This window comes from Dryobates pubescens, chromosome Z, assembly GCF_014839835.1.
Source record: "Dryobates pubescens isolate bDryPub1 chromosome Z, bDryPub1.pri, whole genome shotgun sequence".
Classification (NCBI taxonomy): Eukaryota; Metazoa; Chordata; class Aves; order Piciformes; family Picidae; genus Dryobates; species Dryobates pubescens.
This window is the reverse complement of record NC_071657.1, coordinates 127,526,831-127,671,009: the sequence shown is the minus strand read 5'-3', so window position 1 is coordinate 127,671,009 and position 144,179 is coordinate 127,526,831. Positions and strand designations below refer to the sequence as shown.

The 144,179-nt window shown below is 42.2% G+C and overlaps 1 protein-coding gene across 1 annotated transcript; it reads right to left on the bottom strand.

Moving 5' to 3' along the window:
- Nucleotides 1-58,494: 58,494 nt before the first annotated feature.
- ANO6 (anoctamin 6) lies at nucleotides 58,495-138,938 on the bottom strand. Its single transcript, XM_054178225.1, has 20 exons — nucleotides 138,818-138,938; nucleotides 110,790-110,866; nucleotides 92,680-92,808; nucleotides 87,992-88,057; nucleotides 86,178-86,456; nucleotides 85,336-85,449; nucleotides 83,468-83,583; nucleotides 82,600-82,734; nucleotides 81,524-81,629; nucleotides 80,372-80,432; nucleotides 76,347-76,492; nucleotides 74,862-74,939; nucleotides 73,235-73,460; nucleotides 72,145-72,314; nucleotides 70,769-70,866; nucleotides 69,471-69,601; nucleotides 68,481-68,686; nucleotides 61,474-61,673; nucleotides 60,924-61,029; nucleotides 58,495-59,354 (listed from the first exon to the last, which is right to left on the bottom strand). Exons 1-20 carry the CDS (start codon nucleotides 138,906-138,908, stop codon nucleotides 59,148-59,150), a joined length of 2,742 nt encoding a protein of 913 aa, XP_054034200.1. The 5' UTR covers nucleotides 138,909-138,938; the 3' UTR covers nucleotides 58,495-59,147.
- Nucleotides 138,939-144,179: the final 5,241 nt, after the last annotated feature.

The window sequence follows — 144,179 nt, the reverse complement described above, 5'->3', positions numbered from 1 at the left end:
CTTTTCAGTACATTTCTGTTTCTTCAGCAAGTGTAATTTGGAAGAGGAAGAGAAGTATGGGACTGATACATTAAAATCAGTCATGATAGCAAATTGAATATCCAGAAAGTTCTTCAGATATTCTGGAAGAAAAATCTAGGTGATAACAAAATATAGTGCAGTGGTTAGTACTCATTTGCTGCACTGAAAACAGAAATACACTGCAGCTTAATTTTCCTCATGATTATAAATGGCTCTTAGCTTTATTGCCAAGTCCAAACTATACCATGGCTTTTGAGATAACCAGGTTATCTTGCACACGCAGCTTAAAATGCATGTGGCAGAAGGCCACTGTCCAGAGCCCACTGTGGTGCATAAGTATCTTTCACATACCACAGAACATATTTGTAATTTTATGCTAATGTATGATAAGGAAATGTTTCAAAACAAGTCTAACAGGAGGGTTTGAAATCTTATTGTAAGTCACAGGATTAATTTATTAAACGTGGGCTCCAAATCGCTGTTCCAAATCCCAACCGTTCAAGGATAGGCACATGGACTCCTAACGCCCAGTAATCTCCTGATCACAAAGAACACATGGCAGAGGGAAAGCTGCTAGAAACTTCCCTTTTGTTGAAGGCCACGGTGGTAAGAAGGATTAAAACCTTCAGGGCTGGCATCCATAATCAATTGCTAATGGTTTGAGCAGAGGAACAGGAGCTCCAAGGATTCTGGCTTGCCCAGTAAGAAGCCCTCGGCAGAGCAGTCTAGTCACTCAGGACGGGTCCTTTGGGTACCCCTGCATAGCCAAACAAAGTGAGACCTGTGTGGTGGTTTGAGCTTTAACTGGAGTTTAAGAGCTCAGATGATAGGAAATTGAGAATTCCTCCCCCATCGACCCTCCCTTTCCCTGATAAGGAAAGGGAAAGAAAAAAAAAGGGGTAGGAAAAAGGGATGGAGGTGAATCTACAAGAAAGAAGTAATCTGAAGTCAGTTTGGAAGTAGAAGTAAATTTTTAATTTTTTTTAAACAATATATATATAGCAGTAACAGGGAGGGTTTACAAGGATAAGGAATAAGGATAAATAGGAAAATATAAAAAACCAAGCCTGGACAGCCTTGTATTTCCTTGGATATAAGTTAATTTAGTCCTTTAGAGAGCGTGAGAGCAGCTTGGAGATGCCAGGCCTGAACACATGGAAGAAACAGGAAAAACTGCTGCAGCTGTTGTCCTCTTCAGCAGGCGAGGCAAGAGAAAGAGAGCAAATGGCAGCAATGTTCTCCTTTTTATAGGCTGTGCTGGTCAGGAACGGGGAGTGGAATAGACCACCTTTGACCCAGGGGACCCCTCCCAGGAGAAGGGGGAAACCATGTCCCTCTCTGTTCCCCTGGATCAGGTTTCTTTTATCCTCAGAGGGGGAGCAAGGCTCTCTCAGCCCTCCACCCAGGATGGGTGTAACCCAGCACAACTTCAGAGTGAATCTCAGCCCTTTGGCCTTTGGGCCACATCTGCCCTGCACAGCCCTTGGCTCTGTATCCTTAGCTGATGTCCTAAGGTATCCCCATAACCCTAGCTCAGAGGTGGTTTAAATTTGCTTTTGCGACATGGAAGCATCTGAAGTGATGCCATTGCACTGGTGTGAAGCTGAAGGTACACCCTGAGTTCTCTCTTAGAGCACAGTGCGGGAAAGAATGCCCAGGGGTGCACAGTCTGCTGGGACAGCAGTGGTGGCAACATTGAGAGGAGGCAGGGCTGGGAGACATTGGAAAAATTAAATATTATGGATGATATCTAGCCTGGTACCTTATCCCTCATATTTACCAGGCTAGAGAATCTAAACCAAAGTGACTGTCTAAAGTAAAGGTTTAGCTTGACCTTTTTTCAGCTGTCACCCTGTGTTCATGGGAAGCCTGCTGTTGAAGAGGACTGCTTTGTGAAATTACATCAAAGAGGGATTTTTACTGTTTGTCATTGGATTGTATTTTGGTGCTAAATCACATCACCCCCAGAAAGATGTCAGAAAAAATTGGAAAACATGTTGCTGCTGTCATCCCGAGTTTTGTTTACATTTCTTTACATTAAAGCTCTGATTTCTGTAGGAGTTTTGAGATTGATCTTGTTCTTGTCTCTTTTAGGTTTCAGGAATATGTTGTTAGGTGCTAAATCTGGTCTCGGTTTTCCTTGTATTATGTTTACATGTTGTAAAATCATATGATCTAAAGTATACTCCTAGGAAAGCATATCAGCACTTAAAGCCATAAGATCATCATTTTCAGTTTAGCTATCCTATCTTGCATTTTGTTATTATTTGCATGTGTTAACATTTTATATTGAACAAAATGTTAAAAGGACAGAAAGCTTTGAAAGTCAAGCAGTAAAACATAATTCTGTGGTTTGTTGTTGTTTGGGTTTTCTTTCTGGCTTTAATCTCTGCAATTTTAACTAGCTTCCTTCGGGCTTGTGCATTGTGATCAGTCTTTAATTAAGAGAACACATACTACTTTTTTTTCATCCTTGCTGATGGGCCTCTTCTAAAGTCAGACACCTGGCATGGAGACATGCTTCATATTGATGGCTCGTTAATGAACTCGGTATTTGATTTTATCCTTGTGTTCAGTGAGCATTCAATACCTGATTCATATTGCATTGTGCAAACCTGCTGTAATGCAGAATTATTTGGTTCCTTATGACCATTTCTTTCATGTTCATCATTAGTTTACCCAGCTGTTTTGCAAGCAGTAATGAACTTAGTGCCATGCTCCTTTGCTGCAAAGCAGAGTATTATGAGACTCATTTTTCAGGTAATAAGCTGCAGTGGAGGAATATAAATAATAACTTTCACAATAAATTTTAGACATTGAGTAAGAAATCAATTGGCAACCATTCTTCAGGCTTCATTAGGTCTCAGTTCAGCCCTCTCTGATGTCAGATGTGGGTGTGAGAACCCAACAGTCCTTCAGGACAAATGCAGCCTCTCTCTTGAGCTGAGCACCCACCTAAAGGCTGTCAGAGGGATGCCTTTGGTAGAAGCTAGGTAAAGAAAGGCTTGGTAAAGGAGAAGCTAGGTAAAAGGGCTTGAAAGGAGACAGATGGCTTTCCCTTTCTGACCTCAGGGAGCGGTCTGATTGACACAGCTACCTTGTGTAACCTTCACCTTGCTTTTGTATCTGGCTCCAGGGCCACTGCATCTGGGCAGAGCAATTGTGGGAAAAGTGTTGTCTCAGCCTCCTTTATCCTGGGTTAAAAAAGAGAGTAGACTTAGCATGGACAGAATCCGTGGAAATGCTATTTATCAACTTCTACTTAGCATATGCAATCAGATATATTCTTAATTATTTATAGCTTGGCTACATTGGAGCATCATATCCCTCCACACACATAGATGCACAACAAAAAGCTTATCCATCACACAGACTATTCAATGCCAAATTTCACTTCCTTGCCTCAAGTCATACTGTTGTAGTAATGACTGCTAAATAGTATGATTAGCAAATAATATATTTTCTGCTGAATTTATTATTGGAAACAACTGGACAATTTATGCTGACACTCTTTTGGAAAACAGACATGGAAAATTTCAGCCCCAACACTTAGAATCTGGAATAGTTCTGAATTACTGAAATGAAGGGTTTCTAATAGGAAGAGTTTGGCAGCATAACTACAAAGAGCCTTAGCCATTTAGTTTGCAATTGGTTTTCTCAAATTGTGAGTTGCAAATCACCTCTACCCCTAATTCTCCTCAGAGCCACAATCCCTGGTAAGATACTCAGGAATTTTTTGGGTTTTTTTGATATGGGACATAGTGGTAGAGAGATTGAGTAGCTCTAGTTTATAGTATTTGTATGAAGATGGGACTGCTAAAAGCATACATGGAAGTATATGAATATAAAATAAAAAGGAGAAATTAATTTTATATACTATGTACCCAATGCATGTAATTAAATTTCTCAGTTTATCCATCTCTCTGGAATTAGTAGGAATCCTTCCAGTTGTCCTTCCAGAATCAGTGGAGGGTATTTACAGTAGCAAGTTTGGTTTTGGTTTGGTTTTAATTGTGTGGATTTGTTGTGAGAAAGATGCAGACTGTAATATCATATTAACAGGAGACCTGTCCATAAGTGAACATATCACTATGTACATGTTAGGGCAGATAAGTTGTCGACGGAGTACAGGGGCAGTGTTATATGATTATGGTGTAAATGCTGCTTCTTTGACTTTGCTCAAAGATATTCCAAGTGCAACAATGCCCTAACTTCTTTTATAAGCTTATAATTCTGACAGCATAAAAAATTAAAAATCATAAACCAACCAACTGAAACCCATCCCACCAAAATAAAAAGCAAACAATCAAACCAAATAAAAACCCCAAAATACCACCCCCCCAAAAAACAACAACAAACCAAACCCAAACAAAAACCAAAGAAAAAAGCCCAACAAAAAACAAAGCCAAAACCCCTAAAGGTCCTTGTCTTTAAAGTTTCTTCAGCTTCAGGTAAAGATGATACTTTGTAGAATCCATACAGGAACTCTTTTAACAGCATGGGGTTAAAATGCTCTTATTTTTACATCTTTGGGAACTGGCAGTCATTTTGTACCTGTTTATTTCACAGTCAGATTCCAATTACAACCTGCTGCTAGGAAACCTGGCCATAAAAGTTGGAAAATACAGAATGGAAGACTTTATTATATACTGAGGTAACATCGGAATAGTTGGTGTGTGTACGTGGGAGGGTGTGAGGGAGAGCATCAGCAATGAGGGGTTTTCATTTCACTTGCTAGGCATGACCTGGTGAACTTCTTGTGACTGAGAAGATTACACCAGCACATTGCAGAAAACAGGTTTTCACGATGAGCACATTCATTCCACTACTGAACGTGTCAGGGGAAAACAAAAACCCCAGATTGTTATGATTGATAATACAGAATTCATTGGACATGACAAAACTGTAAGACTCAACAGCCCAAGGCATGTTTAACAATGTGGTGGTAGAATTATTAATATTTAAGCCTTGAGAAGTCTGGATAAGAAGTTTATCCTAACTACAAGAACATTTTTTTTGACTAGGAGCTAGCAGTCTGTGTTTGTTTCCCCCTCCCCGCTGCCGACTGAAGGCAATGTTAAGTGAGCTTCATAATGCAGGCTCCACTAAGAGCCATTCCTCCACCTCTTCACCTTATGTACTGTGTGAGTTCTACTTAGAGCTGCAGCAGCTAGCAAGCTACTGGTTTTCCTCACCTCTTTTTTGTCTGTCACATTCTATAGTCTGTGTTTCTGCAATCACTTACCAGAGCATAGAGTAGCAGCAGGGTCAGTGCTGTCCAAATGTTCTCTCACTGTGGTCATGGCTAATAAAGCTCCTGTCTGACTGGTCTTAAAATTTGGCTGTGTTATTACACACCTGGATACCCCAGATCTTCAACACCAACCTTTAACCCCCAAATTAGATAGTAACAAAGTTCTTACGATAGGATAACAAGAAAGTCACCTGCATATTAAACCAAACCAAACCAAATTTCCTTTTGCCCTTATTTTCCCCACTTTTAAACCCTTTAGAGGTCTTTGAACTGCATTTCAGTAATCTATCTTCAAGAATTCAAGCAGCTTTTTTGGTCCAGAGGAACAACTTTTTAAGATACCTATTTTTCTTAGCAAGACCACATCCACGCTGAAGAGAAACATATTACCTGGAATTTATAATGCCATATTGTTTCTCTGAGTCATCATCATGAATCCACATTAGTTTATTATCACTTACATTCAGCCCCAGCACATTATCTAAATGACATTGGGTAGCTTGCATATCTGAACATTGAAATCTTACAAATAGTAGCTGCTACTCTGATTCAGAACTTGGATGGCCAAAATTGTCTTTGTAATGAATATTTGTTCATTAAAAGTGATAAAATCCTTGATGAGGCATTAAAGCAAGATTGGACCAATAGAAACACAAACTGAAAATTCATGAGAAAGAAATATATTTCACTTTGTGTTGGAGCACCCATGCCTGTACTGAATGACATCTCCCTCCATGTGAATTTCTTGCTGACACCACATCTGTGCTGGCAGTAGACCAAACAGCCTCAAGATCTGCTCCTGCTTTTGAAAGGCCATAGAGTGCCCGACAGTTCTTTTCATCCCACTGCCTTCCCACAACTCAAGGACCTGGAGAAGACACAGCTCCACTGTTTACAGGTTCTGCTTGAGGTGCCAGATAGTCACTGGCTGACTGTGACCTTTATTTGGGCTGACCTCAACAGGAGACATGCACTCCCTAAGAATTACTCATTACATTACTCATTACATGGACTGATGTTGTTGTCACTATATTTGTGTAACTACATAACATCATCTACTCAGACAGTGTGGAATTCATTGTATTTTATATTTGTAGATATTATTACATTTGATTAAAAGATTTTTAACCTCAAGGTACAACCTGTACACTTCATGCCTGCCAACATGAAAAGCTTTTTTTTTGTTTTTCATGTCATGCAGAAGTGTCAACAGACAGAATACATACACTTGACTTTGAAAGTACTATTTACATGTCTTGACAATGACAACCTGTTCGAAGGCTCAAAATTAATCTGATTATTCTTAGATGTTTAGGAGCTCAAAAGTGCTTGTTTTCCAATAGCAAAAATATTTTCTGTATCACTAAGGCCAGAGCTACGTAATTCTGTCCAATAGCGCATAGCACATTGAATAAACCTTTAGAATGGATCAATAGGGGTGGAGGGGTTTGTTGTTTGGTCTTATTTTTTTTTTCCTTTGGAGCTTTTAAAGTTTGTGCTGTATGCAAGAAGCTTTTCTGAATTATATCCCTTGGAATTTGTAGTTGTGAGATGCAAATGTAATATTTTTCTTATTTATGCGACTTCTAAAGCTGAGAGGCTGAGTTAAAGAGAGAAGAAAAAAGTTTCTTATTTATGTAACTTCTTCTAAAGCTGAGAGGCTGAGTTAAAGAGAGAAGAAAAAAGTTTCTGTTTTCCAGTTTACAAATGCAAGCTTGCATAGACAATAAAAACATCAACTGAATCTTAAAGAAATCTGGATGTACTTACAAAGATATTCTTGCATGTATGGATGCTTTTCAGAAGTGTCTCAGCATCTTAGTGGCACTGATTTGGACAGGGACAAAGCAACTGGCCTGAAATCCCAGAAGATAATGAACTGCTTTATTAGGCACTAAATTTCTTCCTAGACTGGATGTTAGGAAGAAATTCTTCATAGAGAGAGTGATTGCCCATTGGAATGGGCTGCCTGGGGAGGTGGTGGAGTCACCATCATTGGAGGTGTTTAAGAAGGAGACTTGATGGGGTGTTGGTGCCATGGTTTAGTTGATTAGATGGTGTTGGATGATGGGTTGGACGCAATGATCTTGAAGGTCTCTTCCAACCTGGTCTCATCTCATCTCATCTCATCTCTTCTCTTCTCTTCTCTTCTCTTCTCTTCTCTTCTCTTCTCTTCTCTTCTCTTCTCTTCTCTTCTCTTCTCTTCTCTTCTCTTCTCTTCTCTTCTCTTCTCTTCTCTTCTCTTCTCTTCTCTTCTCTTCTCTTCTCTTCTCTTCTCTTCTCTTCTCTTCTTTCTCAATATTTTTGGAAATCAGGCTTAGGCTGATCAGAAGCAATCTATCAGTTCACTAACTGCAATCAGTATATATTTTGTATACTAAACTATTTCTAACTACAAAGCATCATTTAAAAGCTGGATTTCCCCTGTATAAACAGTAGACAGAAGGTAATTTATTTTACTTGCAGGAAAAATTTTAACAAGCTCTTTCTGTGCATTCTTAAAATGTTAGTTCTAACTTTTATCTGAATACTGACTCAGGACAAAATTCAAGACAAAAATTATTACCAGAAAATGTATCCATTTGAATAAATGGATGGAGAACTTGAACAAAGGGATGTGGGACAGATGGGGGGAAAAAGTGAACAGGTATTGTAAAAATGCCAAGTTTAGCATAACTGTGGCAAAAGTTGTAGATGATTGTGCCAATCAAAGAAAATTAAACTTTACTCAGGGAATAACTAAGTGGTCTGCTGTGATCATGCCCATGTGGTAGAGCCAGTGGGATGATGCAGAGTGCAGCCCAAGCAGGGTTTGAGTCCAGCTGTGCCCCCAGAGAGCTGAGATGCTGTCAGCTGGAACTTCCTTGTCATGGGGAGCATAGGCTGCCATGGGAAAGGGTCTGCATGATTTGTTCTCTGCTTGGCCAGAGCCACTCATCTCTTCTCAGCTGCCTGATTAGCACAAAGGCGACTGGTGAATGCCACAGTTTGTGAAATGGGTGAAATGAATCTTGCAGTGAGTCAGAAGAATAGCTTGGTTCAGTGAACTGAAGGCTTAGACCTGTTAACACAGCATGTATGTTTGTCTTAGTGGGGTTAGAGAAGGGGTATAGAGGGTAAAGCTAGGATCTGCTTGTAATGGAAATATCATTAAAGTCCCACTGGTCATTTGCAGTGATGCTGGATGCTTATTTGACCTGCAAACAGTGTAAAAGACAGTCCCCTCACCCAGAGAGTAGTGACAGCTCTTAAGGAAACAGCACAGTATGTGGCACACAACCGCCCCAGGGTGTGATCTCAAGGAGGGAGTGATGCAAAGAGCAGCATGATTGGAAAACCTCATCGGGACAAAGGTGGGACCTTAGAGAGCTAATCTCACAGCGTGGGTCACCATGGTGGGGTAGTTACTGCAGTAGGGCTGTCGATGATAGCTGTAAAATGCCTTGTTCGTAGCTGTGCTGTTTGACCCCATTTCAGACCCTTGTGAATATTATGTATGACTGTTGTAGGGAAAACTTCCTTCAAGAGAAACAGAAGAGACATGCAAATGCTTGCAGGGATGGAAAGCAGCATCAGCCTGCTAGTGGCTGATGCAGGGTTATCTCCCAGCAAATCTCTGTCTCTTTGACACCTCCTCTCTCCTGCCAGAATCCTGCTGCTCTTCCCAGTGTACTCCCAATGCCACTTGTTGCTAGTTAAAGTCACTGGAAATATTCCTGTCAACATCAAGAGTCTTTTCCTTCTCCTATATGTGTTCAAGGGATGTAGCCTCTGAATTTCCAATTTCATCTATCTTGCACCTTTTTTAAAGGGATAAGCTGGAGGAGACCCAATATTGTGCCTGAAAACCTAAGGGTCTGTAAAGGATTGCTTTCTTCACCGGGTCATACCTAGACTCAGTCTTAAATTCAGCCTTTCTCACACTTCTACTCTATCAGCTCTGCTACATTTTGGAGAAAAAAAAAAGATTACTTGCTCCCCTGACATGGCAGAGGCTGTTAATCCCCAGTATGTTTAACACAAAAATGTTTCCATTCATGTGACATGATTTGTACACACAGAGGCTGTATAATACACACACAGGCTGTATAATACACACACATGTAGAATTTCAGGCCAATTTTCACTATTTCACTTCAAAAGGGACTTTCTTGTCAGCAAATCACATGGGATTTTTTTTTCCCCCCAGTACTTTATTCTTAGTGACATCTTTGGAGGGGGCACAGAAAGGTGAAAGGTGAAAATCAAGAGTAATTTACTATTTTTACTATTTATACTATTTATACAAATACTTCATGCTTACTGCTCACAAGGAGCAATTTAAAATGACAAATCACCGTTCTATAAATCAGATACAGACAGACAACTTACTGGACGCCTTCCAAGATACACTGAGACATGCACCAAAATATCAGAGTATAATTACTTTCATTATGTATTCCAATTAATATGAAAACAACTGAGACTGTAAAGATCACATCCTGCTAATTTTTACTGACATAGACCCCAATATTATTTATAGAATTGGTTGTCCTCTGTTTACTTGATTAAAACACGGACTAATCAGGCACTGCTTTTCTAGAAATAGTTCTTGAGCATGGTAATTTGCCATCTTCTGAAATTTACTTTATTTAGCCAAAACACAAGTGCATGTTTTAATTCATGGAAATTCTTTTTAAACTCATGTTGGTTTTAGAATCAATGACTTAACTAAAAAAAAACAACCACCAACCCTGAGATAAAAGACCATTTAAAAAAATGTGTCTGAAAGGTACAGTATTTTGTGTGAACCCTTGCTCTGCTTCTGATATTCCCAAGATGTTTTGTTGTCTGACCACAGTCCTTTCCCAATAAGCATAAGCAATTATTTTAAGTGGAAAAATGTTGTGATAATGAACTCAGCTTCACCTTTGACATTGCTTCAGTGTGGGAAAGGATATGTAGCAGTTGTGGGCGTATAACAACTTCTGGCTCTGTATTGTCAACTACTCTAGACATCCTTTTTTGTCTGCAAATGCAGGGATTTATCTGTCTTTATTATTTTTTTCCAAACCTGATTCCTTCTTTCTTTAAAAAGGAGCTTCATTTCTGCATAGAGTCTTTCAGAGAAGGGGAAAAAAAAAAGAATAAAGAAAATCTTAAAATATTGTAATATGATTCAAAATATTAGCTAATGATATACTACTGTATAGCACATTTTAATAAAGAAATCTTCAGCTCTCACAGAGGGTTGGAAAGTTAAAGGGAAAAGCTCAGTTACAGAGTGGCCCATGTTCTGCATGGATTGAGAGAAAATCTGTTGCAAAACCTATGCCCTGGGATTTGAAGCACCTTGAGTGTCTTCCTGGCTATCAGTGTAACCTTGCCTGGCCTCAGGAGGACCTAGGGGCAGGAAGTGGCCTTTTGCTACTTCCCTTTTCCCAACCTTGGGCAGTAAGACATATCCACAAAGTAATTAGAGAAAGATCAAGTTGTTTGTCCAGTGGATGAGCAAACCATGAGCCCACAGTCCAGGTCTTCCTCCCAATACTTGCTGCTTTACTCGTCTGACAGTTCCCCATCCCACATTGTGAGGACACCCCTGCTTTGTCCTCAGGTTTCTGTTCCTGGTGGCTGGGCCAGCCACATCACCTTCTCCTTTTCTAGAGGAGCTCTTCTGGCAGGCCATCATCCCATCCTTCTCCCACCGTTACCATAAGCACACCAGTCTGTGTATAGCAGCCAAAGTTTCAAAGTAGCTCAAATATCAGTCTTGCACATCTCTGTTTTACAGATCGGTGAACAGGAATGACTTTTTCCACATGGTGATGTTTCAGATGATTCTTTAGTTGTTTGTCTGTTGGGGATTTTTGTTTGTTTGTGGGGGGTTGTTTTGGTTGTGTTTGTTTTTTTCTAATAATCATGGTGGAGGCAAACAAAGGCATTCCTGTTCTGATGTCTCCTGGGGTCAATGTGATGCTGACATTCAGATCAGACCAAGAACCCTTCTCCATCCTTGGGGAAGCTCGGTGGATGCAGATTTGCAAGGAAGTTCAGCACATTGTGTGGGCTCATGATGACCTTACTTGGGACATTAGTTCTTCCTGGACAAGTAGAATACATAGAATACATAGAATAAACCAGGTTGGAAGAGACCTTCAAGATCACCGTGTCCAACCCATCAACCAATCAAACACCACCCAAACAACTAAACCACGGCACTGAGCACCCCATCAAGTCTCCTCCTGAAAACCTCCAGTGATGGCGACTCCACCACCTCCCCAGGCAGCCCATTCCAATGTGCAATCACTCTTTCTGTATAGAACTTTTTCCTAACATCTAGCCTGAACCTCCCCTGGTGCAGCCTGAGACTGTGTCCTCTTGTTCTGGTACTGGCCGCCTGGGAGAAGAGACCAACATCCGTCTGTCTACAGCCTCCCTTCAGGTAGTTGTAGAGAGTAATAAGGTCACCCCTCAGTCTCCTCTTCTCCAGGCTAAGCAACCCCAGCTCCCTCAGCCTCTCCTCGTAGAGCTTGTGTTCCAAACCCCTCACCAACTTCGTTGCTCTTCTCTGGACTCGCTCCAGCAAGTCAACATCCTTCCTAAACTGAGGGGCCCAGAACTGGACACAGTACTCGAGGTGCGGCCTAACGAAGACCACTGAACACAAGGACATCTTGCCTTGGTGGGATGTGTGCAGCAGGCCCAGAGCTCTTCTACAGAGAGAAGAATATTGCCTGCTCCTAATCCCACAGCTTCCCAAACACCAAATTAATTATGTTTGTAATCCTCTCTTCCTCTATCAGTTTAAGTCTTTTCTTCTGACCTCATTCCTCCCACTTGGCCCCTTCCTCATTGGCACCATGTTCCATTCAGGGCTTAATTACTCCACTGCACTTTGTGTTCCCTAGTTTGAAGCCACTACTTTTTGTTTTGTCATATTATGGTAAAGTGAATAATCCCCTTGCTTTGAAGGTATTTATATTCTATGATCTTGCCTCCCCTGAGCCTTCCCTTTGGCAGACTGTAGAAAGTGAGTTTCTTCTGTCTAACCTAATTCACTAGATACCTTTTAATGTTGTTTTCTGCCTGTGTTTTCTGTAGTTTCACAGCACTTCCAAGCTGTGGGGAGCAGAGTGGACCCAGAATGAGGTCCCAGCATGCTTACTCATATAAAGCTTTCTGTACTGCACTAGTTTGTAGCATATTATAAAATAACAGTGTACAGTCACTCCTCCCAACTGTACTTTTCCTCCAATCCTTAACATGGAAGAAAGTATCAAGGAAAAAGGATATTTATTAACCTATCAACAATTTGTCTATTTAAAGTCTGTGCCTAGTCTAAAACCTGTAAGCATGCAAGCCAGTGCCAAGACTGGATTACAGTTAAGAGCCCTTTTGGCTGAGCCTTATCTAAACTGCATTGGCTGAATACATTGATTCTAATGAAGTTATTCATGGCTTACACTGACTGATTTAGAGCCTTTGTCTTTCATACGTAAATCTATTCTTCCAGATGTAAGGTACATGGAAAGTCTTGTGATTAGCTGCTGTGAGGATATATTAGAGAAGATAACCAGAAGTGCTGAGGCTCCCTCATGCCCTGGATCCCTCTCAGCAAGGGACTGTAATAATTTACAGAATGTCTTAATTGAGGATGCTATGGAAGTGATCAGAAAATTTACAGTGGTTTCTGATGTACAGAAGTACTGTCAGCAAGCACTAATGTCTCAGCTGGTTTTCCTCCATCATCATGCCTGTGCTTTTTACTTTCAGACCCTGATGGTTTAATCAGTGCCATGCAGGCTAAAAGCTCACATACCTGGATCTCATGAAGGGTTACAACTGCAGGCAGCAAGAGCCTCATGGTAATGACTGCCATTCAGCCTAGTACAATCCCGTTTTATTGGAAGCTGTTTGTTAAAGGCAGATATTTGGAATCATCCAGCATTTTAAATCCCTTTTGGTCTGAGACATCTCACATCTGCTAGCCATGCCTCCAAAAATGAAAAAAAAATATTAAAATCTGTGCAGAAAAATGCTTCACATTGTTCAATGACCATCACTGGAAAAATAAACATAAACTTAGAACAATGCATTTTTCTAGAATCCTTGTTTATCTCAGGGTATTTTTAGAGCAAAAACTCTTTTTTTTTGCTTTAATATAGTAAGTGGTAATTGCACCCCTTGGGTACCTCTTGGCTGATGCCTAAAACACATGTAGAGGTGTTTTTATATTATGGTGAAAAACTGAAATGAGAGGCTACAAGCCATTAATAGGCCTCCTTTATCATTTAAGAAAGCTAACCAGTGCTGATATTTATTAAGTACTAAATATAATTGCATCAGCATATAAAATACCATAGTTCCATTTTGCTGCATGAAAAACAAAGGAGACTGTAAACCACATCAGTTCTCTGCATTTAGAAATCACAGAGAGCCCAGATGATAACTCTGGTCTTGGGTGTGCACCACAAGTCTACCCTGTGCTACAGAGTTTCCCCAAAACTCACAGGTATTAATAATGCTTAATGACTTCAGGGGAACTACAATTTTTCTCCAAGAAAGTTACTTTCTCTTGCCATAGGGGAGACCTAATAGTAACTCTCCAGTACCTGAAGGGGGCCTACGGGAAGGATGGAGAGAGACTGTTTACAAAGGCCTGTGGTAATAGGATGAGAGCAATGACTTCAAAGCAGAGGAGGGCAGATTTAGATTGGATGTTAGGAACAGGTTCTTTACTATGATGTTGGTGGAACACTGGAGGTGTTGGGGCCCCATCCCTGGAGATATTCAAAGTGAGGCTCAATGAGGCTCTGGGCAACCTGATCTAGTTGAGGATGCCCTTGCTGACTGCAGAGAGGGTTGGACTAGATGACCTTCCGAGGTCCTGTCCAGCCTGAACCATTCTATGATTCCATGATTATTGCAAAGGAGGGCTAAACCAAATGACATAATTAAAATTACACTGTGCTTTCTAGCATGAATTATGCTTTATTTTGTGGGTTTCTCTATGAGACAAAAGCAGTGTGGATCAGGCCTGGTACTTGCAGGAGAGACTGCCTGGAAATCTCACAGGGTGCAGTGGGCATAGTATGAGAGGTCACAGCTAATCATCCGATAAGCAGGAAGCTACAGCAGACAAACTGGAAATTACCACTTGACTGTAACACAGATCCTCAGGGAAGACATATGGAAAAAATGAAGGGAGTGCAGCAGGTAAATCAATGTTTGCAAAATGATCCTCTTCCAAGTCTGTATCTTATATGTTCAGACTGTCCACAAGTGTCCCACAGGCTTTGGCAGGCTTCTACACAGGGATGTGCTCAGTGTGATCAAGGTACTCTGAAAGAGATAATAATAATAAATCTCAGTCACTCTATTCTAAAATTATAGACATTTCTAACTAAGCAGAATTGAAATACTCTTTGCATGCTAGTCTAAATAAATTAAGATTTAGAATCATAGAATCAATAAGGTCATCAAGTCCAACACCTCATGACTAGCTAAACCATGGCTTCAAGTGCCACATCCAATCCCCTCTTGAACACCTCCAGGGACAGTGACTCCACCACCTCCCTGGGCAGCCCATTCCAATGGCCAATAACTCTTTCTGTGAAGAACTTTCTCTTCACCTCGAGCCTAAACTTCCCCTGGTGCAGCTTGAGACTGTGTCTTCTTGTTCTGTTGCCAGTTGCCTGGGAAAGGTTACCAACCCCCACCTGTCTACAACTTCCCTTCAGGTAGCTGTAGAGAGCAATAAGGTCTCCCCTGAGCCTCCTCTTCTCCAGGCTAAACAATTCCAGCTCCCTCAGGGCTTGTGCTTGAGGCTTCTCACCAGCCTCATTGCCTTTCTCTGGACACGTTCAAGAATCTCAATGTTCTTCTTAAACTGAGGGCCCCAGAACTGGATACAGTACTCAAGGTGTGGCCTAACCAGTGCTGAGTACAGGGGCAGAATGACTTCCCTGCTCCTGCTGGCCACACTATTTCTGATGCAGTCCAGGATGCCATTGGCCTTCTTGGCCACCTGGGCACACTTCTGGCTCATGTTCAGCTGGCTGTCAACCAGTACCCCCAGATCCCTTTCTACCTGTCTGCTCTCCAGCCGCTCTGACCCCAGCCTGTAGCGCTGCTTGGGGTTGTTGTGACCAAAGTTCAGCACCTGGCACTTGGACTTTTTGAATGCCATCATGTTGGACTCTGTCTATCTCTCCAGCCTGTCAAGGTCCCTCTGGAGAGCCCTTCTACTCTCTAACCGACCAACATCTGCTCCCAACTTGGTGTTGTCTGCATACTTACTAATGGAGGACTCAATGCCCTCATCCAGATCATCAATAAAGATGTTAAAGAGCACGGGGCCCAGCACTGATCCCATTAGTGACTGGCTGCCAGCTGGATGTGGCACCATTCACCACCACCCTCTGGGCTCAGCCCTCCACCCAGCTCCTAACCCAGCACAGAGTGGTCCTGTCCAAGCCATGAGCTGGCAGCTTGGCCGGGAGTTTGCTGTGGGGGATGGTATCAAAGGCCTTGCTGAAGCCCAGGTAGACTACATCCACAGCCTTCCCCACATCCACCAGGCAGTCACCTGGGCATAGGAGGAGATCAGGTTGGTGAGGCAGGATCTACCCTTCCTAAATCCATGTTGACTGTGCCTTGGCCATCCTGCAGGTGTACTGTGATTGCCCTTAAGATATCTGCTCCATAATCTTTCCTGGCACTGAGGTCAGGCTGAGAGGCCTGTAGTTTCTGGGCTCCTCCATCCAGCCCTTCTTGTGGACGGGCATCACTTTGGCCAGTTTCCAGTCATCTGGGACCTCTCTGGTGAGCCAGGACTGGTGGTAAATGATGGAAAGCAGCTTGGCCAGCTCATCTGCCAGCTCTCTCAGCACCCTAGGATGGATCCCATCTGGTTCCATGGACTTGTGAGTATGCAAGTGGCTCAGCAAGTCCCTAATTACTTCCTCATGGATTTCAGGGGGATTACACTTCTCCCTGACCCCATTTACCAGTTCAGGAGGCCAGTTATCCTGAAGTCCTCCTGCCTTACTGCTGAAAATGGAGGTAAAGAAGGTATTTAGTACCTCTGCCTTTTCCTCATCTTTAGTTACAATGTTCCCCTCCATGTCCAATAAAGAGTGGAGGTTCTTCTTGACCTTCTTTTTAGCATTAATATATTTATGAAAATGCTTTTCATTGTCTATCACAGAAGTGGCTGGATTGAGTTCTAACTGGGCTTTTGCCTCTCTAATTTTTCTCCTACATGATCTATGCTATGGATAACATACAGTAGCTTTTCCTTTTGTACAAGGCTCCCAGGGATTCCATGACAGTGGGATTAAATTTGACAGCAATGATATTTTTCATTTAAAGGCAATATTAATTTGTAAGAACATCTTGAAATAATCTTCCTTCCCATCCTCCTCCTGGTTCAAGAAGAATCCCCTGAAACCAAAGTTTGCTGTTAAATGTGTTTGTTGACATGACATTTCTTGATGTTTTTTTCCACCATCCTTCATTTTGAAGATAGTTTTTTCTTCAGATTTCTGCACTGCCTGGCTTCAATTCCTAACTCTACACAAAAGACACATTGCACAAAAGCTGATACTTCTATCAAACACTACCTGGCACATTGGAGAGTGACAGAACCATGGGGTTTCAGGTCTGGGAGGAAGGGGAACATGTGGTTGCAGCTCTGCAGATTGCGTCTCTGAGAGGTCCAACGTCAGAATACATCTTTGTGCTGTTCATAAAAGAATGGGACAAAGCAAGAAATACATGCAGAAGGTGGCAGTTACTACCTGTAACCTGTAAGCTGTTGGCTGCATTTCCCCATAATGCTGAGTCTGGAGCTCACATACTGGCAGGGAGCTGTTAGCACTGTATCACCCTGTGGTCCCAGTTCAGGATCACAGTATCACAGTATAACTAAGGTTGGAAGAGACCCCAAGGATCATCAAGTCCAACCTGTCCCAACAGACCTCACAACTAGACCATGTCCAATCTCCCCTTGAACACCTCCAGGGATGGTGACTCCACCACCTCCCTGGGCAGCCCATTCCAATAACGAACGACTCGCTCAGTGAAGAACTTTTTCCTCACCTCGAGTCTAAACCTCCCCTGGCACAGCTTGAGACTGTGTCCCCTTGTTCTGGTGCTGGTTGCCTGGGAGAAGAGACCAACCCCTTCCTGTCTACAACCACCTTTCAGGTAGTTGTAGAGGGCAATGAGGTCACCCCTCGCAGAAGAAGAACACAGAAGAAAAACATCTCAGCTTTTAACAGCCAGTCTGTGCTTCCAAGGTTTTCTCTTTTCCAAGAAGGTATCAAACATTTTATTTATTATAAATAATAATAATAAAAACCCAACCCAAACAATCAAAGAAACAAACAAAAAAAGGCCCCAAACCAAACCATCCTAAAACACAATTAAGGGTCGATATGTATTCCACAGCGAACGTTATGTTTTGGCAGACTGAATTACCAGGAAAATTGTGGATTCTTGCAGCTCATTTCTCAAACAAGAAGTTGGAAACTTGCATGTATCTGATGTCTACCTTTAGCAGGTTGTTTGGTGAAACAAGAACACATAATTGAAAGTGTCCCTCGTCACAAATCTCAAGAATGCAAAGAACAATGCCAACAGCCTGCATCTGTGAGGCAACAGCTGTTTTAGAAACTAATCCAATACATACAGCTCTAAGACTACAAAAGGAAAGGAACAGAACAGGTATAGTAGGGAATGTGTGGTGTGCAGCCTTCTGAGAAGTGGAGAACATGTGAAGTGAAAATACAGTTTTGTATGCTGTGAATTCCAGTTCTTAATGTCTGTCCAAGCAAGGTATCTGCTGTTAGCTGCCCTATAAATAAGAATGGGAAATGGGCAGCTGAAATATGTGGAAGCAACAATAGTTTAAAAGCTAATTGCTCTTATTTACATATAATTCAGAAAGATAAAATTGCCTGAATGATATGACAGAGTAATTTACTCCCAGCCTGTGAATAACTTAAGGCTTACATGTTACCCTGCTCGAGAAAAACTTCTGTAGAAAAGTTGAAAGTTCATGTATGAATTTCTTTCCTGAGTGACGTTTGCCACTTAAAGATGGTAGGTAGCTCTTGAGCCTCATCAGGGACAGCTCTCATTCAGAGAAGCATCCTTCCCTTGCATAGGGCTCAGGTCCCTCACCACAGCTTGAAAGTGAGCACACAGACTTTTTTGTACTAGCAAGAACTCCCCAAAACCTTCTGGAGAGGATCTTCGTGGTTCATAGTGCCTGGTTGTATGTTGCAACCATCTCCTCACAGGAGGAGGGCAAGGAGTGGCTGAGAAGCTGAAGACTGATGAGCCAGAGCTGTGCTTAACACTAGTCCATCAGCCTGAATTGCTGGATCTTTGCCTTGTCTTACAAAAGATAGAAAAATATAGTTAAGTCTATCACACCGAGTGAAATGAATTATTGTCACTACTATCATCTATCATAAGGTCATAGGATAATTCAAACTGAAAGAACCTCAGGAGGTCACTAGTCCAACCTCCTGCTCAAAGCAGGGTCATGTCTGAGCCCAGACCAGGTTGCTCAGGGGTTTATCCAGTGGTCTAATGGGTGCTGAGAAACGGGGGATAATCCCTTCCCTCAATATACTGACTACTGCAGCCCAGGAGTGTTCCAAATAACCTTCTTCTCCATCACATGACCAGATATATACTCCAAGAAAACTCACTGAGTGTAAAGTTCAGAAAGAAACACAAAAAGATACATAGATTTTCTTCTGGAATGTGAGAACTACCTATTAGTTCAAATTACTTACTCTGTCACATAATGGTGAATCTAATAGTGATCAATATTGGATGCCTAAGGTTTGGATATTAGAAAGAATACAAGTGAAGGATGCTCTTGTGTGGAACACTATCTGGTACCCCAGGATACCATCTCATATTCAGAAGTCGTTTGTTTTGGGCTATTTGGACTACAGATTGCACCTAAAAAACACTGAACACTCCTGGTAATCCCATCCTTTACAAACTCATCTAATTTCCTTTAAAGCTCATGTATAACTTTGGTGACAATAACAGGAAGCAAGGGGAAAAAAAATGAAATAGTCCCTGTTCACCTTCTTCCCACTGCATACAGCTCTCACAGATCCTCATCAAAGCAGCTCTTGAGCATTTTCTTTCCTGATGAACTTCCCTTGGGATACATTTCATATGTCCATCTGTCTCTTATCCCCTTCCCATGTGTCTCTCCCACAAACAACAGTTTGAGAACTGTTTATAAAACAGTCTACAGATCTCCTGGCAGACTCTTAAGCAAAAGTCTGTGTTTTGGAAACTGTGTTTCTTTAATAAGTATAGTTTCACTATTATTTGATTATCTCTATTTGCTCAGTGTGGTTAGCTAGCACTTTACCACAGCTATATTTCATCATCTAGAAAGACAGGAGGGACTCTGATGCTGCATTTGGAAATGGGAATGGAAGAAAGATATTGGGAATGGCCTTCACCAAGGTCTTTTAAGTTGTATGTATGTAGAAGGCACACCACATCCTATGTCAAGGCATCATGGAGGTCATCCCTGCCACTCAGGAATTCAGGTGGGAGGCTTTGAAGGAGGAGTTGGAGCTTGTCAGGGAGAGACAGGGCAGGGGCCCGTTTAACCCCGGTGCACAGCACATTGTCCCATGACCTGTGGACATCCTAATAGAGCAGTGCCCTGGAGCAGTGCCCACTCACTGCCCTGGTTTCTTTATGCCCTGGATCAGCAGCTGGATTTGTGCCTTTCATGCCACTGCTCTTTACCTTGGTATGCAACATGGGGCAGGAAGAAGCTCCTTTGCCATGCCAACATCAGAGTTTACTTTGGGAATAACTCTTCCGGTCACTCAGTTCAGAGCCACAAGTGTTGTCCTTATAAAACAAACTCCTTCCCCTGCCTCTTATCCTCTCTCCCATAAACACAAAACCCACCAAAGAAAGACATTATTCTAAATATAGGTGGAACAGGACAGTGTCTTTAGTTTTCTTTACAGTGGCAAATAACGGTGACTGAGATTAAAAGAGGAAAGAGAAATGAGACAATGCTATTGATTTTTTCCTTGGTGACATTTGGTTTTAGTCTAGGCTTTGGAAAACCTTTCCTCAAGTCTATTACATTTTATGGCTGTCTAACTTATGCCTCAGTTTTGAGTTTGAGAAGAAGTCTTGGCTGTCAGAGACATGTTTGCAGTTTGTGGATGGAGAGAACCAGTGGGATACTCCTTCAGATACAGCCTCTGAATTTTCTGTTGGAGTCATGCACTGTTTAATCTTTTTTTTCCTCTCTCCCCTATTCTTTGTAGTGCAGTTACATTTTCTCTTACATTTTCTCTTCCACAAACAAAGCCTTTTGTTTCCTAGTAGCTCCATTGCTGTAGCACATCATCTAGATGGATAGTTAGAATAGAATAGAATAGAATAGAATTAACCAGGTTGGAAGAGACCTTCCAGATCATCATGTCCAACCTATCATCCAACACCACCTAATCAACTAAACCATACAACCAAGCATCCTGTCAAGCCTCGCCCTGAACACCCCCAGCGTCGGCGACCCCACCACCTCCTCAGGCAGCCCATTCCAGTGGGCAATTACTCTCTCTGTGTAAAACTTCCTCCTAACCTCCAGCCTAAACCTCCCCTGACGCAGCCTGAGACTGTGTCCTCTTGTTCTGGTACTGGTTGCCTGGGAGAAGAGACCAACCTCTGCCTGTCTACAACCCCCCTTCAGGTAGTTGTAGAGAGCAATAAGGTCACCCTTTTTCTAGCTATTTTCAGATCACGGTAAAAGGGGTAACCTGAAGCTAATTAACAAAGTTGATGTGCATTTCCTTTGTCAGTAGAAAAAATACTGTGAAGACTTTTACCTTTCTTTTGGTTTAACCATTTGGCACATTGTTTCATTTTCCTTTAATACCACATGTGCTAGACCTTTTCCTCTTATCTACCCACCACTTCTTGTCTAATAGCAGCAAGCCTTAATTGTGTAAAGTTAAAAAGAGAAAACCATAAAGCATTCGTTTCCCCAAGTGCAGATAACATACAGGAGATAACAACATTTACCTATGACTTTCTCCACCATAATCTCCTTCAGAGTAGGCTGAAAATATGCAGACAGGCAATCTGTGTAAGATTTCTGTAAGTGCTCTGGATAGTATTTCTCACTAGATCCTCAGCTGATTTAAGTTGCCATTAGTGTGTAGACTACACTTTAAAATGGTTTCAGCTATGTGCACCAAACTCATGTTTATCTAAGATTTAAACAAAGTGTAAACATGGTTGAAGATCATGAGCTCTTCTAACCAAGAGTGCATTTGTTCCTACTTGAGTGACAGAAATTTTAAAGCTGGTTAAAACTGCTATGCAGTCAGAAGCTTTTCACTTGGGGAACCTGAAAATCCTGTTCAGAAGGGCTTCCAGCATATATCCACTCTCTTTGGTAGTCTGTCAGAAAGAATTAATATCGTACAGAAAAGTTAGAAGGTTTCAGGCAAAAAAACCCAACAAAAACCAAATTAAAAAAATCCCTAATTCAGGAAACTCATATGGGGAGGGGGAAAAAAAGAGAAGTCTAGACTTAGATTTAAAATAAATTTTCATGGGAACTCTTCAGTTACAAATTCACCAGTGAAAGAAACTGGCAAATCTTTAAAATGTTCTTTCCATAGGCAGCGTTTCAGCCACACCTTGAGTACTGTGTCCAGTTCTGGGCACCTCAAATTAAGAAGGACATTGAGACTCTTGAACATGTCCAGAGAAGGGCAACGAGGCTGGGGAGAGGCCTCAAGCACAAGCCCTATGAGGAGAGGCTGAGGGAGCTGGGATTGTTTAGCCTGGAGAAGAGGAGGCTCAGGGGAGACCTTACTGCTCTCTACAACTACCTGAAGGGTGGTTGTAGCCAGGAGGGTGTTGGTCTCTTCTTGCAGACAACCAGCACCAGAACAAGAGGACACAGTCTCAAGCTGCACCAGGGGAAGTTTAGGCTGGAGGTGAGGAGAAAGTTCTTCCCTGAGAGAGTTGTTAGCCATTGGAATGGGCTGCCCAGGGAGGTGGGCCCCACTGGGGCTTGCCGCCCTCACACAAAGGCCAGAGCTTAGATTTGTATAGTTTTTAAGTTTGGCTTTATTATATATGTTATCTAATTGCATTTACTTTATGCTATCCAAATTAGACATACTACTTTTTAAAAATTTTTCTTCAAGATATAGATACCACTGCGAGTGAGGGATCTGGGGCTCTTTAGCTTAGGGAAGAGGAGACTGAAAGGTGACCTCATTAATGTCATCAATATGTAAAGAGTGAGTCCTGAAAGGATGGAGCCAGGCTCTTCTCAGTGGTGCCCAATGACAGGACAAGGAGCAGAAGTTGAGGAATAGGAAGTTTCATGTCAATATGAGGAAAAAAATTTCCACTGTGAGGGTGACAGAGCACTGGAACAGGCTGCCCAGGGGGCTTGTGGAGTCTCCCTCTCTGGAGATACTCAAAACTTGCCTGGATGCACGTTCCTGTGTAATCTGCTGTAGGTGATCCTGCTCTGGCACAGGGGTTGGACTAGATGATATTTCGAGGTCCCTTCCAGCCCCTGAAATTCTGTGACTCTGTGATACCACTTAGTTTCCACTTAGTTTTGTTTCGATTAGTGAGTAACGATTCCAGATTTTATTGTTTCATCCCTCTGTTTTTTGGTGAGGGCATTTTCCTCTCAAAACCACACTCACCTGTTCTTTGATGTGTAGCTGGATCTCTACCACTGGAGAAATCAGAAAAATTGTGGTGTTCTCTTTCATCACTGACCTTGGTGGTCATATTTTATTTTTATAGGACTTGTAGGAAATATGGATATAATTTAACAGGAAACATTCAGTTTAGGATTTAAACTTTCATTTAGACCTTGAAAAGAGTTTGAGGAAACTACAGTACTTCATCAAAGTGCTGGAAGATCCTATTTCCTAATGCATAAGGTGGGGGGGGAGAGGGAAGGGGAAGGCTGGAGGGGGAAATCAATATTGTATTAAATAAGTTGTTAACCACAAAATTTTAGATCATCCAGCATGAGTTTTTGAACAAAGAAGAGGCCAGAAAATAAAAGATACAGAGACTTGATGCTCCACACCCCTATGTAGGGGTTGGGCAAATTCCTGCTGATGTGCTGAGTGTTTCAAGGTCAGCAGTGGCATGCTTGGATTCAGGGAGAGGGTGAAGCCACCAAAGCCAGTGCCATCGCCACTGCTGTCCCACCTCTGCTGTCTCCAATTCCAGCCTCTGCTGTCCACCTTCTCAGCCTCTGCTGTTGCTTCTGCTCTAGTGACAAGTGCTAGAGTGTCCATAAAGAAAACTGAGCTTGTGCCTCTTTCCAGAAAGAAGGATTAGCTCTGCATTGCTCTGCAAAGGTTGTGGTTTAAACATTCTGTTTAATCCCACATTAGCACACAGGTCTGTCAAATGTTGAGTCAGCTCTTTTGTTTTCCTTCAGGCAGGACAGAATATCAGCTGATGCATTTCTAAGTGGCTGCGACACGTCTGCTTCCTTTCCTGCATGGAGCTGTTGTGTCCCCAATGTGAAGGACATAGAAAAATATTTCTACTTATTTTTAATTTTTCTTCTGCCATTTTTCATCATGTTCTCTGTGTTTGGAGGGTCTCCCACACAGAAATCGCTTATTCACAATCTTCTGTTACAAGTTGTGTGATTTCCAGTTTTGGCAGTTATTAAGAAGTGATCTTTGATCAGCAGCGTAGACATTTTCCCAAATATTATATTCAGACTGTTGAAAATATTATATATTTATATAATATATGCTATACATCAAACACAATGCAGTTTTGCAGGATTCTTCTGAGGTCACTTGCTGTGGAAGGATGCCAGTTCTGATCAATCTGTTGGATTGACAGGTGTTTCAGTGTTTCCTCCTCTCTGCCATAGGCTTCTGTTCCACTGTGCATTATTATGACTCTTTTAAACTTTGTCTGCTAAATGATGCCCCAGGCGATTACTCACTGGTCCTGTGCTAAAGGCAGCTCTGGATAATCTACCTACAGCAAGGGAACGTGCTTCCCTGGGATTCACTGTCAACAACCCAGCAAGTGTCCTGTCTTTATGCTTAGACACTATGCTGTCAGAGGATTAAGTAAGGTTTAAGAAACCACATGATTATTTGACTTATATTCTATTATGCACAAGGCTTCTCCAAGCTTTTTGTTTCTCTCAGCTCTGAACCCTTCATTCTGCACAGTCTCTCTCAGCAGTACCCTGCCTCTCCAGCTGCATGTTGCATGGTGTGTGATGACCTTTCTTTTAACTTCTTGTTTGTTCTCTCATCTACAGTTTCCCCCAAAGATTGCCCTTGAACTTCTTCCTTCTGCTGTTCCCACCCACACACCACCTCCTGTGAGCTGGCTGCAGTGGAGTAGAGTCTTTCATGGCTTTCACTACTTTAGGTTCAGACTGACGCTGTTGTCAATATACCTGTGATGCTAAGACAGTTCTGAGACTTACATTTTCTTCCTTCCATTTATATTGGTAGAATTACAACAAAGAGTGAATAAGCAAGCATCTTCTCCACACCACTTATGATTTTATTTACCTTAAATGTATCTTTTTGCAGATGATAAAGTCTGTTGCTTTAACTTTTTGCCATTCAGAAGATGCCCTTCATGTTTGTCCTAAACTTGTACCATTTTTACAATCATTTTTCAAAGACAGGACCTGAACTGCTACCAGTAAGACAGGATAAATCCACACCATCAGCACAAGCCATAATTTATTTTCTGGTTTGGTTTTTATCCCTGACACAATATGTAGGCTGCAGTCCCTTGGGGAAGGGCAATGCAGTTCAAATGTCCTCTTGTTGTGATCGTGGCTAATAAGGCACCCATCTGGCCTATTCTACACTGTACTTGTGGTATTTTGCACTAGCAGTCCCCAGATCTCTTGCACTTGACAGAGTCATGTGTCTTACTGACCACTGTTAACAATGACCTGAGAGGTTCCTACAGGTCTACCAGCAGTGACTTCTGGGTCTCTTTTTGGAACCGTAATAGCCAATTTAATATCCATTAAGTTATATGGGTCTATCCTCCATATTTGTTACTTTACATTTATTGACATTGACTGTTGTCTGTTATTTTACTGTTTGCATAGTCAAAGCATGTTTGTCAAGCTAAACATAGATGAATGGCATCTGAGCCAGTTGCCATGTATTCCCGTTACAGGCAGCAGCAAGAAAGAGGCATCTCTACGGTTGTGATGCCTCCAATACTCGTATGTATATATCCCAAACAGTCCTGAGGAGTTGAGCCTTAAAAATATCTGTTTCCCTCCACTGAGTATGAAAGGAGCCTCAGGTGACTCTTGGTTTCTCTAACAACTATGTTGTAGATATCTGTGGTTAGGTTAGATGAATCCCAAGTGTGTTGTACTGTGAGCTGTCTCTGTCACGTAGCAGTCAGCTTTTGTTTATATTGCCCTAAACGCTTTTGTGTCATCAACAAACTCTGCCAAGCTGCTATTCACTTTTCTCAGGTGATTTATGGGTAAACAGAGCACACAGCTTCATACATGTTGGTGTGACTCCTCTGGAAATCTCCCTTCTTTAGAAGAAAAAGAAATGACCTTTTGTCCCTACCCTTTCTTTTTCACTACAAGAGCTTTATTTATTTAAAAACCTTTTGGGAGGGCCCTTGTCAACAGCTTTAGGAAACACAAGTATGCTGCATCACCACAGCATGTGCTCTAACTGACTTTCCAAAGAACTCAGTGGATTACAAGTCATGAGGTTTGTGATGACAGGTTGGACTCGATGATCCTCACGGTCTCTTCCAACCTTGGCGATACTGTGATACTGTGAGATTTTCTCCTTGCAGAAGTCAGTGGGGTTTTTTCCAATTGTATTGCATTTGCCCAGTTGGTCTCTTGGTTCTATGGTTTATCCTAATTTTCCTAGGTTAGTGTTCCCAAATCAGAATCGCAGGTCTGTAGATCTCTAGACATTTTCTAATTTTCTTTTCCAACACTGTGATCACATCTGCCTGTTTATTCCCTTAACACCTTTTACGTGGAGGGTTGTACACTACAGTTAGCAGTTCTTTTACAGTCCTGAGGAAATGTGATATGCTCCTGCTGATTCATTACTAGCTGTTTTATTGACCTGTCCTAAATACTCTCCTATAGCTTTTGAGACGCTCCTATTTGTTCTCACCAGGAAAGCCCATGCAATGGGGATCTCCCTAAGATTCTCTTTCCTGGTTATGGAGGCCATTTAGCTTTTCTCTTTCTGGAAGCCCTGTGGACCTTATTGATTACCTGGAAGGCTGCCAGCTCACAGCATGTTTCAGAAAGGTTTAGCTACTTTTGATTGCTTTAGCCAACTGTCTCTCAAAATATTTTTCTGACCTGCCTCCTTAGGATTTTACCTTTTACTTACCAGAACATATTCTTGACCTAGGGATTTCTCCTGTATATTGTTTATATTGATTAAATAATTTTCTTTCTTTTTGTATTGTAAAAGAAGAACAATATTCACTTCCTCACAGGTAAGCCTAAGTGAAGCAATGACCTACATTGGGCTCACATTTTCTGTTATGACAAAGAGATAGTTTGCCAATTTTTGCTCACAATCTATATGTTAGGTAACGAGAAAGAGAATAATTTCTGTTAGTCTGAGGTGGCTGAATGTGAGCAGCAGAAGTATTTATGCTCTAGTACCCTTCCTTTCCATGCCATTTTTAGAATGCCCTCTGCTCTGTTAAAATGAGAAGAAACACATTCCATATTTAAAGTAATATAGTTAATAGTGTTCACACAAGAGAGGAACTTCCTGAGAGGAAGGTCAATAACCTAATTAACAAAAAATAATCCAAAAAGTTGTGCTGAAAAAACCAAGTTGTTGGCCAGATGCTTCCCTCAGTGCAGCTGTTAGACCCATGGGGCTATGGGTGAAGTGGGTGTATCCCTGATACCAAAGGTCAAAATCCATGCCTGGAGAGCACACCAGTGCAAGGTGAGAGGCAGGGTCTGTCCTTTAGGCCTCTGGAAGAACTAGAATCTGGCAAAAAAGACCCAGTTCTCAGGGCCAAATAGCTGGCACTTGAAACTTAACGCATACTATGATTCAATTTTATAATCACCTCATCTTTTGCAACTTCGCATCACAAGTGTGCACAAACACATATATCCATTTGTAATATTCAATGTTTACAATTTTTCCTTTGATTTTTTAAATGCAGATATGAGCCTGACTGAAGCCTGAAACAACATTTTGCCTACTAATGCAGTCTTTACTCTCAAAATTTTGATCTCAATTAACCCTCTAACCAACGCAAGGTTTCTGTAGAGGGAATCATATCTACTTTGGAACAACAGCCATAACTGAAAGTTTGGACCTTTCTTTGTCTGTGACAGTTCATAAAGAGAAAAATCAAGTTATCCAATAATGAATTCACAGAATCACAGAATCACAGAAACATTCAGGTTGGAAAAGATCCTCGAGATCACCCAGTCCAACCGATAACCCTACTCTACAAGGTTCACCCCTAAACCATATCCCCAGGCACCACATCCAAATGACCTTTAAACACATCCAGGGTTGGTGACTCAACCATCTCCCTGGGCAGCCCATTCCAATGCCTGACCACTCTTTCTGTGAAAATTTTTTTCTAATATCCACTCTAAGCCTACCCAGTCATAGCGTGATGCCATTCCCTCTTGTTCTATCACTGATTACCTGGGAGAGGACACCAACACCAGCCTTTCCCCAGTGTCCTTTCAAGTAGTTATAGAGAGCAAAATTGTTATCCTTTCTCTCTTCATTATCACAGGAACAGAAGAATTGCCATATTTTACCAGACCACTAGTCTGATGAGTCCATTACCATTTTTTGCACAGAGGACAATGCCATATATTTCAAAGAAAAGCTCAACAAATATTATTGAAGAAATTGTGTAGCAATCCACCTACATGAACAGCTCTTAACATCTGGCAGCTAGGACTTGATTTATGACCTCAAGCATGGCAACAAGAATCCTAAAAGGTTTCACACATCTTTTCCCAGAACAATCCCTTTGAGTACCTGAAAGACTGTAGTCCAACACCTGATTTCCACCTGCACATTGTGGGGTTTGTTTTTATTTTTGAAAGCATAATTAATGGTGTTTCAGGTATCTACTTGATAGCATCAGGAAAATGACACTTGTATTTATCTCTCTAACAGAGAAAAAGGAATTCTTCTATGAGGACAATTTAACCACAGCAGGAACAGAGTGAAATAAAGTTTCTTACCTCCTCATTTTGGCTTCTCAAACTCCAGCCTTTGCTCCATCAGAGCACAAGAGGTTTTAATAATAGAGCTACCTTCTCACTGCTGCTAACTGCATTAAGGCCAGTAACTCATTTTACAAACAGGAATGTCACTATTATCTTTTAGCCACAATTCCGCTGAAGTATTTTAATCAACATGTTAAAATATCTGGAGATTATTTTGTTGCTTGTGACCCTCTTTCCTTGTATGACTCAGTTCTCACCTGGGTATATAATACCAGTGAGACTTTAAACTCTGACAATTTGGTCATGCAGAGTGCATCTTTAAGTATCTGAATACTCTAAGCATGATTTTCCTGACATTAATTGACTGACACCTGGTTCAAGATTTTATCTAGTGGCCTGCAATTGTTTCTATAAATACAAGTTTGGGCACGGATTGAATTCATTTGGCAGCACTACTTAGGCATGGATGACCAGTGGACCATTAGAAGTCACTGACTGTGGAGAAGGTTAATCAGACAAATCTTCTCATTAACCTGAAAGTGATTCTCCTCTTCATTGATGAAAGCCATGTAATTTTCATTTTCACTATGAAATTAAAGAATGGCTAACCTTATTATAAAATATGTTTATATAAATATCAAGTGTGTGTTCCTTAATAAAATAAGGAATTATTGCAGGTTTAGGGGTAGTATCCTAGTGTCCTATTGTAAATAAGTGTTTTTCCAGAGAATTTGAGGGAGTCCAGGGGGCTGGACACTCCCCAGGGGGCTGAACAGAACATAATCATAGAATCATAGAATCAACAAGGTTGGAAAAGACCTCAAAGATCACCAAGTCCAACCTGTTATCCAAGACCTCATGCCCAATTGACCATGGCACCAAGTGCCATGTCCAATCCCCTCTTGAATACCCTCAGGGATGGTGACTCCACCACCTCCCTGGGCAGCCCATTCCAATGGCTAACAACTCTCTCAGGGAAGAACTTTCTCCTCACCTTGAGCCTAAACTTCCCCTGGTGCAGCTTGAGACTGTATCCTCTTGTTCTGGTGCTGGTTGCCTGGGAGAAGAGACCAACCCCCACTTGTCTACAACCACCCTTCAGGTAGCTGTAGACAGCAATAAGGTCTCCCCTGAGCCTCCTCTTCTCCAGGCTGAACAATCCCAGCTCCCTCAGCCTCTCCTCACAGGGCTTGTGCTCAAGGCCTCTCCCCAGCCTCGTTGCTCTTCTCTGGACACGTTCAAGAGTCTCAATGTCCTTCTTAATTTGAGCGGCCCAGAATTGGACACAGGACTCAAGGTGTGGCCTAACCAGTGCTGAGTACAGGGGCAGAATGACTTCCCTGCTCCTGCTGGCCACACTATTCCTGATGCAGGCCAGGATGCCATTGGCCTTCTTGGCCACCTGGGCACACTGCTGGCTCAGCATAAGCGATATCTTTATCAGCATAAGAGGTATCTTTATCAGCATAAGAGGTATCTTTATCCCATTCCATTGGTCAGCAAAATTCCTACATAATCTGAAGCACAGCTTGTTCTCCCCTCTTCTTGGTTCTTTCCTCCCTGCCTCTCCTTCTGGTCTTGCTTGCTTGCTTGTTTGGGTTATGGTAAGAACAGTGTCAGGGATGACAACTGGCAACAGCCCTCTGGGCTTTTTGTCCAGGGGAGTCTGAGATATATTGCATTATATGTATGCATAGATACATGTTTATTACCAATTGTATTTAGTTAACTTTTGTATTTAATCTACTTTTGTAAGTATTATTTTCATTTAACTACCAGGTTCTGATTACGTGTGGTTATTTACCCTTTTGGGGCAAATTCCACATTCTGTCTGGTGTAAAATCAGTTCAGGAATATATTGCACAGAAGTGTTTTGTAGTGCTCTGTAATCAGAAAAAAACCCCTAACCAAAACAACAAACCCAACCCTAGTAGATTTAAATGAAAAGAAGACTGTTCTTTTCCAGTTCACAAATACATGAAAATGCTTTGTGGAGGCTTCTTTTGTCAGCTGATGACCTTGATGGCTCTTATTCTTTCTACAATTTTTCTATTTTCTGAGTTCTTAGATTTGTGGGTTGTGGTTTGTTTGTTGGTTTTTTTTTTGTATCCATCCCCTTTTTTTCCCATTGTTTTATGCTGATATTTCCTTTTCTTTGGGCTGCTACTTTGCTTAAAACACATGATTTTCCATTCCTCATCAGTGGTGGTCCTCATGTAATTTTGTCTAGCCTCTTCCCAGTGCTTTGTTAGTAATCTCACAGGTGGCACGATCTTGTCTCCTAATAGTGTATTTTTGTTTCTAAAACAGATCTGCCCATTTAAAGCTTGATTCCTCAGGCCACTAGATAAAACCTTATTTATGGTATTTGACAAACATGCTGTGCCAGTGTTCCATGGCATGTAGACAGCAGGACAATTCATTTCTTGTGTTATTAAAAAATGCCATTGTTATTTATATAACTTCCTACCTGTCTTTCAGAGGCATGTGGATGTCTCCACATAGTTTAACAGGGAGCCTAGGTACATTATGCAGGACTGAATATTTCTGTGAGGACCAAGATCTCTTCATCCCATGTAACAGTCAGCCTAAATTGTTGCCTGGTGTTCTGCATTGACTTCAGAGGAGCTCAGCAAGACTTTTTTTCTTTCCTAAGATTCCCAAAGTTGGTGGGCTGAAGCTGGCCAAAACCACCAAAAGTTCAGAATTGCAACACTTGATACTGCAACATCTAAAGCCTTTTGTGGACTGATCTGCTGGGGAAATTCTGGTTAGGTAAATGCATTTGTGTTTTACAATTGACTTTAATGGCCCTGAAAGTCATTTAAAGAATTCTGTACAAAAGCTAATGCTGCTACTCTAGAAGTAGGTATTAACTGCCTTTGCTCCAATAATATTGAGAGATCAAAGCCATTCCTCCTAGGTCTTGCTATAATGAAAGATGGGCTTTAACTGTTCTTTAAAAGCAGTGAATCTATTCAATTCTCTTTCTCCTAAAAGCTCTATCAGATGTATTTTGATAGAGTTAGAATCATGTCCCTGTTTTCTAACTAAATGTTCCTATTTATATGTTAAAAAACCTGGCGGGTTTGCAAGTACTGAAAAAAAATCTCAAGGGGACAGCATTTTTTTAAATGGAATGGGATTTAAAGTGAGATTTCATGAATATCTCTTTGGCTGGGTTAGGCTGAAAGTCTTAGAGAGATCTGTGACACGCTCTCATTCAGCAGAGTCCAGCTGGGAGCCAGCAGGTTGTGTCTGTGCAGTCCTTTGCCTTGGTAGCGAAGGAGGTCAGCTCTTGAGCCTAGCTCAGGCCAGCCCCAAGGTGGTGAAGGATGTGGGTGCTCTGGTGCAGGTAGGAGGGGAGACTGATGCTTGCATGGTGGCTGTCATTACAGCTGCTGATTAGGCATTCTGCAGAGGTTCATAAAACCTTTCATGAAACTGGGCTACTGTCAGCCTTTTGGTTTAGTTCTTGATGAAGACTTTCAAGACTGTAGAAGCCTCTCTGAGCTTGACACTAACATACATATCAGTAGACATGTGCTTTGGCATTTGCTGGTTGTTTCTCTGTTAATACTGACTCTTCAGATGTCTTCAGAATACAAATCAACATACTGCACCATGCACCCTAATACAGAAAGCAATTATAGTCACTGCCAAGTTGAAAACATCTGCCCGAGGGAAAATCTTGCAGGCCTAGGGCATGAAGGTGTTACTGGGAGATAGACCAGTGATTGGTTTTTCCAGCACTGCCCTGTAATGTGGCTCATCTCAGTTCATTTAATCTGATTATGCCTCCTTCTTACTTTATTTCTATAGTGTCCTCAAATGGATGGATGAAAAGCACCCCAGGAGCTGAGGAGGGTTGGAAGAATGTGAAAGGAGGTTGTAGAGAGGTGGGTGTCCTATTCTACCTCATAAGAAGTGATAGGATGAGTGGAAATGGCCTCATGTCTTACCAAGGGAGGTTTGGATTGCATATTAAAAGAAACTTCTTCACTGAAAGGGTTATGAAACACTGGAACAGGCTCCCCAGGGAGGTGGTTGAATGACCATCCCCAAAAGTGTTTAAAAGAGGCATAGATGTCATAGTAAGGGACATGGTTTAGCACCAGACTTGGTGGAACACAATGATCTTAAAGGTTTTTATCCAAGAAAAACAATTATGTGATTCTAACTAATTCAGCTAATGTGGGATTAGATCAGTCATTGCAAGGGCTATAGGGCTGTAAGATGGATGTCACCACTCAAATTGCTGGTCCAAATTTGTTTGCATGATTGAAAGTCACTGAAGTCCAAGAACATACACAAAGGTAACTCACTGTAATAGTCATTGGGAGGTTGGTTTTATTGCATCAGCTTTCCTTTATGTTACAGATTATTTGGACAAAGTAGAATCTTGCCACATTAACAGGCATCATGTAAAATCCTGGAAGTATTTCTGTATAAAGAGAGATGGAGGGACCACAGCTGCTTGATTCAGAAAGCAGATAGAAAACTAAATGTATGAATAGAGTCAACACAAAGTGAAAGATGCACAAAATAATAAATGTTACAGAAAATCAAGGTCTCCTATTTATTCTTGAGCATAATGTCAAAACAAGGCAATTTGAAATGGAAGTGAAAAGCAGCATATTCTGAGTAGTGCATTAATTTGTGGCATTGAGTGGTGCATCTAAATGAAAGATTTAGTAAAAATAAAAACAAAGAAACATCTTTGTAGGAAGAATAACTCTCGATGACACAAGCCATGGAAACAGAAGACAAAAGCCTAATGAATTGGTAGTGGATTTTCTGTCCCTTTGGGCAGTGACATGAGGAGGAGTCTGAGGTGACCCGGTATTTTCTTTGGTCAGATGTTGCAACTCTGTAGACAAGTTTCAGCATGATTTTGCTAAAATGCTTAATACAGCTCATGTGTATCCACATTTCCAGATAAAAATGTTTGACATGAATTCAGTTGCACGCACTGCAGACAGCCTGCTGTCAGCAACAGTGGCTTTTTGCAGCCTAAACAACACTAAGGACTCTGAGTTTGGCAAGAAACTTGACTGAAGAGGAGTATGCTCATTCCTGAGGTAACTCCACTGACCTTGCCAGAGCTCCTCCAGAGTTCAGTCTAGCCTTGACCTGTTTTTCTGCAGTTCACAAGTCGTGTGGCTGGAGAACTGCTTCTGCTGTTCTATCCATCTTTGTTCAAAGTAATAACAAGACAATTAAAAAGAGTTCAGGGAAGGGTGACAAACATGATTGGAGTAGAGGAAAACTCTCATATCAAGGGAGATTGATAATGTTGGAGTTGTTTCCCTTAGAGATCAGACAAATAAAAAGGAGACATAAAAATGGACACAAAATAATAAATAGTCTAGAAGGACTCATCCACATACCCTTGTGATCCTCTAAAGGACCTTTAGAGGACCATGACAACATAATCAAGTGAAGCTGCTGCTTCTTACCTCTCATCACCTTCTGGCTGCACAGTTGGGCTCTGTTCTTTTTTGGGCTCTGCCTCTTTTTCCTTTTGGGGTATAATGGCTAAAAAACATTACTATAGGAGCATCTGTTGCCCCTGTTCCCACCCATGAAATGAGAGGTAGACACAGAAAGTCAGAGAATATTCCAAAGCAGAGGAAATGGAGATACTTCTACACATAATACATAAACATCAAGGGAGCCAAGCATTTGGAGAGATTGTACTTTGCAGCAAGACTTTTCCTGGGTTATAAGAGCTGCTGGTAAAGCTGTGTGCAGCTGTATGTGCTGGGAGAGGCTGCATGCTGGTTTCTGCATCTTATGAACCTGGCAGGGTAGTGGTAATTAGAGGGCTGTTGTCCTCCAAGCCTCTTGCTGTAAGTCTGGCCCAAGTTACTGCTAACAGGTATGCTAGTGTGTTTTCAACAGCTCACATCAGTTGGAGCTTAGGAGGAACCCTAATGTAGGACATTCATTATACTACCTCTGCTACCCAATAAGAAGGGGCTCTGCCAGGCTGTGGCCAGAACACATGCCCTTACCGTAGATACAGGGTTGCTTACCAGACATACATGGTCCTGTCCACTTTGTTCCTTTTCCCATGTTACCCTGGCATTCTGCAGGAAGGAGGGGAGAAAGAGGGACCATGTCTAGACACCTTAGTGTCTGTCTGTGTTTGTCCTGGGGCGTTTGGCCCTACCGTGACAGCCTTAGGCTCTGTTGAGCTGGTGTGACTCACCATGCAGGCAAAACCTAAGCAGGACAAAAAACCAGGAGCAGTCTCTGCTGGGATGGCAGAGGGAACTGACTGCAGCTCAGGTGAGTAATGGCTAGGGACTGCTTTTAGTGGCAAGGTTTAAGGTTTAGGGTTGGGATTACTTCTACCTGAAAGTACATCTACTACTACTCTGATAAGCAGGTAGGTGATAAGCATTGTGAGATGCAGCCTTCCCATCTGCAACTAGCCCACTCTGTCCAAAATATGCATCAGCATCCCAGGGCAGGCTGATTATGCCTGCTTGTTGGGGCACTCGGGAGGGCTGCCAGAGGTACTGCTTCTGTTCCAGGGTTTCAGTATTACACATGAAGTAGCTTTTCTTTGGATAAACAATTTGACAGCTTATGAACTGATTAGGAATCTCTTCCTCTGCTGATGCTTCCTTGCTTTCCAAAAATGAAATATGGACTTGCTCACTCTTTTACAGCTAGGAGTGCCCTGTTTCGTGCTACAGGGTTATAACATGTAGGTGAGAAACAAGACACCTGGCCTCAACTGCTTTTGCTGAGGAAAGGTAAGTTCATTAATTGCCTCTTGCTTACTGAGAGCCTGTGCCAGCACATGGGAAGAATTCCAGCTGCTCCTACGGGATGTGTGGGTCCTTGGACAGGAGAGGGGTTCCTTGGCAAGGAGAGGAAACGTGTGTGCTTCCCAGGGAAAGGCAATGCTGAGATGTCTGAGGCTTCAGCCACACTGGGGAGTTGGCTGCCTGAATCAAGCCATTATCCTGCACCATCTGAGAAAAGCAGTCTCTCACAGAGGCCTGAAAGTGGGTCAGTGCGAACATGCTTTCTCATGCAGTAAACTGGCAGCAGAAACATAATCACTTACCACAGTTCAGTTGGTGTCAGTTGGTGTCTAGGGGTGGTGGTGAGATATGGCGAGACTAAGTCCTAAAAACATGCTACCTCATGCCTTTGTACTTCATAGGAAGCAGCCATTGTAATGATCTCTGAGGAGTCACTCAAACAAGTTCCCTAAGCAGTGGATGATAGTGCTGGCCTTTCTCAGTAAATTCAATTTTGTGTCAGTGTGCTTCATTCTGTGAATTTGTAATTTTTTTTGCTGCATGCTGCACAGCTTCAGCAGCAGCAAGGATAGAGAGTGCCACATCCTTGTTTTTGGCTTGCTGGTTCACCTACAGCACGCCTGGGTTTCTAACACAGCAAGTCCCAGAAATGGTAAAAATGCAACTCTTGTGCCTGGGATGGGTACCCTAGCTGGTCCGTTACTACCTGGAAAACACCCACAGGAGTGGCTGCAGTGAGAAACCTGCCATCTGGGAAATGAGAAGGGCCAAGGCAGGTGCCCAGGCATCAGAACCTGCTTGCAGGGACTGAGCTCTGGAGACGGCAGTGAATCCCTGCTCCCAGCCTCCCTGCTGGGAGATCTGAGCCTCTGGGGTTTTTCTTCCTAACTTCTCTTTATTCCTTAGAGAGTGTTTGAATTCCAGGAGTTTATTCTTGTCTTAATATGAAGGGATTTACACTGACCATTCTTAACAACTGCTAACAGGAATTTTATTCCTAAATCTTCTGTGTTTTAAAGTACCATCTAGTTTTTCAAAGCAAACTCAAATTTGTAGGCATGGGAAGAAAAAAACCCACCAGGTTAGCCTCTGCACTGCCTACCTGGTGTTATGCAGCCTTCTTTGATTATTCTGGGTTGTTTTTTTAAATAGTTTTAGCTTAAATATGTAGTGTAGAGCCCTTGACACAGCTTTACTATGCTTATCACTTCAAACATGGTATCAACAACTTCCCCCCCCAAAAAGAATAGATTATAGGTGTGTAAGGGACTCCCTTTTTTCCTCCTGCAGGGAGTCTTTACTTTTAATATCAAAAGGCTCAGCTGCAGCAATTCCCCCAGCTGCTCCTTGCAAAAACTGGGGCACCCTTCAAGTTCAAAGCTGGAGCTGGATGGGATGCACTCTGCAGACACATTTCCTTTCATTATTTTAAAAATTCTCTTTACTATATTATTTTTCTATATTTCTGTTCTATTTTTTATTCTTATTTTTCTGACCTAATTAATGTCATTACACTCAAAATGGTTTGTATATTCATTAAAGACTATCTGGGAAGAGATAGCAGCTGTAAATTAGATGCTGGGATGCTTTATCTGATAGCCCTTTTCGTGTTCTCAAGGCCTTTGTACATGCTATCCTGACTTGGGTGAGTTTATCTAAGGAATTCATAGGATCACAGGATGTTAGGGGTTGGAAGGGACCTTCAAAGATCATCAAGTCCAACCCCCCCTTGACAGAGCAGGACCATAGAATCTAGCACAGGTTGCACAGGAACACATCCAGATGGGTCTTGAAAGTCTCCAGCGAAGGAGACTCCACAGCCTCTCTGGGCAGCCTGCTCCTGTGCTCTGTGACCCTCACAGTGAAGAAGCTCCTCCCCATGTTGAGGTGGAACCTCCTGTGCTGGAGTTGATATCCATTGCCCCTTGTTCTATCACAAGGTGCAACTGAGCAGAGCCTGTCCCCTCCCTCTTGACACCCAGGCCTCAGATATTTATAAATATTTATTAAATGCCAGCTCAGTCTTCTCCCCTCCAGACTAAAAGCCCCAGGGCTCCCAGCCCCTCCTCACAGGGCCCTTGCTACAGTCCCTCAATCATCCTGGTGTTGTCTGCTGGTATCCAGGGAAAAAATTCACTCTTGGAGAACTTTTTGTGGTTGTTGTTAAAACTTGTTGTTTTGATCTGAAAAGCACAGATTTTCCTGCCAAGAAAAATGATAATGATGGAAAGGTTTCATTGTAATAGCCACCATGCTGCTTTATTTTATGAAGTATTGATGGGTTTATTCTTTTTGCATTGAGGCAAAGCAAACCATGAACTGCAGTTGTGCCTTATGAAAGATTGATGGAAAATAAAGTTATTTTAAAATCCTCTTCTTTCACCACCACCTCTCCTTTCCCACCATATCTGCTCCTTTTCCACCCTACCTGCCCCATTTTCTCCCTTTTTCCTCTCAAACCTCAGAGCACCTGGGCTCTGTTGGAGTCTCCTCCCACCCCAGGTGTGGCCACTTGGCCCTCCCCGCCCATTCTCCTTTTTAATCCCCCCCAGGAAAGGCAGAAGCCCCAAGCTGAGCCCATCTGGGCTGAGGATCCTCCTCTCATCACTGGTGAGTGCCCATGGTGCACACTGGGTGATGGTGGTGGTGACAACAAAGGCCGGGGTGCCTGGTGGCCCCCCGGCTGTTAGGGACAAGATTCATTGCAACTCCTATATCATCCATGGGTGTGGCTGAGCTTCCTTACTGGGGCTGATCTCCTCTGTGTGATATCTTGTCTGGTTGAGGGTCTTGCCCTTGGCTCTGGGATGGGTGCAAAAATGGTGGTGGTGTAGTGGGGACCTGGCAGTGCTGGCTTGGACCTGATGGTTCCAAAGATCTCTTTAAACCAAAGCAATGTCCTCATGGCCAGTAAGACCAAGGGCCTTCTGGGCTGCATGAAGAAGAGTGTGGCTGGAAGGTGAAAGGACATTCTCCTTCCCCTCTACTCTGCCCTACTGAGGCCACATCTGAAGCCCTGGGGCCAGTTCTGGGCTCCCCAGTTCAAGAGAGATGGGAATTGAGGCAGTCCTACTGAGTTTGTAGGCCTGGGTGAATTTGGGATGCTTATGTGAAAACTGAGTATATATGTGGACAGAAAATAATAGTAGAGGATGGCTATGTAAAGGAATTACATTCCTAACACCCAGAAAACAAACCGAACCAACAGGTTTGTGTAACCTAAAGCACATCAAATGAGCTTACTGATGATTGACTGTAGGAATACTTAATAAAGCCCCAAATATGAGGTTGCCAGATTTTAATGTATGTGAAGAAGTGAAAGATCATTTGGAAAGTCAAGCTTAAAGGTAATTATGTCACAGAGCAATTGCAATGTTATTTTTTGCAAGTGAACTTCTGAAATTTAGTGTTTGTATATCTTAATTTTTGTTAAAAGCTCTTTTCTAGAGTGAAACTGGGGCCCTCAGTTTAGGAAGGACATTGAGACACTTGAACGTGTCCAGAGAAGGACAACGAGGCTGGGGAGAGGCCTCAAGCACAAGCCCTACAAGGAGAGGCTGAGCAAGCTGGGATTGTTTAGCCTGGAGAAGAGGAGGCTCAGGGGAGACCTTATTGCTGTCCTCAACTACCTCAAGGGTGGTTGTAGCCAGGAAGGGGTTGGTCTCTTCTCCCAGCAACCAGCACCAGAACAAGAGGTCATAGTCTCAAGCTGCACCAGGGGAGGTTTAGGCTTGAGGTGAGGAGAAAGTTCTTCCCTCAGAGAGTTGTTTGCCATTGGAATGGGCTGCCCAGGGAGGTGGTGGAGTCACCATCCCTGGAGGTGTTCAAGAGGGGATTGGACGTGGCACTTGGACCTCGTGACTAAACCATGGCACCGTGGTAACAGGTTGGACTTGATGATCTTTGAGGTCTCTTCCAACCTCGGTAATTCTGTGAAACTCGCTTGTTTGTAGACTTTTCTCAAGAGGCCTTCAGTAGGAAAAGGATAGAAACCATGGCATAATCATCTTCATATCCTGTGAGAGTTTTCCCAACTTGAAAGTTTCCTAAGCTGTTCTTCAGAAGCTGGATGTAAAGGTTAATTTTTAAAGCTATCTGCCAAATTGTCTTTACAATGGCATTAGAAAACTGCCCTTCATTGCTGCAAGTGAGGATGGATGGCTATTGACTACACCTACCATACCAGGCAACCTCTAGAAAGAAGTCTGGCCAAAAAAATAGAAAGAGAAGGAATACAAGTGTAACTATCTGTATTTGTATTTTATTAACATTCAAAGTGGGTTGCCTTTTCATGTTAATAGACTTTTAATGATTTTTTTCATGGGAGAGTGTCCTGTTTAAAGAAAGAGGGAACAGCTGATAAGCTCAAATATAGGAAAAATAATTTAATGTAACTCATGTAGCATGGCAGCATATCAAAATTTATATTGTAGCTTGTGCTGCCTCAGTTGTGAACTGCCCTCATCATTATTCCACTCCATACAGCTTAGTATTCAGCTGTAAGACTGTTTATCCTTAATACCTTCTCTAGCAGCATTGTTTCACTGTCCATTTCCAGCACATGCTGCACTTCTAGAAATAAACCTTCTATTAGATCACATCAGAACAGCCTCTGTCCCAGAGGGCAGAAATCAGCCCCTTAAATAACTTCATTATTGCCTTTGTGGGTGCTTAAATGTGCAACTCTGAGATGTGTTGCTTGTTGGACAATGGGGCTGGACTGCTGAAATGGGGGCAGGCAGCCATGTCTGCTTACTATTAACTGGAGCAGTGGGGTCCCCAGCAGCAGGGGTTCCTTGTGTATCCCGGGGGAATAGCTGCCAGGAGGAGACAAAGACCTGCAGGAGAGAATTCAGCAGAGAGCCATGAGGATGATTAGGGGACTTGAACATCTCCCAATGAAGAAAGACTGAGACACCTGGGACTGTTTAGTCTTGAGAAGAGAAGACTGAGAGGGGATCTCCTCAATGTCTATCAATATCTGAGGGGTAGGTGTCTAGTGGAGGGGGCCGAGCTCTTTTCAGCAGTGTGCACTAATAAGGCAAGAAACAACAGGTTCAAGCTTGAACATAGAAGATTTTGCCTCAGCATGAGGATAAACCTCTTTACAGTGAGGGTGATGGAACACTGGAACAGGCTGCCCAGAGAGGTTGTGGAGTCTCCTTCTCTGGAGACTTCCAAAACCCACCTGCATGCATTCCTGTGTGGCCTACCCTAAGTGATCCTGCTCTGGCTGCGGGTTTGGACTTGGTGATCTCTTGAGGTCCCTTCCAACCTCTAATGTATTGTGATACTGTGACTTGCCTTGCTGTCATTGGAGCTGTGTAATTTGGAAATACACTCATGGTTAACAGCAGATTTGCCTCTGATGTATAGGCAATTCTGAACTTTATTAAAGCTGCTTTTCACTTGAGCTAAAGGGAGGGAGGATTGAGAGCTGAGAGAGGGTAAATCCACTAAAAAGGATGAACCCAGAATCAGAAGCATGGTAGATAAATGAGTACAGAAAAATAATTCAGTTGCTGCCTTGCTCCTGTTCACCCTGTCTTTTGAAAGCACGGTGAAACTCCATACTGCACCTTTAGATGAAGAGTAGAGTGGGATGTGACTTACAGGCTTTACACAGTGAGGAATTGCTCTCCTAATCTATCACACAAGTAAATTGCATTGCATTTAGCCAGTAAAAGGAGGAAACAACCTATTAAATTACCATTTACTGTTCCTAGAGAGATGTTTCTGAGAAATAGATCACAAAGGTATGAAAGAGCAACAAAGTCCCTCATCAACTCCTGGCTTTGAATTTGGATGAAGACAGCAGTACCTGCCCCGGGTGAATCACACATCTTACAGTAAGTCCCTTTAAAATCTTCTAACTCATTACTGCACAGATGAGAGATGTGTGCCACATGTGTTATGTGCAAGTGGTACCTTTTATGCTTTAGGGTACTTTTCCACAACCAAACCCCCAAAATGTACCCTGCTAAGGAAGGTCAAACCCATGGGCAGAGGAGAGGCTGTCTCCACCTCAAGACAGCTGTTGGCAAGTGTGTGTTCTCTGCCATGCTTTCAGCACCCCTGGAAATCAAGTAGGATTATCCACTCTTTACTCTTATTTTTGGGTTTGCTGGTGTTTTAAGTCCTAGCATAGGCACAGCCTGGGAAAGACTTTCAGTGAGGCATTGTGGGAGAAGCGGAACTGAGCTGGCAGCATGGAGCTGTCTTCGCACCCAAGAGGTTTCTATCCTGGGAGACTCCTAGTCTTCTATGGTACTTTGCTTGTTCACAGCCCCTTCAGGAGCCACTTTGCACAGCAGAAGGCTAATCAAGCATCAACACTGCCTATCTTTCCAGCACAAGGGAAAAAACCCTTGTTTGGGCTCTGGTTTGGAGAGCCAGACTTAAGCTGCTGCTTCCAGGTGAAGCTGCACACTGTCATGCCTGTGGTTGTTGCAGGTGAGGGATGTCTGTCCCTTAGGAGTTCAGCAGAAATCCCACCTTCTCCAGAGGAAAAAAGCTGTTCTTTTTTCCTTTCACCTGTTTCTTCCACTCTACCCCCACCAATTAATTTCTCCTTGAGGTTTCCCTTTTGATGAAATGATATTTTTACTGAAGAAAATTTGGTGTCTTTGAAAAATTCCCAGTCAGCTGTATCCAGGGTGACTGAAAAAAAAATCCTAGAGTTCTGCTCCTGTTAGTGGTGCAGAATGTGGTTAGAAAACTAGCTTGCAAATGTGGTGCTTGGGACTGGAACTTGGCTTTGGAAACAGCTCAGGGGTGTTGCCGATGCCATGGGTCACATTGTGAGATCTATAGATCACTATGAATTTTTATGTATTTGTTGCTTGTTCACTTTTTTTAAAAAATGGAATTACTCTTTCATGATCTCACAAACTCACACACAAATCCTTTCAATAAGTTTCTTGGCTGAAGTGCATTATTTCTGCTCCAAGCTGGGAGGAAAGAAAGGGAGGAGGAGAAGGGAAGAGAGGAGCAAGGATGTAAATTTCTTTTCCTCCTCCTGCCATGAGTAAGAATATGGGGCCCATCCTGGGATGCTGAAGGCTTTGGGTCAAATCTGACTTCCTTGTCATCAGACTTGGTAGGAATGCACCCAAATACTGGATGGTAGCTGATACAAGAGTTAATTGGGAAGGACTCTCCAGGTTTCTTCTAATTAAATAACTTTATACTGTCATTTTAGATAATTACACATGGACATAGTGAACTCAGTTTGCTTTCCCAAAATCCCATGCAAAAATGCTTTACTTCAGGTTTTACCAGGCTTTTAAAGCTGTTTGTGGAAATCTTCCCAAGGTCCTTGGTTTGCCTTGAGTTGTGGAATGTAAAGCAGTTTGGACTCTTAGAAACTGTCTGGTGAGAGAAAGTATTTCCCATTCAGCTTGGGGTGGGGTGGGGGAAGGGGAACCAAACGCCCAGTTTTGTTCCTTTTTTTACTTTATTTTAGAAGTAGCTGAGATAATTCATTCCTTAAAGGCACCTTTTCATGGAGCAATTGATGTACAAATGTTAGCAGATTACACAAGCTGGTCTTGCTGAATTGGAGCCTGATGCAGACAGCAAACCTGTAAATAGACTGGAAAGGAAAAAAAAAAATGCTGGGAAATGCTTTGCCATGAAATTCATTAGTTGGTTCAATAGGAGGAGTTGATTTCTGTAAAGCCAAGAGTGCTTTTAATCTTCCAGAGTGGTTCAGAGATTCAGCCCTCAAGTAGAAATCGTCCTAGAGGGCAGCTCTAATGTGTTGGTAAGCAAAGGACACAGTCCAGTGAAGGCAATACCTGTTTTTGTAAGTACACAGAGACAGTTTCTTCTCTGTAATGTATTCATCATGTAGCAATGAAAGCCCTTTGGCCTTGTGTATTGAACATGCGAGTTTTACTGATATTGCAGTGCACTGCATGTTCTGCTTTGTGTTACTGCACGTTCAATACATCTAATGGGCTTCTAATTGGGATATACTGGGGGGTATTTCTTTACACTTAAATCATCATGGGCCAGATTTTCAAGGAGTGTCAATATATGCAGCTGTAATGGAGGCAATGGGACCAAACTCCTTTATTCCAGCTAAGAATCTGTGTGCTTTAAAATAACCTAACAACAAAAGGACTCATCTGCTTAAAGACAGGTTTTGTGACCTACTTCTGTAGCTCTTCTCATGCAGGAGAATTGCACAAGGCACCTGGGATGAATGATTACCTTGTGTTGTTTCTAGTTGCTTAAATTGAGCACTGCATGTCCTGGACAGGATCATACAGGTGATTATGGCACATCAGAGAGATTGTGTCCACCATGAGGATGGTCAAAATGGTCAAATTTTTGAATATATGATTAATAAATCTATGGGAATACTGTTAGCCATAGGCTGCAAGAACTCTGTCCCTTGTGTTGGGGCAACCTTGAGCTGGTACAAGCAACTGTGTGAGAATGTGATTAATCAATCACATGTGAAGACATTTTGGTGGATCCTAAGAAGTGCCTAGTGCAGAATGAAGTCCTGCATCTGAAGGGCTGGAGCTTTTCTCCTATGAGGACAGGCTGAGAGAGTTGTTTTTTTTTTTCCAGTTTGGAGAAGGGAAGGCTCCAAGGATACCTTATTGTGGCCTTCCAGTATCTGAAGAGGGCCTAAAGAAAGCTGCTGAGGGATTTTTAGGGTGTCAGGTAGTGACAGGAGTAAGGGGAATGGATCCAGGCTAGATGAGGGTAGATTTAGATTAGACATTAGGAAGAAGTTCATCATAGGGGTGGTGAAACACTGGGACAGATTGACCAAAGAGATGGTGGAAGCCCCATCTCTGGAAGTCTTTAAGGCCAGGCTGGATGTGGCTCTGGGGACCCTGATCTAGTGGAAAGTGTCCCTGCCCATGGTAGGGGGGGTGGAACTGGATGATCCTTGTGGTCCCTTCTAACCCTGACAATTTTGTGAATCTTCTCTGGTGGATGTGGTCCAGCTGTTTGCTCTATAGGAAGTCACTGCACTTTCTGCTGTGCCTTTCCATGTTCTCTGTGATGTTTGTGCTTGTGTGAAATTGTGTTAAAAAAACCAAAACAACAAAAACTGAGAGCTGGGGTCTTAGTAAATTAAGTTGTGCATGTGTGATAGAGACCAGAAGCATAAATACAACCTTGCCTGGTCATCTGCAGATAACAGAGCCAGTTCCCATTTACTTCCAGGTGATTTACCACATCCCAGTGTCGATCAGAAGAATCATGCCTGAAAAGTGACAGTTTTTTCCTTAATTAAAAAGGGATCCCAGGGTGGCTTGTTCAAGTATAGATGCCTAGAGTCCTAAAACTCGGGAGGGTAAGGCTTACCCTTTAAATCCCTATTTTTCCCCATCTTCTATGACATTCCATTGAAGTGACACTACATAGGAGATATTTTATATGCCATGTCTTTAGCACAGGAAAGTGAAAGGCCACAGCCATCACCAACATCCTGTTACTCAAATAATATTCAGTGTTAAAATGTTGTAGTTAGAAAGTACATGATGTGAAGCTTACAGAGGTGTAAAATTGTCACAGAAATCTTGTCTTTCACGATGGTTTGCAAAGAGAAGGTGGAAAATCTCTAGTTGGGTTGTCCCAGGTGGAAGGATAAAATCTGAAGTATTTAGATCTGAAATCGAAGCCTCCTCCTCTTCAGAGGAGAAAATTGGGCCTCAGGAAAGTGTGGTGCCTTTGTGCTTGTTTCTGCGTGAAACAAACCTTTCAGGGGAAACAATGCTAATAGAGTCATCTCTTTGGCACAGGAGCCCTGCTGGAAAGAAAGTCTGTTAATCCCCTCTATAGTCTCTCTATTTATACCCTTAGGCTGCACATAAACTGGCCAAGTACAAGAACAAAAGCTGACTAGAAATATCTCCTGTGACTGTTGTTCTCATGAGCTATTATCCCCTTTATTAAGGATCAGGCTAAGAACAACCTCTGTTAAGGACAATGTTCTGCGAAGAAATGTGATTATCATGCTGATTTAGGTGAAACTTGGCCCTGTGGCTTGCCTCTCCCCTCGCTGCTCATTTTTCTCATTGTGCTTTTAAGTGGTGGTGCCATCAGACAGATTGGAGCAACTCCCCGACCCCAGCAATGTCCCTTGCTTGGGAAGGCAGCTAGTGGGGCACCTGGGCTTGCTCATGTACCAAGATGAGTATCAGCCTAGAAGTACAGTTTGTTTTATTAACCATTACATTAAGGCTTTTGATAACATGACTTTTACAATAAAAAAGGTGGGGGAAAGGTCTTTGGCCACATAGTTGTCTGCCAACTTATATATGGAGTCTTCTAGAGAAGGGCAAGACATGGGACTGTTCACCAGATCATTGGTGTCCTTTATTGCATTTACTTACAATTGGTTTAGAAATTTATGTACTTTATATTTAATTTTCTCTTTAACAGATCACCATCCATTGTGGTTATCTTCTCTACAGTTTTTATTTCCTTAAAAGAAGAATCCATGCCAACATCCAGTTTTGCCATGACCAAATGGAGATGCTCCTTATTGACTTGGCAGTACATACCCTGACCCCTTGTGTCTGTCACATCCCAAAAGGAAAATGGATCAGAAGAGTCATCTTTGGCCTTTCTGTAAGGTGCATTTCCAGAGACTTTTTGAGAACTTTGTCCTTCATGGAAATGTACCATGGATAGGGAAGATGCTTTGGAAACATGGAGTGCAAACCACTCCAGGGGTTTTGATGGAGAAAAAGGAGATGGGGAAGGGGAGCAATTCATCATACTTGGCTGTACTGAATAGGAGTTCCTTTTTGGAAAGCTGTTTGTCTGCACCAAGAATAGCTGTGATGTACCTCAAGTTCCTGCAGTTAGAACTGTTGAAAAGATTTGATTAGACTTCTGCAATCAGATGTAATGTTTCCATTCACATATTAGAAGTGAAGATAAATCATTAGACTTAAGGAGCCTATGAACTGAATGATGAAGTAAAGTAGTAAATTACCTTTTCAGGCTGTATGGCTAGAATTTTCTAACTCTTCCAGTGCTGAGCAATCAAAAATTTTATCTGCAGGATACTCTGACCTTTCAAGTCATAATCCCATTTAAGGTCAGACAACAGGAATAAATGAAATCAATGCAAAGACTGACACATTAATTTGTGGGATTTTTGTACTTCTTAAGCTATGATACTTATTTGTGAAATGAAAGCAAGCTACTCTAATAACAGCTTAATTATAGATAGGCCAGATGAGGCTTTTGATATTTAAAGACAGAAGATCTTTATGTTTAAAGAGATGAAACTCCTGTCACAGTAGAAAGATAAAGCAAAAAAAGGATAATGAAGTGGTGAATGGTGAGTGTTCAGATTTGGTTATGTCTGGGGCTGCCAGTGGGGCCAGATGTTGAACTTAGATGTGCTGGTGCAGGATTCTCATGAGCATACTGCTGATTTAGGATGTCAGCCTGACAAGGCCCAGCTGTGTGAGGCAGAGGTGAAGAACAGGCCAGATGCCATTCTGATTGTAAGATACGAAGTGTAAGCATGGTCAGCCCTATTTTTTTTGTTTGCTTTTTTTGCAAGACCAGGTGAAAGCCAGAAGCAACAGTGAAAAGCAAAGATTTGGGATTTTTTTGCCCAAATCTGACTCATCCTGGGCTATGGAAGAGAGAATTGGTATCTATTTTTTAATAAAAGTAAGATAAATTCAGAACAAGAGGACACAGTCTCAGGCTGTGGCAGGGGAGGTTCAGGTTAGATGTTAGGAAGAAGTTCTATACAGAGAGAGTGATTGCCCATTGGAATGGGCTGCCTGGGGAGGTGGTGGAGTCATCATCATTGGAGGTGTTCAGGAGAAGACTTGATGGGGTGCTTGGTGCCGTGGGTCAGTTGTTTAGGTGGGTTGGATTGGTTGAGGGGTTGGACGCGATGATCTTGAAGGTCTCTTCCAACCTGGTTTATTATTAAAGGTGTTTATTAGATGTGCATAAATCAGTCAATCCTGAATCTGGATGAGGGAAAAGCAGTCTCCCTCAGAGTCAAGGTTGAGGCATACTTATCTTTTATTTCTGATTAAAGAAGGGGGAAGTTGGCAGAACTTGTTGTCCCCCACACTGAAGATTGTTTCTTTCAACTTGACTGTCTGAATCCACAGCTTGTCTCCTACTTGTTCAATCGGGTATGATCCCCAAGGTGGGTGTTGAACAGAGCCATTAACACTCATGTGGGAGCTACACTAGCAAATATGGGAGGAGAACTACCAGAAGTGTCATGACTGGTTAGTGTAAGAATTCCTTTCTCTGTTCAAAAAGTCTATTGAAATATTTCATGAGTTTTTAAATTTTTTTTTTAGAATTTGGCTTTAATTGAAGAGGGATATCTGGAAAATGGAAGTGGTCTTCCTAAGCCAGCTGCTTGCCAGTGATGTTAGAATGAATTTGGGAAGTCACGGCTGGGAACAAGTCTTTCCAGGTCCTCCATTTGGCCAAGGCTTGCTGGTCATTCAGCTTCCCCAAGATGTTTGAATTCACCCCCCCCTTTTATTTTCTTTCTGGTCTCAGCTCTGCATTTTGAAGATACACGCTCACAAGTAAAGACACCACTTACTGCTCGCCCCTGTTCCAGCACAGACATGGTTTAATATTAATCTTTGCTTACTCAACAATAAAAACTGTATCTGGTCTAAGATCTTCTAAATTTAATACTGATAAATCAAGTACTTTATTAATGTATGTTCACATCCTGTCACAGTCTATTATATACATGCTGTACGAATGTGATGCAGTGGCTTAATAAACATATAAATAAAGACAAGGAGAGAAAAGCATTTGCAAACCAACTTCCTCTTCTGTGATGTAATGGAGCTGTGAGAGCTGCAGGTCATCTAGTGCTGAGGATGACTCTGTTGATCTAATACATTCTTGCCCCTGAAAGGGCAGGTCTGATCCTCCAGCTTCTGGCTGTGTGCTCCCTTGCACCACTTTTGCCTGGATCTGTAACCAGCCACTTTTACTTGCTGATCTAGAGAAAAAATGAATAGTTGAAATGAGAATAACTTTCTATCATGCTGCTCGGTTGAGTCAGCTTCACAAAGTGCCTAGGAATGCTGTGTGGAAGTACACAGTGAAGGTAGGGAGAGGTGGGGTAAGGAATGTTTTGGTAGTAGAGATCTGTTAGACCCACTAAGCTGCCTTTTCAACGTCCCCAGACAGGACATGAGTCTGTGAGAGTTTAAAGCAACCCAAGTGGATCCTGCTGTCCTAGCCCACCATGCCATGACACAATGCCCCACCCTGTCCCTGCAATGAGCTGGTTCAGAGTGCTAAAATGACATTAAAAATAGTCGTTTGCTGGATCTCTCCCAGTTCTGCATCTTGAACTGGTTCTCCAAGATGTTGAATGAGCACAAGTGATAGCAGAGAATGTGCAGGAAAGGTTGCGTGGGTACAGAGGAAGTCATTGAGCTGTGACAGAAGTGGCTTTGATTAGTTGAAACTGTGGGATATAGTTCTACATCATACCTGTTTTGTGCCTTTCTGTTTCCCCTTTGCCTGGATGAATTTGAGAGGCAGAAGTTACTTTTTCTGACAAGTTTTCGATCTGTACAAAGCTGTATGCATACTACGGACCTAACTCTGACACCTGGTTTGCAACAGTCTCTTCTTACTAACTGAATGCTGAGAGAGGCTTACAAGAAAGAGAATCTATCTAAAGAACAAAGGTACATTAATAATCTTAATAAGATCATACACAGACATGAAAAACAAAACCCAAATCACCAACTCATATTTGCTTGTCAAACATGTCTGTGGCTGCTCCAATTAATATGATGAGGTACTGATATTAGCAAATAACTTACTTTAGACTCTGGTAGGGCTAAACTGAGTTGTAAGAAATACATAAACCTGTATTTCCAAGCTCATTCATAGGAAAAAGTTTCATCACTGTTCCGCCATGTACCGTGGATGATACTTTAACTGCTTGGTACTTTGGGCATCCTTCCCGTAGTAAGATCTCTACACTGATGGAGTTTGTAGTGTGGGTGATATCTTCGTGAGCTATGCACGCTTTCTGCATGCCTGGGACTGCTAAAGGCCACTGGAGAACTAGAGCAGTCATTGTCTTTGATTTTGTAGCAAAACCTGTTTTCATTACTTGGTCTCAAGTCCTGAGGACAGCCCAAATCCTCCAGCACTGGAGCTTTCAATAAGACATTGTTTGTTCTGCTGTGCTGTCAATAAGATGTCATTACTTTAGCTGCAAGATAAGAAAGGATTTGGTAATGGCTTCTCTTGGGGGACAGTGACATTTCCCCCTCCTTATACATCCCTGGGTAAAGAAATATGGGAGCAGGCTGACAAACAAAGAAAATCAGTTCAGCTTCTTCTTGTTTTTGAAATTTATGCCTCCCAATGAAAGTTTTAAGTTATGGAGAGCACAAATGCAGCCTTTTTCTTCTATTTGCAGTACTGTGTGAAAATAATGATCTAATATGCAATGTGCTTATCATATATACCTATTCTAAAGGAAAAAAAATACTTTATCATCTCTTTGAAAGAGAACTGCTGTGAGCTGTAACAGGTCCATAACCTATTATTAATCTGGAAGTCCAGTACTATACAAGAGGCAGAGCAGATTTTGCCCTTCCTGGATCTAAGCAGTTACTAATTAACAGAAGATATGGCAAGAATTTTCCAGCTCTTTCTTCTGCATAGCTGTTGGTGCTGTAACCTGAGGGCTGCCTGGCTGGGGATGGGGCTGCTGTCACTCGTGACCTCTGCCTCTGACAGAAACCCCCTGTCTGGTGTTACCTCTGCCCCTAGCTTCATGGCAGGCTTCTTCAGACTGCTGTCACAAGGCTCCCTGGTCGTCCTGGGATTTTCAGAAGACCAGGTGACATTTTGGCAGTTTCAGAAATAACAACACTGTATTCTTTGCTAAACTGCATTTAAGACAATGGTGAAGGGACTGACTCGCCTGGGTTTTGGCTGTCTTCTGTGTATTTAAAGTTATGAGAGCCCAGAGGGCATGTCTGAACTTGAAAATTCCAGTTGGCTTCAGGTGGAGCCTGAACTCAAGGTACAATAGCTACCTCTGAATAGGAATATTCAGAGGAACCAGACCAGGTGCCAAGCCCAGCCCTGTCTGTTTCAGTTGTGCAGGTGACTCCTAAAGGCACAGCTCTGACTGTTCAGTTGGGTAACCAGCTCAGGCAGCCAGGTAAATCCATTGGTTTTTGACTCATTAAAACAAACATGGGATGAGAGGCACATTGGCTGCATATTTGTGGATTTCTTGGGCCGCCTCTCTGATGAAGTGCTTCTCCCACTGCCTTGATTCCACTTCTCATGCTGTGTCACTCTCTGCTGGTCTGGCTACCACCAGTGTGACCACAGCCACCCATGCCAGTATGATTGCCTGTGCTAGCACAGCCACCCGTGTGCTCACAACCACTCATGCCTGCACAGCTACCCCTGCCAGTACAGCCACCCACATGTCCATAACCACTTATGTCTGCAGAGCTGCCCCTGCCAGCACAGCCACACATGATGCCATGCTCTCCTGCTCGGCACGAAGCTGCACAGAGGGGTGGGCCGGAGGCAGCTGCGAGGGGCTGAAAGGAGGCAGAGCCCCTGCCTGCTCATGCTGTAACCTTAACTTCTGGCTCAGCTCTTGGTAGCCAGGCTGCTCCCAAACAGCTGTAAAACCCAAGAATGTGACAAACACTAAGCACTGTCAACCCTTGGAGGAGGAGATGGATATTCAAGGCTCAGTGCCAGGCTGTGGGTGTTGGTCACTATTTCCAGTGGCTTGCCAAGTTCTAGAAAGCAAAGGCCTTGCAGTGCCCTTGCTCTGAACAGCTAGACCAGTTTAGAAAATGACGATATGAATGAGGGCAATATGGCTGTAACAAGAGACCAAAAGGGATGCCACAGATTGAGGAGGTAAGGTGATAGCTGCAGGTGGCTTGTGGCTCCCAGCACAGTTAATTTAGCTAATTTACGTTAATTTACGTCCTCCTAGAAGTGGAGAAATTATTAGGCTGTTACATGGATACAACATGAACATGTTTAAAAAACCCCCAGTGTTATGTTAATGCTGTCAGAGTTGGCTGTGATTGTCCTTGTTTTGCACACTTTAAGCATCTGAGGTTTCTTTTTTTTCCCTGTATAAACTCTTTCTTCGTATTCTAGAGGTGGGTTTTTGGTGTCCTAGCCTGTGCTCACTGCACCATGGAACACGGTTGGATTTTATCCTTGCTCTGTGTGCTTTTAGTTGGTTTTGTGTGTGTGTGGTTTGTTCTTTTGCTTTGCCTTGCCTTGCCTTGCCTTCCTTTCCCTTGCCTTCCTTTCCCTTGCCTTCCTTTCCCTTGCCTTCCTTTCCCTTGCCTTCCTTTCCCTTGCCTTCCTTTCCTTTGCCTTCCTTTCCCTTGCCTTCCTTTCCCTTGCTTTCCTTTTTCTCTCTTCACTATTTAGGAAATTACTGTAATCTACACGTGTATAGAGAATAATAGATCTTGATACAATCAAATGGAAAACTTGTTTTCTTTTTTTCAAAAAGAGCATTTTGCAGTGTGACCCAGGCCAGGAGTTACATTCTTCATAGTTGGCAGAATACCCCTCAGCATGTGCCTGTGTGTTTGTGCTTGAAAACAGAGAGAGGATATATGTTCACGTGTGTGCTTCCAAGCCCCGTGCTAGGATTACTCGGAATAACCAGAGAACTGGTGAACTCATTCTAATTGATGAATTCTTTGCATCATTTGCATTGCTGACTGATAAGCAGGATATCAGGTAGTGATAGGACTAGGGGGAATGGAATGAAGCTGGAGGTGGGGAGATTCAGGCTGGATGTGAGGAGGAAGTTCTTCACCATGAGAGTGGTGAAGCCCTGGAATGGGTTGTCCAGGGAGGTGGTTGGGGCACCGTCCCTGGAGGTGTTTAAGACCAGGCTGGACAAGGCTCTGGCCAGCCTGATCTAGTGTGGGGTGTCCCTGCCCATGGCAGGGGGGGTGGAACTAGATGATCCTTGTGGTCCCTTCCAACGCTGACTGATACTATGATAAGTTTAATCCCAGTGATTGGCATTGCTTTTATGGGATAGTTGTATTGGGGAAGGCAGAAACCATTATGGGAAGCAGCTTTAAAGGGCTCTTGTATTGATGCAACTTCTTGTTTGTTTGCAACTTCCCAGTTGCAAATGAAACCAACTTCCTTCAATGTTCCTGGAAAGAATTTGTTACTACTATCAGGCTATTAATGAACAATATTTTCTTATGAGGAAAGCATTGCCCCAAGCCATGTGGAGGCTTTTTTTGTGACTAGCTACATCCATATCTTTTCAGCGTTTTGTGTACCTGTTACTGATCTATGACTGAGGTCCATGTAAAGGCAAATAAAAATACAGCTTGCAGCCATCAGTGCTGCTCCCTTCTGTAGGAAACACAACTTATTTAGTAGACTGGAAATGAGTGGTGGTGTGGTAGTTTGAGGCTGTGGGTGCATTTAAGGACCACAAAGAGTGAACCTACAGAAGGTATAGAGTGCACTGGAAGTGCACTGGAGAAGTGTAAACTTTCTATTTCTTCCCGTAAGTCCTCCATCCCTATAAAGCTGGCTGCAAAGTTATTTTTCCCTCTTTCTTCCCTCTCTTCTCCTGTGGGAGGAACCTCTCTTATCTCCTGGTATTTTTACTGCGCAATTATGGCCTGGGCATGGGGGATGTAGTGCGGCCCTGAGTTGGGAATTGGGAGAGAGAAACGAGGAGGGGCAGTTCAGGCCTGGCCAGCCTGAACCAGTCTAGCAGTGGGGGAGGGGAAGAAAGAGCACTGGGGCTTATGGTGAACACCAGGTGGGGGAAGGAAGAGCACTGGGGTTTTGGTCTGACCTGGCAGAGGTTTGTGTGACGCTTTGGCTTAATAAGCTTCTGTGTTAAGACCAGAGTATGGAATTTGTATTTTTTAAGCTTTGCTATGCTCACCACTATATAGAACTGTAGCAGTGTAGTTTGTGAATAGGCTTTTCATCTAAACTGTCCATAACTATCCAATCCACTGTGTAAGCATTATTCTTTTGACCCTTTTGGAGCAACAGAGCAATCTATTTGCTCATTAAACTATGTCAAGTGGTCATACCAGATAAAAATCTAGACTTGTGTGAATTGCTGACTCCTTTGCTGATATTTCTGGTGATGTGCAGGTGGAGCGCAGTGATGAGGTGGAGCAGAGCACAGCTTGCTTTCATCTATCCCAAATAAATGCAAACCATCCACTCTGTGAGAGAACAAGCTAAAACTAAACAGGCACCACCAGTAGTAACATGATAATTTGCATATTTATGTATTAAGCAGAAACATACTACAGCCTGTTCTTTGAATGTATCAGTCATTTTTAAAACACACTGTCCTCATGTAGTTTTGGCCTTTGATGGTACTTGACAGGCTGGACAGATGGGCAGAGTCCAATGGCATGAGATTTAGCACATCTAAGTGCTGGGTTCTACATGTTGGCCGCAACAACCCCATGCAGTGCTACAGGCTGGGGTCAGAGTGGCTGGAGAGTGGCCAGACAGAAAGGGACCTGGGGGTACTGGTTGATAGTAGGCTGAACACGAGCCACCAGTGTGCCCAGGTGGCCAAGAAGGCCAATGGCATCCTGGCTTGTATCATGAGCAAGGAGGTCATTCTGCCCTGTACTCAGCACTGGTTAGGCCTCACCTTGAGTAATGTGTCCAGTTCTGGGTCTCCCAATTTAAAAAGGACATTGAGACACTCGAACATGCCCAGAGAAGGGCAACAAGGCTGGTGAGAGGCCTTGAGTGCAAGCCCTGTGAGGAGAGGCTGAGGGAGCTAGGGGTGTTTAACCTGGAGAAGAGGAGGCTCAGGGGAGACCTTATTGCTGTCTACAACTACCTGAAGGGAGGTTGTAGCCAGGTGGGGGCTGGTCTCTTCTCCCAGGCAAGCAGCACCAGAACAAGAGAACACAGTCTCAAGCTGCACCAGGGGAAGTTTAGGCTCGAGGTGAGGAGAAAGTTCTTCACAGAAAGAGAGATTGGCTGTTACGATGTACTGCCCAGGGAGGTGGTGGAGTCATCGTCCCTGGAGGTGTTCAAAAAAGAATTGGATATGGCACTTGAAGCCATGGTTTAGTCAGTCGTGAGGTATTGGGTGATAGGTTGGACTGGATGATCTCTGAGGTCTTTTCCAACCTGGTTAATTCTATTCTATTCTATACTATCTCATATTGCTTGTAGGACAATAATCTTTACTATGCTTGATCACAAAGTTTGTTTTGTTCTCTCTCTGCCAAATCAGTGCAAGAGCAGTAGAAGCATCCGAATGACACATACCCCTTAGTCAGCATGAAAAAGGTTGGAAGTGGTGGTACCTTTGCTTCCACAACTGTCATAAAATTACAGAAATCAGATCTTGGGAAATAAAAACATGCCTCAATCCAAAGGATATTTCTGTTTAAAATGCTCTCTAATCTTCCTTAAGTCTTAGGAAAGGATTTCTTCAGTGTAGAAAGGAAGAGTCAGAGCAAAAGCAGAGGAGAACTGATGGCAAGGTTGGTTGGATGGATGGCAGGGAGAAAGTGGACTGCCTGGAGGTGTGAGCATCACAGACAAGATCCACAGGAGGAAATAAATGATGACTCTGAAACATAACACAGGGTTTATAATGACAGAAGCAAAAGGGTATAAAGACCTAAACTGTTTATTTGTATGAGAACATAATGGCCCTTGTCATTGACTTGGTGTTTAAAGCAATGACTTCCATCTAGAGGATGCAGAAAAAAGCAGGAGATAAATTTCTGTACTAGTAACAGTTTAATGGAAAAAGATTGAAAAAGAGGAGGAATATGGAAATTAGACAGGGATGACATTGTAAGAATTTAAATGTGGCATTTGGCAGCAGCAGTATTGTTCGTGGAAAAGCAAAGAATGCTAATCAACATCAGCCATACTGACTTTTAAAATAGAATTTATTTAATGGCAATAAATATAAAGAATTCTTGATATTCAGAAACTAATAGCAAACATTCTTAGAAAACAAAATTAAAAAAATATATTCTGACATTCTGGATTTTATCAATACACACAGTCTAAAACAGTGGTGATGATCTGTAATTTATGGTTCTTGTTAAGGCAGTTCAACAGTCATTGGTCCAAATTTACCCTGACTTCAACAGGTCTGTACAAAGGCAGAGTCTGGCCTACATATCAAGTGTAAAAAAAACCCAGTCAAATTGATTCATCTTTTAAAACAAATGTTGTTTTTCCCTTCAAGCAGATCTTTAAATATTATTAAAGTGACCTACCCTAAAAAAAAAAATAGAAAGCTAGAAATACTCATATATTGGCAACTGCCCCCACAGCACATTGTTCTGATGCCTCCACAGAGCACATTTCAGGAGTTGGAGGTAGAGGCCACAGAAATTACACAGCTTGAATCAAACTATTAAAATGTAATTATTAGGCACTCTGCTGGTTTTTCTCAGAACTGTGCTGTGAATAATACTGTGCATATGGCAAACTGAACTGAATCCCTCATATAATGTCTTCTGAAATGAAATGTTGCAGCTACATTAGCAAGGAGGGTGGCACTTCAGAAACAAATCACTTGAGCAAAAAGTGATTTTTGAGTAGGTGATGCTCATGCAGTACTCGCTGCTCTCTTCAGTCTGGTTCTGGTTTTGGTTCTCTGTATTAAGTGCTTGTCAGAGACCATTAAGTGCGTATCTAAACGCTGCCTTCCAGTTCAGTTTAAACAAGAGAAATCCAGTCTATTCGACCAGAGCCTAGTCTGTGGTGGGAAACACTGCCCAGAAAGTGGGGGACAAGAGGGAGACTAATTTCAAAAGCACATTCTTCATCTGAGCAAAAGAAATGATAATGTAGGAACATATTCCAGGCTGACTGTTGTAGGTATCTGTGCTTTGCTGACATGGCATGGTTTGTAAATTATTTGAAATACAGGAATATAAATTCAATGACTGTCCTCTAGGAAATGCTACAAACTGATGTAAAAAGGTGCAACACAGAGGCCACAGGAACCAAACAAGGGACAGAAGAATGGGCACTTCTGAGAATCAGACTTAAGCTCTGCCACTGCTCACAGTGTGACCTTAGGCAAGGCGCTCAAGTCCTTTGTTTCCTAGTCCCTTTACCTCTCAAAAAGAGCAACAAAAGCTTCCATAAGACCAGATAATTATGCAAAATACTCCAGTTAATTAATTTAACTTTTTTTTCCTTCTCTTTTTTTTTTTTTTTTTTTTTTTTTTATTTTCTCTTTTTTCCACAGGATACTTCCTTGCTGCCCCAGACCTTTAACATCTGAAATGGTATATAAGACACACTGAGCTGTGATCACTGATGGGGGTATGAAACTGGTATCTCTCAGCTGTTCAAAGCTAAAATCCAAAGCTCCAAATTTGAAAGGAGGTCACTAACTTTTCTAAACAAAAATATTTTGCACAGGGAAGTCCTGAATACTTCACTAAAATTGTTCCATGAAACAAGGGTTTTTTTGGACAAAAATTTGGTTAAACAGATGTTGGGCATACTATGCAGTGGCAGGACCAGAGGCAAAGCTCACAAACTGAAACACAGGAGGTTCCCTCTGACTATCAAAACCCACTTTTTCACTGTGAAGAAGACTGAGCACTGGCACAGGTTGCCCAGTGAGGCTGTGAAGTCTCCACTCTTGGAGATCAAAAAAAAGCTATCTGGACATGGTCCTGGGTAGCCTTCTCTAGGTGGACCAGATGACCTCCAGTGGTCCTTTTCAGCCCTAACTCATCCTGAGATCTAGGGAAAAGGTCAACCCAGTATCTCAAGGATATATTTTGACATGAAATTGTGTCCTGTTTAGAAACTTCTGAGTGCTTGTTCATCTGCCTAGTTTATATTTGCTCATTGGTAAATTAAAGACTCATGATTCTGAAGAAATGAAAAACAAAAGAGAAAGGGTAGAATTCCCTGTGCAAAGGAGCACTGGTTCTATCACTGCTCTGGTTAGCTGTCATTTATCATTACAGTCTATCTGATTTTCTGTCCTGCATCTTCTTTTGTCTTCAGGTAGTGTCTGTATAAATTTCTCTGGGCATTATAGTTAGTAAAATTCAGTCATTCAGTGTCTGAAATGGAAGCGGTTCCCTGATGCCTCTGAGTTTGTTTCTTTCATCTTTCCTTAATCTTTTAAACAAGATTTTCTCTCACATTTTTCCATGCACTCCTGCAAAATCTTGTTGTAGGAAAGCTTTTGTATGCTGGGTGCCAAAAGGCCTTCCCTCATGTGCTACCTCTTCTGCTTTAAATGTGGCTGTTTCAAAGGATGGGCTTGAGGTACACAGTAGTCAGGGATTTGGAAGTTTTGCTACAAAGTTCAGACATTGAATTCTTTCTGATTATTAATGGGATAAAAGGCATCTTATAAATGCTACTTAGTTTCTGTACAAAGCTATATGAATAATCTGCCTAAAAATTCTGCATATCTATTACAGTTAGGAATAGTACAAAATTACAAATGCAATGGTAATCACTGGGTACAGAGTATAGAGTACAGGCACAGTTCTGCTTTTTAACACGATTTTGTTTAACACAAAATTGTAGAAATTGGTCCACTAATACTGTTAAAAGAGAAAGCAAGTTAATCTGGAGTATCACTGCTGCAGACACAGAGCAGAGCTCTACAATGCATGCTTAATCTGTAATTCCCTAACTCCCACTTTGCAACTGGAGCCAAAATAGCCAAGCAGATCTACAGCCTCATTTGAATATGACTGATGGCTCTAGCACATGCATTCATACCTTTAACAACCTTCCTAGTTATTTAAAGCTTCATACTATGGTTAAGGCACATTAAGTGGTTTACTCCAATATCCAGTTTCAACAGATTTATGATCTTGTCAGGATTCACTTTATCAGGCTGTGTTGTGTTACATCAGGTCCAGCACATTCTTCTTCTGTCGAAATCTATCAGGGAAGAGCACGGTACCTCTGGTGCAGGAGAAATGCAAAAGACATCCCTCCACAAATATTGATTTAGTACGTGAGAAGACTTTTAACACTCATTACTGTTACAGGTAGAAGACTTTCAAGGCTATGGTCATTCAGAGCAGAACGGGCAAGTGACCTAACAAAACTACATTGCCTGGGGAGAGATAAAATGCCCAAGTTTTCTACTCACTCGGAGCTCTGTAAAGTCAGTTTGTATGCATTGATTTCAAAGGCGATTCTCCTGTTTACACAGGGACTGATGAACAGGATGCTTACAATGCTGCTGCTTCTTGTGATCCAAGTCCATGATTAATTGAAATTTTTAGTTATCCATTTAAGTCTCAGTATGCGTAGCTAATTCACTGTAGCACACAACAGCACTTGTTCTGTCAATTCCGATGGCTTAACAGCATGGTTTGGAGTTGTATTTTCTTTCTCTTTCCTTCATGTTTTGGCTTTTCTGCTTCATTTTATAGTTGGAGTTTGCATTAGCAACTTCTTACAAAAAATCATTCTTGTTCTAAGGTTTTATTCAAGTCAAACAAGAGATCTAATAGCTGATGCCTGAAGTGGAAAGCACTCTGTGTTTGAGAATTCATCTGCATTGTCTTAAAATGATAAATACTTTTTATCTTCACGTGAAAAAAAGGTCCTACTAAAGCTGTTAAAAATTGATAACTCTTATCTGAGTCACAGTGGTTTCATTTGTCCAAAGGAAACAGGTAAATGAGCAGGTAACAGTGGCAAGAAACAATGCTTGGTAAAGGCAGTTAATCAGAAGTGCTTAATTAGCTCTTGGCAATATCTGGGTACTTGGCTAAATACTATCATTCCATATGCAAAAAAGTACTTATTCAGCTTTGTGGCGGAAAGTGCTGTCAACTCCCTTGATAATTTTGTCAGCTATTTTCCCCATGGTTTTCTTCACAACTTTGAGATCGTTCTCGTGCAAGAGTTTCTGCGTCAGGTACTTCTCCCGTTTGACCTTGCTCTTGGTCTTTTGTGATACATCCGGAATCAGGTATGAAATAATAAACTTCACAAAGTATATGATATGCTGGGGAAGGTGAAAGTGAAGAAATGTCACTCATTATTATTATTATAAATGAAATGTCACATTATCTCTTGAGACTCTGAACTGGTTCTGTACCCAGTATCTATCTCAGCAGAACAGTATTTTTAAAAAGCAGGCATGGCTAATGATAGAATAATTGTCTGATAAACAAGAAATTCTGATTTTCTAGTTCTGATTGTAGCAAGGACTTTTCTGCCCTCTTTGGGGGAACCCTGGCACCCAGCGATTCCCTGCTGTGTGGAAATATTGGTTACAGTTTAAAATTGTTGTAGGTTTGTTCAAATTACTCTGAGGCTACGAAGTTTTCTCTGCTGCAAGAACTCTGACCTAACCAGCTGCATGCTTCTGATGAATTCAACAGTCTCTGGATCAGGCCTTAAGTACATTTTCTAGTTAAATAATACCGAATATTCCTGTCCTTCATAGAATACATAGAATAAACCAGGTTGGAAGAGACCTTCAAGATCATCGCGTCCAACCCATCAACCAATCCAACACCACCTAATCAACTAAACCATGGCACCAAGCACCCCATCAAGTCTCCTCCTGAACACCTCCAATGATGGCAATTCCACCACCTCCCCCAGCAGCCCATTCCAATGGGCAATCACTCTCATCTTGGACCAACTCTTGTCTTTCATAAACCCAGAATGTAGCTGCAGAGGAAGGAGCAAAAGCTTTTTGATGCTCATCTAGACACTCACCTCTTGCAGTGACTGTCTTTATAGACTTCACTCTGCACATGTATTATCTGTATGTATTAGGCTGTGTGTAGACTTCATCTAAGTATATGTACAAATAGTTTTGGTGTAACTATCTATTCTATTTCTCATAGTAAAAATTATTTTAGAGTTCTTCAGAAAATGTGGGGCAATCCTCAGCTGATGCAATGACTTGAGAGATTTTTTCCTACTGGTGCTTCACTTAATATACATAGAATCATAGAATCACAGAATGGTCCAGGCCAGAAGGGACCTCCAAAGGTCATCTAGTCCAATTTCCCCCTGCAGTCAACTGGGATATCCTCAACTAGATCAGGCTGCCCAAAGCCCTGTCAAGCCTCACTTTGAACATCTCCAGGAATGAGGCCCCAACCACCTCCTGGGGCAACCTGTTCCAGCGTTCCACCACCCTCATAGTAAAGAACCTGTTCCTAGCATCCAATCTAAATCTGCTCTTTTCCAGTTTGAAGACATTGCCCTTTGTTCCATCACCACAGACCCTTGTAAAGTCTCTCTCCATCCTTTTTGTAGGTCTCCTTCAGGAACTGGAAGGCACCTATTAGGTCTCTCCAGGGCCTCCTCTTCTGCAGGCTGAACAGCCCCAGCTCCCTCAACCTGTCCTTGTAGCAGAGGTGATCCAACCCCCTGATGATTTTCCTGGCCCTCCTCTGGACCTGCTCTATCAGGTCCATGTCCTTTCTATACTGAGCGCTCCAGACATCTCCCAGGCTCTTGCCCATGCTTGCATATGTCACCAGCTCTGATAGCTGTGCCTGGACAAAATGAAGAGAGGTTTAAATAAGTGATGCTTGAAACACCATACACTTACCTCCATGACGATTATGAAAGCCAGCTTGGCTGCAATGACATGCCAGTAGTATATGTTATGCTCGTATTGGTGTTGGTGACCAGGAGGGTAGCGAAAATCTCGGTATCTGAAAGCAATTAGTGAAGTCAGGAGCGAGGCTTAGGCATCTCTGCAGTACGGCACTATGGCCAGAGGATGGAGTAAGACATGTCCCTGCTTAATGCATCCAGTAACAGTTAGCTGCGTGTAATGACAGTATTGGGCAAAATCCTGTCTGCAGAATAAGCCATATTTGGCTGATATGTCTTTTATTATTATTAATTTTTTAAAAAGTCTATCAATTATGGGTAAATTAAAGTAAGAATCTTCTGAGCAACACAAACTTAAGGATGAATACTGCCACAATCCAGTTTTGCCATTCAAAATATGCTGGATTTTACTGGGGTTTAATATTTCTTACTAGATATTGTTAATCAAATTAGATTATTTAGATATTAAAAATAATCAAATTAGATGATTTAGATATTAATACTCTTTTTTAAAGGGAAAAGAATGGTTATGTGACACTCACCTGCACGTCGTGTGGTTCCCAAACCAAGAGGACAATGGCTTGCTTGCATTCTTGAAGTCTGATATGTTGAAGACAGAAAGAGTGCTGTTTATGTACCCTTTCATAGTGTGACTGCTATGACTGCCATAAGGAGGGACTGAAAAGGACCAGTAGTAAACCAGACGAGGAATCATGTCAGATGTAAAAGCTATGATCATAGCCTGCATTTCAGAAAGAGAGGATAAAAAAGCAGAGCAGTCAGTGTTTAATATGCATGGCTTTGCCATATATAGGATCTCAAAAGTGACAGTTTAAGCTAAAAATAGAAACTATGTCCTTTTTCAGCCAGTGGTTCCCTCTGTATATGAGCATGTAGTCACTCATGGGCATAAACCAACCTCTTTCTGGCATGTGTGCTCTGTAAGGGTTTTAAATTATGCAAGCTCTGCTGGATGCCTTTAAAAAAGTTATACTATAACACACGTTTTTTTTTCCTTCATGAGCACACAGTGGAGGTCAGTAGCCAAACTCGCCTTACTCTGAGGTAAACGTCAACAAATATGCTTTCCAGCAGATGTCCTTATGAGATCCTGCCCAGTGAAACTCATGGGAACAAAAGAAGAGGCCTTCAGTAATAGAAAACTTAAATTTTACTGGGAACCCAGAAGTTTGAGTAAAGAAATTAAATTGCCTATTTACTTCTGACCCTAGGAACCTCCTACTCCTTCTGAGTTGCTAGCCAGCCCAAACTCATCTTGGCAGTTGTTGCTTCATAAGGTTCAGTGTCAGTACATTTGGAAACTGCTCTTGATGCCAGGCTAATTTTTTTTTAGTAGCAGCTGCATAGTGCTGGTTTATATATGACGTGATCATTTGTTTTTATCTCATTCCCAAGAGAGTACCTGTCCTACTCAGTCACAAACTGGGTAGGAAATTGGATCCGTGGGTTTGTTGTGGGAAGTCTTTTCTAAATTCATGACCTTCCCAAAACACCCTATTCTGGAGATCAGGTTAACTATGTTTAATCCAATCTCCTCCTCTGCTACTGCAAATTCAAGAGGTTTCCCTAGGAGGAAGACTTTCCACTGGCAAGATCTGTAGCTGAGTGTCTAGCAAAAAGCTGCCTGGACAAAGCATTATGACAGGTGTCTCTGGTGCCCAGTATGCAGGAAGCAGTGACAAGATGCACTCTAGGGCTGAAGGAGAAGTCTTTTGTCCCAGGGCAGGGGAAAAAAAACATGGATGGAAATAACCAAGGCAGAGACATGAAGGAGAACCATGAAGCAGAGATCTAGTGGGATCAAGGGCAGGAGGCTTAGGCACAGGCAAAAGGGCAGAAAAAAAGGTGTGGGACAGAGGAAGGAGCAAAGTGGAGCAGTAATGGGTAACAAAAGAGCATAAGAGCTGGTAAATATCTGTATTTTATTCCCCTTCAAACCCATCTGTGATCATGCAGTCTGTATTCCCTTATTTAATGAGATGGGGCAAAAATTGTCTATCTTTGTTCAGCATTTCAGCAAGACAACCCAGCCTGAGGAAGTATCTGTAACAGCTGTAGAAAAAAGGGGAGAAAGCAGAAAGTGTGAAAAGAAATGCTGATACCTCTCTACAGTTCCCCAAACAGTGCTACAGTGATAGTGTTGGAACCTACACAGCCACTGTGCCTCCTGGTTCTGTCCCTAGTAGTTCACTCATGTCCTGTGATGGCTCAGGCATTCCTGCAGCTGTGCAACAGATTGGATCATGGCACTGACCTGGCTGAGAATCCCTGCTGGATCCATTCCCTGATCTGGTTCATTGTGTGTCTGGCAAACTGCTGGTGCCAGCACAACGCAATAGACAGGAACAAGGAGAAAAGACAGGGAAGGGAAGGGACAGGGGGTTGGTAAGGGTACAAGACACATCCCACCTCAAGCAGCACCACGCCAAGTGATGAACACCTTCCTAATGTCTTCCCTCTTCAGCTGGCTTACTTTGAAATACCTGAGAAACTAAACTCTAGTCAAGACAAAAGCTGCAGAAACAACACTTTTGAGATTGTGATCCGTGATCTATATCTGTTTTCCCAAAATATTGTTATAATGGAGTTCAGGTGGGAGAAGTTCATTTGGCTAATGAGAAAGAAAAGGGAGGCTTCCTAAGACTAAGACACTCATTTAAAATTTTCAAGGATAAGATTTATTTTTTTTGGGTGCCGTACTCTGGGCTCAAATCAAGTGTAGCTGGCATGCACTTTTAAATACTGTTTTTAAGCATCATATGGTAGTGTGAAATGAAGTGAAAATTATGTGCTGTTTATATTTACATGCAGAGTAGGTGGTTTTGGCTGACAAGAAATATGTATTACCATGTCTTGCAGTTGCAGGGAGACAACCTCACACCTAAATTACTTTTTGTTGTTAGCTGAAGTACAAGCATAAAAAGTTTTAGTTAAATGAAATTTATTTCTCTTCATTACCTCATCCAGTCAGTCCATAAATTAACTAAGAGCAACTGAACAGTAAGGCAAAAACATCCCTTCTCCCTGTGGACCAAATGATTTTGATGCTGCTTCTTTGTATCATATAAAAAGATGCTGGAATATGACATTTATACAACTTGATATTTGCTCTAACTGATTTTTATCCTTTTTTTCAAGGCCCCAGGTCTCTCATCATCCTAAATCTGAACCCTGTCTGTCTCTTCTCCCTCTCTCAAAATGATATCCAGATGCGTTCCAGAGACCTGCAAGGACAGAAATATGAAAGCTAATCCCACGCCATCCTCTCAAAGGGAAAATATTGTTTCCTTCTGGATTATGGGCTGCATTTCAGAGTATTGCACTGGAGAACTGCAAACAAATAGCACATTCTCTGCTTCCCAAGCTTTACTGCAGTTTTCCATTTATATCATAACTAATTAAAATGAGTCTTCAAATCAACAACAGATGCTTTGGTATCATGCAGTAGCAAGCCCGGTACCTGACTGGTAAGTCTCAAAATTGATAGCTCTCTGCAAAAGCAGCTTGCAAGTTACTAGCAGGTGTTACAAAAGTAACGCATGGAGGTGAAGACACTACCCAAGTCTAATCAGCTGTAACATGTCACACAGAACAGAGGTAACAGCTTTGGTGTGCTAAAGAAAAATCAAAGCAGGGATGGAAAAGGAAAGACTAGATCCGGGATGTGAAACAAGAAAAAACATTCTTAAAGGAAGAAAACAGCTTCTAGCATTTGCTTTAGTACACAGGTTTATGGTCCACACTTCATCAGCAAGAAATAGGGATCTCTCTGAGGTCCTTACAACGCCTGCAGCAGGGCTTTTTGAACGTGACAGTCTGTGGTGCTGTGCCCCTTGCATGCTAATAGCCCCACTGATGTCAGCAGCAAATGCACTGCATTCACACTGAATTAACTGTATCTAAGATTTAACACATGAATGTGCCAGGTTCTACATATTGGCCACAGCAACCCCACGCAGTGCTACAGGCTGGGGCCAGAGTGGCTGGAGAGCAGACAGGCAGAAAGGAACCTGGGGGTACTGGTTAATAGTAGGCAGAACATGAGCCAGCAGTGTGCCCAGGTGGCCAAGAAGGCCAATGGCATCCTGGCCTGTATCAGGAACAGCGTGGCCAGCAGGAGCAGGGAGGTCATTCTGCCCCTGTACTTGGCACTGGTTAGGCCACACCTCAAGTACTGTGTTCAGTTCTTGGCACTTCAGTTTAGGAAAGATGTTGACTTGTTGGAACATGTCCAGAGAAGGGCAACCAAGTTGGTGAGGGGTTTGGAGCACAAGCCCTATGAGGAGAGACTGAGGGAGCTGGGGTTGCTTAGCCTGGAGAAAAGGAGGCTCAGAGAGACCTCATCACTGTCTGTAACTACCTGAAGGGAGGTTGTAGCCAATTGGGGTTTGGTCTCTTGTCCCAGGCAGCCAGCACCAGAACAAGAGGACACAGTCTCAAGCTGTGCCAGGGGAGGTTTAGGCTGGATGTTAGGAAGAAGTTCTTCATAGAAAGAGTGATTTGCCATTGGAATGGGCTGCCTGGGGAGGTGGTGGAGTCACCATCACTGGAGATGTTTAGGAAGAGACTGGATGGGGTGCTTGGTGTCATGATTTAGTTGATCAGATAGTGTTGGATGATAGGTTGGACTTGATGATCTCAAAGATCTTTTCCAACCTGGTTAAATTCTATTCTATTCCATTCCATTCCATTCCATTCCATTCCATTCCATTCCATTCCATTCCATTCCATTCCATTCTTACTCTAAGCCATGAGACCTCCAAAAGGGGTGAATCTGAAAGAAACATGCCTGCAGTTAGGAGTCACATCAACATTTGGACTGAGTGCCTGTTAAGGACAGAGAGTAAAACCAAGTTGTAAATATACTTTTGTACATCAAGGACTCCATGGTTTTAGTGATGCCTTGAGGGGTGTAGCATGTAAGGAGGATTAGCTTCAGGTAGGCAGTGACTGGGTAGTGACAGACATCTATTGCAGGGTCATTTTTCTTCAGAAAGCAGGGCATCAATACATTCCTAACAGAAGCCTACGTGTCTGAGTCATTGTAAGGTCACTAAAGCCATTTTAACTCCTGACCTGAATATCGTAACAACTATGACTAAGGTACTTGTAACAGTATTTTAAAGTAATCTGAGGATGTATAGCCAACTTTTTATTTCATAGTGGTATTATAAGATCCAGCTGGATTGCCTGGAAAAAAAATTACCTTATCCAATAGCATGATGCATTTGTTTTTCTGTCAGGGGACAGGGAGTTTTTTGGCTTCTTTAAGTTTTCTAGCAGCATAGCTCAAATGAGGATATTGATGCACCCATAATGTTGCCTCTACTTCTACAGAGGATAGTTGAAGCTATGGCTCATCTGTGAATTTGTTGGGATTTGCATTATTTTCTAGGAGAGTTATAAGTAACAGTTTTTAACACAAGCGCTAAACCAAAAGATCTCCAAAATATCTCTGGTGCCACCTGACATCTCTAACAATCTCAACCTGTGTTACCAAACCTGCATTATTGTGCTTGCTTGTTTGTTTGTTTTAATTTTAACACCAGATTTATTAGTGAGACTTGGTGGTTCACATGCCTGTGTAACAGCTGGAGTTAAGTTTGTCTTGCCCTAGCACAACAGTGCAAAACAGACAGAGTGTATGCTTGAGCTTGTTGTTTGTCGCCCAGATTCTCTCTTTTGCTGCCAACATTTCTCCATGCTTAATTCTTTGCCTTTATGTCCGTCTGATTCTCCTCTCTACCTCCCAGCTATGTTTATCACCTCTGTTGAATTGCTATGTCATGAAATGAAGTTCCAAAGAAGAATAATGGCCATTCTGAGAGACCTTTGAATACCTGAAAATATGTCCAGTAGCTGAGGCTGGCATAGAGAATTTTCCTAATCACTGCAATCCACCATGGACTCCTATTTCTATGTGTTATCATGCCTGGATCCCAAGTAATGAAAATAAGCTACTGACAAGATGACAGCCCAATAGGAAGTCAGGTGATGGAAGCTTATCTCTTGGTTCAAGAACTGACTCATCCTTCCAGGGGCAAAAAAGAACTCCTTAAAGTGGAGAGAAGAAAAAAGAGAGGAATATGCAAGGATAAATATACCTGAGATGCAGAAATACAAGTTCATGTGCTTATACTGAATGTGACTGAGATACAGAAATCAAAGTTCCCGTCCTTATTTAAATCTGAATTGTTCTTTTACTTGAAATAAAGACAATGTTTCAAGCTATAGATGCTTGAAGGAGCACCTATAGTAGAGAGCTCGCTCTCCCTCCTTTAAGCCAAAGTTCACCATGCTTTACATAGGCAGAGCCTGCTGTGAGATTCTTAAGATGAACTCTTGTTGAACAAGACTATTCACCATGGGCAGCCTGTGATGTTACTGTCCCTGCAGAGGAAACCAGTGGTCTTTTAAGAAATGTCAGGAGTGAGATTTATTCAAAGACAGGTCAGATAGAATAGAATAGAATAGAATAGAATAGAATAGAATAGAATAGAATAGAATAGAATAGAATAGAATAGAATAGAATAGACCAGGTTGGAAGAGACCTTCAAGATCATTGCATCTAACCCATCATCCAACACCACCTAATCAACTAAACCAGGCATGAGGCCTTGAGCAAACGAGTCTAGTTGAGAGGCATCCCTACCCATGGCAGGGAGGTTGGAGCAGATGATCTCTAAGGTCCCTTCCAACCTGACCCATTCTGTGATTCTGTGATATTAGCTACTGCTAAAGAATAAGCAATCAAATAACTGACAGTGGTAAAATCTGATGAATTCTTTTCCTCCATACAGTGCAACCTATGTGTAAGATCTTGGTGAATCAATGATATGGGAAATTTGAAAGGTATGAATTCAATTATATCCATCAGAAAAAAACAACAACTAACAATTTAAAAGAAAATATTTTAAAATGCATTTTAAATCCAATTGAAAAATAGATACATTTGCAAATTCTGATCTCAAAAAGTGCTGCAATTTTGAGCACTTCTATTTTTAAGTACACATGAAAGAAGCTGAGTTACTCTTTTGAGTGCAAAATTGCTAACAGCCAAATTCAGATAAGAAGGCATTGACTGAAAGGTTTGTAACAATTAGAAACAACAATCACTTGTAATTGAGTTAAGCTGTAACCTCTTTCCCCTCCCCCTCCCCCCCAAAAAAAGAATCCATGCATTTAGCTGTATACTGTCCAAACAGATCTCTGTACTGCACATTATATATGCACTATAATTTTAGGAAAGGCATGCTGTGGTGTTCAAATGTAACAGATTTTTCTGAAGATTCTAACAAGTGTGAATTAAATTCCTTTACTTTAGCTATAGTATTATTGACAGTTTCCAGAGCATCTGGAAATTAACTGAGAACTTGCTTCACAGGAGCAGAAGTCTTAAGGAACCGATGCTAGTAATTCATTTAGGATCGCTTAAGTGCTGCGTTGCCACACAAGGCATTGCCCCATTTGCATGTAACACCAGCAGTGAAGGCATTTTGCTTCTTGCAGTTGTTGGCACCATACTTACATTGGTGACCACTGCCAGGATGGCTATGCCTTGCATAATGGGCTGCCAGGCGCCGATGTCTTGTGCCTTCTGTGGAACCATGCGCCTGAACTGGGTTGTCAGCTTCCACGCATCCAGACGGATTTCCAGCATGTTGTTAATAAGAGCCAGGAGAGGACCCAGGGGAAATGATGCCACAAACAGAGTGACAAAGCCAAACTGTATAACTGTCAAAGGGAGAGGTTAAATACATTAATGAGGCTTTCACTTACATGTGCAGGTAAGAGCGTGTATATTCCAGCTATGGGAGACAGAGACAAGAAAGAGCAGCTGAGTTCCTAGTGAATTCTCTGCATTAAAAGATAAGAACACAACTACTGAAAAAACCTGTAGGTGAAGGGGACAGGTAAATATCACAAGTCACAACACACCAAGAGGAACTATGCTGTGCATGTAAACATCTGTTGCTTTCTCATGTCTTCATCATGAAGATCTGGAAATCTAATGACTGACTGACTCAGTGCTGTGCTGGAAAGCCTGAACTAATAATCATCTTAGTGGTATCTGGGTGCTACAACATGTATGCTGGCAATGCTATGAAACACTGGATGGTGGCAACAAACTGGTGATTTGCCAGTTCCCAAGAGTCCACCAATAAGTCCCAGAGATGGCAGAATCCCAGTAAAGTAGCCTGACACAGCGCTCTGCTGAGCAAAAGGGGAACATGGCAATGATCTTCCTTCTGGATGTGTTTCTCAGAGGACAAGACAGGAAGCAGCAGTATTCCTCCTGGTACAATCACATGCTGTTTCCTAGTTGTTAATTGGATTAAGGCTTAGCTACTTAATATAACTTGGGAAGCTATCTGTAATGGCTCATAAAAGCTTGTCTTGGAAAGCATTAATGTCTCCTCTGTCTATACACTTATTAAATATTGCTTGGATGAAGATTTTCATTAGGGCACATTTCTATCCAGCACTGGTAGTGAATCTGAACTAAACTGCTGCTTACCCATTTCAAGGTATTCATAGAACAGTCCAAGTTTTCCAATGGGCTGCAGGTGGTAGTCGTGCTCCCAGCGTGGAACGAGTTTTTCTGATCTAGGAGCCGCACAGTGTCTTCCAATTAGATTCTTAACCCAACTATGAGCCAGGAAGAAAAAGACCAGTAACATTGGTAAAATAACCTAAAATGGTCAGTCAATTGGAAATAAATATACAAACAAATAGATGTCTATGCTTTTATGTCTTTGAGCAGTGGATTTAATTATTCTTGAATTACAGAAAACTTACTTCAAACATGAATGTAAGTTTCTGTTAGCTTATCCTGAAAGTAGTTATTGACCACCATAAATAAAAGTGTAGAAGGGCAATATAGCAGCATCATAGAGGCTCTGGTGAGGTTGAACTTCTCACCTTAAAGGCTTGGTTAAGAATTTAAGAAAACTGATGAACTGGCTGCAGCCATTTTCAGCAAAGAACCATATTCAAAAAAGAGGGATTGGAGTGAATGTCTACCAACAGAGAAAAAAATGCTTTTCCCTATACTTGCAGACACGCGGAATGAGAGAACAGTTAAGAACCAGATCCAGAAGTGACATTAGTAATTTCAGCACCTAAAAGTCATCCTGGGAAGTGAATTAAATATTCTGGTCAGATGAATCTATCTCCTGTCTAAAGAAGGGAGAGTCAGTTTATGGCTGAAGGTGACATCTGCAGTCATGGGGCAGTCTAGAGACCCTTTCCCAGATAAAAGAAGATGGTGAAAAGAAGGATGGGTCTGCAGGTCTGTTCTGCTACCAGCAGCCTACACAGAGCTTTGGGAGTCTGGAAGAACCAGTATTTATGGCATGCTTTGAAGTGGGGCCATTGTGCAGCAAAAGCAGCACAGTCCACAAACTTGGAAGATCAACAACCAGAGGGAACACAATACAGAGACTGGTGATTATGGCATTCAGGAGGGCATGTGCAAACTGGGGAGAAGGAACAGAGTCCTGGATAGTTTCTTTATCTAAATTACATCCAGGATAGTTTCCTGATCTAAATTACATGGTTAACACTTTGCTTATTGTTTGCATTGAAACATGATCTTCCAGAGATCTGCCCCACTGAGCAAGAATGTGTAGGCACTATCCATGTAAAATATGACTGTCAGACCAGAAATACTCAAACTGTTTAAAAAGGCTGGTCTTGTTCTTTCAGAATACAATGTGCAGCTATGAAATTTAGTGACCAAATGCCTGCACACATCAAACAAAAGCCCTATCTTTCAAATATGAAAGAGCAGATTACTAAATAGTTTAAACTTACGGAAGAAGCATTTCTTGAATGTTGTTCCAGAGTGCTTTCCCTCCTACTATGATGGCAAGCTGAGTTGTGAGTTCAAGGAGACATCCACCTGGATCACACTGAAGGGTGGGAGAGACACGAAAAGTTTTTGAATTTGGGTAGCTTTTGAGGCATGGACAAAGCATTTAAAATAATGCATTCCTGGTTTATCGTGATAACATATCTTGAAGCAGTACACGAAGACTATTTAGTCAAACCTTTCCAGTAAGGTATGCAAAAGCCAATCCCAGGCCACATACGGTTACATATGATAGTTTGACAGGACACTAGTGAAAAAGTAAAATAATAGGTTGTGGTAGGTTGAGAGAGGGCTTAGCTCTCCCTCCTCCACAGAGTAAGAAACCACAGCTAACTCAGTCGAAGAGCAAAAGCTATATATTTACAAGCATATATGGAAAGCAGGTTATATATAACACAATATATACAGGTATTTACAATATATACACAGAAATACACAGCAAAGACAAATAACACAACAAAAATCCCTCCCTCAGGGAGGGATCCCCTCTTTGGAACCCCCTCTCTCCCCCCCTTACCTCCCTTTTTCCCCAAAAAGGGGTTAGAGAGAGAGAAAGGCAAGTTACTAAGGAAAAGAGTTGGTAGCAAGCTTCAAAAGCCCATGCAGGATTAGTGTTTGCTTATCTGAAGGCCAAGTCCAGCAGTTCGCAGAAGAAGCAGGCAGGGAGAACAGGCTGAAACACCCAACTCCCCCAACTCCCAAACCGAACTGAACTGAGGAAAAAATTTTCCAACCGCTTCACAATCTAAAGCTGAATTTTTGTTTATCAACCAATGAAATTCGTTTAGAATATCAGAATGTTTTGGTTCTAGTACCAAAAACATTAGCCAGTGTGTTCCAGCAGTGTTTGTTCTTAAAGGCACAGCCTCAAATGACCACATAGGTGAAGTCATGCAGGTCTGTACTCTGCTGTCACCAGGCAAGGGCTGCTCAGCAGACTAGCAATATTTCTGCTGATGTTCTTCCCTTCCCACATGCCAATTCACAGATTGTTAGGCCATAGGAAAATAAGCTTCTCTGGGTGTGTTCTAAACCAAACTGGCTAGAGGTTACTAAGGAGGCAATTGCCTTGGGTGGCAGCCACCTTTTAAACCTTTCGAGATATTCAAAACCCACCTGGATGCTTTCTTGTCTGACCTACTCTAGGTGATCCTGCTCAGGCAGGGGGGTTGGACTACATGATCTTTTGACGTCCCTTCCAACCCCTAACATTCTGTGATTAAATGTATGTAGTTATGTTATACACTCCTAACTGCAGCAGAATAGCTGGACCAATGGCTCCTGTTGTTTAAAAGCAAAGACCATCATACATTCTTACCTCTTCATTGCGATACTTTCCTAGCCAATAAACTGGATTTCCAGGGTGACCTACAAATTTACCCTTAAAGAAGGCTATATAGAAGCATGAAGAATAGTAGTTGACAAACTGGAACAAGAACATCTTTGTGGTCAGACTGTTTTCATATTCAGTTTGTGTCCTTGGAAGCTCTGCAATTACAAAAAAAGTGGAAAAAAAAAAATATTCAAAAGCCAGCCTACAAGTAACCTACAAACTGCTTCAGAGCCTCAGCTGGAAATGTATGTGTATGCCTTGTATCCTTAATGTGACTGAAAATATTGTAAATCAGATTGCACATAATCCTCGTGTATACTGTAACCATTATGCTGATTTTAAAATTATATAGGTTGTAAAATAGGTTGTAAAAAGGAAAGAACTTGTTCCCTGACAATAAAGAAAAAGAACAAGAATAATTCTTGTAATTCAGGGTTTTTAAAAAAAAAAAAAAAAGCATCCAAATCCAGCAGAGTCAGGAAAGATGCAAATGTAACAGTGAATTGATGAAACAGTATTAAATGAAACTATATTAAAACACTGCCCTGCTTCACACATCTAAAATAAAACAGCTACTTCAACGTTGATGGCCTGGATATAAAGAATAATAATATATGTGACTGTTTATCTAGTTAATAACAGGGGAATGGTATCCAGCTTTGCAACAGTGACCTTATTTCATTTATTTACAAGAAAATAGCTATTTTCCCCATAAACAAAAGCTAACATAATTGAATGTGTTACGCATTACTGATCTGTTTTCATAAAGCTTGGTTATTATAGTAATTTGCTTTGCTTTGTTTGTTTCACAAGCACAAAAATGTAAACAGCTGAACTTTCGTGCTGGCTATCCAAGGAGTTTTTGAACAGAGATGAGTATTATATTACATTCTTTTGATACTGAGAAAAATCTGCACTTGGAAATTTCTAGGTGGAGTTGTGTGATTTGGTGGGAAAATTCCAAAAGGTGTGGTACAAGCTTTCATTCATTTGAATCCTTATTGTACTAAGCGTACTACTTTTTCTTACTATTTGAACCCAGACTTCTATCTGAGGGACAGCAGCAGCAGCATACCAAAGTCAGTAATCAGGATTGCCACTTTTTCATAGATGACATTGAGAACCATAATGACTATGAAGCTGATGAGTGAAGCAGTTACTGAAGTGGCTGTCTGAGGGGTCAGGTACTTGCGGATCGCCTCCTTTTCACTAATGTGCTGTGACAACGTTGCGGAAAACACCAGGAAAACGGAGAGCCTGTAGACAATGACTCCAATAACTGAAGCAATAATCAAAAGAATCTGCCAAGAGAATGCAAGAAAGGTGTTAATATTGAATCACTGACTTCGGGAAAAAGTGAGTTTGAAACACTTTTTTACAACAGGCAAAAGGAATCCAATTGTGTGCCTGTCATTCCATCACAAGACAATGATCAAATAAGATAGAAGGCAATAAATATAGAATCCATAAAATAAGCCCTTTTTATATTTTTTTTCCCCATGCAACATAGTCAATCTGCAGGAAAGAAAAGAGATGGCTTGTTTTATGACTGCTAACGTGGTTTGTACTGATGCAAGCAAAGATAATGAGATGTGTAATCAAATCTTATGCCTCGAGGCATGTGATGGAAGAAATCTCCCTCTTTCAACACTGAGCAATTGACAGGATAGCAAATGTAATACCAAGTCTGCATTGATTATGGAGGGGCCTGTACTTGCTCTTTCGCATGATAATATTACAGACCCCTCAAAGGAAGAGAGACATTGTAAGACAAGTCATGTAATTTGCAGGAGTTGTAATATTGGTCCTTGAGCCTCATCTTGCTCGCCATCTTTGTTTTCGCTATCTCTGCATACTGCCACGAATCTACCTACCTTCCTCCTATCCTGCACATAATAAAAATGCAGTAGCACAAATGAGAAACCCTGATCAAACCTCTTCCCTTCACCCTAAAGTCTAACAGCAAGCCAGTATTCTTTTCTTTGTGTCACAGATGTGATAAAGCCAAGGCTTTTCTGGGCTAACAGTCACAGCTATCTCGTAACCATCTCCTATCACCACAAGTGAGATCTTACTAGCTACTGTTTGTGCTACAGGTGAGGATGACATGCAGCATGCTAAAACACTGAGCTTTTCAAGGTGACCTTGTGGTGTGCTCACCATGGTATATATTGTTTCATGGGTGACTGGACTGCTCTCAAGTTTTAGTTGTAATTAAAGCAGCAGCTCTGGAAGATTAGAGAGCACCTAGCTTTGCTCCATGAAGTGAAACAAAAAACCTGAAAGAGACCCAGGGCTGTGAGACATGATACTGAAGCAAACATCTAGAACAAGCAGGACAGAAACTTGGAGGGAATAAAGTATTTCAACCAAAGTCTTTTACCTTCTTCCCCCACAAAAGCACTGGTCTTCAAATAATGAAAGAATACCCAACGGACCACATTCTCAAGCATAACTCAGAAGTTACAGCTGCAGGATATTTTGATACTTGTTTTCCTAGTGACTGTCAGCTATCGAGGATCCAGTTCCTACAGCCACCTTCTTCACGTGGATCCATACCTTATGGGCTTGGTTTATGCATCAGATGGACATCCAACTTAACCTGTTCCATTGTTACCTTTTGTTCAGTTCAGAAGGATCTTTTTTAGACACTTACTAGAGAAATGAATTAATGAGGTGAAAGAGTAAGAGGAGAACTTTACCCAGAAGAAGACTGCACTTGCACAGAAAGCCATCCGTATGCACTTCCCACAGGCAGTGTATGGCACATGTTCCTCTTGCTGTAAAAGATTTAGAAACAGATCAAGGCTGCATCCAATCTTTTCTTCATTTTTTTTTTTGTTGTGTTAATTAAATTCTTTATGATATTGAGGGCACAAAAAAGGGGGCAAAGTCTCTGGTTTCATTTCCTTTCCTGCTTTGCTGTCCTGGAGACTCACCTTTATTCAGTTTCAAAAGTCTTGCCTGATTGCAGTTGTCTTTTTCTTTGCTGTCCATTCTAAGATAAAAATAACTTCAACAAAGGCTGGGTGTCCTCAGATCTTACTGACGTCTGCTATGACAAGGTGCATAGCCCTGTTGAACAGAACCATCCTTCTTTGCTGACCATGGCATCTGAGGTCATTATCTGTCAAATCTCATTGGCTAAAATTAGCAGGCACTAAAATTTTGGTCCCTGACCTCTGTATTTGTCAATTTGTTCTATAGGAAAAATGGGATGATTTTCCCAAGGAAAATGCCTGCCTTGCTATGGTGGTGTGAAAATTCATTGAGCCTTTATAGGATCTCTGAGGACCAAAATCATTATGCTTTAGCATATTCTTCCCTCTTTGAACTGTCTGAAAGGAAATTTCTGGCTATGACTTTATATGTTAAAGGTGGCATAGGCTTATAAGCTTTTGAAGTACAAGATATAAAAGGATAGTTTCAACTATGGCAGTTAATTCTGAAACTTTTCCAGTGCCCTCCAATAAACATTAGTGTAACGTGAATGGAATGTGAAAGCAATGCAAATGATCAGATAAATGCCAGAGTAATAAATTGACAGAGAATAATAAAAGTGAAGCTGAGCTGGAATGAGCTACAGAAGCTAAAGCTACTCAAAATGTATAATAAATCAAGATTTAAACTAAGATCCTTATAAATATGAATCCTATTTCATTGAAATGAGGCTTATCCTTGTCCCTGTGAGTTTGCTGTTATTAATCATAATTGCAACCACATGTGCTTAGCAACAATACCTATTTATACCTTTCAAACAGAAATATCTGGTTTTGGCATGATATGTAATGTAACATCTTTCCCTTTATTTAACTCTATTTTCTGGATGCATTCTTAGGCAAAGACAGCAAATGTTCTGTGATCTTGGCCTCTGGCAGCAATACTGAGCCATTTCTTGGGGGATTTAATAAAAGAGACTTAGTCTCCTAAGCTGGGGATAATGTCTACTTCTATTTATTTACGACACAGGAACCTCAGCAGTTCAAGCTCCTTGAATAGGCAACTACTTTAAGGTGTCTACAGCTAGATATACATTCCCTCCCACACATCTGTTCTTGATAAATTCACCATACCCAGGCCAGCTTATCAACGCTCCTTGAAGCACTGCTGATTTGCACAGCTCCTGTCAGATGCAGTGTTTTCATAGTGTCACAGTAGCCATCATTAGTTACCAAAGTGTTCCTTACCTGTGTGATTTCATTCACTACTACGTGAGTGCACCGAGCTTCATATTCTGGGCGAACTTGTTCCTCTTGCTCTAGGTACTCCACTGTGTCCCATTCATACTCCAGTTCAGCCTGACGCCTCTTCCAAAACTCCAAAAACAAAGTCACTATCCAGAAGATAGACAAAATGAGCAATGCTATATGAGTGTGGGACACAGGGCTGTAACATGTAGCTGAGTTTTCCACAGAGCTTTCCACAGACTTGGAATTAAACAATTACTGGCCAATGCAGTGCTGAAAATAACAGACTCTACTATTTTATGCCTTTATAGCTTTGGATATACAGCTGTTTTAATAAAGGAAACCTGAGGTAAGTGGTGTTGCAAGCACATACTAATGAATGCACATATATGCATATACATTCTCTGCTCTAGTGAGACCTTGCCTGGAGTACTGTGTCCATCTCTGTAGCCCTCAATATAGGAAGGACATGGACCTGATGGAGTGGGTCCAGGAGGGCCATGAAAATGATCAGAGGATTGGAACACCTCTGCTACAAAGACAGGCTGAGGTAGCTGGGGGTGTTCAGCCTACAGAAGAGGAGGCTCTGGGGAGACCTAATAGTAGCCTTTCAGTACCTGAAGGGGGTTTACAAGAAGGATGGAGAGAGACTGTTTACAAAGGCCTGTAGTGATAGGACAAGGAACAACGGCTTCAAACTACAGAAAAGCAGATTCAGACTGGATGTTAGGAGCAGGCTCTTTACCATGAGGGTGGTGGAACACTGGAACAGGTTGTCCAGGGAGGTGGTTCAGGCCCCATCCCTGAGATACTCAGTGTGGCTCAACAGGGCTCTGGGCAGCCTGATCTAATTGAGGATGTCCCTGCCTATTGCAGAGGTGGTTGGACTAGGTGACCTTGGAAGTCCCTTCCAACCCAGCCCATTCTACGATTCTATAATTTATCTGTTTTCTGCCTAGGACTTTGGATTTTGTATTATAGACTGCCTTCAAAAAAGCATGAAAAAGCAAACTGGTTGGATAGATGAAGACAAAATGCTGGAGAGTTCAGGACTTCTAGAAAAAAAGCAAATCTCAGTACGCCAAAAATTGCCAGAAGGAAAATCTTGTGTTCATTTGGTCTGCAGTGTTCATGTGGACAAATTACCAGTTTGCAGACTACAAGAGCCAACAATGGTTCTGGTAAAGCTACTTAAACACAGCTGTCTTTCCTTTTCTGCTAGCACAAATCTAAAGAGGTTGAATGTATTTTTGTATAGCATGGATCTTAGAATGTCTCAGGGACAGTGCAGTTTCCCTGCACTTTGCTTCTACAACTGGAAGCACTGGGAGGTGAGGTACACAGATGCCTAAGTGGTACTGGCTAGGTATGAATCCAGTTAAACTCATTACCTTGTCCCAAGATATTACACAGGTAGGTCTGACAGCAGAAGGAATGACAGACCGAGCTGAGATGGTTGGGAGGATCTCAGTATGATGGATGTCATTACCATGATCCCCAGTACAACCAGATTCTTTATGACTTATCACAGTGCATCCTCAGACCAAATGAGTAGTCTGGCTCTTCAGCATTGCCTCCAGGAGGAGTTAGTATCCCTTCACTGCACTCCTCATTACTCCCATAGTCTGGGAATAATTAACCCCTACAGTGGGGCTTTTTATTACTTTGGCCCCTTGTCTTGAATGATGAAGCATCAATGGCATGCAGTTACAAGTCCAAACATTAAAGATTATTTCCAAAATCAGGTGTGGTCAATAAACCCCAAGCTGAAGCACTTATAAAACAAAGAACTCCTTGGGCTGGGCTGCGAGATGACCTTGGCATCTGCACACATGCAAAGCCCCAGGAAACCCTCCTCCCCTGATAAATCAGATGCCTCTTTCACAAGCACTTCTTTGCTACTTCATGCTTAGAAACACAAAGGCTATTCCAAGCAGTGCACCAGAAGATCACATCTGCCTTCTCCAGCAGAGCAAGGAGATTAACCTTCCATAGACCTCTAACTGTTGCCCAGCCCAAACCACAGGAAGCTACAGGCTATACTGATCTGCTCCAGATGCAAATGCAGCTTCTGCTGGTGAGTCCAGAAGTGATAGCCGCCTTCTGTGATAGCCTCTGTGCTAACAGTGAAAAATGGACACATAACATGAGGACAATTCTCAGCCTCAATGCAAAGAAAACTTCTAGCAGCTAAAATAAACCAGCAGCCAAATTGTGTCTTTCCTAACAGGGAAGGAGCTGCTGCTAGATTTGACATTTTCCTTTTATTTTGAATATATTTTTTTTAAACAGTGGAAATAAAAGATGCTTCAGAATCAGGAGATCTGAGTGTTGGTTCCATTTCACATTGGTAAATCTTGGTGTCCCCTTTCATGTGTCCTTCATCCTTGTCATTCAGTATGGCCCAGACATTCTGCCTCTGAACCTGTGTCACCAAGGACTGCTAATTGCCTCCATGACAGAACATGTGTGTGTTTAACTGATCTTGTTCAGGGAGGGGCAGCAAGTGAAGTGGAAGCTGCCTTGTTCATGACTTGCCAGTCTTGTCACACCGCCATAGGAGAAGTGGCAGAAGCCACTTCTGGTCTAGAGCCATAATGTACAGAGTGCTAATTCCTGAGGCCAAATTCCCTGCTGCATTATAGCGCTTTAAGATCTTTGAAGGGAATAGACAAAAAAAGATAATAAAGCAATTATTAAAAGATTGTTGATGATGATGATGATGACACAAGAGCACATTCAAAAGTCTAATATTATTTTAATTGTTTTGGACAAGGAGATCTACAAAACTATTTGAGCAAGATGAAAATTGCAGCTAGAATTCTGCTAGGACCGTGGGTCATTTGGATCCAGTACAATTTGGACTGAATACAATTCACCTCGTTATACAGTGGACTTATGACAAGAATACTAATAGACCTTGCAGCCACCATTATAACCATGCAGCTTAACTTCCTAATTATTGCTCTTGGAACCATTTTTCAAAACAGGACCCACAATTTTAATTAAAAAGCAAATGGTAAATAAATTAACTATTCAGATGTCAGGAGATTACACTAGCAATTTATTCCACACCCCCCCCCCCCCACACCCTCCCCATTTATAGAATTTACTGCTGGTACTTTGATTTCAGCAGGTATTTTGAAAGAAATCTTTTTCAAATGTGATCTTTCATTTTATACTCCTTTACAGTAGCAGCTATTTTGAAGCACTTTAGGTCATCACAGGAAAAGAAAAATACAACGTGTTTTACGGAGAAAGCAAATGATGTGTTCTTGTCAAGTCTCCACACTAATGAAAAACGTTACATGAGGTATTTTCTCTATAGGTATCCTGCATTCAGCCCTCACATTGAAACCCTTTTGGTGATATCTGGATAAGGCAGTGCACTAAAAGCTGGTGAACAAATGCAAATATGAACAAATTAAACCATTTCTGGGAAAACAAACCTTGCCTAATCTCTGAACCCAGCACCAAATGGTTTCACCCATGGGAAACACCATGCTGGTTTCAGATTTTCTCTGCTAACAGGTAAACGTGGTGCTTGTACCTACTACACTTTTTACAATCAGTTTCTTTAAAAAAGACAGGAATAAAAACTTCCTAGGAAACATAATAAATTACAATTTTTTAATCGCCTTTTGCAGTCACACAGCTGTTAGTAGGCACAGACAGCTCCAAAACTCTTTGGAAATAACCCGAGCTCCTCTGCCAGATACGCTTAAGCATGTGGCTGGCTCCTGCTGGATGAACATGAGCAACTCTAATAATTTCCCTCAAACTTTTCTCCAAGTCAAACAAAACAAAAAAACCACTGAAGATCAACTCTGAGTTATACTTTCTTTTTCCCTCCCCCTCCCCACCCTTATGATGCTCAAAAAGAGTTCCTCTACAGAACCACCCACTAATGAATTCCTGAGTGCTAGGAAATGAAGCCGTTGCAAATTTTATCCATGTTTTCTTGGATAATGCCAGAGGCTTGGCCAAAATTAGATGACAAACCACAGTTGTTGAAATCAACTTACCCCATATTCCCATAAATACTGCAAACACCAGTGTCCCAAAGCTATCAAATATACAGAGTTTCTGGAAAATGGAAGAGGAAAAAAAATGGCTTAAAATGTAATTGACCCTTCTTTTTTTTTTTTTTTTCAATTATTTCTACACTGCCCCAGAAAAGGAGCTGCTTCCTGAACATGGTGATTTTCAGCTTTCATGCAGTTTAATAAACAATCTTTATTGATAGTGCTTGCTCAGTTTGTGTCAATGCACACCACCCTCCAGTAAATTAAGGAAATTAAATGTGAAGCCAGAATTAAAAATATAAGCCAAATATGCAGCAAGAGGATTGTAAAACATTGTGCTATCAAACTTCCTTCCATCTGTTGCATAGGAAGAAGGGAAACAGTGTTGCTGGTCTGGGCACTCAGTATAGAGTTATCTATTTTTAATACAGCCACAAAAAGGCAATGGACACATCTGGTTCTCATGAGCAGCATGAGACAACATTCTGATGAGATACCTCTGTGGTCACAATTTGCCTTTTTCCTCCATCATAGCCTTTTCCCTGCGCTCTTTTTTCTTTTACCATTTAAGTGCCTTGAAGCAACACATTAAAGATGGGTGAAATATGTTTGATGAATAGCTGTAAAATTGCAGTTTAGGGGAATGACTGAATGTATGGAAAACAATGACAAAAGGCTATTATTAGCCTAGTAAGACAAGATAATGGAGAAAGTGAGGTTCCTCTAGACAGGAACTTATGACTGTCATTGCTAACAGGACGCAGATGTGTCACAGCTCCTGCATGGCCAACATCAACTACTCCATGGACCCATCTCCTCCTTGACAACACGGGTCATATTCAAGACATGGATCCAGATAACTTCTCTGGAAATGGAGGAGGCATAATTTAGGAGTGTTAAAACACGCTTTAAACATTTCCTCAGCAAAATTGATTCAGAGCTACTGAAGCATGCCAGATCAGATTGAAGCGATTAATGTTGTTGTTTTTTCCTTTTTCAAAGTTCAGTCCCTGTACTGAAAGAAACAACTATTTGCACAGTGCTAGCAATTCTGCAGGATGTTAGTGAAGGAACAACATTGTTTTGTGTACAGTGCTAGAGAAAGTGCAGCTAAAGCTCAGTAATGTGTCTATGAGCTGTGAAAGTAGTTACCTTGGACGATTCACAAGTGATGGTGAGGTTCCAGTAGGTACATGCTTTATCACACTGAGGGCACATTAAGATATTGCCTCCTATGTTGGGATCACATACTTCTTGGCTAAAAAGAAAACTAGTCAGTCACTCACCAACACTAAATTATTTATTCTTCTTTGTTTGTTGGTTGGTTGTTTTTGTACAAGAAGACAGTGCAATAATCTCAGGGATCTGAGAAATACTTTACCAATGATTTGCTCTCAGAATTTCACCCCATGGCCTGAGGACACATTACCATTCCTGTTCTTAGTTCTCATCCCAGAAATAAATGACACAGGAGGAAAATTATTTCCACTCCTTGTACATGGTGGTAATTCACAAAACTGCTCATATAAAAAAATAAATCAACTCTTTAAAGACCTCACACAATAATTCAAAGAATGGCAGATTTTTCTCTTAAGAGATGGCAGAAGAGTTTGGCTTGTCTAACCTAACATGGTGGAGGCTGAAAGGTCTTAGAAATTATTTCTATAAATACATCAGTGGGGTAAACACTAGATGAACTATTTAACTAAATGATAATACTGACATAGGGCTTCACTATATTTTACAAAGACAAACATCCTTCCAGAAAGATGTATAGTGTGAGGGCCTGTAGACCATTTGGTACAATGACCCAGCTGATTCTTCCTGGGTTGTGCCACAGGTGAATTTTGTCATGTTATGCCTCTCCTCCCAACATATCCTCGGCAGCTGAAGCCTCCTGTGCTGTTGCTTCTCTCAAAATAGAGGGGGAAAAAAATGGGGAGTTTTATCAAGGTCTTTGGCTATCTTCTTAAAGGATTACAACAGTGAAAAATCATGTGTTACAGCAATTTGTATTGACTCTTAGATGTCTAGCACTGTAATGGTCCATGGATATCCATTACTTTTCTTATCTCATTTCATACTTCAGGACTTTACCTTAAAATTCACAACTACTGTTCTCAAACCCTTTCACTTTGTGTATTTTATTATGCAGTGTCTTGAAAATCCTGTAGAGTCTCCCTCTGGACTGATCAAAATTGCATGTGATATTAAAATAGGCCTGGTACCTCCATGTGCAGTTATTCCTTGTCAGACATCCATACAGAAAACAGCCAACTCCTACAACTGCAGCCACAATCAGCATATTGGTGTAAAAGCCCAACCAAGCAAAGTAGATTCCAATTTTTTCTCCATAGTATTTCCTGTGGAGAGGAAAGGTTTTTTTTTTTTCTTTAAATGTAAGTAAATTCACCTTTCTGTTTCAAATGGCTTGTTATTTCAGACATTTTGTGCCAACTAGTATGGTCACATTCCCCCAGTTTGAACTTCAAGATTACAGAAGTATTGTAGCTAGGTATTTCTATCACTATTTTTATACTTTTGTAAGAGGATAGAAGGGGGAAAAAAAAAGGGAAAAAGAGAGAAGGGTTTATCTGGTTTCCTTTACATGACCTTTCTTGAAGGGTCCTACAAGAAAGCTGGTAAGGGACTTTTTAGGGTGTCAGCTAGTGATAGGACAAGGGGAATGGAGTCAAGCTAGAGGAGGGTAGATTTTGATTAGACATTAGGAAGAAGTTCTTCACCATAAGTGTGGTGAGACACTGAAACAGGTTGCCCAGGGAGGTAGTGGAAGCCACATCCCTGGAGGTTTTTTAAGGCCAGGCTGGATGTGGCTCTGGGCAACCTGATCTAGTGTGAGGAGTCTCTGCCCACGGTAGGGGTTTGGAACTAGATGATCCTCGAGGTCCCTTCCTACCCTGACAATTCTGTGAATAGGTTATCATGAAACTGTGCTGTAGGTATGTTCTGCATGAGCTGATATGGGTCTAGGTCCCTTCCCTCAGTACTGAGCTGTGCCTCTGCCATCCTCAAAAACAGACCTATTTTGTGAATTTCTAGTTTCTTCTGCATTAGTCCAGCTCTAGTCACACTAACCTGATGAAATCCAGAGGTTGCAGTTTGAAAATGTTTTTAGGATGAGCCCATTCCCTGTAGAGAAGATGTCGTTCATTTGGGCAGTTGGGATCAGTTGACGGGTGCCTAAAACTAGACTGCAAAACAGAAAGAGCACGGGAAGGAGATAGCATTCATTTAAGCAGCACAAATCTTGTCTTTGCAGAGCCCATGCCATAAAGCCAAGTCTGGAGGAGCCTTTTAGTCCAGTCTCACTGCCAGCCAGAAAAAGGAGAAGGAAAGCAGCTCTGGGAGTGCACCAGGATTCAAGATAGATGGTTGTCAGAAAGACACTGAATGCTAAAGCAAACACTTTACATATGTGAGCTGAAAATAACAGACTCACAATGAACTTGAATTGAAGCACATAACAGCATCTTGGCACTTAGGCACAGAAAATAGAAAAGATCCATTCTAATTAGAGCACAGGACTAAATTAAAATTGATTTTAAGTAGCTCTAACATGCTAGCATGCTTTGCTTCAAAATAGCATTGTACTGGAATGAGGGTTGGAAAGTCTGAGGGATAAATCCAGGGCTTTCAGTCTGTGCTTTAAATTTAAAAGAGAGTTCACATGGAGATAATCCTTGTGTTTTTCACTAGGTTATTTGAAAACTTATTTCAATAAAGCCTATTACATTTGTTGGAATTTTCCATTCTGCTTCTGTGATGCAACAAGACAAGTGATGTTTCTGGAAGTCTATAGGCTACTTTTCATTTTCAGAGAAGCTGTGATACATAATTTTAATTGTATAAAAAGACAGTCATTAATTACTAGGCATATGGAGTCCAAATTCCCCATGCTGTGATAGAAATAGCCTGCAAGGCAAGGTTTAAATATTTAAAAGGGCATCTTAAAAATGGGTAGTCATGATAATATTAATTCTACCCTCTAAAGCTTTGGATTACTTACAAGAAACATTATTTGTCTTGATTCTGCCTTAAAGATTTCCTTGAAATCCTTGGAGGCCTCCTGAATATTTTAAGCCAAATCAAAACAATTGAAGCAGTAACCATTCCTGACCACCTCGGACAGGGAATGGTGGCTCTAACAGGGAGGAGGTGTGGGGGTGTGGATATATAATAGACATAGTGTAGGTTTTCTTTACTGTGTCACATTTTCCACCTCACATTGAACTTCTCCTTAGTCAAATATTCTGAAATCTTTATTTTTCCCCCTTAACTTTCTTTTTCTCTGTTATTGCCAGCCTTCATATGTAAAACAATTTTCAGTATAACTTTCTTCTTTAAATTGTATAATTCAAAAAGCTTCAGAACTGTAGCTACAAAAGCTGAATTTCTTATTGTTGCAAGGTGATATTCAACCCAGTTAAGCTTCTCTCTGCATAACTCTGACATCACCTGTGAGGTGCTGGATTGGCTGGACAGAGCCTTCTTGCAGATACCCAAGTTTCCCTGCACGTTCATCACGATGTTTGGGAACTGTGAGGTGACATTTTCAGTCTACATCTTTAATGACAATTTTGATACCAATCTTAATATTGAAAAATTGAATAGTAAAAAAAAATGGACAAATTTTAAACTGATTTTAGAAATTATGCAACTCCCTCAGGACAGCCTATTTTCTAAACCGCTTCTCCCAAAGACTACAAGGCTAACACTTCCTAAATGAAACATACTCATTTTCAGTTATGGAGCTACATTTTAACCCCCTAGTGTTTAGGAAGAAAGTTTCATTAGCCAAATGATGTCCTGTTCTAGTCTGTGGGTGTAATAACCAGTCAAGGAGTAAGGCAATCAACAGTACTGGTTTCTTTCGATGTAATTCCCACAGATACAGTTCAAACCTCTATTTCAAAATATACTTTATTTACAAGCACTGGACTTACATCATGAAGGGGGAAAGCAGCTTTGTAGATTCCAGTGTCTAGTAATTTGTTAATGCCAAACTTTTTCACATTGTTTTTGGCTGCATATTCCACACGGGACAGGATAAAATGAACCTGAAATTTAGAAAACATTTTTATGTCTCTTGAAACTCAAAACATTTTTATGTCTCTTGAAACTCAAAACATTTTTATGTCTCTTGAAACCGAAAAGTAATCATACACATGCCTGTCTCAGCACATAATTGAGTTAGGAAAGGGTAAGCAGAGGATGACAAAAATTAATTGCACAGAATATACAAACCATTCAAATTCCTCCTTTAAATTCAGGTGGAACAGAAATGGGAAAAAATACAAAGGATCATAGAATCATGGAATCAATAAGGTTGGAAAAGACCTCAGAGATCATCAAGTCCAACCTATCACCCAACACCTCCTGGTAACTAAACCATGGCTCCAAGTGCCACATCCAAGCCTTTTTTGAACACCTCCAGGGACGGTGACTCCACCACCTCCCTGGGCAGCACATTCCAATGGCCAATTACTTTTTCTGGGAAGAACTTTCTCCTCACCTCTAGCCTAAACCTCCCCTGGCACAGCTTGAGACTGTGTCCTCTTGTTCTGCTGCTGGTTGCCTGGCAGAAGAGACCAGCCCCCAGGTGGCTACAAGATGTTTTCCTTCTGGATTTTCCAGGCTTTTTTTGTAAATGACTTTTGTAAAGGACTACTGCATTCTAAATATTTCTGATTTTTTTTTGGGGGGGAGATGATTTAATGCAGTAATTGCACTGATCTGATTAAAGGGGTCTTTAAGATTAAACTCTAGAATTACTCCACAGACTTACAATTCGACTTCTAGTTGCGGGGTTGAAAAACGCATCTTTGTCTCGAATGTAAAAGTTGGACAAATGTTCCTTTTGAAAAGGGGCAGTGAAAAACTCTTGCTCAGGTTTGATGATACTTTCATCCACTCTGAAGAGTCTGCTAAACCAGCTGAAAGCTGAGTCTCGGGTTTTCAGGTCATTAGGCTGCAGAGGCAATTTGATGTGCATGATCTCGGCGTACGTGCACAACACTTCCCAAGGCGCGTGCACTTTCACAAAAACAAGGTTTTCATCTACAACCTGAAATGGAAGATTATTAGAAGTATGTGTGTAAGAAAATGGAAGCAAGGGACTTTTCATAGCACTTTTTTAAACTCCAGAGATCATAGATTAGCTACTTAAAGTCGCATTTGTTGCCTATGTTAGCAAAATATGTCATGAGCTTCTGCAAAAGCACTGGTGGAAACACTCGGGCATATAAAGGTATATAAAAAAGGAGAGCTAAATGTTCCATTAATGCCTAATGTTTACATCTCTGCAAAGTGTTTTACAAAATAATTCACATGTAACATCATTTCCCCTGTAATAAGTTCATGATGAGTGTTAGTACTTGCAGCCTGGTAGGACAACTGTGGCTTTGAAGCTGTCAGTGTCTCCCCAGCAGCTTAAGTACAACCTAAGGTAATGTGACTTGAAGGAAGCACTCTACACACCCATGGGAAACAAAAATTCTCAGCTTCATAGGGAGAATGGGGACAGGGAAAGGGGAATCAATTGAAACTGCTGAGAAAGACAGCACAAGGCATATTTGCCCCCAGTTGGATGCCCAAACCTGCAAGAGTGTACAGTGGGAACTCTGACAGCCACTCTTGTCTCCTGTCTACACATCACCTGTAGACCTACAGATGCCCTGAATTAGCAAGCCTCATCCACATGAAATTATATCATGTAGCTCATGGGCTCAGGAATATCAGTCAGATGTTTGACCTAGCCTGGGGAAACTTCTAGTTTTGAAAGTGTTTCAGTCATGATCATGGCAGAACTATTGAAAACTGCAGCCTGTAAGTATAGCAAGAGGGCCACGTCAGACTTCCAGCAAGTGGTTTGCTTTCTTACAAATGTGAAGGGCCAGACTGCACCCTTGGATGTGCAGCAGAAGCCCTCACTGCAAAACTCAAATAAATACCTTGATGCCATGGATTCTGAGTCCAGTTTGGAGGGGACAAAGTGACATTTTCTGGACCTCACTACAGACCAACAAAGAACAACAAACTTAGATTGGAAGTGATTATCCTGGATAGGGAGACTTGTGCAGAGTGCTGCAATCCTGCAGGACAGGAGAAAGGGCTCTGAGGGCCTCTAACCCTCCGTGCAAGAGACAGCAGCTCCAGCAGCTCTTTATATTATCACAGCACCCTCGAACTGCCCACAGGCAACATCACCATCCTAAATATACAAAGCATGATAGTTACAACCACTCACACAGTGCCAGGCCTTGTGAGGAGCAGCGATACCTGTGCTGCCATTGTGGCAGGTTCTTTTTGTCTCAGACACCCACCAGCTTCTCACATGTCCTACAGAGCCAGAGTAGGGGGACAATTTCTCTGAGTACAGCCAGTGATTTTTATCTTCCCATAGCTGAGCAAACATGACCTATGTAATTTCCCAGCTTCTCATCTTTTATTTTGCAGAAGAAGGAACAGATTTCACATCAGCTCACAGAGACACTACTGATGGGCCTTTTTCTTTTGAGAAGAGCAATATTTCAGTAAATTCACATATCCAGTTTCCTTATTCCCACAGGAGCAGCCGCTCACACAGCGAAGAACACTCACCGATCTCGTTGCTTCAAGCTGCAAGCCGTTGTTTATCAGGTTTGATTCATATACTTGTCTCTTCCTCTGTTAAAAGGTATTGAACACCGTAAAACATCTGTTCCAAATTTCACAGCTATGTATGCATAGAAGAATGGAATTACCTCCCAAAATGAAGAGGGGTTGGGTTATCTCTGTAGCCCACTTGACAGCTACTGTGATAGGCACAGTCTTGCCTACTAATCCTCAGCATTTTCTTTGTTCGATGCTCAATATTGCCCTCAAATGCAATTATGGAGAATTTACCCTCTTAGTTTCTGAATTTTGAAAGCAATTAGCCCTGAAACTTGTGATCTCCTTCACCTTTAGTCACTAATTGAACTACCAATGGCAGCTTCCCTCCCCTTATTAATCTGCCCTTTAGAAAGCCTTCATCTCAAGGGATTTCCATCCCACTTTTCCTTTCATCAACCTGTAATTTTATTCCTTCATGGTAATGATATGAGTTCACACAGTGGTTCAAACTGCAGTAGCCCTCCGCATTTTAGTCCATGGATAAGCATCCCCAAAGAAAGAATCCAAGAGCTGCAGCACTTGTAGAGTCAGTGGTAGGAGTATTTCTAGGAGTATTCCACGTCCCCAGAAGAACAGAACCAAGTTTTCTTCCGTAATGATTAAATTCTTGGATTATTTTAATCTCACTTCACAGTTACTGGCACTCAGCACACAGTGACTTCCAAAAAGTCTGAAATGTCTTTCTAATCTTCAATTTGCTTATACATACATGTGACCTCCCCACAAAAAATAAGCATACAATGTCTGTGCTTAAGATCCATGCCTGTGTAGATGAAATCTTAGTAACTGGTCTTCAGCACTAGACTCAAGGCCCACTCACTCTAGGGGGCAAAACTCAGCTGTGCCAGCAAAAAGGACAAAAATCTTCAGTTGTTCCACAGGAATAGGTGAGTTGTATCTCAACATAAGTTTCATCCAGTTCTTTAGCATTTAAATACTGTTATAAGTCCCCAAAGCAGGAAAAAAACTAATACTCTAGCAAGTCTTGGAATGAATAATTATAAAGCTGAATAATAATAACAGCCTAATCCATTTATTCTTTGTTAGGACCATCTGGAAATGGTCATGGTGGAATAGTTTTCTGTTTTGTTAAAAAGTATTTCTTTTATCTGTTTTGGGTTTTCTAAGCCTTTTCACTCCAGTGACTATCACATTCTTCTCAGGCTAGGGACAGAAAGAGCCAAATCTTTCAGGCTACTCTATTCTCTCACCAATATTTATCACATTTCTCCTTATTTCTCTCTTCATCTTCTCATCTTCCATCACACCACTACATCAGGATAAAACTACAAACCAAATATTTGATAGCACTCTTCATGGAAGTATCTCCCCACATCCTGTTAATCCACATGCTAGTATAATGATTTTTATGTTTTTTTCATCATGTATAGAACATTGTAGATATATTTTTATATATATATGCATTTTCAATATGCACATTTATAATGTATTGTATGTATCTAATACTTTCTGTTATCTAGAATTTTGATGGTAGGTGAACCTTGAGCAGGACACTTAATTTAGCTGTTTTCTGTGACTTCCTTGTAGTAACAGCATTCACTTAGGATTCCAAATATGAATATTTTCCTTGCAGCAATAGATTTCCTTTCATTTTTCAATGTTTCTTTTCCCTTTAAAGCTAAAGTTTCACAGTCATCTTGGCTTCTGAGTAAACCACATAATGATTTCCTTTGAATTTTTTGTTACAACTCAATCTTGTTACCAGATCATTAAATATGCAGCACACAGCACAGGAGTTGTTTGTTACTCCACTCTTCAGCCATTTCATTCTAGTTCTTCACTTCTTCCATATTCACATAGTGCTTTGTTAGGCAAATAATAATCATGAAAATATTTCAACCAGATTTCTGCTTTGTTTCAGCAAAGAAAAAAAGCTAAAGAGCTGCTTTATTTCTTCCTAAGTAACACAAAGATGGATGCATGGCAATTCTCATTTGCAGAAGTCTAAAGTTTTTGAATTCTTTTTAATCTTACCATTCAGAGTGCTTTAATAATTTATTATGGTAAGGAGTTCCCCAAATTAATTTTGCCCTCAAAAATCTTAGAGGAATGTTGACAATATTAAGGTTTCTAATAATGCATTAATGCAAGTAGTGAGAAATAAAGCCCCTGGGAGGCTTTGCTAATTAGGGGCTTTGCTATTTTATATAGATGATTGAATTATGCATATGAATGTCTATGGAGAAGCTAGACTTTTACCCAGAGGAGTCTACAGTAGTTTTGCATTGACTGGGGAATACAGCATAAAGATATGACAGCTTGTTAGGCTGGAAGGTAGAAACTGTCCAAAGTTAATTAAGTATCTGGCATTTTGCTTAGCTACCTGCAAAGCCAAGTTGTAATAATAATTTAATCCTGGTAATGTAGCTGATCTAACCCTGACATAGATTTCGATGACTGAATGGCTAGCCAATAGACTGAGACACTATGGGATGCATAATTATATACAATCTGAAGGAAGTGAAAACATAGTGTCAGCAAATGCCAAGTATTACAGGCATGTATAAGAGTTAGATCTTGGGAACTGCTTTTTCACCACAATGCTTTCAGTGTTTGGTGATTGTCTTGCCAGGCTGAGGAGACTAACAAGATTGTGGGTCTGTAAATTGGTAGCAGACCACAAGCAGTTTTTTTCCTCTGTGTTTTGTAAATGGTAGGGAGCACTTCTTTGATTACAGTGACAGAAGAAGGCCACCTCCTATCTTTGTTCAGTTTCTCTTGTGCGAAGAGGAAAGTTCTTCACGATCTGTGTGTGGCTTCAGGGGAAAATTCTAACAAGGTAAGAGTACTTGAACAGCCACCTCTGCTTTACCTGACAAGCAACAGATAAATCACAGTCAAGAAGAGCAACAGCACGGGGCCCAAATCCTCCCCCATGGAAATCAGCTAAAGGGAGTGGAGAGCATCATTGTGTCAATATTAGCTGCCAACTCTCACAGTTTCTTTGATGGTATTTGGAAGCTTTTCTGAAAGTCCCAGCTGTCAGCATCAGGGAATCAATTGATTGAGAAGCTCTGCTTCTGTAAGCTTCTTTCCCTTATGTCTGAAGACCATCATAAAAATGTGAAGCAGAATATGCTATAAAGGATGACACAAAAATGCAAACAGAAAGAACTCCAAATACGTGTTTTCTGAGATGCACTCTGATTTTAAGCTAGCCTTGTGATTTTCTGAAACCTGATTCATGACCACACAGAACTGGCAATACTGTGGTCTAGCCCTGCTCTCAACAGTGTCTTCTGATCACCCTATTTGGGAAGACCAGCTACTGGTCTTATGAATGTATCTATTACAGAGTAACTCCCTCCTTCCATTTGTCTTCCCATCCTTCTGTCATCCTTTCTTCATTCCATAAGGCAAAGAAGTAAAATTTGGGTTTGAGGTTGCCTCAGGAACAGAGATTTTATTTCAGTGAGTTCCACCTTCAACAGTAATCCATCTGGCAAGGTAGGTGTGGTTGTGCCCCACCCAGTGTCAAAGATCCCCTTCATGCTTGCTATCAGACTTACTGGGTTAGTCGGCAGAGCTCTCAATGACATGTAGAGCCTGCCATGCTCTCCTGCCTCAAATCACTGCATAAAATGTTTGCTTATGAAGACAGACTTCACTAGCCTTAATGAAGTTCTCTGTAAGACTGTACTTGAAGGAAAAACAATAAAAAGAAGTGTAATATTCTCTGTAAATTATAGCTCTCATTTAATTTAGAGAAAATAGCTCTGATTACTTCATGGCGGGAAATCAAGATTTTGCTCACATTCCTCCTTAAATTACTGCTTATTTCTGTTGGAGGAAAGGGCATAGACTACTAGAATGACATTCTGCATTGATTTGTTTTGAGTTCAACTTTCTAGCACTGATCCTTGCGAGAATGGGCTTCTTGAGGACCCCATCAGACAAAACTGGCATTTTGGAACAATCCTGGAAAGACTGGTGATATTTAATTTCTATTGTGATCGTAACCTATCCTGACAAATAAGATGCATAAACTGCTTTGAACTTGAATTTCAATCGCTTGCAAGGTACAGTTGCTGGAATCTGCTTCTGACAGTTTGATTTTCACTAGTGCTTACAAAATTAATTGTGTACCAACTTAAAAAGGCTTGGAGTTCAGACTGAGTTGCATATACAGGATTATAGAATTGTTTTGGTTGGAAGAGACCTGTGAGATCAAGTCCAGCTGTTAGCCTAGTGCTACCAGGTCACCACTGTACCATGTCTTTAAACACCACATCTACGTGTCTTTTGAATACCTCCAGGAATGGTGATTTCACTGCTTCCCTGGACAACCTGTTCCAGTGCTTTACAATCCTTTCTGTGCAACTTGAAGCTCTTGTCCTCTGGGAACCTAATACCAGTATTTTTTTGCTAACATGTCCTGAAGGGTTCCCTCCCAGGAGGATGCTCTGAGGCCACCTAGTGCTTTGCCCATTTACACAGTAGCTTGAGTGCATCCCTGCTCCCTGCTCAGTTTGATAGGGTACAGTGTCCCAGTTTTCAAGAATATTCCTAGGATAGAGTAATGCAATTACTGCTCAGGGTGAGGGCACTGTCATTCCTGACCACTGCTTTTAACACCCAACAAATGATTCTGATTTGTACTGAAAATAAATTACCTTTTGCTTTTTACGATCACTCCTCTTATGAGTAATTTTTTTGTTCTCATCTTCATACACCAAAACAAAGTCAATTCTTCGTTGCCCATCGCTGAAGAACAAGGAATCAGGTTTATCATCAAAATCAGCCTGGAAGGCAGGTGGAATAGGTTACTATGAAGAACTTGTTGGTTCCTTACTTGCCTCCTGTTACATAGTGTTTCAATGAACAGAGAAATTCAACATGTCAAACTCGTATAACACAAAGACCAAAGTGACAACAAAAGTGTCATGGAGCAGAACAGAGAAAAACGAGTTTGAGAGGTCTTTGCATGACACAAGAACAGCAGAATTTTGACCTAGTTTTCTTATTTAAAAATAACATATTAGTTTTAGCAATGGGAGGAGCATTGGGATGCAGCACCATTCCCAAGTAACACATCTGTCAAGTAATTTGCATACCATCATGGATACAATATTAGATGATCTGTCTACAAGATATGTTGTTGCCTGATGGGAGTATTAGAATTGATGCGTTCCCATCTGTCCTCTTACCTCTGCAATAAAAAAAGCCCAAACCCCAAAGAAAAATCCCACTTGTTTCATACACCCTAATATCCAAATCCGTAGTTGCCCAAAGGGCAAAGAACATGACCATGATGCAGATGACCTCTCAAAATAGACACATCCTCTGTGCATTTATTTCTTTTTCTTTGTAACAATTCAGTAAGCAAAGAATATTGTTGTAAACTACACATCCATCATGTTATAATATATGCCAAAATCAAAAGGAGTAATATATCCATAAGCCATTATCTAGTCCTTGGAGGAAAATAGGATAGATTGGCATATCTGCTAATAACATCTTAATGTGTTATTTCATGTGTGAAACTATTCATTGATAATAGAGGAACTTGAATCCTTCAGTAATGATTTTGTAATTTCTTAGAGCACTCTGTGGGCACTATCACATGTAACAACCTCTCCTGTCGGGTTATATATAGTTGTAATGTTATCAGAATTGTCATGCAATGAACAGCAGACTCTCAAGTACTTGGCCAGATCCATCCATGGTGTTAATGAGGGCAGTGCCACTGACGTTGGTAAGTATCAAATGTCTGAAATGTGATTTAGTATTGCATCAGGGATGGTAAGATCTTCAAAGCTGGCAAGACTCTTATAAAGAACTACAAGGATCTCTGGCTTCTGGAAGGCTGGGCATTGCAGGTTGGTCCAGGGCAGGATCAGGCCAGGCAAAATGACCCAGAATAATCTTTTGTACATACTGTGTCTTTAGGCACACAGAAAAGACTCTCATACATCCTGTCCTTGAAATTTCCCTGTCAGTGCAGACCAGACTTCATGAGGAATGCCAGATCCACTTTTGGGAGATCTGGGATGTCTGGTCCACAGAAAGGCACATGGAAATATGATTATGGTGTGAGAGACCTCTTAGTACAGACTGAAATGGTTGTTCTTCAGCTGTGATAAAACTGAGAAGAATGCCAGTCTTCAGTCAGGAGCACCCAAGGTCCAGGGGCCATACAGTGTTTTAGGAACCACAAGTGTCACTGTTTCCAAAACAAAAACTCCCTGGAGCTTTGTTCCAAACTTCTCCCTGTAGACAATTTTGTTGGTGTTTATTGGCTGAGTCAAAACAGTTGACCAAGATGTGTCTCCCCGTAATTATGACAAAATTTCCATATTTTAAATAAACTCAGGGGAGTTGGAACCCACTCCTTTTTTCTTTCTTTTTTTTTAAATGTTGTATGTGCAAAGGTTAGGATCTGCCGCAAAGAGGTCCTAGTAGTTGCTTCAAAGAGCCTGAGAAGAGCTGTCTTGGAATCCCACCTGTGTCTAGAGATTTGTGAGAAACTTGACAGCAAGCAGCTACTGATTAACCCTTGCCTAGGATTCAGAAACTACCTAGACAATCACCAAATCAGCATATTACTGCATATTGTGAATAAAGTTTTAGGAAAAAGAATGTGATAAACTTCATACCAGACGAGGCTAGACAATGACACTGAGTATCTTTATCACCCAAAGCAAGGCACAGATGTGAATTTCTAAACTCCTGGGAGCCGGAGTGGGCATAGTCCATTCAAGACTTGCCCCTGGTAAATTTTCCTCCTGCTAAGGACTAGCCATGGGTGCAAAATGCAGCTCTGCTGCAATCATTTCCAATCTCATTTAAAACATGGCTATTTAACCATTGGGAGGGAACCATCAAAAATAGCCAACAGCCTCTGTTGGGAGACACCCTAAGGGGTCCTGGGGCAGCAGCAGAAAAGAAGGCAAGGAGAGATAATTCCAGCCAGGCAAAGCCCAACCCTGCAGCCTCTTGCCTCCCCAGGGACTCCAGCAGGCTCTGGTTGGGGCTAAAATTGCTGTGTGTTGCAAAGATGGAAGCACAGAGCCCAAACCCTGAGCTAATGAATAAGGAGGGGAAGTGTTGCCACTGCAAAAACTAGGATTTTTAATTGGCCTTTGTCATAGTTTGGGCTGGGTGCCCTCTGCTACAGGGGTGTTTCCTGTGTCCAGAAGTCCATCCCAGTGGGTGGACACAGGAAATTAGGTATTTCTACCATAATCCCTTGCACCACTATAAATTTTGCGGTGGGGTCTGGCACTTCCTCTTTCCTTCCCCCTCCGAGACTTGGTAACTGGGGGAGAGATCTCCCGGCCATGGGCCTCATTGGGCCCAAGGCCACGGGGGGATGGGCAGTCTCAGATCTGGCCAGCTGAGACCAGCCTAATAGTAGTGGGGGGGAAGGAGGAGCCCTGGGGGTTTTGGGTGCACCCTCAGGTGGGGTTGGGGTCTTCCTGGGTTTATTTTGGTTTCTTTCTTGTCACTATGTTTTCTTTTTGTGTGCACTCACTGTTCTCTATTTAAACTCTCCACTACTTTTGCAATGTTTGTCTGAGTCGTTATTTCTGCGCGTGGTGGGGCGGGGGTTTGCCCCAACCCATTACAGCCTTCATCTTGCAAATCTTAGAAACAGCATTATAATAACTTAGTTTAAAGAAGCAGAGTTCAGTTGCGAAATTCAAGCACATGAAAAGCACAAAAATTGTTAATAGCTTTGAGTTTTTTTTACTTGCACCACAGGACAGAAAAGAAGGAAGCGGCATACAGCAAACATCAGACCAAATTTTGATCTAACAAGTTTTGATCATAATTTGTGATTGCCACTTCATCACTTAAATAATTTTCCTTTAAAGATAGTCTCATTTAAGCTTATGAAACTAGCATGTAAGATCAGTGACTAGGTTAATAGGATTGTCAATAACCAGGCACAAAGACTGCCTCTTAATTCAGTATCCTGACTCATTAGTTTACTTATGCACATGATTTCATTCACATGAGTATATACATGTTACCACATACATACACACATATGAAACATATATAAAAAGCTAGGCATATATGTAATGGAATATAGCTGAAAGATTAAGAAATCCTGGGCTGCATGAACCCAGATAAACAGAAGACCCTACTAGTGAGGCTAATGTCTTAAATGTTATCTCTTTAGTTGTAATCTCAGTTTATCTATCCATAGACACTTTGTATATCAATAAAATAATAAATAATTGACTCGTTAAGCCTGGATACTTTAAATGTCAAGTCTGAGACCCACACAAATAAATAGTCATGTAACATTAGATGTTGCTCAGTTAAAAGTAAGGAATAAAATGCAAATGGGAATGCAATAGTTAAGGTTCCGACAGCCACACTAACTGAGATGTGTGCTGTATCTCACAAGCCCTACTGGATAGTGTGCAATGGAAAATCATATATTATTCAACATAATTACCAGGGGAAAACCAGGACTGGAAACCAAAAAGATGTGTGTACTCTGAAGTTAATAATCCCTTTGAGACAAGGTTTGTTGGTTGTTGGTTTTTTAAATAAGTAATATAATTTGTCAGTATTACAAATACTACTATCATACACACGCACACAACCTCATGTGTATAGACACGTAACTTAATTCCAATACATCTTTTTTCTTCAGTATCAGTAGCAAATTATCACCTGAAATAATGAACAGGCCCACAGATACCTCTTTGTTTAGGAAGAACCAAACACGGGGTCTGTTTACTGCACTATCTAATTTTCTTAGCCTCAGCATAATCACATTTTAAGTACTGATGGAGGCAATTGGTTGTGCACTCTAATGTTATAATAATACCCTAGTGGACAGCAGGTTAATATTGATTAACACCATTAATAAACAAAAATAACCAGTACGTTTAGCTGTAAATTACTAATTATATTTAGTACACACTCTGCAGAGCTTCTGAACTCTCCAAATGCTGTACAATCAACTACTTGTGTACCACTGAGAGACAGGTAACTATTAGCTGCTTTATTAACAGAAGGAATCTGAAGGAGAAGAGGACCTGGTCATGAATAAAGCTTTTTTGGAACACTTTGGCTGCACCTATGTGGGCTAGCCTAGAGGCAGCATGGCCACATTCATGTGGGTGTGCCTCTGTGTTTCGGTTCAGAGTAGGGACAGATCAGGTGAGCATCAGTGGCTCTTCAGGATTCTATGATACTATGAATCAGATTGGAGGCAGCCTGCAGTAACCAAAAACCAACATATGTGTATCATGCACACACCACCTCCTCAGCACCTAATGCCTTTTCTACAGACCCAATGCTTGGGTCCTGTCCTGTGTTAACATAGCCCACTCTCACAAGCCCCTCTCCCCTGATACAGAAGTAAGGGAAAGTAACACAAAAACCCAACTCTGGGTCGAGATGGAGAGCCTTAGTGGAAATGAGATAACACAATGCACTACCTTAGCCAATTTGCAGAAAAGCACAGCAAAATGCAGAAACAGCAGCAGAAGCCAAAGACCTACCCACACCACTCTCCAACCCACAGTCAGCCTGGTGGAAAAGACCAACACCCCAAACACCCCAAACCACTGAAAGCAGTGACCACAACAGGAAGCCTCTCACGCTACAGTGTGAACTTCAAGCCCCATAATGCTTTGCTTCATTTAGCATTTTGAAGAGGGCATTACAGCAGCATGGTTTTGAATATCTGCAGCACATTCAACCCATGACAGGTCCTCACTACCAACAGACATCTGGTGGGATCCTACTGGAGGGAAGCACTGCACTGATGCAATCACACTGAAGGTCCCCAGCCAGCCCTGAGTGGCCCTTGCTATGCACACCTGCTGTGATCAGCTCAGCAAAGGATTAAGGAGCTTCCTGTGCCCTTTAGCAATCAAGTACAAGAGGTTGTTGCCAGACAGCATCTGCTCTCCCAGCTCCTGGGACAGAGTGGCACTTGAAGAAGGGACAAGTGAGACATGAAGACAAGCTTAATCCTCCAGACAGGGTTGTAAAGGCTGTGGTGACTTATCTGGCTTAAAGAGACCACATTAAAGAACCAACAACCCTCAGCCTCTTTTCTCAGAGCTCTTCAGGAGGGAGACTATGATGTGCTCCTCCACACATACAACCAGGATTTCCGATATCTAAGAGGAGTTACTGTGTCTTACTCTTGAGATGCTTTCTGTAGTCATGGCTACATGTGATGCCTGTAGCAGAAGATGAAAGGAGACCACACTAGTGGAAAGCTCTCTTCAGCACCAGCTATGATCTGTGCCAGAGGAGGAAAAACCACGACATGACAAAGAAACCTGTCTTCATTTTTCCAGACTTCTCTGGGCATATTGTTAAACATTCCGTTGGGATAATGGTGGGAAGGGCAGCACAGAGGCAAGCACAAAGAAAAATATGTTCAGAGGAATTGCAGTTATTTATTGTTTACTGCACCCTGAACAAGCACAGCATTGTAAGCTGATCTTTATTTTATTATTTTTTTCTTTTTTTTTTTTTTTTAAATAACAAGAGATTCTGCAGGAGTGACTTATCTAACTGAAAAGATAAAAGCCTGCATGAGCATTTGGTGTGACTGTCGATAGCACCAAATGTAATCATTACTGCAGGGATAAGCTACTTGTCTGTGACCTCACATAATTTTCAGATATGCTCCAAAACACTTTCCTGCAGCAAGCTAGGGAATAAATCAGTACTAGGGGAATAAATCAGTACTGGGAAGCAAGAGAGCAGAGCAGAGCCTGTGCAACATTGCCTCTGCTGACAGGCACCTGCAAAAAATTCTCCCTCCAGAGCGTGCGGGACCCACAGGTTACACTTCAGCTGTGGGGTTTGCATAGGTGAAAATTTCAAAGCGCTTGTTGAGGAGCATGGTTATTTCTCTCTAAAGGCCTGAGGAAACGTCAAGTAAATAAAAAGGAGACTAATTATATTAGCAGGTGTGGTGGTTTGAAAGGAAAGGCTCTGCTTTCCCTCCCCCACTGAGAAAGAAACCACGGCTAAACCCAGTCGGAGAAATGAGATTATATTTTACAAGGAAACAGATTCTATGTAACACAACAAATGCAGGTATTTTACAGTATATACAGGAATATACAGCCAATGAACTCAACCAGAAACCAGACCCCCCACAGAGGGGGCTTCCCCCTGTGCCCCCCTCAACCCCCTACCTCCCTTCTCCCCCAAAAGAGGTAGAAGAAGAGACGAGGACAGTTAACAGGGCAGGAAAGGAAGAAAGGCCTTGCACAGGAGTTAGTATCTTATCTTAGTTGGCCAGAATCCCAGAAGCAGATCCAGCCGAGAGGGACAGCGAAGGAAGGAAGACTGAGAGAAAGTTCCCAACTCCCCTGGGTCCAATCTCTCCTCCCACAATCCTACCAATGAAATTCGTTTAGAAAACCAAAATATTTTACAAACATTTAGCCAGTGTGCCCCTTCCTTAAAGGCACAGCGTCAAACGGCCACAATCCACCCCTTCTAAACAATTTCATTGGTCGTTCGCACTGTCCATCCAATCGGAAACACTATTTACAGTTTGTGAGTAAAGTTCATAGTCCGTTCCGGCTATACTCAGATGTAGATGATTCAGAAGTCCAAACAAGTCAGGAAATAAGAAAATGGAAACCAGCTTGTCTCTCCGCAGACGAAGTGAAGAAAAGGCAAACAGGAACACAGGGACTCTCAGTTGACTCAGGGCTCTCAGGGCTCTCAGGGTTCGTGCACTGTAGATTCCTCAGGGATTCTTCCTTTGGGCGCGTTGTAGCTGTACAACAGTCTGAAATTAAACTCTTTCAGCTAAAGTTAAATTTCTTTGTGGAATACACTGAATTTGACCATTCTCCTGCATTACCCAATAAGTGTGACCCGGACCTTCTGCTGAAACCACCCCTCGGACAGGTTTAGCCTCTCCTGAGGGCGAAAATACCCAAACAGTTTTACCTAACAGATTCTTTTCTCTAACAACAGGAACTCTATCACCTTCTACTCTCCGTAGCAGATCTGAATGTGCCGGTCCAGCGCGGTTCACTGAACCTCTACTGTTCACCAGCCAGGTTGCTTGTGCTAAATGTTTCTCCCAGTTTTTCAAAGATCCACCTCCCATGGCTTTGAGAGTGGTCTTCAACAAACCGTTGTAGCGTTCAATCTTCCCTGCAGCTGGTGCATAGTAAGGAATGTGGAAAATCCACTCAATGCCGTGCTCTTTTGCCCAGCTCTTTACAAGGTTGTTCTTGAAATGAGTTCCATTGTCTGACTCAATCCTCTCTGGAGTTCCGTGTCTCCACAGGATCTGTCTCTCCAAACCGAGAATGGTGTTGCGCGCAGTTGCATGTGGAACTGCATAAGTTTCCAGCCATCCAGTGTTTGCCTCTACCATAGTAAGCACGTACTGCTTACCAGAACGAGAACGTGGTAGAGTGATGTAGTCAATCTGCCAAGCTTCACCATACCTGTATTTGGACCATCTGTCACCATACCACAAGGGCTTAATTCTCTTTGCCTGCTTAATAGCAGCACAAATGTCACAGTCATGGATGACTTGTGTGATGGCATCCATGGAAATGTCTATGGATCTGTCACGAGCCCATTGGTATGTTGCATCTCTGCCTTGATGTCCTGACGAATCGTGAGCCCACCGAGCTAAGAATATCTCCCCTCGGTGTTTCCAGTCGAGATCAAGTTCAGAGTCCTTGTCTACTTGAGAAACTCTTGCAGCTAGATCTGCCTGATGGTTGTGCTGCTGTTCCTCAGTAGCTTTGCTCTTGGGAATGTGAGCATCAATGTGTCTCACTTTCACTGGAATTCTCTCGATTCGATCAGCAATGTCTTGCCACAGTTCAGCTGCCCAGATGGGTTTTCCTTTCCTCTGCCAGCCATTCTTTTTCCAGTTCTTTAGCCAACCCCATAGAGCATTGGCTACCATCCATGAGTCGGTGTAGAGATAAAGCTTTGGCCATCTCTCACGTTCAGCCACGTCGAGAGCTAGCTGGACAGCTTTTACCTCTGCAAACTGACTGGATTCTCCTTCTCCATCCTTCGCCTCTGCAACTCGGCGTGTTGGACTCCACACGGCAGACTTCCACCTTCGCTTGTTCCCGATGAGACGACAGGAACCATCTGTGAACAAAGCATATTTCTTCTCATCCTCTGAAAGGTCATTGTAAGGAGGAGCTTCCTCAGCACGAGTTACTCTCTCCTCTGGAGGTTTAGTACAGTTGGTACCTTCAGGCCAACTTGAGATCACCTCCACCAGACCAGGTCTTTCAAGATTTCCCATTCGAGCTCTCTGTGTTATCAGGGCCATCCACTTAGACCAGGTGGAATCTGTGGCATGATGTGGTGTGGAACCTTTGCCTTTGAACATCCAATTCAAAACTGGCAATCTGGGAGCTAAGAGAAGTTGTGATTCAGTTCCAATCACTTCTGAAGCTGCTTTCACTCCTTCATAGGCAGCTAGAATCTCTTTCTCTGTTGGAGTATAATTTGCCTCTGAACCTCTGTAACCTCGACTCCAGAAGCCAAGAGGTCGTCCACGTGTCTCACCTGGAGCTTTTTGCCACAAGCACCAGGTTGGACCATTGTCACCTGCAGCCGTGTACAAAATGTTCTTAATGTCTGGACCATCTCGGACAGGTCCCAGACCCACTGCTTGTACCACTTCTTGCTTTATCTGGTCAAAGGCTGCTTGTTGTTCAGGTCCCCAGTGGAAACTGTTCCTCTTTCGAGTCACATCATACAGAGGTTTCACAATCTGACTGTATCCAGGAATGTGTAGTCTCCAAAATCCCACTATCCCCAAGAAACGTAGAGTTTCTTGCTTGTTGGTGGGATTTGCCATGGTAGAGACTCTGTTTACCACATCCACTGGAATGTGTCGGCGTCCATCCTGCCACTGCACTCCCAGAAACTGGATCTCTGTGGTAGGACCTTTCACTTTGTCTCTCTTGATGGCAAAACCTGCATTCAGGAGAATGTCCATGATTTTGTTACCTTTCTCGAAGACTTCCTCAGCAGTTTTACCCCAGACGATGATATCATCGATGAACTGGATGTGTTCTGGAGCACCACCTTCCTCCAGAGCATCATGGATTACTGCATGACAGATGCTGGAGCTGTGGATCCAGCCCATTGGCAGTCTGTTGAAAGTGTACTGGATTCCTCTCCAGGTGAAAGCAAACTGAGGCCTGCATTCCTCTGCTATGGGAATAGAGAAGAAGGCATTAGCAATGTCTATGGTAGCATACCATTTGGCCTCTTTGGATTCCAGCTCATACTGGAGTTCCATCATGTCTGGTACTGCTGCACTCATAGGCGGAGTTACTTCATTCAGGGCTCGGTAGTCCACTGTCAGACGCCAGTCTCCATTCGGCTTTCGCACAGGCCACACTGGACTGTTGAAAGGTGAATGAGTTTTGCTGATGACTTTCTGACTCTCCAACTGACGAATCAGATTCTGAATGGGCAACAAAGAGTCACGGTTGGTTCTGTATTGTCTGTGATGCACAGTCCGAGGAGCAACCGGCAACTTAATGTCCTGAATCTTGTGTTGTCCCACAACTGCAGATTCATCAGAAAGTTCAGGTCTAGCAGACAGCTTCAGCTTTTGTCCATCAATCTCTACAGAAGCTACTCCAAAAGCCCATTTGTAACCTTTAGGGTCCTTGAAACGCCCTTCTCTCAGAAAATCAATTCCCAAAATACAAGGTGCATCAGGTCCGGTCACAACTGTGTGCTTCTTCCATTGTTTACCAGTTAGACTTATATTAACCTCTACCTTACTTAACTCTTGAGATCCACCAGTGACTCCCAGAATAGTTATGGACTCCGATCCCTGATAATTTGATGGCAATATGGTGCACTGAGCTCCTGTGTCAACCAAGGCCCTGTACTTCTGAAAGTGTGAAGTGCCAGGCCACTGGATGTACACATCCCAATAGATTCTGTTATCTCCATTATCCCTTTCCTCCCCCTGGCGGGAGGCAGGGCACCCCTAATTGTGGGGAACATTTCCACAGGTGCAACGAGCACACTGTGCAGTGTTAGAACTGGAGTCACTGTTGGAGCTGTCATTATTGTCCTGGGGAACTGTGGAAGTAACAGCTACCCTTCTGGTATTGCTACCCTGGGTTCTGCCACTTTGCAGTTCCCTCAGTCTCCTGAAAAGATTAGAAGTTGGTTGGCCATCCCACCTGTTCATGTTCTCACCAAACTGATCACGTAGAGTTATCCAAATGGTCCTACGTGATTGCCTTGGTGGTCTGTTTTGGTTTGGCCTGTTTTGGAATGACCCCCTTTGAGGACGTCTATTCCTCACAGCTGAAACCTGCACCCACCTGGAGGAAGAATTGGAATCATCTCTTTGTGCCAATTGGCATATGGAATCTTTGATTTCATCCTTCAGCTCTCTCATGCAATCCTTTATCTCACTAGACAGAGCTTTAATGGCTGAAACCAAAGAAACACGTGTCATGCTATCATCCAATTGTCTTAGTTGATCAGTGAATTGGCCAACCGTAGGAGGATCTCCACCATAATTTCTTGCCACAATTCTGCTTGCCAAAATGTTTGCATAATTGGAAGGAGCAAGCTTGATGAGCTTTTTAGCAAGACCAGTTCCTACAGGAATATCGTCAGGATTCAGAGTATCATGGTCACCATAGAGTATCTCTCTAATGGCAAACTCCCTCAGACGCTTAATTCCCTCATCTATGGTAGTCCAGGGCTTAGGATTCCATGGAAGATCATCTCGGGAAGGGTATCTCAGGGAAACCGCCATTAAAAGGCGTATCCACAGATTAACCTTACCGAGAATCCTGGCTAGATGTCTGTCTATTCCATTATCCTTTGAGAGAGTTCCTAGCTGAGCTGCTGACTTGTCTCCAACTATTAGAGCTGGAGCACCTGTATCATAACACCTAGCAAGCCAAGATAGGATGGGTTCCTTATCTGCTCTGAGGTAATCTTTGCGGACATTGCGAATCTCCTCCCTCGGTGACGAGCATTCGGTGATGTCATCTTGCTCTCCATCTATCACATCTTCCTGAACCTTTTGTCCCCATAATCCTGCTGTCACTCTCCTAAGAACCTCTTTAAGCTGAAAAGCACCACTGCCAGCTGCTGTCTTAGCTGCATCTCCATCCTGTGATGATCTCAATAACTCAGCTATATCTCTAAGACAAATCTTCTCCTCATCTTCAGCAGGCACTTTCCTAGCAGAGGTTCCCTCACCAGGATCGGTCTCCTGCTCTTCTCCTCCATTAGCTCCACTAGCTCCTGGATCAGCTTTGGCCTTTCCACCTCTGGTCTTTAAGACTGCTACTTGTTTAACTGGAGCTGTGTTTGAATTTACAGCCATCCTGATAGAAGCTGACAGGTCCTGATCTAAATCAGCCGCCGTGGGGGCCCCTTCCGGTCCTGTCATGGCGGACGGAAATGACCTTGCCTCACTACCGGTCGCCATCTTGGGAATGGGAGCCGCCCCTGGCTGCTTGCCAAAGTCATAGAGTGGAGCATTTAAGGCAGCTTTGCCAATAGGTTTTGCTATTTTTCTAACTGACGCAGCCCCTTCCTCGTCACTCGAGGACTCCGGGGCAGATTTAGAGGAACGCCTACGCTTTCTAGATTTTTGTTTAATCACAAAACATGGTCGAGAAACCTTTCTCTCTCTATATAGAGCCCACAGCAGACACACAATAATTATCAGCAACAGCAGGATTACACCCGTCAAATAAATCACCTTAAGATCCCAGCCAGCACTTAAAGTTACTCTTTGACCTCCTGAAGTGTTAAACTCCCTTATCTCGATCGGCAGAGTGGAAGACGTTCTATTGCCGTAATTAGTGAGCCGAAAAAAACCCAAACAGTGTTTATACAGCAGCTGGATCCTATGCATAAACCACAAATAGATTTTACGCATTAAATATTTACCTATCTGGTCTAACATCAACCCGATGCAGTACCGGTAGACCAACATGCCACAGACCGAGAAGAATAAACGTTCTAAAACCCAGAGCACCTTCATTTCGTTTCTCCGGCTGAGACAAGCAATAAATCAACTTAATTACTTAATTACCCAGCCCCACGTTGGGCGCCAATAAAAAAAAGTGTGGTGGTTTGAAAGGAAAGGCTCTGCTTTCCCTCCCCCACTGAGAAAGAAACCACGGCTAAACCCAGTCGGAGAAATGAGATTATATTTTACAAGGAAACAGATTCTATGTAACACAACAAATGCAGGTATTTTACAGTATATACAGGAATATACAGCCAATGAACTCAACCAGAAACCAGACCCCCCACAGAGGGGGCTTCCCCCTGTGCCCCCTCAACCCCCTACCTCCCTTCTCCCCCAAAAGAGGTAGAAGAAGAGACGAGGACAGTTAACAGGGCAGGAAAGGAAGAAAGGCCTTGCACAGGAGTTAGTATCTTATCTTAGTTGGCCAGAATCCCAGAAGCAGATCCAGCCGAGAGGGACAGCGAAGGAAGGAAGACTGAGAGAAAGTTCCCAACTCCCCTGGGTCCAATCTCTCCTCCCACAATCCTACCAATGAAATTCGTTTAGAAAACCAAAATATTTTACAAACATTTAGCCAGTGTGCCCCTTCCTTAAAGGCACAGCGTCAAACGGCCACAGCAGGATATCACGAAACATAATTGTTTGTAAAGTGCTTTGAGGTCATCTGAAGAAAATGTTACAGAAATATAAGGTTCCTCTTACTATCACAGCTATAAAACAAGATCTTTATTACTTTATGTTCTGAGCGACCAATAGCGAGAGCTTTCTGATGTTAAGACCAACACAAGTGTTTACTTCTGGAAGAATAAGATATAGGCATTAAAAACATACTTCTGGAAGACATACATTTATTTGCATATCCTGTACTAATGTTTGTCTGTCTCCACAGGGTCACAAAACTGTTGTACCTTTAACACATTTCCTTGTGACTCACATTTGCTAATAACAACAGGGAACTGTTTTAGTTCTGGTTTTAGCAACAGTGAGATTATTAGCAAGCACTTAATCAGAAGAAGGTTGGTTTGGTTTGGTTTTGTGGTTTTTCATTTACTCAACATGCAAAGAAATTCTTGCTGTATAGCAAACTGAAATAAGCTGAGACTAAAACTAGGCAAATACAAGGAGTCAGTACAGTCATACGTTTTTGTGAGCAGAAAGTGGTTGGTTACTGGCCAGGAATTGGGATGTCTTGTCCCCTGAGCTAAGTTTGGACCAGACACCCACTTGACTTCCTGCCTGAGCGTCAGGTCACTGCTGGCTGCAGAAGGAATTCCAGTCACTCCTGATTAGAGAGAGAGACCGAACGGCCGTACTTTTAAGGAAAGGTGAAGACAGCAGTCTGCTGAAAACCAGGCTCTGCTGAAAACACAGCACCTCCCACCTTTATTGGGATGCAGGAGCTGAGAAATTCACTCTTTCAGACTTCCCTGAAACCTTCTCACTGAACAAATTGCATTTGGGGAGCAATAGTAACAAAAAATTAGAAGTAGTTCTCTTCCCCTCTGCAGATGTTAACTCTCAAACAATCTTACTGTTACATCCAAATTCAACCTACCTACCTATAAAGCAGATAAAGCTGCAAAATGAAACATCTGAAAGCTGGATAAGGCTTGAATTGATGCTGTCTATGCAGTTCTGTCTTCTTTGTACATACTGTTTATAATAAATGATTTAACTGCAAAACCACAAGCCATAGTTCTACCCTTCTTGTAGTTGTTATGGAATACTCATTATTTTTATTCAATGCCTTGTCTAAATAGCTTAAATGCTTAAAATAGTGATTTCATTCTGATTAGGCCTGTCAGTGTTCTATGAATGTTGAGGAAATTATTTTACAAGATCCTCCTGGAGAGAAAGTAACAAGATAACCCTCATTGTAACAGTGATCACACATGGTATCTAGAGAGCAATGTCTAAATCTGTTGACTGTCTCCTAAATTTGAAGTTCCAGATTGAGACACGAGGACAGTGACATCGTCTCAGAGAGTTCAGCAATTCTCTCTCTCTTCAACGAGTAATACACTCACTTTCAGGTCTGTGTACAACTAGGTAGAACTTACGCAAACATGGGACAGATGTTCCCCTTGGACATGCAAGACTGGACATGACTGGACAAGAAGAGGCTGAGGGGAGACCTTACTGCTCTGTACAACTCCCTGAAGGGAGGTTGTAGCCAGGTGGGGGTTGGTCTCTTCTCCTAGGCAACCAGCACCAGAACAAGAGGACACAGTCTCAAGCTGTGCCAGGGGAAGTTTAGGCTCGAGATGAGGAGAAAGAGTAATTTGCCATTGGAATGTGCTGCCCAGGGAGGTGGTGGAGTCACCATCCCTGGAGGTGTTCAAAAAAGGACTGGACGTGGCACTTGAAGCCATGTTTTAGTTAGTCATGAGGTGTTGGGTGACAGGTTGGACATAATCTCTGAGGTCTTTTCCAACCTTATTGATTCTATGATTCTGTGATTCTAAATATAAGATGAACATGACCATGTAGCAGTAAAAGGATAAAATACAATTATCTAGGACCAAACTCAGTTTCTCTTGTTGTAAGAGTTTCACTCCTTCCCTGTAATTACCTGCCACATTTACACCTTGCTGAAGTAACTGCAAACAATATCCTCACAGAATGTGGGATTTTAGAAGATTAATGTCCTACTCATGCGCAAAATGAGTCAGGGATCTTGCAAAAAACTTAGCATGTGGTCCTCTAATTTGAGACAGCATCATGAGAAGAACAGGACCGTGTTTACTAGAATCATAGAAGCATAGAATGGTTTGGGTTGGAAAGGACCTTAAAGATCATCTAGTTCCAACCCCCTGCCATAGGCAGGGACTCAAGGCCTTATCAAACCTGGCCTTAAATACCTCCAGGGAGGCAGCATCCATGACCTCCCTGGGCAACCTATTCCAGTGTCTCACTACCCTTACTGTAAAGAATTCCTTTCTAATAGCTAGTCTAAATCCAGCCCACTCAAGCTTCATTCAGTCCATACGCTCTCATCCTATCACTACAAGCCCTTGTGAAAAGTCCATTCCTGGCTTTCTTGTAGGCCCCCTTCAGGTACTGGAAGACCAATATAAAGTCTCCTTGGAGCCTTGTTTTTCTCCAGGCTGAAAAGCCCCAGTTCTTGCAGCCTTTGCCCACAGGGAAGGTGTTCCAGCCCTCTGATCATGTCTGTCGTCCTCCTCTGCACCAGCCCAATCAGTTCAATGTCCTTCTTATGCTGGGGGGACCAGAACTGGACATAATACTACCGGACATAATACTACCACTCACAAGAGCAGAGAGAGGGGTAGAATCACCTCCTTTGTCCTGCTGGTCACACTTTGGATGCAGTCCAGGATACATTTGTCCTTCTGGGCTGCAAGTGCACATTGCAGCTCATGTTAAGTATTAGACAATAGCTTAGTTTGGGCTACTTCAGGATGACATACAAAACCAAATAAAATTTCCAGAATATTTCCATCTGCAAAGCTTGACCTAAGTTTAGACAACAGGCAAAAGACTTCAGTTCTATTCAACCTACAATTGTAGTTCCAGCTAAAATCAGCATTCATCCATTTCACAAACAGGCTTAATAGATCCAAATTTTATCTTTCTGGCCCCTCCAACCCACTGAAAGTGCCCAGAGGCTGACAAGAGGACCTGACACAGAAGGAGCAGTGCAGAAAAGTTGCTTCTAAAACTGAGCAGGAATGACAACTTCTGGTGAAAATCAGCTACCAAAAATAAAACTTTATTTTGACAGTTGATTTTCAGTAGAAATAAAAATAAATTCTACCAAGATTGCTCAGAGGAGCAGTCTCGGAGGAGACTCTTCTAACCACAAGTTATGTGATATTCCAGCTGTTTAGTTGCTATTTCACTGCATACAAATACTTAAAAAAAGAAATTGCATTGAATCAAAAGAAGAGTCTAAGAAACATTTTAATGAAATCCTAGAGAACTCAGATGGGAAATGGAAACTCATGATCCAAAATATGCCTTTACAGAGACCAAAGCCCCTTGCCACCATAAATGCCAGGGTGGGGGAGGTGAGGGTAACCAGCTCCCAAGAGGAAATGGATTTCCTGGTAGTTTGGATATGTTTCCTCTATCAGAGGCAAGAACAACCCCTGCCTGACCCAGAACTACGACAAGCACTTTGCCACATAAGCTGCCACCTTGGTGCAATAAAGACTAAATCAGTCTTTGCTTACACTGTTTTTGAAACACACTACTACCGTGGTAAACCTTTGTATCTCTCATTTATGACTCTGTTTCCCATTTCATCTTGACATGAATAAAACCAGCCTTGGTGGACAGGTCAAAATATAAATTATCTAAACACCTTCAGTCATTTTATCTATCTATCTATCTATCTATCTATCTATCTATCTATCTATCTATCTACATGGGCAGGCTTAATTCAGTCTCCTGAATTTGAATGCTTGATCTGCATATTTCAACTTTTTGATTAATTTTTCATTATATTGCAGGTTCTCCTAGTTATATAAAGAAAGCAACTGTATTTCCTTACAGGCAGAGGAATCAGCAGGACAGAACACCTCTGTGCAAGCTAAAGGAATAACGGGAAGCAGTAGGAGGAGGCTGTTGTTTCTGGAGTAGAAATGCACCTGCAGGTTCAAATGAATGTCAGCCTTGGACAGGGCTGACTGGAAACCAGCTCCAGATCTCATTACTTGATGCAATACATCAAGTATTGCAATAATTCCTTGAATGATTTATCTATGTGAAAACCATCCTGAAGCTCTTAGATGTTCAGAATGAAATAGTCTGACAAGCAATATTTGACACGGTTTCTTTATGCCTTGTTCTGTAACACTGATCCACTTGCAGAGGCAGCTTGATTAGAAAAGACAACCTGTCCACATTCACAGCTTGTGTCATTAATGAAACACAGAATAGCCTTTTTTTCACTTATTTGTATGGAGGTGCTTTACTAGATTTAAGATAAGTATATACACCTCTTTTAAATCCAGACTCACAGCTACCTCCTTGTGCAACTGCAGACCACACTTGTGCTATTCTAGAGGAACAAAAAAAATTCAGCTTATCAGCATGCCAGCTGGACATCAGATTGACAAAGCATATGCCACAGCAGAGCTTGTTAGGCTAAACTGGACAGCCCTTAGAGAGAAATGTGATCTGAGGGAAGCAATCTTGAGCTAGCACCAGAAGTCTTTAAGCTGCAGAAAAAAGTTGGCAAACAGGTGAACTTGAACTTTGACCAAAGGGAATGGACACCTACAGGTCTTTTTCCTTCTTGCCATTTCAGCCTCTGTAAGGAATTTCTTGGTGTCTCCAAGCTTTCTGTAAAAACAAACCCTCAACCCACATCTCACCAACTAATAGCTGGGTGTATATGAATTTATGAGGGAGGTGTGTTTATATGCAGGGTGTGCTCATAACGATTCATCCTTGTATACACAGAGAGAAATTCTACACATGCCTGTACAAAATTACATAGAGAGAGGAGGTGTATGTGTGTGTATCAGTTTATAGCCAATAAATATTGGTTACTTTTAATCAAATCCAGTGTCTGCATCAACTTGCACTTTCACATGAGTCAATGACTCCAGGTACCTTCAGGGAAACAAAGACAGAACAACTCAGATACAGTCACAGGGATGAACAGCATGTGCTGCAAATGCAAAGGAATGCTAATCTTCTGCAACAGCTACCCACTGTTGCATATCTATATCAGAAAAAAAAAACAATTACAGGTAATCATAGTTAAAGTAAAGAAGTACCCACCCACTCTGGAGTATGAAGGTTTTGCTGATCTGGCACAGTTCCATAAGTGGGTATAACCACCTGGTTCAGTTCCAAGACTGAAAACAAACATAAAAAAACCCCACATTAAAACATTTTTAGCATTTTGTGCAGTAAGTAGGTTTTCAAAAAAGAATGGTACTAATGGCTTGTGGATAAACAACTTTATTGCACTTAGTGTTTCAGAAACAGAATGTTTGCGTCTCACACTTCAGTTATCATCAGCAGGTTGCAAGAGAGCAAAACCTAAATTTCCCCAGGATGACAAGTTAATGCTAGGAGACCATCCTGCCCAAGCTACAGTGATACAAAGCATCCCTTTGCTAGTATGTCTTATTTAGCGTTTCAGAAACTCTATCCACATTCTAGCATTAGTTATGTTCATCTTTCAATGAATAAGAGCACCACATGAACCTTAGTTCATGTTGACTGTACTGGTCAGGTAGTAAGGAAAAAACAGTACCAGGGAATTAGTCTGAAATGGATGTGATACAGGCAATGGTTCTGTAACATTCACTCTACAACAGGAATGATTTTCACATAACCTAATGACACATCTGCAAGTTTAATATATATTGATGTCCCAGCAATTGCTCACCCATTTCCACAACACCTGTTGAAAGAATGACAACCTGCAAACTCAGTTGGTTTCCTGAAATATAGCATAAACCCCACCCCAAAGATCTTGTATAGCATCCTACTCCATGATACCACTATCACAGTATCACAGTATATTAGAGGCTAGAAGGGACCTCAAGAGATTGTTGTGTCCACCCCCCCTTGCCAGAGCAGGATAACCCAGGGTAGTCCACACAGGAATGCATCCAGGTGGGTTTGGAAACTCTCCAAAGAAGACTCCACAACCTCTCTGGGCAGCCTGTTCCGGTGCTCAGTCACCCTCACTGTAAAGGAGTTTCTCCTCATGTTGAGGTGAAATCTTCTATGTTCAAGTTTGTGTCCATTGTTCCTTGTCTTATTATTGTGCACCACCAAAAAGAGCTTGGCCCCCTCCACTTGACACCCATCCATCAGATATTGATAGACATTGATCAGATCCCCTCTCAGCCTTCTCCAGACTAGACAGCCCCAGGGCTCTCAGTCTCTCTTCATAGGGGAGATGCTCAAGTCAATCACACTGGGAAAAATGTCCACTGGATCAAGCACTGCCTAACATGCAAAATCATCACATTAGAGGACACAGTCTCAGGCTGCGCCAGGGCTGCCCAGGGAGGTGGTGGAGTCGCCATCATTGGAGGTTTTCAGGAGAAGACTTGATGGGGTGCTTGGTGCCATGGGTTAGTTATTTAGGTGGTGTTGGATTGGTTGATGGGTTGGACCCATGGATCTTGAAGGTCTCTTCCAACCTGGTTTATTCTATGTATGTACATTCTATGTATCTTAATAAAACTGCTGAAATTAACTTACAGAAGTTCTACAAGCTCTGCAAGCAATAGGATTTAGTTTCTTAATAAATATTTTTGAGTCTTAAGAAGTCAGATAACATCCTGAGGCTGAAGATAACATCCTGAGGCTGAAGATAACATCAAGCAGCTGAAGGGAAAAGGCTGCTTTCTGCCTATGCATGGCAAGCAGTTGGACCCTATGTGTTATTTATAGATCCTCAAAACAGGGAAGTGATTTAGCTAAGTCTGTCCTGCACCGAGGAGAGGGTCACAGATATCAATGGAACCTAAACAGCAGTGTTGTCTGGAAAGGATAGACTTAACTTACCAAAAATACTATAATATTACAAGAAAATCCCTAAACTAAGAAATAATCTAGTCTATAGTACTTTTAAGATAGCTAAACACTCATTTGCTACAATGCCAGTGCAAACATAGCTGATGTGCCTGTTCTGTGGGTTTTTTGTTGGCTTAAAATCTTCATTGATAGGTGGCCAAATTCTCAAGAATTATTAAGAAGCTTATTTTTCTTTTTCATTGATGATGCTCATTTAGGGCAGCTGAAGATATATCAAAACACTTAAGAGCACAACTAGACTGCTCCTTACAGATCAACAGAATTTTCTCATGGCCTCTAAGTAGATGAATTCTCTGGTTTAAATAGTCTTTCACAGAGTTTGAGACATACTTTTTTCCAGATATTGAGCTGTGAGTTTCCAGATCTCTACTGTGGTGATAGTGTATCCTCTAGGAAGCAGACAAAAGCAAGCCCCTGGATTTTTCCACTGACATCACTTCAGAAACATTCGAGTTGCAACCCAAAGCTTGGCCCAGTTGAATGTTCAAAGCTCACTGGGCTCTCACAGATGTTAACATCTGGAATGGGCTGCCCAGGGAGGTGGTAGAGTCACCATCACTGGAGGTAACACAGTATCACAGTATCACTAAGGTTGGAAGAGACCTCGAAGATCGAGTCCAACCTGTCACCACAGACCTCATGACTAGACCATGGCACCAAGTGCCACATCCAATCCCCTTTTGAACACCTCTAGGGACGGTGACTCCATCACCTCCCTGGGCAGCCCATTCCAATGACGAACAACTCTCAGTGAAGAACTTTCTCCTCACCTCGAGCCTAAACTTCCCCTGGCACAGCTTGAGACTGTGTCCCCTTGTTCTGGTGCTGGTTGCTAGAGAGAAGAGACCAACCCCTTCCTGGCTACAACCACCTTTAAGGTAGTTGTAGAGAGCAATGAGGTCACCCCTGATCCTTCTCTTCTCCAGGCTAAACAATCCCAGCTCCCTCAGCCTCTCCTCATAGGGCTTGTGCTCAAGGCCTCTCACCAGCCTTGTTGCCCTTCTCTGGGTGTTTAGGAAGAGACTGGATGGAGTGCTTGGTGCCATGTTTAGTTGATTAGATAGTGTTGGATGATAGGTTGGACTTGATGATCTCAAAGGTCTCATCCAACCTGGTTAATTCTATTCTATTCTATTTCTATCTTTAGAAACATTTCCCAGCATTTAAAAAAAGAGCAAGAAAATGTGGAATTGTGCAGCACACAAACATCACATGGTGAAATCATAATATGAGGACTCAGAAAACATGAGCATACCTCAGCAGCTACTGCAACATTGCTGCATATGCACATTATTATATTTTAATGGGTTCACCACAGACTAGCATGAGAAGGGCAAATGCATTTACTTGGTGTCAGTGTAATGGGAATCACCTCACATTCCTTAGGGCACACTTTATTCTCTGTCTGGATGCAAAGATATCCAGATACAGAGTGCTTCTGAAAACCCACAGAAGAGGGAATGCTTCTGCTCACATAATGATCAGAGTGAAGGAGAAATATAAACATCTTGCCTTCAAATATAAACATCTGCTTTGAAATTCTGTGTGCTATTACATGAAACAAGTAGATGTGGCCACAGACACGAAGACTGCTGTCAGCCATTGAACTGCAGTAACAAGAATCATAAGTTAAAAAGGCCTTTTTGCTAAGTCCTCACAGTGTGTGACTACAACACACCCCCACCAGTGCTGTCTAGAAATCCCTTCAGCCAAAACTGAAAAGAAGGGGGAAAAGTGGCATTCACAGCAGGAAGGATAAATCCAGCTCTACCAACTCCTGTTAGATCTGGGGCTGGCCAGGAATATCCTCTGAGGGAAATTATGTATGAGTATAATTCACTTCTGCCTCAGCATCTCATACCTTCCCCATGATATGGTGCCTGTCATGCACACTTTATAATTTTATCAATATTTAGCATTTTAACTCTGCCTAGTGTACTGCTCACTGCAGTCCCTGGGCCATAGCTCCAATGAAAGGACTCATGCGAGAAGGGACCTGCCACTCTCGCTGCTTATGGGACTGGCTCTATCAGCAAGGACATTCTCAAACATACTTTAAGTTACAAAGCTATTTGTGTCAGAAAAAAATCTTGGCTATCACTGATTTCCTCTAATGGGAATAATAAGAATAATAAAAAAGTCATCCTCAGTCTTTAAGCTTTAAAATCACCTACATATGCCATGTTAATAGACACAAAATTCTTCTGAGAAGTCAAAAAAAGGTTATTTACACCAAACTCATAGTACCTGGTACTTCACTTTCCTTAACAAACTTGTGAGACACTGCAAAGGGCAAGATCTCATCCCTGCCACTGAACATGGTACATCACGAGCAATCATGAATGTAAAGCCAGGAAGCAATTTCTGGAACCCCCAGGCATTGCTGCTTTGATACAAGTATCATATCACCTCTCACTTCCCTCAGAGTATTTTGTAGGTGCATTGACTGTCACAGAAGTTCTATAAAGTATAGGTCTCAAATCTTGTACTTATATGGGGAATAACACTCCAATGTACAAAGTGGACATGCTCAAGAACATCTGCTCAGCCCCTTAGTGGAATTTGTCTGATGGACAAAGAACCTCCTCCATAAGCAGGGAAGTTTACAGCATGGCTACAGAGAACAAGTTGTTGCAAAGCTAGACCGCAGTGCTGGGGCACATCAGTTGATCTGCACTACCTGGCTCCATACACAGTGCTGTCCCACAGCAAATGAAGATGGAAAGCATAAGAGGAAAGGGTAGCAGACATGTAACAAAGAACAGTGAATAGATGCCACGCTTCAAACCCATGCTCTAGCTTAGTTCACAGTACTGCCCTCGAGTAGCTGTGCCTTAGACAACAAACATTCACTGCATCTGTCTATGGAGACAGACTGAGAGTTGTGATTACTCAATCTGGAGAGGAGAAGGCTCCAAAGAGACCTTATTGTGGCCTTTCAGTATCTGAAGGGGGCTTACAAGAAAGCTGGGGAGGGACTTTTTAGGGTGTGAGGTAATGATAGGACTAGGGGGAATGGAAAAAATATATATAAATGGGTAGATGCAGATTGGATGTTAGGAAGAAGTTCTTCACTATAAGGGTGGTGAGACACTGGAACAGGTTGCCCAGGGAGGTGGAAGAAGCCCCATTCCTGGAATTTTTTAAGGCCAGGCTGGATGGGGCTCTGGGCAGCCTGATCTAGTGTGAGGTGTCCCTGCCCATGGCAGGGTGGTTGGAACTAGATGATCCTTGAGGTCCCTTCCAACCCTGACAGTTTTGTGATTCTGTGATTCCCATAGAAATGCAAAACCACAAATACATAATCAGACACACTAAGCTCTTCTAAACCTCAAATAGATTGTGAAGAAAATTAATAACAGAAAACTTCACTGACTGAAAAAATACCAGGAAATATTTACATACAATTCTCATCTGAATCGACACATTCCCCAAAACATTTGTTAGACAGCTCTGCCACTGCATTAGAACAGAAAAAAATAGTCATTAGTAAATTCTGTCTGTTCTATTGAAAACTCAAATGAGAAGATTATATCAGGTTTGACACTGTGAGGCAAATCATCAGAGAACGGGATGGAGTCAGATTGTTCCTATCTGCAGGGATAAACAAGAAAATGCAGTGATGGCTTTGCCCAGATACTGCTGTCTAAGTAGAGCTGATCCATCACCACACACCTCCCCAGAAAACACACTAACAGTGTGGTAGTATCTCTCCATCTCGGCAGGCTGCCTGCAGCCATGCTAACAGATTGGGTTTGTGATACCATCACACATGGCACCCAAGAGACAACCAAGCAAAAAGCCCCACCTCACAGGTAACATCTCAGAAGCCACAAGGACCCATGTGATAAAAAGCCAGATATGAACTGAGTCCTAGAGTGAGTGAAAATTATTCTGAAGCCCATCCTCTAATCAAGACAAATTATTTTCACCTTATTTAATTTAAAAGGACAAACTACCGCTGTCTGGAATAAATCTGATGTTTCAGTAAGATTCACATCCTCAAAAAAATGAGCATTGACATATCCAAAACAGGCTACCATGTGAAAAATGGCAATTGCTGTATCAAAACTGAAAATAATTAAGAGAGGAGAGCATCATTAGCAGATGAATCAATCTAAAGATCCAGAGTCACCCCTGAATACCAGCTGGGGACTGCAGTACAGCCACTGTACTGAAAGGGACTTTATGTAGATGGCAGGTTCCTTAAGAATGTCCAGCCTGCTGTCTCTTGGTCAAAAAGAATAGAATTATGGTACTGAAGTCTATGATCCTGTTCCAGCTTGTGGGGAGAGAAAGGGGTGACAAATTTATGCCATGTTGTTTTAAATGTCCAAGAAGATCAAAAAAGGCAGACAACTGGCAGTACAAAGGAATTTCCCTGCTGAGCGAAGATTTTGCCCTTCCAGACCCTAATGTTTACCCAGAAAGTGAAGATATTGTTATAAACATGACTACAGGCTCTGGGGCTATGAAGAAAACTTTGAGTATATGCTATTTAGACTAGACAAAAACCTGTGTTGAGTTTAGTTGTATTTCATACCTGTAGACCTTTTTTGAAGAATACATTCTACTAAACCCTGAAAAGTTATGTATTTGAAGTCCTGGTGGACAGCAAGTTAACCCATGAGCCAGCAATATGTTTTTTGTGTCCAAGAAGGCCAGTGGTGTCCTGGGGTGCATTCTAAGTGTGCCAGCAGGTTAAGGGAGGTTATCTTCCCCTCTACTCTGCCCTAGTGAGGCCACACCTGGAATATTGTGTCTAATTCTGGGTTCTCCAGTTCAAGACAGACACAGAACTACTGAAGAGAGTCCAACAGAAGGCTACAAAGATGATTAGGGGACAGTAGTGTCTCTCTTATAGAAAAAGGCTGAGACACACAGAGGTATTTAGCCTAGAGAAGAGAAGACTGAGAGGGGATCTGATCAGTGCTTATAAATATCTAAAGAGCGAGTGTCAAGAGGGTGGGAACAGTCTCTGTTCAGTGGTGCCTAGTGATGGGACAAAGGGCTGCAAGTACAAGCTAGAACACAGGATGTTCCATAGACTTCCATAAACATAAGGAAGTGAAATTGAATTATTTTTATACCAAACAATATTTTATAAGCTATTATTTATAGTTAATAAAAGATTTATACAGCTGCCTTCTGTGTGAAAGTCTTGTATAGCTTTCCAAGTTGTCAATAAATTATGTTCTTTGTGCTCTCACTCTGAGCAGACCTGCAGGTGTCATCAACCCAAAACTTAATCTATGCCACATAAAAACAAAAACATTGATCTTAATTTCAGACACTGAAACATATCCAATATGGAGCTATAAATGCTGTTGGATCACAGAGAAATTGACAAGGTTGTCTTGGAAGATGATTCTATCTTGTTTGAAAGATTGTTCTTCCCAATAAATTACCTGCTCTTACAGCTGTGCAAACAAAGGATTGGGAATGTGTGATATGACTTTGAAAAAATAAATACTCTTTCTTGACTAACCCTAAACAGGAAAACATTCAGTTGGAAATATAACACAGAGTGTTGCTAGTCAAATGCCCCTTGTCCTGAGACAGCCAGCTCAGAGCCAGGGTAGGTCACTGAAAACAATGAAGTAATTAGCAGTTAGTCATAGAACAAGAAATTAGACTTTGTGGGAATTATTCTGCTGATAGCAGGGCCTAAATATTAACAGGCACTGAGCTGGAAGGTTTAGGGGAGTTAATAACCAAATTGTCAAACAGCTCTAATGTGTTCAGAGCTCAGAGTCGGACATTTGCCCAAACCCCGTGGCAAAAATCCTAGATCATTTCAATGAGACCTGGACCAGCCTCAGCTTCAGTTTTGAAAACAAACACTGGGGTAATGATGTTTTAGTTACAATTCTGTGAATCCAGAGTAATCTGCTGAGATGCAAATGCTGGCTCCTCATTTTAACTGCTGCAATGCAATGCATGCCAGAACCAACCTGTCTGCATCCATTCTGCACATGAGACACCAGCTGACTGTAAATCACTGCAGAAGTACAGTTACTAATGAGACTTTTTCTGAAGCTAAACAATTTACACACCTTCAGCTGAAAAGGCTGTCAGAAAGAATGATTTTAGCTCTTATCTGTCAAAAGGCAAGATATAGATATAGAAACAATTTTTGGTTTTAGACTGTATTAACACACATTTATGCTGTAATTGTGAACAAAATTTGGTATGCTTTTAGGTTGTACACTGAATACATACATGTCAAACAGGTTTCCTTTGTCAGGGTATAAAATAAGGGAATAAACTGTTTAAGTCAGAAGGCTTCAGACTGATAATCTTTTCAGACACTAATCTCAGGTTGCAACATGGGCTTGCATCACAGAATCACAGAATTGTTAGGGTTGAAAGGGACCTCAAGGATCATCTAGTGCCACCCCCCCTGCCACTAGCCACACTAGATGAGGTTGCTCAGAGCCACATCCAGCCTGGCCTTAAAACCCTACAGGAATGGGGCTTTTACCACCTCCCTGGGCAAGCTGTTCCAGTATCTTACCACCCTCATGGTGAAGAATTTCTTCCTAACATCCAGTCTGAATCTATTCTATTTTTGTTCCATTCCCCCTAGTCCTATCAAGGTTTTGAGCCCTGTTCCTAATGAGGAAGATAAAAAGAAAGCTGCAATTACTACCAGTTTACTGAACACAGCAGTGGACTTAAGAGGGGGAAAAGAACAGTGATTGTGTAATGAAAATCTGTAACATGCATGCAAAAAAAAGGCAGGAAAACTGAAGTTGCCTGAGCAATGTTAACACTGATGCCCAACTTCTAAGTGCTTGACTTTGCAATCTTAATGTTTTCATGCATAATATGTAATTAGCCGCAGCCAATTAGGGATCTTATGGCTCCTGTTGGTAACTGGTAATATTTACATTTAAATATGGAGAAATATTACTACTGGCTTTACTGTATTATTTAATTATACAGTCAGTTTAGAAATGAAATTATATCTGAAGCATCTGAGAGATTCCCTTGAGCAGAAGTGATGGAGCAATTATTCCTGCAATTCAGCACGAGGACACTTTGCTGAAAGTCTAGAATTTCACCTAATCAGACAATTTGATTAGTGGTCCATGTGCAGGAGAACTCTGTGCTGCTGCTGCTGCTGAGCAATTTCAAAATGAAGTGTAAGAAAAGTAATCATAGCAACTATGGACACTTTAGCAACTTGCACATCACTTAATTAAGTTTTAAAAGTCAGTTCAGAATAATGTAATTAGTGTAAATTCAGTACCATTGATGGGAAAACAAAACCAGCCCACAGTGTGCTTTAGCTTATTACAATCGCTGCGAATAAAAAGTTCTGGTTTCTGCTGACAGTTCAATTCATGCTACCCAGCAACTGCAGCTGGTCAAGGTCTGACATTTTCATGATGAACAGCTGTGGCTTTGAAGACACAGAGATTTCTAAATTACTTCCTGGGAAAAGAGACATGAACAAGAAGAACGCACGCGTGCACGCCGCTTTCTAGCGATAGTAATGTGGGCAGCGATGAAAAATAACAATACACCCTCTCTGCCAGGCATTGAAAACTCTCCACAACTAAAGGAGAAAAATAGATGTATGTGAAAATACTAATTCAAGAAACTTGAACACAAACACATTTGGAAAATATGAAGGCAACAGAAACAATCACCTTGTGGCTTTTTAATTAATACATTTATCTCTACAGCTTTTGAATCTGCAACTGCTTTTCACACTGCTTGGAACTAAAGAAGTGAGGAGCCGTAAGTTTTCATTAACCTCCACTCCATGAAGTGGCATGTTAGAATTTTCTCAGAAATATTACTACACACTCAAACATATGCTACAGAAACCTAAGGAAAGGTATCAACAGTTCTGCCTAGAGACTAGCCAGAGCTTTGTGTTTTTTGAGTGCTTGATGTACAACAATGTTAATAAGGCATTGAGTACCTGGATATTATATCATCTTAAGGTTTGCAATTATAAGCAACACATAGAGAAAGATCATTGCCTGGGTAATGCATACTTCAAATTTCAGTCTGGTCACCCACCACCCTTGTGAACTGGTCTTTCAGAGCAGGAGTAGCGGAAGCAGCTTTAGATCCACCAAAGTAAGTGGTGGCATAAAGTGCCATTACTACATTAAAAATTGTTGCACCTTCCTAGAAGATTAGCTACCCCATCGTATGTAAATTCAGTCTAAGAACCCCTCAGGAAAGAATGCAGGTGAATTTGCAATATATAAGTCTCACTTTGATTGGCAGCTAGCATAGATTGTGGAAAACAGGTATTTAGACAGCTTATTTCAGGACAAAGCAGAAAGAAGTCAGGACTATGCACTGGTGAGAAATTTCTGGCTTTGAATCTTAGGTACCGTTCAGCTATAACAAAACCAAGCAGCAAGAATAATGAGGAAAAAGCCAAAGAGAATTTGAAATTGTGGAAAAAATATCCACAAAAGAGGAGATAAAAGCTTTGCTCTGGAAAGCATGGAAAGACATTTTCCTTTAGTGTCTATGGAGCCTTGCTGAACTGTTTCAAAATGTTATGAACACACCAGGTGGCAGTAACACAGGACGTGCTCATTTCACACAGCAGCACAGATCTTCATGAGAGTACAACTAGTGCCAATGTACTCAGCCATACTCCTCCTCACAAACTCATTTCCACTGAGATTCTAATCCATTTCTTCAAAACTGTGGAAGTGAAAGGATACAAAAAAAAAATATCAATTTTTTGATAAAAAAACCCAAGCGGCCTCTACAGAGTTGTTTTCTTCGTTTAACTGTGGGTTGCTCAGCCTGGAGAAGAGGAGGTTCTGGGGAGACCTAATAGCAGCCTTCCAGTACCTGAAGGGGGCCTCCAAGAAGGATGGAGAGAGACTGTTTACAAAGGCCTGTGGGGATAGGACAAGGGGCAATGACTCAAACTGGAAAAGAGTAGATTTAGATTGGATATTTATGAGCAGGTTCTTTACTATGAGGGTAGTGGAACATGAAACAGGTTACCCAGGCAGGTGGTTGGGGCTCCATCCCTGGAGATATTCAAAGTGAGGCTTGACAGGGCTCTGGGCAGCCTGATCTAGTTGAGGATGCCCCTGCTGACGGCAGAAGGGTTGGACTGGATGACTTTCGGAGGTCACTTCTGACCCAGACCATCCTATGATTCTATGAAGAGGGCTTCAGGAGTAGCAAACACCAAAACGTGACAGCTAGGATATGAAATTGTTAGTTGTGCCAGCCACCCTGTAATGCACACTGAGAAAAGGACTGAAAAGGGACAACACTGGATGGAGCACCTCTGGTAGCCTCATTTCTGAGCTCTCTGCAAGAAGTATGACCTCATATTTAATGAAAACAAAAAATGTCACATGTTTGAGGAATATTTGACAGCTAAACTCCAGCCATGTTTTTGTGCCTAGGATGAGCAATGAAAACATCATTGATTTAAATAGCAAGGTACATTCTAAAAAGCAGGAATATACATTTGATATTGAAACCTTTAGGTAAGATTTACCTTCTCTAACTTCTTTCTGTCCCCAACCCATTACACATATCAAGGGGACATAGTAGACAAGTGTCCAGAGATACAGAAAATTTCACATTTAGAAAAGTACTGGCACTTTTCTTTCCCTTGTATTATGAAATGAAGCACTACTTGGGGACCAGCTATCATAAAATGCCATTGCTTTTTTGTGTTTTCTTTCCCCAAGAAATTTAATAGGAGTTGTTGATGAGATCTGACTTAAACCAGCCGTTAAATCACAGTAATCCTGATATTGTAAGAGGTGCAAAGGATAAACCCAAGAAGAAGTGCAAGCTGTTTATCCTTTTTGTGTAAGCACTCTACCTTTCCTGCCTAGAAGACATCCATGCCTGGAACCTGACCTAATAAACACGTGTATCTCTAAAGGCTGATTTGCTGCAGGAGTGTGACCTAATGCTTCTGTGGGAACTGTAGAATTAACCCTCAGGTCAAGAGTGTGATAAACTGTTCTTTCACCTGCTCCAGCACTGAAGCACATCATTGCACAAATGGACCTGGACTTCTGGAAGTCCCTGAGTGCCTTGAATCTGAAAGAGTTTTCTTCACTGCTTAAAGTAATGTGAGGGTTTTGGTTTCCTTCTTATCCCACAGCAACCAAAATCAACTGTCCTTAGGCAGTAAACATAAAGAAGACAAGCCACTTTCACCATAAGACAGACTTGCCAAGATCAATCCCAATTGTCAAAATTACTGCCCAGTTACATGGGGAATGAGTGAACTCTGCCTTCAGTGTATTTTACAGGAGGGCTGCCCACATACAGCAGTTGCCCCAAGCTATAAACACAGCTCTTTTAGCAGCCAAGCTGATCCCATGGTGCTCCTCACCAACACCAAGCCTGTAGGCAGCTGTGGAGCCTTTTTGTTAGGAACTGATATGATTAACCAAATTGTAATTGCAGATCACTGTTTGGTTAGACTTCAATGCCTATGGATCAATGAGATATCTAATTAGATATCTGGAGTTTAAGATATGTTTAAAAAGTTATACCCATTGCTATTACATTTACATGTCTCAGAGGAGATATATTTGAATTTCTGTAATGAGTTTCTCAGCATGTTTGCTTTAAAGTATTTCCCACACTCAGCTGTTGTACAGTGTGTTTACAGGAGGGTCCCATAAAGATACTTTTAATTGCTTTGACTATGAAAATATTAAGTTTAAAGTCAAAACCTACAGGCATTTTGGAGCTGCTTTGTGTGTATAGGTACAAAGACTTATGTCTGTAAGCAGTGCTGGAAGAAGAGTTTAGAAATAAACTGCATACTTTCATTTCCTAATCAGGGAATAGAATAGAATAGAATAGAATAGAATAGAATAGAATAGAATAGAATAGAATAGAATAGACCAGGTTGGAAGAGACCTTCAAGATCATCGAGTCCAACCTATTATCCAACCCACCTAATCAACTAAACCATGCAACCAAGCAACCTATCAACCCTCCTCCTAAACACCTCCAGTGATGGTGACTCCACCACCTCACCGGGCAGCCCATGGCAATGGGCAATCACTCTCTCTGTGTAGAATTTCCTCCTAACCTCCAGGCTAAACCTCCCCTGGCACAGCTTGATACTGTGTCCTCTCGTTCTGGTGCTGGTTGCCTGGGACTTTGTAGATTTACTAAATGAAGGACTCTTCAGATTTTTCTTCTAACAGTTGTGGCTTAATAACCAACTTCTGCCTAAAGTCACCTTCTTCTGAGCATAGGAGGTCTGAAAGAGACCTTTGCTCTTCGTGCAAACACCAATAAACTTACAGAAGTACCTAGAGCTCTGTTTGGCCAGACTGCACTGCCCTTGAAGATCTTTCAATCCTCACTTTTACCAGTAAGGAACAAGTTACAAAAACAATACTGTAGCAGTGACTCATTTATTCTTGAGGCCATATTGATTTCTTCATCTTTTTTTTTCTTTTTTCTTTCAGTAATGCATTGCATGTTTAAGCCTTACCAAATATTGTAAGAATTTTTGTTGGGCTGTTTGTCTTTAGCACAGCTGCCATTTTACAGATTAAACTCTGCTTTTATGCAAATCCCTTCTTGTATTTTATGGAGAGCAGAATAATTAAATGAATCTAATTATTTTTCCTAGAATAAATCAGTATATACAGAGATGATGAAAGATCTAATAAAGATATCTCCTCCATTAGGGACTAGTTCTGCATTCTCTACTATGAATAGCATTTACAAAAATAATGCTATTCCCACTCTAGTCAATGGGACTGCTCACAAGGGGAAAGTGTGCATTGTTTGACCTCATCCTTGCTCATTAATGTCTATAAAAACTCCATTAGACTACTTAAGGAAAAAAACCACATAGAAAGAGAGCACTGATAATTTTACTAATATTGTACACAAACTAATAAACCCTCTGGCAATGCTAGAGCCCTCTGGATCACAATCTCAGTCTTGTTTCGTTAAATGTTATTATCTCTAACTGCAGTGCCAAACCCAGAACAGTGGAAATTTTTTTTGCAAGTAATTAATGGTATAAAGATAGCATTTTTCTCCTGCTGGATAAATTACCTATGAACACACTGTGATTTTTACTATATATTAAAAATAGGGAGGAAAATGCCACAGATAAATTATTTCAATTCGCCACACCCACAGTTATATTACCTTAGTCCCTTGCTGTAGTTTATTTTCCTGATGAACCAAGAAGAACCTGATGATGAATCATTATGCCACTGTTTATGAGTTCCTGACTGGATGAATAGGTGAGAAGCTGCACTAGTTGGCTTTACCCTTATGAATCTTCTCAAGAATTCTTCCTCTTCCCTTTTGATTTACTTTATTTCTTAGCCTGTAGAATGGAATGGAATGGAATGGAATGGAATGGTATGGAATGGACTAGGATAGAATAGAATAGAACAGAATAGAATAGAATAGAATAGACCAGGTTGGAAGAGGCCTTCGACATCATCGCATCCAACCCATCATCCAATACCATCTAATCAACTAAACCATGGCACCAAGCACCCTATCAAGTCTCTTCCTAAACACCTCCAGTGATGGCGACTCCACCACCTCCCCAAGCAACCCATTCCAGTGGCCAATCACTCTCTCTATGAAGAATTTCTTCCTAACATCCAGTCTAAACCTCCCCTGGTGCAGCTTGAGACTGTGTCCACTTGTTCTGGTGCACAGGTCTCAATGGATATTTTGTCTTTACTTTCATCTCCTTGCTCTTTCCAGTTCTTCAACACTTCCTATTTTACCTCACCCTTCAGTCAAGATACTGGTCTGCACTACAGGATTCTCCCCACTTATCCAAATTCTCATCTTCAATGCTTCTATCAAGATCACACCACTGATTCCCAGCAACAGATTCCCAGCTTCTTTACAGGCAGGACATGTGTTGTAGGTTAAGGGAAATCAAGAGTTAATTGGTGTAACCATATAGAAAAGTGCTCCAGAGGCTAGAGAGTCCCAGGTGGACGAGCAGCTTGTCCCAGGGTATTGTAATCCATTATTCTATTCCATTTTCCTGTATCTCTCTATTTAAGGGCATGTACAGCCAATTTTCTCTTCTGTCTCAGGACATGTGTACTGTTAGCTTTATGGTCTGTGGGGGAGAGGCTTTCTCCTGGTCTGGGCTGGCAGTGAATTTCTAGCTATGCCACTTGACCTGTTGAAGCCTGCAGAAGACCTGAGTATAGTGGGGGGTGCAGTTTGGCTGCTCTTGCGCCTGCTGAGGCTGAGTGGGGTGGAGGTCTCTGGAAAGCTCTGGAAGGTTTGGCCTGATACGCCCAGGTGAAGAACTGAGCCTAACTTGTGAATGCATTCCTTTCACCTTGAATGCCTTTGTAAGTATTTGTAAATAGAATTTCCATTTAAACTTGCAATCCAGTGTGGAGCATTTTTATTCAGTCCTTGGGAAGGGGTAAAACATCTTTTCTGTCCTTTTGCCCTGGGCAGCTGGTGGCTCAAAACTAGGACAACATGGCACTTCTTCAACTCCTTCTTGATGTCAGATCACAGCAGTATGATCATGGATTATTAGTATTGATTCCCAACCTCTTTAGCAGAGTTGCTGCACCAACAACATTTTATAATTGGCTCTCATACTTTCTGCCCTGACTGAAATCCAGATAACACTTTCTAGTTAAATATTCCTCACACAAAGAATGGAAAGACCACAATCTTTCACCCACTATAAAGTCACTGATCTTACTCCCTTCTAAGGCATGTAGTGATAGGATGAGGGGTAATGGCTTCAAACTGGAATAAGCTGGACTTAGATTACACACTAAGAAGCAATTCTACACCATAGTGAGGCACTGGAACAGGTTGCCCAGAGAAGTTTTGGAGGCTCCAACCTTAAAAGCATTCAAAGCCAGACTAGATGGGGTCTTCAGCAACCTGGTCTAACAGAGGTGTTCCTGCCCATGGCAGAGGGGTTGGAAATCGATGATCCTTAAGATCCCTTACAACCCAAACCATTCTGTATTTCTATGATTCTCCTAACCAAAATTCATAAGCACCACTACAGCATAGGAGCTCACACTCTTCATTCCAAATTTTCCCCAGTACATCTGATTGTAATCTCCCAAAGCAGTAATGGTTGCAGGACAGGTCACAAACCTATGTTTGAGCAGTGGAGCATGAACCCAGATCTTCCTGTAGACACAGTGAAAGTCACATGTCCTAGCAAAAGAACCACCCAAGCTAGAAGCCCAGGGAACAGAAACACACCATGGACACTCAAGTCATCAGACATTTAGCCTGCTCTCAAACAGTACTTGAATGGAGCAGGGGTGGTGGCTGTTTTGTATTGAAGAATACTGGTGCAGCAGCTCATTCTGAGGACTGTACTGTAAGCAGCCTCCTATACAAATATTTAATGTCCCAATCTAAATTACATCTAAAAAATGCTGCAGAACCTGACTAATCAGATTAATGGGCCCAGGAAAATCTGTCAACAAGAAAGTGAAAGGAAGAGAAACTATAAAAGTAAAGCAAAATCTGCTATTGGTGGCAGTTACTACAAAATCAGTTACATATAAAGAATATTGATTAGTGGTTTATCTGGAAATTATTTAATGTAAACACTAAATTGAAGGGTTCAATATTATTCAGCCTTTATACAATATATTGAAACTAAGCTGCATTTTCTACCAAATGAGGCATAAAAATCAACTAAAGAATGCTCACGCCCCAGCAGACTTGTAACTTCGCTGCCTAAAGTACAGTCAGTTTGTTTTAATATATTTTTGTTAATTTTCCAATCAGAATCTGGTATTCATTAAAGACATCCAAATGTGGTCTCTTTCCAAAGCCACTTCATTTTCCTGGTCCTTCCTGTTAATGGGGTGTGCTGGTCCGAGTCTTACCCTTTAATGAATATAACACACACATTTTATTAATATGGCTTTTTCCATTAGCACAAATTATCTAGACTGTGCCTGTTTTGCACTCAGTAACATCATGCCCTTCAATAGGTCAGTTGCTGTATAGCAGATGGACCATCTCTACTGATAAGGTTTGGAACTGAAAGACTTGTGAAGAGGAAGTTGTTCTAACAAGGAAGCTGTTCTAGCACGGATGCAGGATAGAAGAGGGGAAAAGTAATTACAGTCCCATGTGATGGGATGTGCCAGGTTGCCTGATGTTAAATGAATAGTAAGTCATCCCCTTTCTGTATCCTTTGCCTCTCAGCAGTCCATCCCTGATAATCTAACAACTGTATGAGGTAAATTTTCTTCTCACAGGCAGAGTATGAAACCATGTCTATACAAATGTGGGGCCTGAGCATATCACTTGACTTCCTTGGAGAGCACACCACTTGACTTTCTTCCCCCATGTACATAATGAGGATGGGGAGTGGTTATGAATCCTGCAGAGGAGTGGGGACTGCTCAAAGATGAAACCAGGCCATTTTGAGGCTCATGACTTTTTTTTTTCTTTCCTAGTAATGCTTTAGGCCCTCACCTCTGAAGTTCTTGCAGGGAATTCTGCCTACATGGTGAGTGCTGTTATCAAATGCTTGAGTTTGGGATAGCTAGGAACAGTTAGAGATCATTCCATTGAATCAAGCAAAGAAAGATTTCATCCACCCATGTGATTCCTTAGGAGGCTATCAAGACATTCCTGTTATGAAGCCTGCAGAGAGCTGTAGAATGCCTGAATATAGTATGAGGGGTGGAGAAGACAAAGGATTCTATGGTCAGATGCTTGTACTCTTTAACTATAAATCAGAATCTATCATTTGATAACAATTTGCATAAGTTCAAGTGTTCATTTCCCACAGACATTGGCAACAACAAGATAAAAGGCATGGTGTCTTTTGCAGCTTTGTATTCCTACCACACTGCCACCAATATATCCCAAGGCAAACTAAGGTCAAAATGCCATGGAAACTGAAGGTGCAGATCTCAGGTAGCTATGGGGGGGGGACTACTCCCTTTGCTAACCAGGCCAGTTTGTACCAGCTTGATGTTTGTGTCAAGTTTTGTGGTAGGTTGAGAGAGGGCTTAGCTCTCCCTCCTCCACAGAGTAAGAAACCACAGCTAACTCAGTCGAAGAGCAAAAGCTATATATTTACAAGCATATATGGAAAGCAGGTTATATATAACACAATATATACAGGTATTTACAATATATACACAGAAATACACAGCAAAGACAAATAACACAACAAAAATCCCTCCCTCAGGGAGGGATCCCCTCTTTGGAACCCCCTCTCTCCCCCCCTTACCTCCCTTTTTCCCCAAAAAGGGGTTAGAGAGAGAGAAAGGCAAGTTACTAAGGAAAAGAGTTGTTAGCAAGCTTCAAAAGCCCATGCAGGATTAGTGTTTGCTTATCTGAAGGCCAAGTCCAGCAGTTCGCAGAAGAAGCAGGCAGGGAGAACAGGCTGAAACACCCAACTCCCCCAACTCCCAAACCGAACTGAACTGAGGAAAAAATTTTCCAACCGCTTCACAATCTAAAGCTGAATTTTTGTTTATCAACCAATGAAATTCGTTTAGAATATCAGAATGTTTTGGTTCTAGTACCAAAAACATTAGCCAGTGTGTTCCAGCAGTGTTTGTTCTTAAAGGCACAGCCTCAAACGACCACAAGTTTATCTTCCAGATGCATCAGGCTTGAACTCTAACACAAAATATTAACAATGTCCCAGTGTGCTCTCATCGTGGTGTTGCAGTTTGAGCTGGGTGCCCCCCTGCTGTGTTCACTTCCTGTGTCCAGAAGTCCAGCCCAGAGGGATGGACACAGGAAATTGTGTATTTCCTACCATAATTCTTTGCACCACTATAAGATCCAGTGCGGAGTCTAGCACGCTCTCTTTTCTTCCTCCTCCGCCAGCCGGTAACTGGGGGAGATGTCTCCTGGCTTTGGGCCTGGCTAGGCCCAAGGCCACGGGGGGGATGGGCAGTCTCAGGCCTGGCCAGCTGAGACTAGCCCAGCAGAGGGAGGGGGAAGAAGGAGCCCTGAGGGTCTCGGGTGTACCCTCAGGTGGGAATGGGATGGGATGCCTCTGGGTCTGCTTTGGGATCTTTCTTTGTCACTGCGCTTTGGGTTCTCTGTAACATTCACTGCTCTCTATTTAAACTTTCATCACTTTTGCAATCCGTTTATCTGAGTGTTTTATTCCTGCCCGTGGTGGGGAGAGAGGGGGCTCCCTCAACCCAGCACATTCTTGGTAGCAGAGGATGGTTGTTGTGGGGGGGGGGTCTGCCTCTAAACCCACCACATTCTTGGCGAGCCAGGCAGGAGAAGGAGTTTGTTATTGTGCATTCTGCAGATCGGATTGCAAAAGATAAGAGAGTTTAAATTTAGTTCTGGGCGTCGTTCTGGTTCTCTGGCAGTTGGGGCTCAAAGTGTTGTTGTTGTTGGGGCGATTGTGCGAGTTCTTGTGGATTGCCGGGGGACACCTGGTGCGTAGCCGGTGGCACGGAGCCCCTCCTGCTATTTCAAGCAGGGGTGGCTCTTAACCATCGGAACTGGGGCATCGCTTAAGAATGCGGGACCTGCCCCTCCTCCACCTTTACTCTCTGCGGAGCGGCAGAAGCGGCGGGGGGTGAAGTGGCGGAGGGGGCAGCGGCGAGCAGATCAAAGTCGGGTCCGTTCTCGCTGCGGGGTAGGGCCAGCCGCGGCGGAGCGGGCGAGCCCGGCTCCCGATACCCAGGAAGGGCGAACGGGAACTCCAGTTCGAAAGCTGTTCTCAAGGGCCCTGGGGACGCGTTTATGGCTTTCTCTGGAGGAGCCGTTTGAATGCCCGAGGGGTGGAGGCGATTTTGATTCTGTACCGCGGCGGTAGAGGTGGCTGGAGCCCTGCTGTATGCTCGGGTTGCGGCGGCTGAGGGCCGAGCGGTGCGCTCGGAGCGGCGGCGGCGGCTCGGGCCGTGCACTCGGAGCGGCGGCGGGGCCAGCCCTGTTCTCTTCCCCGACGTTTTCGGACGAGTTCCGAAAATGGCGCCTAGCACCTGGCTCCACCTCCCTCCTTCTCAGCAGGTTGTGGAGCAGCCCTCCCCTCCCGGGGTGGGGCTGTGTACTTGGAGCTGCCACATCTGCGGTACGCGAATGCCCAGTGGAGGGGCGGTGTACCTGTGGCATGCGTCTGTGGAGCCTCGGGCCGCGGCTGAAAGCGGTCAGCACTGGGCTTGAGATAGGTCCGTGCACTGTTGAGAGAGGCTCAGCGTGCTATTTCCTGGAGGGGTGGAAAAGCAGCAGAGCCTGATTGTTCTGACTGACTTGCCCCAGGGGTGGAAATATGCCGCTGAGTGGATAGAGATGGGAATGATGGTTTGGTTGAGAAGTTGTGAGGTTCTTTCCAGGTGACCAGGATGTCCAACGGATCCATGAAGAGCTTGCACCGCAGAAGAGTAAACTCTGCATCGTGGGAGGTTCCGTTAGATGAGAGGAGAAGGACTGGAATGGACTGACACTTGAGCTTGAAGGAAAGACTGTTTGAGTGGACGCCCAGATGAAGATGTGGACTTCGCTGGACATGTCATCAGAAGATTTCTCATTTGATGATGTGTTTAGGTGCAGAGATTATGGTATGAAATACAGGGGTGGCATGTTGCAGTTTGAGCTGGGTGCCCCCCTGCTGTGTTCACTTCCTGTGTCCAGAAGTCCAGCCCAGAGGGATGGACACAGGAAATTGTGTATTTCCTACCATAATTCTTTGCACCACTATAAGATCCAGTGCGGAGTCTAGCACGCTCTCTTTTCTTCCTCCTCCGCCAGCCGGTAACTGGGGGAGATGTCTCCTGGCTTTGGGCCTGGCTAGGCCCAAGGCCACGGGGGGGATGGGCAGTCTCAGGCCTGGCCAGCTGAGACTAGCCCAGCAGAGGGAGGGGGAAGAAGGAGCCCTGAGGGTCTCGGGTGTACCCTCAGGTGGGAATGGGATGGGATGCCTCTGGGTCTGCTTTGGGATCTTTCTTTGTCACTGCGCTTTGGGTTCTCTGTAACATTCACTGCTCTCTATTTAAACTTTCATCACTTTTGCAATCCGTTTATCTGAGTGTTTTATTCCTGCCCGTGGTGGGGAGAGAGGGGGCTCCCTCAACCCAGCACACGTGGCCAGTGCAGTAGGTGAACACATGCTCTTCTGGGAGAAAACTCTTCCACCTACCTTTGCACTTAGCCTGGATTTGAATACCACCCCCCCCTAAAAAGTTACAAGTGATACAAGATTCATCTGCCCATTGGTGAGCCTCTTAAAATTTCTATACTAAAAATATCAGTTAAAACTCAGTCTTGTGACACATATATTCTGCAGAGCAACACATCCAACTTTTAGAAAGGACCCTGCCAGAGACAACCATTGTAGCAGTAGTGACAGTCCAGCAAAAGCAAGCTGAATTTTTGTGTCCATTAGAACAAAAAGCTCAATGCTTGTGTAATAGTTCTGTTCTCACCTTTGTTTCCTGAATGGAAGAACAACACACAATCCAACCCATGGCACCATTCCTTAGTGCCTCCTCCTTGACATTTGCATCCTGTTAAATGCAGTATCGCTCTGGTGAGATCCCACATTGAGTACTGTGTCCAGTTCTGGAGCTCCTATTACAGGAAAGATATGGATGGCCAGAGAGTGCCATGAGGATGATCAGAAGGCTGGAGCACCTCTCCTGTGAGGACAGGCTGAGAGAGTTGGGGTTGTTCAGTTTGGAGAAGAGAAGGCTCCAAGGATACCTTATTGTGGTCTTCCAGTTTCTGAAAGGCACCTACAAGAAAGCTGGAGAGGGACTTTTTAGGGTGTCAGGTAGCGATAGGACTAGGGGGAATGGAGCAAAACTAGAAATGGGTAGATTCAGATTGGATGTTAGGAAGAAGTTCTTCACCATGGGGGTGGTGAGACACTGAAACAGGTTGCCCAGGAAGGTGGAAGAAGCCACATGCCTGGAGGGTTTTAAGGCCAGACTGGATGTGGCTCTGAGCAGCCTGCTCTAGTGAGAGGTGTCCCTGCCCAAGGAGGGGGGTGGGAACTGGATGATCTTTCCAACCCTGACAATTCTGTGATTCTGTAGTCTTGTTAAACCCACAACTGTGGCAGTTCCATATGCTTAAGGCCTGCAGCACCTTTTTCAAAGATCTTCTGATGTCAAGCACAGGATATTTAGTTTTATTTTCTGTGCATTATTTATAAAGCAGAAAAATGAGTTAACTGTATTTTTCCACTTAATCCCAGACTTAGACTAATTCTTCTTTAGTTGTCTTTTTTTTTAGAGGAATATAAAAATGTATTATCTCAAACTAATTAAAAAACTTTTCTTTAAAAGCCATTGTTCTTTATGAGGGATGATCTGGAAGTCATTACAAAGACTACTTTATGACAGGCAAGTGCTGTCATATGAAAGCACCCTTGTGTCTGAGGTGTTGAGGTTTTTTTTGGAGGGGGTGGTGGTGCAGGTGTTGGGTTTTTTACCACATCTGTTTTATTATCACTTCCCCCTTGGGGTTTGCCACATGTCTAGTGGAAAAGCAGACCTTAGTTCCACAGCATGCAACCCATCATTTCCTTGGAAATGGCAGGTACCATGAAATATTAGGGTAAGGCGAGCTAAGCGATAACAACTTTATTGATGTTTCTGTGCATATAGCAACAGATCTTAGTCATAATCCTTCTCTAATTACTTTTGAAAGGTCCATTTGTGTGGAAACACAACATCTGTTATGGCATGCATATATCACATCCTCCATGTTTCTGGTCTCCTGAATTTCAAGCTCTCTACCTGCAATTTCACAGAATCATAGAATCAATAAGGTTGGAAAAGACTAACCTGTCACCCAAGACCTCATGACTACTAAACCATGGCACCAAGGGCTACGTCCAATCCCCTCTTGAACACCTCCAGGGACAGTGACTCCACCACCTCTCTGGGCAGCACATTCCAAGGCTAACAACTCTCTCTGTGAAGAACTTTCTCCTCACGTCAAGCCTAAACTTCCCCTGGTGCAGCTTGAGACTGTGTCCTCTTGTTCTGGTGCTGGTTGCCTGGGAGGAGACCAACCCCCTCCAGGCTAAGGTCTCCCCTAAGCCTCCTCTTCTCATATAATGCATAAATTGCAAATCATCTGATATTAGGATATCTATTCTGAGTTTGATTGTATTGCTTTCACTAACCATAACTAGAGAACTGCTGGAGTTCTGTACCCCAGAAACAAAAGCCTGGCTGTTTCTTACATATCAATTTTGATTTTTATTTTTTTTTTAATTTATTTTTATTTTACAAATAATAATGCTTGAAATGTAATTTCAAACATCTCATGTGGGTAGCATAAATGTGTGTGGGGGTATTTTTCCTTTTAAAATAACTTATGGGCTGTGTAAATAAAGAACTTTAAGGAATCACCTGTGATAAATACCTGAAATAAAACTGAGGTGAGCTGGGGCTGCTTAGCCTGGAGATAAGGAGACTCAGGGGTGACCTTATTGCTTTCTACAACTATCTTAAGAGAGGTTACAGACGGGGAGAGGTTGGTCTCTTCTCCCATGCAACCAGCACCAGAACAAGAGGACACAGTCTCAAGCTGCACCAGGGGAAGTTTAGGCTGGCGGTTAGGAGGAAGTTCTACACAGAGAGAATGACTGCCCATTGGAATGGGCTGCCTGAGGAGGTGGTGGAGTCACCATCACTGGAGGTGTTCAGGAGGAGACTTGATAGGGTGCTTGTTGGCATGGTTTAGTTGATTAGGTGGTGTTGGATGACGGGTTGGACACGAGGATCTTGAAGGTCTCTTCCCACCTGGTCTGGTCTATTCTATTCTATTCTATTCTACTCTATTCCATTCTATTCTATTCCATTCTATTCTATTCTAAAACTAATGACTTACTAAGCAGGGAAAGAAATGCAACTATTCCTATCAAAGTTATGCAAAAGTACAAGCTGGTGCAATGGCAGGTAACAAGTCCTCCTATGGTTGTTGACTTATATGTAAATGGCACCCATACATTCAGCAGAACTAAACCAAACACACAGGAACAAAGAACACCTTCAAAGTACAACTGGGAATTCTGTTACGGTAGAAAAAAAATTTAAAAGAGGACATTCTGGCAAAAGTTTATCCATTTCTAAATTGCTGCCTGCTTCTTGAAACACTGATCTCCTCCAGAGTTTATGAATTATAAACAGCTGCAAACTAGTAATTACATTGCAGTTAAACTCGTTGTTTTTCAGTAGTCATTAAATCAGAAACTGAAAGTGAATAGTACTATCAATGTGCTGTTCAAATGCAGCCATACTTGGTGACAAGGTTTTCACTCCTCTGTGGACTGGACTTGGTGATAGTCAAGTGGGCAGAAAGTCAGAAAATATAACTACTTAAGTATGAAGAGAGGATGAAATGTAGGTAAACTATCAGGGTAGCAGACATAAGAGGAAAGCCTTGAAGGCATAAAAGGTAGTTTAAATTTTGACCAGCATTACAGGCCAGTGTTTTCTGAAACTGTCCCTTTTCATCATGAAGTCTCTCACTGCCTCAAGATCAAATCAGTGTCCCCATTCCTGCTTATTCCTGGTCTCTCCTCCTGTACAAGAACAGCATTGCAAACAAAGCACAGAATCAGGGAGCAGAAGTTCTTGATTCTCAGCTCATCAGCTGTATCCATTGCACATTTTTCTTCAGGACAATGAGTGAATAAAATGTGACCAAAAAGTTCCAGGTTGATTAAAAGACAGTTCAGAAAATTGGAAGAAAATCAAGTGTCATAAGGAGTGGACTGGGGCAGTCTTATTAGTGTAGATAGACTGAAAAGCAAGACATTGTCATTCAGAAACAGAATTAGATCTTTTAAAGATCTGCCAAGTAGACCACTTGTAAATTTCTCACCACATGAGGATTACAGTTAATAAATTGCAGGACAGACACATTTTCAAGCAAAACAACATAATTTGTTGTTCAGACTTTCCATTGCCTTTAGAAAACTTCTGTAGAGAATTTACCATTTCACAGCATCATGAAGGCAAACACTGGAGTAACTGTTAATGAACTAACTTGGAGTAACAAGTTAATGAAGCTATCAAATAGGAAAACCCAAAAGCTCTATAAAGGCAATATGATAAAATTCAGTATATGCCATGAAGAAACAAAGAAAGAACAGAACAGGAAGTAAAAGTAAAGAAACAGAGAACAGTTATGCCTGCTCTTCATTCGGATTACAACATCGCCTCTTAGGACAGCATTCCTGTTTTACAGTGGGCTGCACAAAACCAGTTATTTTAGGTTGCAGCTCCACAAATAACATTGCTTGAATAAGCCAGTAAGTAAGTAAGGTTGCACAGTTTTATTGTTGCTGATAAAAACGTGTGCTGAAGAGCAGCATGAAATCCTTTCCAGAAAGAGGAGCTGCAGTCCTCATCAGCACAGTATCTACACTGTGTGACGAGAAAAATGTTAACCTATGAGCATCCGTTTCTTGATCCTCTATAAAGCATGGCTTGATGATTACTGCAGCAGTGTCAAAACATGGGAAGATCTTGTGCACTCAAGGCTCAAAGAACAACTAGGAGAAATATTGAGTAAAATCAAGAGAACAACAAGTGAGCAAGAAGCCAGTGTATCCTGGTGAAGTATTTCATGTGGAATGGTTAGTCGAAGAGGATGCCTCTGGAAAGCACCCTTGGTTATTCTGTAAATCCCAAACCACAAGCAAACTAATTTAGATATGGTATGAGGTTTGACGCCAGGGAAAGAAAAACTTCACAATTCATGGAGGTGTCTGGGAGTTTTTAGGCAGAAAATAATGGGTCTGGAGAACCTTAAATGCTGTAACAACTGTAGCTCAGGGTCCTGCCCACCATTTCCACCTAGTAACAAGATAGCTCAGAAACAAATCGGTGCCACTAATGCAACAATACTCTTGAAAACAGTCTGATAACAACAGAAAAAGTTGCCCATCTCGTTTAAGCCCTGGAAATCAAAGGGTTCAACATCTCAAAAAAGGCTAACCTTAGGACAAGACTTTCTTCCTTAAGCACAGGTCTGACCAAAACAATTAATTTCAAAGCTATCTATGGGCAGCAGCAAGGTTGTGGTTCCTTCCTGTGGATTAGGACTCACAAATGCAGCTCTTTCTTTGGACTCCTGCCTAAGACTGCTTCTGGTGTGAGTGGTTGGCTAGTCATCAGCATGGATAACCAAAACCAACTGTATGCCAATATGAGCCAGAGCACTCCCTTTATGTGCCATGACTACAAACTTTGATATGTCAAAATAATGCTTTCCTGATGAGCTATAACCACATGGGATTGATATAGAATAGATCTGGAGAGAACTCAGAAGTCTTGCTTACTGGCTAAAGCAGGGATGGTTTTCTTGGGAAAAATGCAGATGTGAGAGGTACAATAAAACTGGAGTTAAATGGATGCTTTACAAGTTCCTCAGAATGGTAGAATAGCCCTCCTGTAATGATATCGAATATCAAACCTCAAGACTGTTACACGCGCATTTTGCAAGGCAGAATAGCAAATGTGACAGAGCTGGGCACTGTGGGCTTTGCATAACAGCTCTCAAAATCATCGCTGCTCAGTTTTCAGTCAATTTTGCCACATAGCATGTGGGTTTTTCCCAAAGTGCTGTGTCCCGCAAGCAGAACACACAGCTCATGATTTGCTGCCTCTGGACACTGAACTCCCCCCAAACTTGATATAGCCATGAGTAGGAAACCATTTAGTTATTCTCTGGGGTGAAGAATGGAAAGAAAAAGGCATGTGTTGCAGTGATGATCCACCCTTTAATTCGGGGAGTGGAGTCAAACAATTCCTCTGTCTCACTTCATATGGAAAACTGAATTTGCCTTTGGACTACTATTGTAAAGCAAGGGACACTCCCACAGCATCTGAAACAAAGGCCAACAGTGTTGGAGGAAAGGCATTCCCTGATTTCCACAGACACTGGGTGAGGCTCGAACTTCATACACTTTTGGAGTGAGCTAACTGAATAAACACAGCAAACTGTACTTGCCATTATTAAGGATTACTATTTAGAAGCAAGCTGTGTATCAGACACTGTTAATGCCACTAGAACTTTGTAGCAATGTAGAAATTTTTTCCCAATATTAAAAAATTATCAAAACTCTGTGCTTCTCAGTGAAAACAATCAAAAACCTTTTGAACAATAATGAACAGGAAGCCTTTTTATTTGATAGAATTTATATATAGACATCTGCCTTCTACTTGCTTGTCTAATTGACATGATGGCATTCCTTGTTTCTTAGATCCATTTTAACAAGTAGAAATAAAAGACTTCAGAATATCTGGGCTACTGGGCTGAAATCAGCTTCTGAACTGAAGTAAGTATGTGTCTCTTTAGTGAAATGAATAGACCCTGTTAGCCTGTGCCAGCTGAGCGCCAGTCCCTTTTGGGCTGTTCTCTGAAAATACTTTAATAGAATTAATTCCCACACTAAATACAAATGTCATTGTCCTCGGCTGCTGCTGCTGGGATGAGACTAGCATATGCTGTCTTTGAATTTAAAACTCTTTGACCATTTTAGTATCTGCATTTCTGGCAGACACAATCTGCATTTTCTTCCCAGCAAAATTACTATCTTTCTACGCTTTGCCAATTTCATCTCTTAGAGGGTTTTTTTTTGGGGGGGGGGGGTATGTGTAATTTTCCCCCTCCTTTCCTTGGCTGTCAGATTAAGGCATGCAAATCTGGCAGCAGGAGGAGGGTTTAGCTGCTGTCCGTCGAAGCTGACGCTGGCTCCACGGGCCAGCCTGGGGGATTCCGCATGCAGGGCGACGGGCGGAGGCGGTGGCATTCCTCGCGTTCTCCCAAGAACCGAGGCACCCTGGCCGAGGCCGTGCCCAGGCTCGGAGATCCCTGCGACAGCAACTCTCCAGCACCGCACTCGCTCCGAAGTGCTGCCTCTGTGCCATCCACGCCGTTCCCCTCCCAGGAGAGGGTAAGGAACAGGTGAAGTTTTTGGTGCTTCGCTGAAAACCAGCCCGTGCCGTTGAATGAAGGCAGGAGCACAGCCACACCGCTACACGAGGAAGCCCACCTGGCTTCCACACACCTCCAGCACAAAGAGTTCACGTCTCTTCCACAGCAAAACCATCCCAAGTTGTGGCAGAAGGAGGTGAGCTGTGCTGTGAGCTCCCTGCCTGACAGCCCCCGGCTCGGTCGCCGCCAGCAGTTGTCCTCCCGCGACACCGGCTCCGCCGGGAACGTCCGAGACTGAAGCCCCTGCGGCCCCGTACCCCCGCGGTGCTGCCCCCGCTGTCCCGAAGGGAGCCTACCCGTGACAGCCCCCTACTCACCTGTCTCCCCATCATCATCATCTTCCTCCTCCTCTCCCTCCTCCTCCTCCCCCTCCAGATCCAGCAGCACATCTTGGTTCTCCGCATTCATCCTCCCGAAGTTGCAACCCCCTGCACCCGTCCTCCCGCCGCCGCCGGGGAGGCAAGCCCGCCCCGAGCCCTCCCTGCCCTGGAGGCGGAGCGGCAGCGGGCGGCTGGGCGGAGGCGGCGGGGGGCGGGCGGGGCAGAGGGGTTGCCACCACCTTCCCCGCAGCGAAGTGGTCCTTGTCCTGGCATGCTGCCGGCTCGGCTGTAGCCCACCACCGTCCTGCTGCTCTTGGCCTTACACAGCTCGTGCGGAAGACCTCAAGAAAGGTGAGCCCTAGGTGGGATTCAAGACGGGCAGCAATGAATCTCCTTAGTCCTTACAGCGCTATCTTCTCTAACGTGCAGCTGGCTCCAGCCGTCGGACGGATCTTTGGGCAGAGAGGGGCAGGTACCATTATCAGTGGTGCTCGGCGAGCAGATACATTTACATGCTTCTTTGTTAGTGTCCTGAACGACTGAAAGGGGGAAGTTGGAAAACATTACATTGATCACTGTGCATTTTGTTCCTTTTTTATTTATTTATTTTTTTGCAGTTGCCACATCACATAATTCATATGAGCGATCATATCATAAGCTGATCAAATGCTATCTTAAAACTAACTAGGGAACAATTTTTCTTGACAGGAAGTGGAGAGTTTACCAAGATTTCTCTGGTTTCATCCACATGTTCATCTTTTGAAAACTGGGTCAGGAGTGAAACCCGTGGATCTTCTTAAAATACGTTAAATTATGCACCCAAGCATTGAAGAACTCGCTGTTGCTAAATACTTCTGAAAATGTGGAGCCCACGTGTGTAAAAACCCCAAAGCATTAAGTACTGGTAGAGTTCTTTGGAGAAGGTAGCAGAAGTTGGAGGGGAGAGGCTCAAGGACTGAATTAAACAGCCCATCTCTAATTCAACTCAGTTGACTCAGAGGTGAGAGGTTGTCCTCATCACCCCCTTTGTCTTCAGATACAAACTAGGAGAATTCTGCAACAGAGGCAACGAAGAATTGTGATAATGCAGAAGTGCTGAGGGGGCAGAAGTACTCACAAAAAGAGATCTGAATGCTCAGCATGTGTTGGTTCCAGGGGGAAAGTAGAGGGTTCCTAAAACTGAAAGGAGGAGTGCCCAGGGAGGAGCTGAACTGAGCTTGAATAATGGGAAAAAGTGGAAATAAGACTGGAAAAAAATGGATCTACAAAATGGGGTAGTTGTGCTTAGGGAAAGGAGAAGATAGGGAAAGGCAAAGATAAGAAGATAAGAGCAAGATAACCTTTAAAAAGTTTTTTTTGTTTGTTTGTTTTTGTTTCTGCACAAAGCAATAAATAACCTATAAACAATCTGTTTTCAATCTCTGGTCTATTGCTGATAACCCAAATGGCCCACAGGACCCAGAATGTCTAAAGCGTACAAACAAGAATTTGAACCAAAAGCCATTTGTCAGATAAGCTTATCACTTTTTAATATGGTTATCTGCTGTCAAGCAGCTGGGTCACAGCAGGGCCCATCAGTACAGTGAGTCTAAGTGCAAGTCCTCTCTAACAAAAATTAATTGAGAAATTTAATTGGAAACTTTGGAAACAACTGCTTAGCAAAGACCCCCTCACCCTGATCGGTTGAATAGGGAAATGGTCTGTAAGAACACAAGCGAGTTAATCAGAGTAGGATTGTATGGTCTCTTGACCATAGTGATGCCAGCCCAAGTATAAGCAAATGAGCATTACCTGCACCATCTGCCATGGAGCATTTTTCTCACTCTGTTAGATAAAGAAGGACTCATACAGCTGACTCAGAGGAGGCCAGCACAGCTGGGGGATACCCAGTAGGAAGTAATGATGCATAGTAAGAGATGTGGGGGTTTGGTTCCCAAGTTAGGAATCTAGTGTGCTGCCCTGTGACACAGATAGTCTGCCTCTGACCATCTCAGAGTCTGCCTTACTGTCACAACCACTTTCAGGTTTCACAACTGGTGAGGTTACAAGGACAGAGCAAATTACCTTGCTTTTTGCCAACGGTGTTTTACCCCAGGCTGACTCAGCTGCAGACAATGCACAGTTTAAATGTGTCCAGCAAACAGTTGCAGTGACATCTTTATATACCTGTACTGTGTAATATTCAGCTGCCCTCATGCCTTCTGAGTCCTCCCCAAAATGTGGTCCCATTGGTGAGAACTTACTTTGTAAATGACAGGAGGAGAGCAGTGATTGGTATAGATGAGGTAGAGCTTGGCTCAGGACCGTGGCATGAGATCTGTGCAGTCTCGGATACACACCAGGGACATCACTGTTACCTAGGTTACATACTTCCCATTTTCACATTTCACAAATGAAAATGTAATCAAAAAGCTGCAAAGTGAAAAGAAATGTGTACAAAAGAGGAGCAGGCTGTACACAAAATGTGAGGGTTTTAACTTGATCCTACTGAAAATACAGGTAGAGGGTCTACCTCTTCAGTTCTGCTCTCACTGTAGGATTTCTCCCAGCGGTTACAGAGCATGAAGATTTTGTGGGCTTCATTCAATACCCAAATGTTGAATTTCATAGATTACTTCAGAGCTGTCTGAAAAGGCAGTGGGAGTACTGTGTCTAAAATTCCCATTAAAATATTTGAAAGAAGCACAGCTATTTGTTTTCTAACTTTATACCTGATGCAAATATTTTCATGTGTACTTTCGGTAAAGCAGCAAAACTTCAGAAGCTCTTTTTTTTTTGGTTGGTTTTTTTTTTTTTTGGTTACTCCTGAAAAACAGAGATTAAAAAAAAAAAGAGAGAAAAAAGGAAGAGAAAAATGCAACAGCACCACCATGCTGCCATCTCTTTGTCAGACAGATAATAAAAGATCCATTCAAAGAGCTGCAGTTGTGTAACCTGCAGCTGGCAAATAGAATTTTTCAAGAATCAGCTGAAATGAAAAAGTTAGGCTAAACCAAATTATTTCCTTTCCCCCCTCCCCCCCCCCCAAGTTCAAACATGGCTGTTTTCAATTTGATTGAAGAAGAAGTAAAAATGTTTTAACATTCCTGGTAGTGAGAAACAAGAGCAGAAGTCCATGGAGCCAGCGGAAAAATTAGTTCCATGAGTAAGCGTTTCATAGCAACCGTAATAACATAGATCAAGAAGAGTCTAAAAGAGATTGTTTAGTCCAGTAGTGACAAAACTTTGGCACAGGCACCAAGTCCCTAACAGACGTGGATCTGGGCTGGCACCAAGGTTTCTGAGTCACGGGGCTTTTGGCAGGAAATCTGGTGCTGAGCATCAGAAGTATGCTGTTGATAGCTGTCTGATCCAGCCCCCAGTAGTAAGACAGGTTTGAATGTATCCAGACATTGGCGACAAATATTTGCCAGGCATGTGCTTCAAAATCTCCAGTGAAGCCTATGAGGTCCTCAGGTAAGCTCTTGACAGAGTTTCATTTCTGTCAATACACAGCCAAAATAATTTTGTACCAACTGAAGATATTTTTTCTTGTTTCTCTGCTGGCATCTGTGAGTACAGCTGGTGGTTGTCCTCTTAATAATAATATGTTACACATGGAAAACTGTCACCTCTGAAGCTTTTCTCATCCAGACTGTGCAGATCCAGGTGTTTCAGCCTTTCAGCATGTATCACTGTCTGTGCTTTCCTGTCTACTGAGACATTAGTGTACAAAACTCAGTGTGAGACTCTGGAAGGAGAAGGTGATGTTATGTAGTCAATGAAAAACTGGACACGAGCCAACAACTTGCACTGACAGCCCAGACCACCTGTATCCTGGGCTGCATCAAAAGAAGGGTAGCCAGCAGGTCAAGGAAGGTGATTCTGCCCCTCTACTCAGTTCTGGTAAGGTCTTACCTGGAGTACAGCTCCAGAGTCCTCGGCACAGAAAAGGCAAGACCTCCTGAAGCAAGTACAAAAGAAGGGATCACGAAAATGTTGAGAGCTGGAACACCCCTCCTATGAGGACAGGCTGAGAAAGTTGATGTTTTTCTTCCTTGGGATGAGAATGGAGACCTTATTACAGCCTTTTAGTATTTAAAGGGGGATTATAAGAAAGATGGGGACAGTCTTTTTAGCAGGAACTGTTGTGACAGGACAAGGGGCAATGATTTTGAACTAAAAGAGGGTAGATTTAGACTAGATACAAAGAATTTTTTTACAATCAGGGTAGTGAAACACTGGAACAGGTTGCCCAAAGATGCCTCATCTAAGATGTGTTAGATGCCTCATCTCTGGAAGGAGTCAAGGTCAGTTTGGACAGGGCTGTGAGCAACCCAATCCAGTTAAAGATGTCCCTACTCACTGTAGGGAGGTTGAACCAGATGACCTTTAAAGGTCCCTTCCAATCCAAACTGGTCTTGATTCTGTGATAACTTTCCAAAGTCTCTTCAGTACATTAGCTTTATCCAGTCACAGTCCTTTTCTCAATCTCATTCATTTACACTCTCACATCCACATACAAGGACCAGTATGTTCCTGTTCAAGTGGTCAGGCCAGGGTCATCTGCATACAACACAGAAGACAAGGCAGCTGTGGAGTTGTCGAGTTGTCATCCTGGAAGATATTCAAAAGTTGCTTGGACACACTTCAGGGCAGATCTAGGTGGCTTTGCTTGAGCAGGGGATTTGGACTAGATGACCTCCAGAGGTGCTTTCTCACCTCAATCATTCTGTGATTCTCTGAAAGGGCACCAGGTGTCAGGTCCTCATCACATTTGCTTAGCAATGATAAACTAATTTTTTAACAGGTTTTTTTATATGCAAAGAGCCAAAAATCACTGTGGCATGATTCTTCTGCATCTGTATTTTGTTTGCCTTCACCTCCATAAATTTTAGGCAGGTCTGCTCCAAATTCCCTAAGGCTATAGTCTGTATTCACACTGAGTTCAAAGAAGGAATAGCATACATGACATGCTATTGCCTTCCCAGCTTCCTCTTGTTAGAGGGTAGGGCCTTCTGCTGACATGTAGACCACGGCTGGATTACCAAAGGTGTCCTGGGCTTAACACAGGCAACAGTCTTTGATTTTACTGTTGTGTTCTATGCTCTTATTTATGAATATGATAATTATTTGTTTTACATTGTGCTGCTGTTTCTTCCCCTGTTTGTGCAGCTATATCCACTCATATATCATTTCTGCCATCTTAACATTTCCATTACAACCCAGTAGGTCTGTGTACCTTCTTTCATTGCCTAAGCCTTTGTTTTAGTTACATCACCCAATAAGAAATCATTTATTCCAGGTAAGAACTTGCCTACAATGAATACAATTATTGTAGCATTTTGAATGTGATGTTACTTCTAACACATCCCAGAGT

Bases quoted from the DNA above. Each gene is read 5' to 3' on its own strand.
- ANO6 (XM_054178225.1), bottom strand. From the start codon at position 138,908: ATGAATGCGGAGAACCAAGATGTGCTGCTGGATCTGGAGGGGGAGGAG. The intron at 110,867-138,817 runs GTGAGTAGGGGG...GTTTGTTTTCAG, and splicing joins TGATGATGATGGGGAGACAG to TCTTGGAACTGAACCAGGTG. The intron at 59,355-60,923 runs GTAAGTGTATGG...CACCTTCCCCAG, and splicing joins CTTTCATAATCGTCATGGAG to CATATCATATACTTTGTGAA.